Source organism: Gobius niger (genome assembly GCF_951799975.1).
Source record: "Gobius niger genome assembly, chromosome: 18".
Taxonomy (NCBI): Eukaryota; Metazoa; Chordata; class Actinopteri; order Gobiiformes; family Gobiidae; genus Gobius; species Gobius niger.
The window spans coordinates 19,578,114-19,687,369 of NC_136869.1; the positions used below are offsets into that span (position 1 = coordinate 19,578,114).

The 109,256-nt window shown below is 43.4% G+C and overlaps 4 protein-coding genes and 1 long non-coding RNA gene across 9 annotated transcripts; 4 read left to right on the plus strand and 1 right to left on the minus strand.

Annotated features, from left to right (window-relative positions):
- The first annotated feature begins 268 nt into the window (after positions 1 to 268).
- On the plus strand, positions 269 to 1,375 carry otulina (OTU deubiquitinase with linear linkage specificity a). The gene is made up of 3 exons (XM_079576016.1): positions 269 to 467; positions 580 to 701; positions 950 to 1,375. Exons 1-3 carry the CDS (start codon positions 354 to 356, stop codon positions 1,371 to 1,373), a joined length of 660 nt encoding a protein of 219 aa, XP_079432142.1. The 5' UTR covers positions 269 to 353; the 3' UTR covers positions 1,374 to 1,375.
- A 413-nt stretch (positions 1,376 to 1,788) lies between these two features.
- Positions 1,789 to 7,787, plus strand: LOC306977405 (uncharacterized protein). The gene is made up of 11 exons (XM_079575707.1): positions 1,789 to 2,125; positions 2,498 to 2,789; positions 2,911 to 3,471; positions 3,696 to 3,890; positions 4,303 to 4,620; positions 4,975 to 5,057; positions 5,145 to 5,251; positions 5,326 to 5,469; positions 5,549 to 5,680; positions 6,843 to 7,112; positions 7,564 to 7,787. Exons 2-11 carry the CDS (start codon positions 2,629 to 2,631, stop codon positions 7,777 to 7,779), a joined length of 2,187 nt encoding a protein of 728 aa, XP_079431833.1. The 5' UTR covers positions 1,789 to 2,125; positions 2,498 to 2,628; the 3' UTR covers positions 7,780 to 7,787.
- A 1,462-nt stretch (positions 7,788 to 9,249) lies between these two features.
- On the minus strand, positions 9,250 to 15,201 carry ankha (ANKH inorganic pyrophosphate transport regulator a). Its single transcript, XM_079575708.1, has 12 exons — positions 14,436 to 15,201; positions 13,437 to 13,653; positions 13,192 to 13,310; positions 12,984 to 13,067; positions 12,685 to 12,855; positions 12,462 to 12,596; positions 11,904 to 11,996; positions 11,739 to 11,831; positions 10,041 to 10,170; positions 9,801 to 9,924; positions 9,563 to 9,662; positions 9,250 to 9,387 (listed from the first exon to the last, which is right to left on the minus strand). Exons 1-12 carry the CDS (start codon positions 14,529 to 14,531, stop codon positions 9,268 to 9,270), a joined length of 1,482 nt encoding a protein of 493 aa, XP_079431834.1. The 5' UTR covers positions 14,532 to 15,201; the 3' UTR covers positions 9,250 to 9,267.
- Positions 15,202 to 22,328: 7,127 nt separating this feature from the next.
- Positions 22,329 to 24,495, plus strand: myca (MYC proto-oncogene, bHLH transcription factor a). The gene is made up of 3 exons (XM_079576505.1): positions 22,329 to 22,360; positions 22,658 to 23,353; positions 23,632 to 24,495. The coding sequence occupies exons 2-3, from the start codon at positions 22,699 to 22,701 to the stop codon at positions 24,270 to 24,272; spliced, it is 1,296 nt and encodes a 431-aa protein (XP_079432631.1). The 5' UTR covers positions 22,329 to 22,360; positions 22,658 to 22,698; the 3' UTR covers positions 24,273 to 24,495.
- Positions 24,496 to 25,377: 882 nt separating this feature from the next.
- LOC306977954 lies at positions 25,378 to 63,610 on the plus strand. Of its 5 annotated transcripts, XR_013793867.1 has the most exons (9): positions 25,378 to 25,528; positions 26,810 to 26,897; positions 33,018 to 33,166; positions 49,264 to 49,332; positions 54,454 to 54,653; positions 55,367 to 55,459; positions 56,205 to 56,417; positions 62,003 to 62,070; positions 63,380 to 63,610. It is a non-coding gene; the product is annotated as an uncharacterized lncRNA (long non-coding RNA). The 5 variants fall into 5 exon arrangements; XR_013793868.1 differs by lacking the exon at positions 26,810 to 26,897; XR_013793871.1 differs by lacking the exons at positions 25,378 to 25,528; positions 26,810 to 26,897 and adding an exon at positions 31,661 to 31,767.
- Positions 63,611 to 109,256: the final 45,646 nt, after the last annotated feature.

Below are 109,256 nucleotides of genomic sequence, written 5' to 3' on the forward strand. Positions count from 1 at the left end.
GCAGGTTCTCGCCACCATTACGCTGGCGACCACGACGTTCTTAAGCAAAGCTTTGGCTCCATCTGCTGGTTAACAAAGAAAACACATAAACACGCAACAGTGCATCAAGTACATAATTCTCGGCAGTAAAAGGACCCTTATGTTTATTTTACAGTAGCATATCCGCAAAGAGCTTTTTAATCTATTTTGTATTTATTTATTTTTACCTTTTTTTTCTCCCGTCAATTTGTCGCATGGTTGTGACGTCATCACATAGCCAGTCGACGTTCTCCTTTCCGCACCACCATACAACTACAGGCGCCTCTAAACATCCATGTAGTCATTCACTGCAGGTTCATTTTAATGCAAGGACGATGTCTTGGTTTAAGTCTGTTTCTTATAGCGGGGAAGATGTGTTTGACGAGCACGCGGACGAGCTCCATCTACAAAGTAGAGAGTGGTCATCCAACATGAAGAGAAGAGTTAGGGTAAGGCTACTTCTGCTGCCTGCTGTTTGCTAACATTGCTCAAATAGTTTGCAGTTGTGCTTTATCAACTTTGTCAACTTTTGTCAACTGTCTGTTGATGCCATTTGTGCAGGATGGCTATGTGGATGGAGTTGATGCTGGAGAAGAGGCCTCACTTCAGCCCGGCTTCAACCTTGGCTTCAGGGAAGGAGCAGCAAAAACTCTAGATGTGGGACGCCTTAAAGGAATAGTAACGTAAGACTTCGATATTCCTTAAAGTGTTTGTTCTTTACCACTTGTATTATTTTCATATTAAGGCAAGTAATGATTATATGAAGAAAAACTATGAAGTAACAGTGCTAAAACCCTGTATACAATGGATGTCACAAGGCTTGATGAGTCCCTTTTTTTCTGTCCAGCAGTTGCTTGTCCCAGTGGTTTCCCTCTGCCTTTGTATTGTTCACATTGTTGTGATTGTTATCTCTTTGTTTCTCATGCCATAGTGCAATGCGTTGTTGGTGCCAGAGCAAACATCCAGAACACACCTCTGTGAAAACGATGTCCGACATCCTTCATCAGGTGAATCAACTTGAAGACTCAATCATGGAGGACATCAGAAGGACTTTAGAGCACCCTCCGGCCAGTGTGAGTGACGTCTCTGAGAGCATGGAGGACCTGGGGGTGATGCAAGAAGGGGAGAGCTGCTGTGGTGGAGAACGCTGCAAGGAGAAGGACTGCAACAAAGGAGGAGACAAAATGGACACAGACATCCCTCAGCAGCCACATCGGTGTGGCCCAGGCGCCTCTGACTCCTCAAACTATGAGGATAAACTTGTGGCTCTGCTTCAGCGATGCACACAAACAGTGACAGAGCTGGGGCTGCCTCCAGAACTGACAGCTTATATTGAAACAATAAGGAAAATCTAGATAATAATAATGGTAAAGTGGTAAATGAACTCAACTTGTATAGCGCTTTTCTACCTATATCAGGCTCAAAGCGCTTTACAGTAATAAAGAATCAACGGTATGCACCCAGGGCAAATAAGAGGACTGAACATGTCATACAATCCACAATATTGGAGTGTAACCAACAAACTGTTCTTTCTACAGAAGAAGAAAAAACACAGTGTGTTGCTATGTTTTATTGCATTACTGTTGACTTTTTTACTAATTGTAAATAAAATATTTTTTTCTGCTAATACCATGATCATATGCAGCTCACTGTCCATGCTCTACAGTAACTAATGATCTGGAGTGGGAAAGGGCTGCATTGTTTTAATAACCATTATTATTATTCTTGTATCATGCTTTATTTTGAAACCGGGATAACTCCGCGGCGCACATGTGTATGACGTCATGCGCTGGACCGAGCCGTGACCTGCTGCTCTGGCGATGCTAGGGGTTTCGTGCCAACAGATGTTTCGCACTAAAACATGTCCAGGTCCGCTTTTTTTAATAACTTGCCACTTGCAGCAACATAAGACTGATAATTGCAAATAAAACAGCTGTTGCAACCGTGTTGCCAACAAGCCACGATATCCTCGACAGCGGATCTTTGTTTATTAAGTTTATCGGAGCTAGCTGGAATGCTAACCTGAGCCTATTCTGCAGCTATCCAAAAGTGAAAGGGACTGGATCTACATGAGTCAAGCTGAGTCTCGCCAGTCGCTTACAGCCAGGTAACGATAAATATTGGTTGTTACAGTTCCCATGTATCGTTTTGACTGTACTGTTGTATTAGCGTTACTTCCTTGTCTTGACAGCTTCAGATCATATGCAGTGTGATAACGCTTTGTATGTGGTGACAGATGACGCTTTCGGGCAGTTCTATAGGTTCATTTATCAATTGAATACCAGTGCCTCTCAGTTAATATATTACAGCTAAATGTTTAAATAGAAGTGCTTCAGCAGAGCTGCCCAGTTCCCACTTCCACTATATGAGTGCCACAGCTTCAAAGTCCACCATAATGTATCAGATAACCAGCGCCCGTCAAATAATGACTTGCTATAAACCAAGACAGGTCTGACATGTTTGTCTCCTGCACTCACAGGTATGAATCTGACGATGTTTTGGGGGGAGCTATAGCTGCTGCTTGACCTTTTGTACAATGGAGTCCTGAAAGCAGAGGTTAGGTCACCCTTCACCTGCTTATCGGACCTCCCAAACAGAGGAAGCAGGCACATGGGGAACTGCTTTTGCTGCCAAAGCAATGGGCCCTGCGACAGCGCAGAGGAAACCAGTCTGCTGCAGAATGACTCGAAGGCGGCAGTGCCCTCAGCTGAGACCCCTGGGGCACTGTCGGTGGGGGGCACCTGTGGGCCTGGAATTGAAGAGGACATAAGGTAAACATTAAGCAGGCAGTCTAGACTGCTGCTGTCATTACAATGTCTCTAGACATAATCAGGCTATTGTAATGTCATTACGGTGTCTGTTTTTGATTTGCTTTAACTGTATATTACACAGCAAAGGACAACTTAACAAGGATGCTGAGACGGAGACCTACACTTCTCAGGAGAACGGGACTTTGCAAAAAAGTAGCCATCAAACAGCCAACAAATCTCCCCAACACAAAGTGAACTCAGTCAATGCTCAGAGTGTGGATAAACGTGCTAGTACAGCTGATTCAGAAGAAGCTGGACACCAGCACAGCACCTTAACCACTCCACAGGTGGGCCATGCTCAACCTGGTTTGGAGGCTTCAAAAATAACCTCAGAAGAAGAAGACAAAGCTGCTGAGAAGGGGAAATGCCTAAATGGAACACCAGCCGTAGTCTGCACTGAACCCCCGACTCTTTCAGAGATAAATCCCAAACAAGAGCACAATATCATGGACACAATCAACAACAACGAAGAGTGTCAAGTTCCCCTTGACATTTGTGTAAATGAGCCCTCCACAGAGTCTGCGGATGTGAAAGAGGAAGTAGAGCTTCCCAACGCTGAACCTGCTGCACCACTTTCTCAGGTGTTGCCAATATCCAAGATTAATGAGGAAGTTAATATTGTTAATGCAGAACCTTGCAACAGGTAAGTTGCTTCACTATATGACTTTTGTCTTTAAGAGGTCATGGCAAATTTAGTTTATATTTTGTAAGCATTAATATATATATATATATTTTTTTTTAGAAATACTAATCTTGTAAAGCTGCATGTTAAACCACACCCAAACACTAATGCAAGTTCTTTTTGTAGCTGTAGTGAGTTAATTATTGAATCAAATGTCCCAGTTTCATCCGTGATTGTTTATTCAGTGTTGACAAAGATGACCCAGAGAGTAGGAGCTCTCCTGTCTGTGTGGAGGCCAATGTGGAGGAGGCACAAAGCCATGTTCCAGAGTCTTCTGTTGGATCCATGTGCTCTGGGTTTGACCACAGCCACAGCGGTGCTGAAGGAGAGACTGTCAGCTCTGATCCACACACCACAGCTGCAGCTGAGGAGAGCCAGAGGTCAGTGAGTTCACATTAAAGGACAAAATCTTTCATATCAATCATGACAAGTATGTTTAATTTTTTTCTATTTAACATCCTATAATTGAACCAATTCCCTCCTCAAAGCTTCCCCGCCCTGAGCCCAGTGTTTGTATTGGAAATAATCAACAGCAATTTAGTTAACAGTTTGACAGCACAAAGGTAATGCCTTTATCAGAAGTGTATTATTTCCTCTTCTACAGCAGAACCTGGCATTAAAACGTTTCCTTTCTTCCTTATTACCAGTAGATGGCACTGTTGTGTTGTATTTACTTAAATTCTAGAATGCGTTCACTTTGTTTTGGTTTAACTTTACTGAAAATCACTTCAGACAACTTGACTGAATAGGCGATGATAACTTTCGTAAAGAAGATCTGCATTTATTTTGCAGCTCGCAACAAGATGAAAAGTGTGACGCAGAAGGCCCAGTCAAAGACGCCTCTGAAGAGACGGCAGCAGAAAGTCCTGAGGAGGATGTAAAGCTCATAGAAGAGGTTCCTGGTGTCGTTTGTGAGGAAAATCCAGAAGAAACAGTGGAGACAACAGAAGGAACCTCCCCAGAAGTTGTGATCATGGCTGAAGAAGTCATGGTGGTCAGCAGCAAACCAGAGCTGCTGGCTGAGAGCTCCACTACTGCAGCAGGAGGCGACACGGAGTCAGACGAGACTCCGAATGCAAAGGAAGAGGCAGCTGAAGACCTGGCGAACAGGTTCTGACTGCTGATTGATTACTTTGTTTGGCTTGAACTGTAATGTAGTGCACATATTTGTTCGAACAGGATATGTACTACTCAAAAGAATAGCACGCCCTTTGTTCTAATTATCAAGTGGGTATGATCTCAATGAAGCAGATCATGAAGATGGTGTAGTTGAGAAATGGCCAGGTGTGTGTGTGTACGTACAGTACAGAGTATTTAAAAAGGGAGGTTGAAATGGAGGTTGGTCTGAACAACCATCTGAAAGCTGTAGATTTATTTTGGAATAAGTCAAATCTAAGCGGGTGGTCGTGCAAATACCTCACATAGCTGCTCTATAATAAACCTTTCTTTTTGTTATTTTTCCAGTGACGAGGACTTGTACAGAGGTGCAGAGGAGCTGTCTGCTGAACTAGCTACTACTGCGGGGGCTTCATCTCTGTCAGAAACCTGTGAGTACATTGCATTAAAAACGCACACGACCCATTCACGTGGCATTTTGGAGTAAGGCATGGTCTGTCTCACCCGCTGCGTTTCAGCTTTAAGATTGGAGGATCGGTGCAGTCTGGCTCCAGCGGTGGATATTTTGTCCTATAGTGAGAGGGAGTGGAAAGGAAACACCGCCAAAAGTGCACTCATCAGAAAGGCAAGGAAATGAATCCACCGAAGAAGGTAACGTTTTAACTTTGAAGCTAACAGACTCGTGCCGGGCCTTCGCAGGGTTACAAAGACATGTCCCTCGAGTTCAGCGGCGTCCGAAGAGTGAGGGGCGACAACTACTGTGCCCTTCGAGCCACTTTGTACCAGGTCCTGTGCCACGCCACCCAAATGCCTGAGTGGCTGCGCGAAGAGAGCGTCACAATGGTGATTTATATAATAGAAAGCCAAAGATATTTTCAATAACGGCCTTGCAGCTTAAGTGTGCTTTTACTTGTGTTTGCAGCTGCCAAAGGAGCTAGAGGCCCAGGAGGGGCTGATCAGTCAGTGGATATTTCCGGAGGAGTGTCTGCGTGGGGACGGCACGGTAGATGCTACCCAACAACTGCAAGGTTACATGGAGCTGCTGCGCGAGAAGGTAGGGGCCACTCCTTACTGTCAGGAAGTGTTGGAAAAACAAAAAATCACAATGACTACACCACAGGGCTTTTTTTTTTATGCCATCTGCGGACACTGGGTGTATTGATATTCTCCCACAGACTTTCCACGTGATTGCTTCCATATGTGAAAGGGAGGCAGCGCCCCAAATGCAGTGTTGCCGAGCCCCTTATGCTGTGTTTTTGCCCCTCTCTCTTGACATGGAAACAGCCCCGTAATGGGCCAGGGATTAGGACCTTCAGCCTCAAAGCAACAGTTACAACCACAGAGCCCCTTAATTTGGGCGGTGTGGGCCCTAAAGGCAGTTTATGGTCAGACAGGAGTTCTGTTTACTATGCACACTTAAAAAGGTTCATATCCGTGGCAGTGTGTTGGGGTTGTGCCTGACAAAATAATGGAATCTGAAAGTCTGTTTAGAAAAGAGCTCTGTTTTGGGCTATTCTGGGCCCAGCCAGCGTCACACTAATTGCTTTGGACATATACAGTATGTGCATAATGCTACGAGGGGAAGTCCAAAACCAGTGCATAAATGAAGGTTTGGGAGAGCTGCGCAGCCACATTCAGATTGTGCGACTTATCTTTTATCTCAATTCTTTTGGCCTGAGGTAGTTTGGCTTTTTTTCTGAGACGTGACATTCCTGACACTCGCCTGCAGACAATAATACTGTACACCGTGTTGAAATGTGTGTGACATGCAGTTGGGAAAGTGCGCTGTGGTCGCTGGTATTAACATTGTAACACAAGCACTACTATTGAGTTCTACTCTTTAGTTTGGCTCTGTACTTTATCAACAAACTGACTGCACTAATTTGGGGGAGAAGAGTATATGTTGTGTCTCTAATTCCTTTAATTCTACCTGAATAGCTACATCTCATCAATGATGTTTCTGTAAATCTAAGAGACCTGACCTGACCTGGTACGTGGCTCCCAGTGTTTTCTTTACTATGCATTTAGGCTATTGAATGTTTATGTATGTGTAATTTCACGATTGAGTTTTTGGCCCCGTTTCATAGTTTTAATTGCAGTAAACATCTGTGAAATCCTCTCACTCGTATTCACCTAGTGCCACTTGGAACTTATGATTTGCTGCATCATTGATACTTGATGATTTTCATGTTGGCTGACCTGCCGGTTGTTCTCAGTGGCAGGCTGCAGTGTCGTGTGCGTCCCCAGCCGAGCGGCAGCACCTGTGTGAGCAGTGGTTCCAGGGCGGGGAGCAGGAGCTGGGGCTGATGGAGGCTCTGAAGCTGCTGATGTTGGCCCGAGCTGTGGAGCTGAACGCTTCCATACAAAAGGGGGACGACCCGCCCCTCTTCTGCTGGCTACTGTTCGCACGGGACTCATCCGACTGCCCACGCTCCTTCCTCAACAACCACCTCAGCCACGTGGGGCTCAGTGCAGGGCTGGAGCAGGTGGGGTTTACAGGATTTTATATATTCATGACCTGTGTCCTCACATGTGCAGTAAATATGTCTGAATCACAAGCGTAATGCATGTTTATACATTGTTGTGCGTAGATGTTCAGTATTTAGCTATTCCTAAAAACGTCTAAAGAAAAAGGCATTTTCCTAATGTTTTCTCATCTTAGTTTCCTAAAAATGCAAAAACAACCAGCAGCTAATGGTTTTGGGTCAGGTGGATCCAGACATGATGGCACTTGTGCTGTGTTCTTGTTTTTGGGATTGCCTCATCAGCCCCGGGGGTAAAGATGGTAACGGGCTGTTATTATGTTCATCTATAATTTTAGTCTGTTATTAGGGCGCCCTACCCTTTAAATATGATGTGCCTCTGCAGTTAATTGAGCACAGTCGAAAATGTGCTGTTACGGACACTTATGTAAACCTGTAATTATATTTCCTCTAGGTGGAGATGTTCCTGCTGGGCTACGCCTTACAGTGCACCATTCAAGTTTACAGACTGTACAAAGCGGACACGGAGGAGTTTGTCACCTTCTACCCGGATGACCACAAAGACGAGTGGCCGTGCGTGTGCCTGGTTACCGAGGACGACCGCCACTACAACGTGCCCGTGCTACTAGACGCCGCCGACGATTCGCCCAAGGAGCTCAAGAGCAGCTGATGCCACTCCTGCCATAGACACTCTCCTCCTCAGGTCCATCAAGATCAATACGTTCTCTGGCCCTGTGGTTTACATGCACTGTACTGTACTGTACTGTCAGGAGCTGAAATCGGGTTGAAAGCATTTCCAGTTGTTTGACATGGGTCATTAGAGTTTCCTTTGGAGGCAAGTCTAAGCAGAAATTAACAGTGGCTTCAGAAAGTTTTCAGACTACTTTACTTTTCATTATTTTATTATGTAGGAGTCCACACTAATTACCCTACAAGCAAAAATGGAAAGTTTGTGCTGTTTTTGAGCATTCAGAAAGTCTGCGTCTGGTCATACATTGCCCATTAAACAATAAGTGGATACATTTTGAGAGAAAACGTCAGACTTCAACATAACAGAAGAGAGGGGTATGAATGCTTCCTGAACCTACTGGATGTTTTTGTAAATGGCTTTGTGAACAAAAATATGAAATCATTGGGGGGAGGTTATACACTGGAATTGGGTATCTTGATTAAGAGCTGTGTGTAATTTATTTGTGAAGGAAATGCATTTAAATGAAGTATGTTCCAAAAGTATTAATTTATCAGGTCAGTCACACGCCACATGGCTGAGGTGTGATGGACTGTGTGAGTTTTGCGAGTGTGCAAGTGTGTGTCAGACTCTATGTGTAACGTGTTGCCTTTAACCAAGCCGTTCAGAAAGAACGTATGTGCCAATGGTGCTATGAGAACTGGCAACAGTCCCACACCAGCCCCTGGACTCTGCAGAAGGCCCGCTTGGTTCCTCCATGTTGCCTTAGAAATAATGCACAATAAGAAGAATGAATGTTGGTCTGAAGTGAGAGGAGACCATTTCCTGAGGTGACGGTGAGACCCAGTGAAATGCCTGTTGCAGATTGTTCTGCGATGCTTTGGATTAGGCATTTAAATAAATCAAAGAAACATGTGTGGAAGTGTTTTTTATGGGTAAGATCCTACATGAGTCAATATTAAAGCTATTTGTTTGCCAGATAAGAATGAGCTTTACTATATACAGAAAATATGAAGACTACCAGGAAAATATTGTTCGGCAAAACAAGGAAAGATTGACCCCAGACTGTATTAGACAATCAGACCTTATTCTGTAGCACACATTGTACAAGGAGAGATTCCTGATCCCTCAATGCAGTTAAATATATATTGCAGTACCTATATAAAAAAAACAATCTGTACACCATTTTATGTAAATTACAATTGCACAACCCAACAACATAAGTTCAAGCGAGGCGAGGCCTCTCAGTCCTGATATAAAAAACTATTTTGGCATTTGCACCTCCATTCAGACGCATCTTGTGAACAGGTTCCCTTGTTTCGCAGTAAACATGTAGTGGATGAGCACACTGCAGGAGACTGAGGAGGAGCGCTCAGTATTTACACAGATGAGGTGAGACAGCATGGCTTTACAGTGTGCGTTCACATGTTGGACATGTCAAAGGCCTGTCTCTCTCTCTCTTTAGTTCACTCAGTCGTCCTCTTCCTCCTGTACCTCCTCAATGGCGTCCATCTGGCTCCTGGTGCACACCTCACTCATCGGAGCAGCGTCCTCCCCTTCCACCACCAGCTCATTGGGGGTCTCACTTTTCTGATGAGTCATAAAAGGTAGGAATGAATACACAGTTTTCTCTGCTAATACATTACATTCTACAACATGACGTCAGAATAGTTACGGTTGCCTTGACTTCTATTAGTCTATTGTTTTTTTTACCACCACAAGTTATAGTAGAGATCTTTTTTTTTTTTTTCAAGTATTTTCTTACCTGCTTTCTATAAACATAGATGGCTGCTATGGCAACCATGGTTGACTCTCCAATGAAACCAGCAAGAAGTGACCCAACTCCGAGAGTAGCTCCGTGAACCCTAAAAGATATAGTTCATCAGTTCTGTTTCGGTGTTGAGATAGAGGCTAACTATAGTTAAAGGAAACTCTGCACTCTGGTTAATAATGCACGTCTAGTGTCATGCTGCGGCTTTGTGACCTCTGCAAAGTGACCTTACCCCATATAAGGCAGCACCACTAGGCTGGTGATGAGAACAATGATGCGCAGAACCGAGCTGGGCGCCAGCACAAAGGTCTTTTTCAGGGTCATGAGCCAGCCGGTCAAATGCGCTCGCACAGTCACTAACACAAACACAGGGAATATTAGGCTTCTGCTCGGAGTTACACTCTGTTTATGCCATAGGGACAAAGGAAGCCCAGCTGGACAGGAAACAGAGCTGTAGTACTGTGCTTCATACCTGGCAGAGGAAAAAAGGAGAAGATTCGGAGCGGGACCACACAAAGCTCCGCGAAAGTATACTCCACTCCAATGACATCAACCAGGATCTTCTCTGAGACATGAGGGCTCCAAAACACCACAAAACAGAGCTGCACAGAAACAACACCGCTAATTAATTTCACATTGACTGTGCTGCAGACAGGTTCATCAGAGCACTGGCTCATTAGTACAAGGGCTTTGGGCCTTTGAAGTCCGCATGAAACACATGATGGACAATGCTATTGTTCAGTCGCACTAGCTCCATGAAATAAATCAAACCTGTTTTTCTGCAGAGACAGAGAAGCTCTGCTAAAATGTACAGCCCTGTTTGGTTTGTTAATGATGGTATGACATGGTCAACCAACCGAGGATAAAACATGAAAGCATGTGCAAAAACAACTGCTTTGAGTTGGAATAAATAAACATAATCACCTTTTATCTAAAAATGGATCTCAAACCAGGTGGTTTCATTTGTGTTGTGGCTTTATTCACGTTAATGAAATGCAACTTAATAATTATAAATATTAAAGGCACAATGTGTAAAATGTTTTACTGTTAGGAATACAAAAAACGCTTCTAATGATAGAAAATGCTACTTGTGCAGTGGGTATTCAAAGACTGGATCTAGATGAGGACATGACCTATTCAAATCTCATTGACTGCCTTTAATCAACATCTCCATGGAGACGAGCTGGAGACGTCCCTGCTCCCAGTAAAAAAAAATGTGTTTGTTTTTTTTAGGTATTTTTCAATGATAAACATTTCTAATGAAATAAATGCTTGTATTTTATTCTATAAAGTGAAATGTTGTGCAGTGTGGCTAACTAGATAAAATAATAAAGGCCCCACCTTTGCTCTCCGAAATACAAAAACTGGGATGGTTAACCTCCTGCATCTGTGTCCTAAGAGAAAACTTTTCCCAAACATGCCAAATGTGAGCTTCTGCACTTTCTTTTGTTGTTTTCGCTTGGTGAGTAATGAGAACAGGTCCTGGCATGACGACTGTCAGTGTGTTTTTGAGCACAGGGACAGGCCATACCTCAGAGGGTGCACACGCCCCCCTCACAGACATGTTTACAACAGCTACCACTCATCCCGCCTCCAACCACAGCCTCTTCCTGTTTTTCTTATTGCAATATTGGCTTTTACTAAACATGCAGTAATCTGTGCACATTTATGTTGTCAAAGCGCATTAGAAGAGTGTGCAGTGGCACAAACATGAGCAGCACTGTGTACACTGTAGCTCCCTACATGACTTCGCTGTAAAGTATCTGTAAAACAACCTGCACAGGGCTTTAGGAATGTGTTAGCCGATATGTTTGACGTGAATGCCTATTTTATTAAGCTCTAACACGTAAGTGGGTGTGTTAGGGGGTGGGACACAGTCCCCTTAGTCTCTTCACAAATTCTCTCCCTCTGCAACCTGAAACCTCCATCGGATGGTAAAGGAAGTACACAAAGTACACAGCCTGAACAATGTGCTTCAGGAGTATGGTACGATATGCACATAGGGAGTGTTGCCCAGTTACATCAGTGTCTATCTTCAGTTTGTGACAAGTGGGGCAGCCTGACAAAAACCTGACCGTTCAAAATAAGTTTTGCGTTACAGTGAACCGGTCCAGCCAGTCTTTAGAGTGAATGCTGACCAACAAGACAAACTGTTATCTCATGTTCTTACCGTTAAGGACAGGGCCAGGCAGCAGAACGTAAACCTCTTAATGTGGCTTTTAGTTACGGGAGTCCCTGCATTCAGCTTGTTGCTGGGATTGTTCTGCAAGCAAAAAATAAACTTGAGCACAATGCAGAAAGCGCCTTGACCAAACACGTGCAGCGAGGTGTTTACCTTGTCAAACGCCGGATACACTGCTCTGAGTTCAGTCAACCACCCGTAAGGCATGTGACCCACTGGGTATGTGGCGGTCAGCACAGCCACAGCCTGCAATGACACAGAGGGCAGATGGACAAGTCACTGTGTGCTGCAACATTAATGATAGAAATACTTCCCCACGCCGAGCCCTCTCTACTTTACAGGACGACAGTGCATTTTACAACTTTGCACCTTGTTTCAGCGACCCCACCCCGACAACAAGACAAACCACTTCTGGAACAAGACGAGAAACAGCAGAGCCATGTTTTCCCTGGTCATGAGCGTGTGAATCACCCAAACCACCAGCAGCCTGTGTTGTCACGGATTTCCAGGTGCTTCTGGTAAACAGCTTTGTGTTTCGTATTGTCTTTAGTCGTTACACAGCCTATGTAAACCTGAAAGCTCTAGAAGGGAGAGGGAGAGCATCTGACCTTTTCAGTTAACTTCAAAGAAGTTAACTGAACTATACATTCTCCCGTGATGAATGAATTAAAGAGTGTTTCCAAAAGGCAGCACTTGCGCCGGTCCACCCACCTCCGTAGCGTCCATGGTCCCCTTGAGGTCGCGGGACACGAACAGGTTGACAATGGGGCGGCTGATGCGCTGCGTGGCCAGGATGAGAGCCAGCGGCCACCAGAAACTGAGCATCTTTTTAAAGGTAGCATCACCCTGGGAGAAATATATAAATAATAAAATGAAAACCCTCTTTTGACATTTGGAGTCATTTTTTAAAAACTGCTTAACAAGCGAGGCTCACCCCGACGTCAAGCCCACTGGAGTCCGGGACGTTGTCATGGATGTTGCAGTAATAGCCCAGACAGACGATAGTGAAGCGAACCAAGGCACCCATATATAAGGAAAGGATGGGGATGAGTAAGGGCTCCACACACTCCAGGTTACTGTGGAGGAGAATGGACACAAACACAATCTGCACAGGACAAGAGAAAGACGAGCATTAACACAACACTCATGTGTGAAACGAGTAACAGTGCACAGCTCACGATCTGACTTTTATTGCTGTTTACGCTTGTATAGTCATTAGGAAGAGCCCATTACCTGAGCCACAACATCTGAAATTGAGGCGGAGCCGACAATCACGCTGTATTTGTGCTTGAGGAGGATCCCTGCGTGAATCCAAGCCTGGGAAGATCGCAATAAACATGTTATGCAAGGCCACAAAGACTCACCGGACAAACCATTACACCACTCATCACTGATCGTCCAAAACATAACGCACACATGTAAACTCCACTGCAGCACTCACCATTGCATCCAGCAGGGGGAATGCAGCCAGGTATAGGAAGGCTTTTCTTGTCTTGTGCCCCACTGATTCATCCACATGATGCAGCTTATTAATGATGTAGTAACCTAGATCTGTATAGGCTACAGAGGAGGAAGAGGCACTTGTGAGTCACGGACAACACTTCGACTGATTCCACACAGTAAGGATTTTTATTTCCAGTGGTGACTTTGGTTAAACCTCGTCATCATCATGTGGACAAACTTCACCTATTAAGATATGGAGAATGAAGGCGATGACTCCAGCCACCACCATGCACAGGACGGCCTTCCTCCGGTCCCTCTTACTGTTGACAAACACCAAGCCCACATTCTTGAAGTCGCTCATGGGGCCAGTGAAGAACTTCATCAAAGAGTAGGCCAGACCATAGCTGGCCAGCATTTCCACTGTGTCCTCTTTGACTGTGGCGATGCCCCTGTTGAGAGCCTGCGAAACAAAGTGACAGTGAGCGGACTTTGTAGTAACCACCTCACATGACAGTGATTTGATGGAGCTTTATCACTGACCACATGCAAGTCGTAAAGGAAGGCAGTGGCTAAATGTAATCACCTGGTCTTGAATTCCCCCGTGCCAGGGCTGCACACTGGTGACAGCGCTCAGTTTTACCTTTACTACTATTGCCCTTTTCCCTCGACATGACAGCGTGCTATAAATACCGGAGATCAGTCATTACATAAGCTTAATCCGAACATCTCTGTGCCTCACTGTTGCTGGTCTCACACCACACGGTCCCCAGAGTGAGGCAGACGCAGGATCAGTCATCTGGTCAGAGCGGACCGGAAATGTACAAGACAAACATGAGCAAAAGCGTCCCGTCACCGCTTTGATCTTCCTTGGTAAACGAGCACACACTGTATCATGACTGAAAACAACGCACACGCACACGCACTCCGTCTGGGTGAATTTGGCGACAGAGGTGATCGAGTTTACGCACACAATAAACTGGCCTTGCGCCGGGTGAGTCTATTGGCTTATCTTCTTTTTCCCAAATGATAGATGATTCTAAAGCCTCAAAGCATTTCTCCGGTGTTTCTCCCCCAGCCTCGCGCTACAACACGGCGATCTGTCGCGAAATAACATCACACGCCACAGTGTGTTGTGCGTTATCCGTCACACTGCAGGACGATCACAAAGATGCTTGACACGAACGGCTGGCGCTGTCATCACACCACGCTCCTGTGTTTGTGCTGCACGGTGAAAGGACGTACCTGTTCCCCGAGGTCGATGGCCACATTGGTGATAGCCAAAGGCACCAGGAAGCGGAGGAGAGGCCAGTACGGGCTGAGGGATGGAAACTCCACCATAGTAATGCCGGTTTGAAGGAGCGACGGGCATCTGCCTCGGTCTTGATGGATAGAGAGCTCAAAGATTACCGATTGAAAGGCAATCAGAGCACCTGCGTTGGCGGCGGGGAGCGGGGGTCAGCGGAGGAGGCAGCCCGGGCAGCGGCGGCCAGCCTTCAGTGTAGCGGTGGTGCTGCTGAGCGGCGCTGAAGAAGGTCAATGGAAGCCTCACACCGCCGCATCTCCAGTGGGTGTGGACGGACACTCGGTGGCATCAACCCGAAATAAGACACGAGCCGCCCCGTGGAAATGGCGAGAGACGGTTCAGAAAATAAGCAAAACAGGGAAGTGGAGGGATTAGGTTCCCTGCCCGAGTGAGACTGCGCTGCGCTCGGCGGTGCTCGGCTGATGTCGACAATCCCCGAGGCTGGAGCATCCACACACGTGCCGTGACGTCGACACCAGCCCAAATCTGGCTGCCCATTCCTGAAGTAGGAAGCGAAGCAGTCACACAGTAGACTTGGCAAAGACACACAATCATACAGGTTTACAGGCCAGGGAGATCTAAGTTTGGTCAGGATGCTCCCAGTTTCCCCCATATAGTTCAAGCACTGAATAGATAAACACAAAGCTTTTATGTCAATCACAAAATAGTGGATTTAGATGTAGGCCTATTCCAGTTCCATAAACTGTGCGCAGTTAGTTAACATAGTCAAACACCGCCCTCTTGTGGTCATGGACCTCTATAAGGATTTGTCTGATTCAAATGTGCCAGTAAAATACTCTTTTTGTGTTGTCTGGTCATATCCTTTGTTTAGTGTCATGAACCAGTCAGTCACACTGAGTGGGCTGCACTGCATCCATCACAAAGCTTAAAGGGCCTTTAACAGATTCCTTTTATATTGATGAAAGAGGAAACCACTCAGATAAAATGTTAGCTGTGGTCTCCACTCATTCCTGACTTTCCTTACATGTTACAGAAATAGCCTGAATCTTCATGAAACTGATACAAATGCTTTATAATTATGATTAGGCGATTATAATTAGTTTACAATATCTGAGGGGTGGACAAAAAAATAATTCCACTACTAAAATAAAATCAGGTGCAGTGCCTTTAAGGCCCAACAAATTACAATATGGGAAGACTGTATAATCGAATCACACTTTTGCCGTTCCTGTGGCAACAAAATAGTTATGATAAATCTAAAAGAGCAGATTTTGTCCTGATGATTTAATCATTCTATCATTGGATTGGGGGATTGGCATAAGAAAATTGCATCTGCTATCGAAGATATTTAGCCTTATTGTGTGTGTGTGTTGTTTTACACCTTCATGAAGCCTTCGTGAAAGGTCTAAGAAATTTTGGACACAAATTTTCTTTTTTTTTTTCATTTGTGACAAAGTCTAAATAAGTAATTTTTTATAAAATCACTAAGAATTGATATTTCACTTGTAATCGCACATTATTCAAGTGTATCTGGTTGGGAATATCTGTCTGATACACTGTGGTAATAGTGTTCTTTCATGTGTCTTCCACATAAGGAGGTTCACGTACAGTGCCTCTCGTAAGTATTCATACACCTTGAACTTTTGCACATTTTGTCATGTTTACAACCCTAAACATAAAGATTTTATTTTTTATTTTTTTTACTGAACGTTCACGCACAAGTAACAGACAACTGAGAAGTGAAAGCGAAATGATACATGATTCTGTTATTTTTCAAAAAATAGAAAAGTGAAAAGTGGGGCTTGCATAAGTATTCATACAGCATGAATGAATACTTTGTGGAACCCCCTTTTGCTGTAATAACAGCAGCAAGTCTTTTGGGGTTTGACTATACAAGATTTGCACATGTAGAGACTGACATTTTAGCCCATTCATCTTTACAAAACAACTCAAGCTCTGTCACATTAGAAGGAGAACGTTTGTGAACAGCAGTTTTCAGACCTTTCCACAGATTTTCAATAGGATTTAGGTCAGGACTTTGACTGGGCCATTCTAACACATTAATATGATTTTATTAAACCATTCCATTGTAGATTTATCTTTGTGTTTAGGGTCATTGTCCTGCTGGAAGGTGAATCTCCGCCCCAGCCTCAGTTCTCTTGCTGACTCCTGCAGGTTTTCCTCCAAAATTTCCCCATATTTGGCTCCATCCATGTTCACAACTATTCTTACAATCTCCCCAGTCCCCGCTGAGGAAAAGCAGCCCCACAGCATGATGCTCCCCCCGTATATTTGAGATTGGGGATGGTGCACTCAGGACCAAGAGCAGTGTTAGGTTTGCTCCATACATAACGCTTTGCATTTGGGCCAAAAAGTTCAATTTTTGTCTCATCTGACCAAAGCTCCTTCTTCCACATGGAGCTGTGTCCTCCATATGACTTCTAGCAAACTTCAAACGGGATTTCTTATGGCCTCCTTTCAATAATGGCTTTCTTCTTCCACTCGTCCATGAAGGTTTAGGTGAACGACCATGTCTTGGTAAGTTTGCAGTGGTGCTTTACTCTTTCCATTTCCAAATGATGGATTGAACAGTGCCCCGGGAGATGTTCAAATCTTGGGAAATCTTTGTATAACTTAACGCTGCTTTAAACTTCTCCACAGCTTTATCCCTGACCTCTCTGGTGCTCCTTGACCTTAATGATGTTGTTTAGTGACCAATACACTCCGACCACAGCTCTGAGGGCCTAAAAGAACAGCTGAAATTATACTGAGAGTAGATTACACACAGGTGGCCTCTATTTAACCATTAGGCCAAGGAGTGAACATTCTGGAGTCATTAGGAATGTTTTAAAGACAATTTAATGCACTCAGAAAATGCTGTATGAATACTTATGCACGCTCCACTTTTCACTCTTCTGTTTTTTGAAAAATAACAGAATCATGTATCATTTTGCTTTCACTTCACAGTTGTCTGTTACTTGTGTGTGAACGTTCAGTAAAAAAATCAAAATAAAATCTTTATGTTTAGGGTTGTAAACATGTCAAAATGTGCAAAAGCTCGAGGTGTATGAATACTTACAAGAGGCACTGTAGGAGAGGTGTCAGAGTGATAACCAAGAATACCAGCAAGACATACTGATAAGTCCATATTTAACATCCGGCTTCTCTGTGACTGTGAGACAATGTTATGTGCCAAGGAAAACCGATAAATGTATCCAGAGTTACTCAACTCTAAACTGATGAGTTGTCCACATAGACATGTCAGCAAGGTCAGAACAGCAAATGTCCTTGGAACAGTGTAGCCACAGCCGTTGGCTGCGTTATTACTATTACTGCTTCTCCAACCATCACCAAAGTAGTACAGGCGAGGTGATTACATGACTTGCCCACGGACACAATGGTGCACTGATGGAGGTGGGATCGAAGTGTCAAACTGTAAGTTTGTGGGTGCATGTGAGACACTGCTGCTCTCCTGTGGTAGTGATAACACAGTATCACTGCCACCAAACCTAAATAGCCATAATCATTGAGCATAACTCTTGAAAGAATGAAAACAATGAGAAAGAGTAGAAAAGGTTGATGTTCTTGACCTATGTACTATGGATGACCTGTGGTCACTGTGCTCTCCAAAGCTGAAGGTATTGTTCGATCATGTTGTGACCTGCCACAAGAGGGCAGCAGTGCCACGAAAGACTAAACCTGCTGTGTACATGATCAGACTATTCTGTTCCATCTGTGAAAAGTCTATAATTCAGATCCTTAATCCAATGTTGACAATGGACTGATGCTGATTTATTTACATTGTGTGATCTTTCCTCAATGAGCTTCATGAGGTTTTCAACAGTCTGTAAAGTGAAAACCACTTATGTGATGGCATCATGAAGCTCATTGATGTGTCAAAAGTGCAAAGCAGTAATCAAAGCAAAAGGCGGATTTTTAAGAATCTATTTCAACTCGAGAATCATAATCCAATATGTGTTCATTCATAAATGAATGTCTTCAATGAGAATCGACAATGTAAATAGTCCTGAAACAAAAAATTGTTTCCAAACTTTCTCCGGTGCTTTATACAGCCCATAAGACAGCGAGGCAACACTGAAAATGCATGAGGATGAAGAAAAGTCATTCCTCTAGTCAGCATTGATCAGCTTTAAGATTGTTGAGGGGCAGGTCACATTGCCAGCAGGTGTAGAATGTGCTCTGAGTCTCAGTGTGATGAGGTGAGGCTGAGGGTCACAGTGATGCCAAAAACGCTGCGTATATTTTGTTCAGAAAAACGTCTCCCAAAAGTGAAAAGGGCATTGAGTTGCAAAACCCACATCATAAGACTCACTGGACCCTCATGCTAAAGTTTTGGTGGTTAGGAATGTTTCCGACTCCAGTCTGTGTCAATAGAAGTCTTTTGTCATCATCAATAATGAATGACCTATTAGCTGGGTAACATCCTGCTCTGCTCACGGCACGTCTGAGCTTTTCGATTTCCAGCTCGATTCTCTACATCGCACTGAACTGTTTTGATTTGACGACCCTGCATATCTGACATTCACAATGATTTGATCTCTTTATTACTTATAACATTTCACATGAGAATTAGTCATTTTACTTTCGCAAAGCGTGTAGCCAACCCTTTTTTGTCCCGGAGTTTGCATTATTAGGCTTTTAAATGGGACAAAAGGCAAGTTTATTTGAAGAGCATGATTCATACATGAGGCATTTCAAAGTGCTTCACAGTTACATAAAATGGATGGAAGATGAAATAAACCCATAAAACATCAACATAATCATTAATATTTTACAAAGCATACAGACTTTTTTACTTTGGAATATTCTTACAGAAAAAGGTCTCAACAAAAATATTTCTCAAGTGTGCACACAGATCCTCAAATAAACGACTTCAATATGAATATATTTAATAAATTTGAGTAAATTTGCTCCATTGCTGACCACCTCTGGAGGCGGCTATCTAATTCTTTTGTTGCGGGTTTCTTTTCTAATGTAAGATTGACTGGTGTTTAACTTCACTCGATAAAACACTCTCCCTTCACTGTCTCACTTACTGATCAGAGGAAGTGTTGCCAGCCCGTCTCTCCGTGGCTCCAGACAGTAGGAACCGAAGCCACTCAGGAACATCCGGGGCCAATACCCACAGCACACTAATCCTGTGGTTACGATTACTATCATCCAACACAGCATCCTACAGGAGGAAATAAGACATGGGGGAGAGGGGAGAGAGCTTTTCATTCCAGGTGGGAATGTTTCACATACTTCGAAGATAAGCTCTGGACTTCCTTGTTTCCAATTTCAGTATCTGTAAAGAAGGCCTATTGGTTCTTTTTTTGATCATTACACGATGCATTGATATTAGTGAGCCACAAATCTGTTCTAAGAATGACAAGTGTGATCCTGTGTAGCCTAAGACATTTAAATATAGCAATAAATAAATAAAACAAATGATTACACATATAAAAAATGGCTGAAGTGTATGTTTATTGCATTTGTTGTACTGTTAATTGTTTTGTTTTGTTTTGTTTCATTCTGTCTTGTCTTGATAATGCTGACAGTCGAAGTATTGTCACTGTTGTTAATGTCACCTCTTTGTGGTGTCTCTGTCTTCATTAAAGTTTAAATAAAAAAAATAAAAATAAAAAAAATGGCATCATTAACCCCTTAACTCCCACCTGATCGGTCCCATTTTCTCCAGTTTGGCTTTACCCTAATCAAAAAGCTTCATGGGGAAAGAAGCACCAAAACAGCCACAAAAAATGAGAAGAAAACAAGGATGTAAACGCAACAAAAATGTGACAAAAATTCAACAAAAATGTGACAAAAACTCAACAAAGATGTGACAAAAACTCAACAAAAAAATGACAAAAACTCAGCAAAAACGTGACAAAAAAAAAACAACATAAAAAAGGTGACACAACACAGCAACAATGAAAAAGATCAGTTTTGTGGGTCTTAGCTTTCAAATGAGGTGTTACACAGGCCTATAGCCAAAGAGGACAGAAGGCATTCGGTTTAGGTGGGTGGTAAGAGGTTAATAAGCATGAGCATACTTTATGTGATAGAAAGTATGTTCTGCTAGCATGCTACTCTAAACCATAGAGTTCACCGTAAAAAAAAATGGTACATGCTCAAACACTGGCTTTTTCAATAATATAGATGCATATTTAATTAAAGCTGCATTATGCAACTTACATGAGAAAAAGTTGGCTGTATGAGTGGTCAGCATGGCACCTTTACCTTCCATCACAGTGGTCTTTAGGACGCTCCAGGATCGATTGTTTGGAAGGTTTTCTCTGCTGACGGACCCTCTCAATAGAAAACCTACAAAACAATTCATCCTGGAGCTTTGTAGAGACCACCGTGAGGGGAGGTAAACGCGGCATGCTGACCACTCACACATACGCCGGGTCACTACAAGGTCAAATCTACACAAACATCAACTTTTTTTTTTTCAAATAAAAAGTTGCATGATGCACCTTTAAGTCTTATTCCTCAAGCTCAGTGGTGAACAGTTGCAAAATGTTCACTGAAGAACATTTAGTGCCGTTCAGAACACACATACAAAAACCATTTGAAATGAGGTGACCCAGTAACCTAATAAAGATCGACACGTGACACTCACACAAACATTAGATAGATGTATTTTTGATAATAAAATTTTAAAAAAAATCAATTACCCACTTTGGTACATGAGTTCAGATTTTGGTGCTGACCTCCGTACTCTATGACCCTGCACCGACCTGGCAACTCTCCAGTCCTTTCGCTTTAGTCCAGCAGAGGGCGCTCCGAGTCCACTCTATCCGCCTGCACCGCCTGCACATGCACAGCTCCACAGCGGCAGCAGCAGCACATATGATGCCTGTAATTGCTTCCTTCCCCTGCTTAATTGGTGCCAATCTGTCTAACTTCTAAAGCCAGCGCTCAGATGAAATAGTTTGACAGTTCTCTCTCGGCTTGAACGCAATAAGACACTCCTAAGTAACCAGTTTGCAAGTGCTTGAATAACCAAAGTAAATTCAGGGGAGGAGACTGCAGACGTGGAGGAAAGCTGCTGCACCTGTGAGCTGCATCACTTTCTGCAGCTTGATGGCCACAGAGACTTTTTTTTTTTTTTTTTTTTTTTGAAGCTTCACGTTTGTCCCAGTTGTTGCACAGTCTCCTTAACAACAGTCAAGAGTGCACGCTGTTCTCACCAAATCAACGAGCCATTTTTGCAACGTATTTTCTACCTCCGTTTTGATACAGGCCACATTATAAATGGACTCAGTGTTGTGGATTTGCACCAGAATGTTTTGTTCTGTCTCAATCAAATAATTCACCCTCATTACCTATCTGTCACTTCCACCTACATTAATATTTTTCGCATGTCTCCAGTCAATGGCGCTCTACAACTGTGACCCCTCCCACATTCTAGAAAATAGATCCGCGTGTCTTGAGAAAATACGGCAACGAACGCGGCAAAACTCCGCAAAATTGTTCATTTCAGACTCAAATCAACGTCGCGTGATTTCCCCCCCGTCGTCAACATTAATACGAGTGAGTTTTGTGGAAGAGCCGCCGTTTCGCGGGAAAAGGGCGGAGGGATACAGGCGCCGCGCGGAGAGTGAAGTGGCGCGCTTTTATTGCTCCGGTGAAGGTCTCAGCTGTGATTCTCACGCTGCTGATGACAGACAGAGTCAGAGACGGAGCCTCGGACACACCGGCACACACCGGCTCGCCTCCGCAGCCTGCTCTCAACTTTCCGCGCGTGCACTTTTCTCACGGCTTCTCCCCCGAAACACCGCGCGACGGATTTAACGCCACTTTTGCATTGGATTAACTCACTTTTGCCCGTTTTTTTGCCCCTCTTCCCTGGCACCCCCTGCACTGTTTCACCGGAGATATTTAAAAACACAAGGTAAGATCATGATGAGAGGGGGCATTTTTGAATCCCGTTTTCCCACGCTTTAAAAAAACGCATAGTGGTCCGGTTTGCAGCGAAGTTCAGCTGAAGGGCACTTGTTCTAGTGTTTTATTTGCACCTGCTGCAGACACAGGCGCTGCATGCACACACGGCGTGCAGACACGATCGATGTTTTGAACCGGCCATGTGACGTTGCTTACGCTGACATATTGCAGGGCACGATCGCTCGCTGTCAAGCATCGCACAAACGACTAATCACCCGCCTCTTTTTTTTGTTGTTGTACAAAACAGATTCCCAACGAGGACAGCGAGCCACGGACCCCCCCTGCACCATGCCGCTGAATTCAAGTTTGGCGAGTAATAAGAACTATGATTACGACTACGACTCTATGCAGCCCTATTTCTACTACGACAACGAGGAGGAGGACTTCTACCCCCAGCAGCTCCAGCCGCCGGCGCCCAGCGAGGACATCTGGAAGAAATTCGAACTGTTGCCCACCCCTCCTCTGTCCCCGAGCCGGCGGCCGTCCCTGTCCAGCCTGTTCCCCTCCACGGCCGACCAGCTGGAGATGGTCACGGAGTTCCTGGGCGACGACGCGGTCAACCAGAGCATCATCTGCGACGCGGACTATTCCCAGACCTTCCTCAAGTCCATCATCATCCAGGACTGTATGTGGAGCGGGTTTTCCGCGGCGGCTAAACTGGAGAAGGTCGTGTCTGAGAGGCTCGCTTCTCTCCACGCCGCCAGGAAGGAGTCTGCGCCGGGGGATAACGTGGAGAGCCCCGGTGGCGCACAGTGGAGACTTAACAGCAGCTACCTCCAGGACTTGAGCACGGCGGCGTCAGAGTGCATTGACCCGTCTGTGGTGTTTCCCTATCCCGTCGCCGAAATCCCCAAGCAGAGCCCCGTGGTGTCGCCCAGTAAGAATTTAGGGCTGGACACGCCGCCCAACAGTGGCAGCAGCAGCAGCAGTTGTAGTGACTCCGGTAAGCTTCATCACAGACACACCCCTTTGCTTTGATACTGCCGGTGCCAGGATAGCAGAGCCCCACAGTGTCTCATGGAGTCATTTTTAGTGTTAATGGCTTTAGTGTGATTGGTTGGTAGTTGCTAGGCGTCATGTAGGAACACTGTGCTGACTGTCTCACCCCTGCCATGTTATTAGCCACAGGGCAATGCTGAGTAGTTCAACAGTGCGCTACAGTCACATGCATTCTTTCATTTCTGTGCAAAAAGTCATGTCTGTGTGTAACGCTTGTTGCAGATGACGACGATGATGCAGATGCAGATGAGGATGAAGACGAGGATGAGGATGAGCAGGAGGACCAGGAGGAAGAGGAGGAGATAGATGTGGTGACAGTGGAGAAGAGGCAAGCGGTAAAGCGCTACGAGCCCAGCCCGACAGAGAGCAGACACCCCAGCCCGCTGGTGCTGAAGAGGTGCCACGTCTCCACCCACCAGCATAACTACGCCGCTCACCCATCCATGAGGCACGAGCAGCCTGCTGTCAAGAGGCTTAAGCTGGAGAGCGCGGGGAGTGGCGGGGGCGGCGGTGGGAGCAGTGGTGGCCACAGCAGAGTACTCAAACAGATCAGCAGCAACCGCAAGTGTTCGAGTCCGCGGACGTCAGACACTGAGGACTATGACAAAAGAAGGACTCACAACGTGCTGGAACGCCAGAGGAGGAACGAGCTCAAGCTCAGCTTTTTTGCGCTTCGAGACGAGATCCCAGACGTGGCCAACAACGAGAAGGCAGCCAAAGTGGTGATCTTGAAAAAGGCAACGGAGTGCATCTACAGCATGCAGACGGATGAGGAGAGGCTCCTGTCAATCAAAGAGCAGCTGAGGAGGAAAAGTGAACTGTTAAAACAGAGACTGGCACAGCTGCAGGCCTGTCGAGCCTGAACTCAACTACAGACTTTTGTGTTTTGTTTTTTATGCAAGTTCAAGGGTGTACAGTTATTGTTGCATGCAAATGCAAGACAGATTAAGTTTTGGAATCTTGTTTGATTTCAATGTTAAAACTGCCTCAATTGAAGTTATGGGTGGAATAAATATTTAAAAATTTATTTTTATTAATAAAATATGAAAATGGGTTACCATGTTGAGGACCCACACTAAAATATACATTTTTATGTTTTGTATATAATTAAATATTTCCTAAGAAAATGTATTTTTGGATCTCAATTGTCTGGATGTTCAGACCCAGTGTTTGGTTTTCCATTTTGTTCCTAGATTCTTTGCAAATATAAAATGTTTTTCTTGACATTGTGTCTGTGTCCTTTGAAATAAAGCATGCAAATTCACCACACATTCATACAGTAGAATACGCCCATATACAACTGGCAATTATCAGCAGAGGCTCATATTTGCATATGAGTCTTTCCACACACTCAGACCAGTACATTAAAACAGACAGTAAGCATTACCTGAACCTGATTCAAATCCAAAGTGCAGCTGAAGCTGACTAGACTGACAGTAAACCAATAAGAATCTGCATAGAGCCGTTAAATGTGATTAATACAGTATAGTGACATCTATATGAGTCACTGTCAGTAAGAGTTGTTTGAATACCAAGGAAAGTCCGCTCCATGGAAGTAGCAGCCTGTGAAGTGTATCAACTTTGGCACACACTTGACTTTTTCCATGATCAGGTGCTCTCACTCACTCACTCACGATTAGGGCTCAAGTATCAGTTCATAGCAGTCACACCAGTACCGTGTTCCCTTCAGTTTCTTTTGATAACACGCTGGCGTGCCTCACCTCAGGGATGATGTTACAAGTCAATCATAAATTAATGACCATGTGCGTAATTGCGCACCCGCGTCATTGATCTGAATAGCTTCTTACTGTGAATACTATTATTTTTAAAGACGGTGCTTAATACGAGGCAGCCATTCACAGTCATCTGACTATTATCTTACTATTATTTATATTACAATCTTCGTCATTTATGGAGCGACTGTCCAATCCCACCGTGACGTCACGCGCCAAATCCCGTGCGCTCTCCTGAGCGCGTGGTCGCGAGCACATGGAAGTGCGGTGGAGATTTGTGTCTGAGAGACGCGACTGATCAGGAATATAAAGGAATATGATGGAATATGAAAGAATATGACGGAATATGAAGCATACAGAAGCAGGAGACGACATTCTAATGGCAGGTAAGCAGACTTTCTGTGCGTAACGTGTGCCTCGTGCTTTATTTTGATCCATAGTTTTGATGAAAGAGCTCATGTAGCATAATGAATCCAGCCTGTAAATGACCCAAGTCTTCTGGCTGCAATAAAAGCTGAAGTTAATAGACTAATAGTTGGATTGAAGCATATAAAACCGCACACGTGTAGAATGGAGGGGAGAATAGGAGCCATGCTTTGCCATAACCTATTCCAAACTATTGTTCTCAATGTTTTAGTATGGCTTCTCATTTCTTTGTTCTTGCAGATTAACATATCACTTTATAAGCATTATAAAGTTTAAATATAATTATGAATATAATATTATAATATCTGTCCAATCAACAATAAAACAAAGCAAAGCAATAACCTTGCCTTTAGCACGATGTTGAATACTTTGCTTTGTTTATGTGCCTAGTGGCAGTGTGAGTTATAAAAAAAACAACTGTAAACAAGTCCTACTGCTTGTTCGTCTGTTATACTAAGCACTTAAAAGGCACATGGCTGTCTGGTTATTGAAAGTGCAGTGAAAGTGCCTGAGAGAAGAGAAGCAGCTTCTAAGGATGGGATTAGTGTGGCTCCATTGTGTGACTTTGTGGGTGGGCAGGGCACCTCTGTTCGTCTCCTGAGAAAGTGTCTAGTAAGAGGCAGACCTGTTCATTCCTCCATGACAACCTGCACCCTCCTGCTATGCTGGCCATCCAAACTTCTGCTCAAACTATTAACTTATGTCCATACAGCTTGTAAAATGAGTTGAGGTCAAGAGTTGTCTAGGCATTTATTCAGCATTAGCCTTTTGATATTTTGAGCCAGCTTTGTGCTCAGGTATAAGTTAAGGGATGATATGCCAAAAAGTGAATTCAAACACATTTTCAGGAGTTCCTAGTGGGTGCTTTAAATAATATACATGTTTTAGGTTGCTAGGGGAAACCAGAGCACCCAGATGACACCCCACCATACTCCGGGAGAACCTGCGCAGTCAGTGAATGGAACACTTTATGCATCTCCCTTTTTATTTTTGCATTACTTGGTGATGCCATAGGTTCCTGGATGAAGCACAGCATTGCGCCCCTCTCTTAACACTTCACCCTTTTACAAGTACGGGCTAAACTTAAAAATGTACTGCTCTCTCTTTGCAAAGAAACACATTTAAAACTCGGTGCCTCTCGACTTTACTCTTATCCCAGCATTCCTAGCTGTGGCTGTTTTTGCCCAGAGCTCCCTGCATAATACTCCATCTGAGTTTTTTTTTTTCTTCTTCTTTTTCAGGGCAAAACCTAAAGCCAAACCTTCCAGCTATACCACAAGGACTCCACACATACTTAGGCAAACTTCAGAGGCCCAGGAATACATGGAGGTCTGTAGTTATATAACATGTTTTCTGCCGCTGAGGCTGGAATAGATTAAGTCCTTTCCAACTCCCTGTGTCTGTATAATTTGATATGGCGTAGTTTTTTATATCAAATGACCTCACTTTCTATATCGGGAGTGTGCAGTCTTATTTGTGCGAGATTTTTGTTTTGTTTTTTTGGTGTTGTTACTGGCATGCGGCGCCGGTGCTGAGCTGCCAAAGTTCAGTGTGTTACTGTGCAGCGAGTTACGGAGGTTACGGTGCCAAGAGAAGCCATTCATTCAGATTAGGTGATAAGCATTTTACCAATCGATGCAACAGCAAAAATCACCACAGATTTATTGCCTGCTCTTAATGTGGCTGGCAGGGCAACTCCTCCTTCGTTGCTATGACAACGGTTCTCATTTTACATCAATGCGAAACCTATCAATCAATATATATATTTTCTATGGCAATGCATCATCCTTGCAAATGAGTTACTCTGACGTGCCTACTGTACTGATCGGAGATTTATTCAGCCATTATTTGCAGCCATAGTGTTGAATAATTTCTCAGCTGACTTTAATATTCAGGAAGTATAGTGTTATGTATGGAGCAGAGAGAGAGAGATGGAGAAAGAGGGCTGTGGGGCACTCGGCTGCGTCTGGCTCTTATGTAACTGTATTGGTCCCTCTGGTGAATGATGTCAGCCGCTCACCTCATAGGCTCTTACTGTAAGACGCAGGCACACTTCCAGTATCGAGCATTACTACGGGATATCGAGGGAGCCTGTGGAACAACCGCCGGATCGCTCGTGTGTGTGTGTGTGAATTGAAGAGAGTAAGCAAAAAGGAGTGAAGATTTCCCCCAGCTCCTCATTGTGGAGGGAAATGATTGTTTGGCCCGTCTGTAGAAGCAATATGCAAGAACGGGGTTGGATTGATCGATCATCATGTTCCATATTGTAATTCCAATCATTTCCATTTCCTGCATAGTCATTTAGGTCAGGTTTCCTTAACGACATTTCTATTTTACCCATTAACTGTGTGTCGACTTATGTTATATTATAATATCCATGGAAAGTAACTAATGTAAGCCTGGCCAGCCTTGAATGTAAGCCTGACCAGACTTGAATGTAAGCCTGGCCAGCCTTGAATGTAAGCCTGACCAGACTTGAATGTAAGCCTGGCCAGACTTGAATGTAAGCCTGACCAGACTTGAATGTAAGCCTGACCAGACTTGAATGTAAGCCTGACCAGACTTGAATGTAAGCCTGACCAGACTTGAATGTAAGCCTGGCCAGACTTGAATGTAAGCCTGGCCAGACTTGAATGTAAGCCTGGCCAGACTTGAATGTAAGCCTGGCCAGACTTGAATGTAAGCCTGACCAGACTTGAATGTAAGCCTGACCAGACTTGAATGTAAGCCTGACCAGACTTGAATGTAAGCCTGACCAGACTTGAATGTAAGCCTGACCAGACTTGAATGTAAGCCTGACCAGACTTGAATGTAAGCCTGACCAGACTTGAATGTAAGCCTGACCAGACTTGAATGTAAGCCTGGCCAGACTTGAATGGCCACATTACCACAATGTGTCGAGTGCTCATGTCTTAACATCTGGGTACCTTTCAAGAGTATTTGTTGCAATGTAGTACTTTTACAGTGCCAGTGCCTGAATGATACTTTTTTTGGTACCTTTGTTACATTTTTTGGTAACACTTTAGATTGCAGCCCGCGAGTTCTTTGTGTAGGTACATGGAACAAGAAAGTAATTACACATGAAAGTGCAGGGAAATACACATGAAAGTGCAAAGTTTAATAAAGGTGTACAAAGTTTACCAAAGGCGTAGGTAAACTTTGTTGCAGGTGTTTTGGTCGTCATAGATGTGTGATATAGATATGCCAGCAAAACTTTGAGCTTAATTAATGTATAACTAATGCGCAAATACACCGTACCTAATGTGTAACTACAATATTACTACTAATAATAATGGCTTACTAGTATCACTTTTTAGGTTCGTTTTGCCAGACACTAAGGTTAGAGATGTTAAAGATCGTTTACCTTTACATGTTTCAGCCGCCATCAATCTGTAAAGGTAAAAGATCTTTAACATCTCTAACCTTAGTGTCTGGCAAAACGAACCTAAAAAGTGATACTAGAATACAAGTAGACACAATGAACGTTACGAAGTTAATAATGGCTTACATTTGTATTGCGCTTTACGAGCCTGTATTACCAAGTTTCTCAAAGAGCTTTCGTCATTATTCATTCACTCGGTCGTGGTAAGCTACTGTTATAGCCACAGCTGCCCTGGGGTAGACTGACGGAAGCGAGGCTTCCAGTCTGCGCCATCGGCCCCTCCGACTCCCACCAACCCCTCACTCACTACATTCACCCAGGCTGCCTGGTGTCCCCAAACCGTCTCTCATCCAAGTACCAGTCAGGCCCTTCCCTGCCTCGCTTCAGAGATCTGACAGGATCAGAATATGGCCACACACAAATGAGCTGTAGTCTAAAGTGAGCTATATACACCTTTATTACACCTTGTATGCCTTTGCTACACATACACCTATGTGTTGTACACCTTTATTACTCTTTGTGCACCGTTATTAAACCTTGCGCTTTAATGTGTAATTGCCTGTTCTTACATGTGTAATTTCTTTCTTGTTACCTGTACCGACACATGGCGCTTGAGGGCTGTAATCTAAAGTGTTAACTATTACTCATTATTCATTATCAAGATCATTGAAGTGAAAGAACACTGTTCATGAAGAGTATTTCATTGAGCAAAACCAGTTTTTATAACTTCTTTAAGCTGGAACAACTAAGTAACTTTCTTTAGTGCTGTCCCCTGATCCACTAGGCATCAAAACTTTGACTCTTTAGAAAACAAACAAACTAGAAAACTTGTCTTTCTGCTAAAATCTGTATTTTCCAGCCTACTCGGAGTTCTCAAACGCGCATCTTATTTGATGCCTGAACTGCGTTTCCTTGCGCATTGCACCTAAGTTAAAGCATCTGCTCCTTAAAGTCCTTGATCCAGCTGTAGAGGCAGCGCAGGCTCTGAATGCAGATGTAGTCCATGGAAACTATCCTCAGAATCAGGTCAATCTGTTTTATTTGTATGCAGGGAGTCCCTCTACTACACCGCAGTGTTGTCGTGCACTTTGAGAAGGGAGCACGAGCCTCATCAAAGCGGGACGTCCAGGCAGGATTAAGGCCCTCTCTGTACTGTTGGGCCTGATGCACCTCTGCACACGAGGCCAAGGAGAGGGCACTTTTTAATCCCGGAGCAGTGCGGGCTGCGTACGCACTATACAAACACAAGTATGGATTACTTTACGCAAGTCTTGTGCGCGCTCGGAAAGTCCTGCTGATCGGAACATCGTGCAAATATCACTTTGCGAGTCATTACAGCGACTGACAATTCCCAAATTTTCACTGATGCCACATTTATGTCAGTATAGTCTTTACTGCAAAACAGGCTGGAACCCTCAATACAAAAATCCTATAGGACAAAGGACTATTTTCATCTCTGACTCCAAATTACATAGAGCCTTTTCAATCAGTCACACCGACGGGCCGTGAATGGAACACATGTCATCTGACCTCCTCAAAGCTCCGCAAAAGTACCCAATGTTCCCGCCACTTTTAGAAAATGGCGTTATGCCAAATCACCGCAGCAATTGTGACTTTCCTAGATGCTCCTGCCGTTCACATGAGGGGAAATGAGCGGCAAATGCAGGCAATGAGGAGACTACCCGAAAGCAGCTCATTCTGTATACTTGCAATTTTGATGACTTGTTCTAGATGTAGCAACAAGGCATAGCACACAATCCAAACTGTTTGTTCAACGTGGTTGGGTTGACAAATATTTCTTCTTGTTCCATCTGCTGATTTGGAGCGCATGTCTGAATTCCAACCTGGGGAAGACGTTGTACCTTTCTCAAGGACAGATAGCCTAGGCTTAAATCAGTAACTTTCTTAAACCATCAATAAAGTCTTAGTTCTCTCATAGCCGCTAGAATGAAACACTTTCTGGGTGCATATGAAACTTTTTTTTCTTCTTCTGTCGAACATCTCAACATCTTCCAGTCTCGCTGTGAGTTTTCTGCTTGTTGGGGAATCAAATGGAAAAACTCCGTGCCCCAGTGCCCGAGTCTTGGACCGACAGTTTGTATTTCTCTGTATGAGTTTTCGCTCTCACTCGCAGAAGTGTGTCAGAGTTTGTGCCACTGAATCACACTGTTGTAAACAGAGCCAAAGGGTTGGACTTCCCCACTCCCAGCAGACACACACACACACACACACACACACACACACACACAGAGGCGGAGAGAGCGAGAGCCCATGTGGTCTTCAGCTGCTCTAAACACCACCTCTGTCATAGTTTGTCCATTACTAGAAGACGTGCACAAAAAACCTTGGCAGCAATGTTTCAGAGTAAACCTACTAAGAAACACGCTGGACTGAGTCACTTGATGATTGACCAAACCTAACTAAGGTTCCACAAATAAATGTAAATGAGTTTTAGAAATATGGTAATGATTTTGTGACCACATTTACCTCTTCCGGCACTGTATTGTGGAAGTATTGTAGCTCTCCCAGCCTCCCCCTCCTCAGGCTCTCCCTGCGTTCGATGAGTCAGACTCCTGAGCCCCCCCCCCCCTTCCCCCGGTGGCTCACCTCAGGCTCGGAGATGAGGGGAAACCAACTGCCCGACTGACCTACATAACCGCATTGATATGCCATTCCGGCGCCGAACGTGTGGGGCTCTGAACGACGGCAGTGCCCACGCGTTTTTTTCCTAATAAGTGGCTTTCAGGCTCTCCATTGTTGACCTGACACCGGCGAGGAGGAGCCCACAGATGGATAGACACTTGTGTTTTGTGACAGGTAAAAGCGCGTACGTAGGCCGCGTTAAGCTCAGCGCCAAACGTTTGTGTGTGGCAACTCCTACCTAAACCTCTTTGCAGCCGGTAAATCTATTTTGCCATTCAAATTTAAGATGGTATGAAAATCTGGTGTTATTGTGCCAGAGCCGCCGCCGTCGCCGGAGCTATTGTGTGGTCACGTTGGCACAGGTTGGCGACTGAATCGTTGTGTGGGTGGATATTTGGCCAATAAATGTGCCAGTTTGGCTCGGTTATTGAAGCGAAGAGGGTAAATATTGAAATCTTTTTGTGTTTGAAAATCCACCTGGAAACTTTATTGACCAGATTATGTCCTAGTATTGTCTTGTTGCAGCGTAGGCACAGTTGGCACTCTTTGACTTGTAAATAAGGTGACACTTCAGAACTACAGGGTTAGCAGGGTTTTATGTGCAAGACATTTTATTATGTAAAAAAGAAACTCCAGCCTTTCCATTTGCCTGGTGCCTTTGTTTTCCATCACAGCGGCATAGAGGCCACGGTGATGGAAAGCAAAGGCGACATGCTAACCACTCATACAGCCATTGGGTCACGAAAAGGTCAATTACTCACAAATATAAGGAAAAAGATTAGAATGAAATGTTCCATAATGCACCTTTTTAATAATGACCCTGCAGTATTCACATAGTTTTTTTTTTTTAACATTGTCTACCCTTGTAGTCTTTTAATCTCCTGCACATCCATGATCTCCTGTTCCCGCCGAGTGCGCCGCCGCTTCCCGCTCATTAAAGCCGTGTTAATGAAATATTAATAGAGTGGTGTCATTGGCTGCGCTCATCGGGGGCAGAGGTCGCCTGCTCGTCTGTCTGCTGAATTCATTGGTCTGATTTAGAGGCTCAGCTAAAGGTTAATGTGCTGTAGCCCCGGGACATCTCCATTTGAGAGGAGAGCTCGTTAGTCACAGAATACAACAATGAGCATGTAAACCGTTCTCCTTTGACTCAGTAGGTTTATCTATTGGGGAAACGATTGTCAATGAAGGTAGATCTATAGATGCTGTACTAATAAGTCTGTTTTTTCCATGTATGTGTGCAAACGGGACTGTTCAATGTCTTAATGTTCTGGCTAACCTCTAAACCTCTACAGAGTCTGCAGTCATGGCAGCAGCAGAAGCCTCGTCAGTCATGGACAAATGTATCCTATGACGCGCTGAGAGTCGGCCCAAATCACTCTCTCACCTCTCCACTGTCTCCTCTCATTGTGCTGTTATTTTAGGCCTGGTGTGAGTGCCCCTCTGTGGATGTGGGACGGTGAAGCGGGGGAGTCCCGGGATGTCCTACAGCTCTGTCCTTGTCCTGACACCGCCACGCTGTCACTCGGGCCTCCAAACGACCCTGCGATGAATGGAGCGAGTCACTAATGAGGTAATCACATGTAAAAGTGCAAGTAACCCTCAGGACAACGGGACGGGAGAGGTGAACTTTGTCTCTCCTCTTTATTTGTATATTCTAAAAAAGTTCTGTAAGCCTACTCCTTTTGGAGATGTCCCTGGGGTAGATTGGAGTGTCTCCCACCCCCTCCCATGTAAGTCAATAGGACCCGGCCTGCCATCTGTGGACATTGATACCTCTGCTGAATCATACTACCAAAGTGCTCTTCCATCTCTCCTTCCCCGTCTTTGGCTGCACCCTGTCACCCCTGGCACCCTCCGCTCCTCTGTGGGGAGGGGTCAGAGCTGCTTGGAGATGTGCGCACCCTGCCAACTGGGGCTAAGGCTGCGTTCAGACTAAAAATAGCCTGGCCTTACAAAATCAATGTAGATGCTCTGTAAAAAAGAGTTGTGGGGGTAAATCCTGTTGCCAGTGCAAACACAGATATTTCCAACATCTGATGATTTTTGTGATCACTGTCTGCCCCACTGTGTAATGGAAAACATATGTTTGAGCTGAACTACGTGAGATTAAGTGTTTTGAAATATGTAAATGCCAGTATGAGCCAGTATGGCAAATGTTTATTCATTAGTGGTACTAATGTCAGCCCTTGAATGAGGTGCCATGAGTCATGACTGATTTGGTTTTGTTGTTGTTGGACAGTTGTGCAAACAGAGGTGACACCTCTCCTCAGTGTGACCGGGCTCTCCAGCCTGTCCTGCTCTGATTAATGGAGCTGTCTGCTGAGCATCAGCCTCAGAGCAGCCTGTGGTCCCCCTCTGAGCACACTGTATTCACTCACAACAGATGGGCCCCCCGGGGCCCCTGGCTCAGTCACACCTCTGTGTGTGCACTCAGCATCTCTCATTGTAATCAGCACAGCTCCTGGACAGGTATATTTGAGTTCTTCCTCAGACTGAACCTGTCTGCAGTGGGTCTTTAGTCGCTTTATTTACAAATGATGTGTTCCACTTTACAGTGATTTATGGTGGCGCCGCATCATCACTCGTGCTTTATTACAGTGTTGTCGTCTTACATTGGGACATCTTGATTCATCTAAAAGTGAAAGCCATTATAGAGTCCTTCGTTAGACTTTGTGTTTGCCTGGAATGCTCTCCTTTCTTGTTAAAATTCAGCGCTGGTACATGAGGATCTGATCATCCCGTTTTGCCAAAAGAGGCAAGTGTGGCACCAGAATCGAGTGTGCGGTGCCATGCTTCACCAGGCTTTCATTCACACAACAGATGCCAGGCTTTAGCTGAGATTCTTGATAAATTGTACATGAGGACGACTTTGCCTCAACAATTTAATTGCTACAAATGAGTTTCTTTGTTGGGACTTTAGATTTCTGGAGAATGGGTTACCTCTGTTGTGAGATTTGGACAGTGTTTTTGTTCTGCTGATGACTGTTTTGTTTCTCACTATCAGGGAGCAACAGCGGCTGTTCAGTTGCTGCTGATGCACCAAAGATTAGGCTTTTCTCTGCAATAACATAACAGTGGTTAAATGGTCTGGGCTCGTCTTTCAAACTTGACTTGAGTTATTGCTTTTGTGCAGCTGAAGTGGTAGATGGCTGCCTGTCAGCCCGAAGTGTGATAACCTGAAATTACATTGCCCATAACATTTACACTGAACATCAGTCTAGGATTGCTCCGGCTTAAATCTTTAGGAGAGAGGACAAACTTTTAGCGCTACATTTTCTACTGATTGGATCAAGTGCGCATCGTTTTAAGGTTAAGGGAACTTTATTGTGCCTGTAGGGAAATGGATTTTAGCCAATCACAGCCAAGCCTCAAAACGACAAACTACAAATCTATTAAATAATATGTATTAAAAAATGTTTATTGTATGTAGCAGCTACCTCAGTTTTTTGAAACTACGAAACTATTCTACAGTACACTAAATAGATCTAAAATGAAGGCTTGGGGATTTTTAAAGGGTTTGACAGTATTTCAGTATTTGTGCTCCACTTAAACAGTTTGTTGAGGACATGATTTGGTACCGGGCCTGACATTGCCTACCCCTGGTATACGGCATCCTTGGCTGAGAAGTAGTGCACCACAGAATAAGGTTTTAGGAATGCACCATGCATCATATCCGGCTGGACAAAGTGCAGAGTCAGAGTGAAAGAATGAAGAAGCCCTGGGTTACTTCTGATAATCCCCTGGCTCAGGTCCACACGGTGATCTCATTGATAGTATTGAAATGATGGTTGTTGTTGGCTAATGTTACAACCACATTCTCACGACAATACTGCCACGTGATTGGCCCAAACGTCCCAAACCACTGCTGGTTCGGTATTCAAACAGATCGTGAGGGTTCAGCTGTAGGACGAGATCAAAGTTTGGCTATTCTGTCCTTGTCATCGGTACCGCAGAGTATGTCGTCTTTAGGACCAACATTACTGTAGTATCGACTTCTTACATGGACTTTCACTCTACTTGTGTGATATCCAAAATGTGTATGACTAAGTTTAACCAATTCTTAGTGACTAAACATTACTGATCTCTCATCTTTACTGTGATCTGAAGAATTTCTTAGTAAGAGCCTTGGAAACACTCGCATTATTCTTGGCTGTGAAGTGTTTTCTGACCCGGTGGCTGCTCAGCGTATGATGCCGGGCCATGTCCAAAGCATTTCCCACACAGGCAGCTGATGACACTTCCCAGGATCACATTTTGCTAACAACTTCCTTTCCCTGATTGGTTTCCATGCGCGGGCTGTCTATGAATGAACCACGCTCCGCTCAAACAGATGCTAAGTTTAAGGGAATTAGGCCCGCAATGTAAACAGATGGAGGATTACGCACAAGACGGCCTAAGCCTTTACAGCGTTGTACATTCACAGAGATTTTGTTGTTGTTTTGGCTGGCGCCTTTTGATCATATTTCAGTCTTTCCTAAAACACAAAAGCAGAAATGAAAAGTATTATAACAAAACAATAGCGAGTTGAAGTCTAAGGTTACCATATATTGGTTTGGATTGAGGGAACTGCTGTCTCACCTATTTCTAAGTAGCTCCTCAAAGGTATTACACATACGTCTGAAGTCAATTTGGCGAAACAACTCATACAGTTACACTTATTGTTTATCTCATTATGTTTGTGCATTTTTTATGAACCCAGAGTACTTTATGAATACAATAAGCATGCTGACGAAGGCGACCTCTGGGCTCGGAGGCCTAGAGGAAGAGCAAAGATGAGCAGGATAATGATTTATGATGTAAATAGCATGTAGACAAAATTATGGTTTAAAACATTCAGCTGCAGTTTTGGCTGAAATTGACCACATTTTGCTGCAAGTTTCCTTTTTGTCCAATTCTCTTTCCTCTGTTTGAGGAAATGTTTGCAAATCTTTATTTCTGTGTTTGTAGCATTAAAATATAGTATTAAAAATATCATGGATAAGCATAAAATTTGACTAATATTTGACTATAAATCCTGCTTGAGGGCATGATTTGGTCCCTGGGCCTGACATTGCCTATCCCTGGGATAGGGCGTCCTAGGCCGAGGAGTTGTACCACAGAATAAGGTTCTGGGTATGCTAAACTATGCATAAAATCCAGCTGGACAAAGTGCCGACTGAGAGTTAAAGAGTTACCTGGGAAAGTAGAAATCTACCAGCATTTGGCTTGTTGGATCGTCTTAATGTCAAGCCCTGGGCCTAACCAATCGAAAGTTAGCTACTCTGGATAATCCCCTGGCTCAGGTCCACAGTTATCTCATTGAAAGTAATGAATCAGGAAACTTTTTTTTCTTAAACTTTACTTCACGATGTGATACTGCTGTTTTGCATCAGCCTTTGCTTGGTTCGCCTAACGATAGCCGGATTCCAAGCCCTTTGATCGACTCGGCTTGTCCCTCTAAAGAAATCTCTCCTAACACGCTCGACATTGTGCATTACATTTGCCTCGGTGCTGGCTTTCACACGTCACTCTTCCGCTGCGCTAATGCCCCTCTCTCAGCTGATACGCTTGTACTGCTTTGTCCGTAATGCCCTCACAGCCTGGTCCAGCCCACCTCCGCCTAATCCCCCAAAACCCTACACGCACAGATCCCCTCTTTTGAGCGGAGACAGCCGAGTCAGCACCATCCACCGCAGAGCCTCACGTGCACGCGCCCCCTGCCCCCTCGTGCACGCTCGCGCAGACAGACCACCGCGCTCCATGTCCCGAAAAGGAGGTTACGCGGGGGCTTCACGTGAACGTGCCTGGGACTCATCAGCTGCTCGACTTGTTTTGTCTAGGACTTTCTCCCGTTTTCTTTTTTTTTTTCATTCATTTACTCCGCAGTGGGACGCCGGCTTTTACATTAAACAAACAAGGGGCCGACGTGTAAATATTTAGCCAACGGCGTTTCATGCGGGTTCAAAGGCGCGCGCAGGAATGACTCTGGGAATTTGTAATCTCAACTGTTAACATGGAAAACAGCCTCGGAGAAAACAGCACTTATAAAAGAAGCGTAATTAAACACGATTATCCACGCTGCAAATAGAATGATTTAGTTTCCTATCTCTCCAGAACTGGCCTTAAAATGGTCAGGAGGTGACTCGTAGAAGAACAGGAATGCAGGCCGGCTTTAAAAATCCCTTTGACACGCTTTTAGGCACACACCTTTGCAGTCCAATGGCACTGGGCGATGACCCTAAGGGCGCAGGTCAAATGGTTCTATCTTTAAAGCATTTTCTTTTAGTTCATTTCCATGAGGAAAGGTCTGATCCACATCTACAGTAATTTGTTAATTCATTCCGGGCTTTAACAGCTTCACAGCGGTTTAATCTGACATTTGATATGGAGAGTATTGCCCCTAATAGACACGCACAGGTTGCATTGTGGATTACATCATACATACATGAAACAGCCTCAGAGGTCAAAGATCAAGAGCCGGGGTCACGGGTCCAGTCCAATCATAGTTTGTGGCCAGACATTCTGCTTAAGGAGGTGCTGAACTTTGACCCGTGAGTTCCTTTTTTCGTCTCCTTTTATTGTTCTCAGTTCATTCTGACGAGCGATTGTAGTCTCGAGAAAGTCGTGTCTGAAAATACAGGAATATCCTTTTTCTTTTTTTTTTGCGTGGCTCTGACTATGACGAAATCTCCACTGCAACTCGTCAACCACCACCAGCACCACGTGAAGCCGCACATCCACGTCGAATGTTTTACAGTTATTCCTGGCTGCGGATGAAAGCGCGCAGATATCCGCCGTTCGTGGAAGTTCATCTGCGACCTGTCAGCGCGGTATGCTTCATTGTCCGCACAGGAAAACGAGCCGCGAGCGCTTTCATGCGAGCGGTTATCTCTTGACAGCCTGCTCATCAGCTGCTGCCCCACGGAGCTCCCAAAATATAAATCCTCTGACATTTCCATAAATCATTATTTTTTTCTTTAACCGTTATTGCACCCTTCAGCTGGTTCACACCTGAGTCTAACTGTGTATCTGGACTAAAAATAGCTCGTTAAAATACTTGGGATTTTTCGGCGACCGGTAATTGAATCTTCGATGATTGCATTCCTGTTTTAAAAGCCGGAAACCGACGCAGTCGATGTGAGGAGCTTGTTGTTCTCTTATTAGATTTGCGTTATTTGCTGGAAGGGGAGATGAAAGCGCGGGTGGCCAGTGGTGATGTCTCTTATGGAAGGACAGTGCGTCTTCTTGCATCGCCCCGGGACAGGCATTTCATACGCGGAGATCATACGCCACTGTGTCATACAAGCATTTCACACAATGTACTTTTTTAGCACAGGAAGTCGGCGAGATGATCTGCCAGGGGCTTTGCGGGCTGTGACCTGGCATGACTCTGGTTTGAAAGTTTTGCCCAAAATGTTCTTGGCACAGACGGAGCGTGGGTTAATGCTCTCGCCCCATAGTTAGAAGGTCCCACGGTTGATTCTAGGCTGTGTGGAGCCTTTCTGTGCAAATGGATGATTACGGGTTTATGGACTACAGTCCGTGTACTATTCAGCATTCGCATTGGTATGGAGTTGGTTTTATGTTCTAAAAGCAGATTTGGTTTTCTGTGTGGAGTTTGCATGTATCCCCCACCCCCAGTGCCCGGGTTCCCTCCTGGTTCAACCTAAACATGTACAATAGAGGCGTATCAACGCATCCAGATTGGTGACAGTGGCTCAGGCGACAGAGCGGAGTGTCCAATAGGCTCTGTGCACGGGATGCTTTTGGCTAACTTCCTGTTGGCCAGTAGGACTACCTTACTTCCTGTCCACATTTTAACATTAATAAAAATAAGACAAGGTTTAAAAACGGAAGAAAACTTGAATAGACGTCAAGCCAAGGGGGGGTCATAAAAATTACTTCAGACATTATTCAAACATTAGCCTTTAGCTTCGAGGCTAAAGGCTAAGAGATCATTTATTAAGACAGGTGCTAAATAGCGAGTACAAGCTGGAAAATAGCACCAAATTTCTTACTTGAAATGGACTGTCCGGCACAATTCTAGAAGGTTTACATGTTCTCCCCATGTCTGCGTATTACCGCCGGGTACTCCAGTTTACCACTAAAAACATGTACAATAGGCCAGGATGAATGAGAGTGTGACTTGTTCATTAACATGCACTGTCCCTACCAAATAAACCAATAAACAACAAACTGTATTATAGTATTAGGGCCCCAAATCAGATATGTAAATGACAGAATGCTGCGTGACTAAAAATGCACAAAGTACTCTGCTGCTTATCCACTTCTGCTGCTCATTTTTGCACATGGGTCAAGGCTTGGTAAATGACTCCCTTACAGTTATAAACAACTTAATAATAAATGTTTGAAACCTTACTCAAACAGCTGCTTGTATTGTTTAAATATTTGTTCCAGAAGGACGCAGCTAACTCTCCAGGAATAAACCACTGACAGGAAGCAGTCGGTACCCTAAGTTAGCGTCTTGTCATGAGCCTATAACTGAGAGGCTGGCCTGCGTGAATGCAGTGAGCGGTTGATGGAGGTTGGAGACGCCGATGGCACAGATTGGCGGACTCGCTCCAGTGCGTCTACCCCAGGGCAGCTTTGGCTACAGGCCAGAGAATGAGTGACTGCAGCGTAGTGCTTTGAGAAGCTTGTCAGCGCAGTCTGCATGTTTTTGTATTATTGAAACATTGATCATCTTAAATTGTATATTAATATGTATATCTAGTACTATGGCATTTTTGGAGTGTTCTCGTGAAACGGGGAAAGTGTGTATTTTGCTTTATATTTGGACAAACAATGCCGAAACTTGTGTTTAACTATGAATTGTTAAACCTGAATAGATCTCAGACAGCTGTATCGTGATCATTGTAAATGTATCAACATATTTTCCAAAATTGCCCAGACATTACATTGCGGGTTACATGATTTGTGACCAAACTGGCTATTTCGACTGCTAATGCACTATAAGCTAAACTCCCAAGCTGCCCCTGGGCCAACCTAGTTCAAGCTCTGGAGATGAGTGTTCTGACGCTGCATTACGGCTGCCCACTGCTCCTGACGGGGCAAAATGCTGAGCACAGATAGCCCTACGGGACACTTAAGCATTAACCTTGACCTCAGTCACATTCTGGCCTTTCAATCTTTCAGTCTGTGCATAGAAGCTGTAATTGGGTGTTAAAAGGCCAGCATTAATTATTATGACAATATGTTGTCTATGGTTGAGAGAGGTTTAAAGGTTTTGAAAGTATCATTACTACATTTGTCAGAAAGTAACATTTCTGTTTTCAAAGAATGTATGAAGAAGGTCACGTGAATTGCAAATCGAGCTTGTCAGAAAATCCCCTCATTATTCAGCCATACATTACCATGTATTAAAAAAGAAACATTTTAGAAGAGTTGGAATTGGTGTTTAAAATATTACATAAAGGATCTCATCGTACGGTTATGAAAAATAAGTCTCTGGGGAGTCTGAATACTTAACTAGGGGATGATCACCGCAGCTGTCTGGTGTCTGTAAATTAAATCTGGATCAACGGAATTAAGTTATGAAAACAAATGAATCCCTATGTATTGTTCATGGACAGCAGTTCGTTGAGGAATGTGGCTACTGTTTCACTTTTATGACGGAGGCTCAACTGGTCAGTCCACAAATGGCGCACAGGGGTGTCTCTGTAGGAGGGAAATTTCACTCAAAACTCCGGCTGAGGCAGTTGACTTAGATGGAACAAATGACAAGTAACTTTTCAAGATAGGATCAAGCATCTGCAGATGGAAATAATCTGGTGCAGAACATGTCTGTCTTTGAGGTTAATGTCTCTGTGCACTGTCCCTTCAATAAAGACTAAACTAACGAAACTAAGATCGGTCTAGATGAGGCTGGAAATATGAAAATGGCATTTTCACCGTATAAAAAAAAAAACATTTTCACTTTAACTTTTGCATGATTTTATCTTGCATTTCCCTTATCCTACCCTGCAATGTCTGCTTTTACTCAAACCACTTTGTCCAAATAGTACAATCTGACAAAATGCACGTGCCTCAGAGAGAGCCGCTTTGAGTTTTGAATTTTAACGGCTGCTCGCACCAAGATCGACCTAAAGCCACACAAGAAAACGCTGCCCATTCATTCTGGCCCCTGCACCTGTTGAGTGGAGCGCACGACTTTGTCCTCCCTCCTTTTTATGCGCTGAATTTACAGCTCTCAGCTGGGAGCCTTCCTTTGGGCCCCTGTGGCAGAGCAGCTGTGATGACGACTTCACTGACTCCCCCCATACCAAGTGCCACACCAACACTGCCACCCCCAAAAAAATGGCTTACACACACCTTGAACCTGATAGCGTCTCGATCCGCCACACCGCCTCCATCAGCTGTTGGCTTCGATCCGAGGCGCTACGAAGAACCGCCCGATTCTGGATACAATTGCGATTGTTCTGACAATTACGATTACGTTTGCGATTTACGATTAAAAGTCAAGGTTCAGTTCACGCTGCACATTTAAATTTGAGAGAAGTCGTCACATACCCTTCAGAACATGTTTGTAGTGGCCTTAGCGAGTTGTATTTGCAGTAAGACTCCATGGAGACGGGATTGTGTGTCATTTGTAAAGGCCACATTACCTAAATAATTTGGGATTGGCTAATTGCGCGGAATCTTGCTCCGCTCAACTCAATCGAAGCATTCATCTCTCTGCTGCCGTCGTTTGTAACTTTTGACTGGAGCCAGGAAGAGCGCGCTGAAATCCCCCTTCATAAAACATGTGTGGTCTTTAGTTGACGTTTTATTAGCCGTGTGAATGGATAGTAAAAGCAGATTGAGTGGAGTGCCTTGTGAATGAGTGAAAGAGGAAGTGGTGGTGGAGAGCGGCTCGTCTTGCCCGCTGGCGTCTCCCTGGAGCAGCTGTGGGTCAGTGTGTCAGTGTGTAATCTCTCCACGCACGGCACTAATGAGGCGGCCGTGTTGGAGGAGCAAGGTCTGGCCCTGAACCGGTCCGGCTCCGTGGTGCGAAGTGATAAGGCTTCCTCGCTGCATCCAGTCTCCCCTGTGGCCCTGTTGTTAGGTTGTTAACTCTTTGAGATTCAGTTGCATTTCAAGCTTGTTTGTTTCCACTTTGTGGAGTGTCTGCTTATGCTCCCTTCAGATGCTTCAGTTTCCCCTGGGGAGGCACCGATACCACTTTTTCTCAAACTGATACGAGTACTTTCATTTCAGAACTCACTGATACCGAATACCGATACAAGTACAAGGTGCAAGGTACAAACATAGTAAGGTTATGGACTTACTTGTTCAGTTGGGTTAATAGTTACTTTACTCAGTTACATTTACTTGAGCTAGCTTTCCAATTGGTATACTTTTAGATTTGTTTCTTGGGCCTCACTTTATTGATTTATTAAAGGTGCATTATGCAACTTTTTCTGTGGAAAACAAAGTTGATGCTTATTTGACCTTGTAGTGACCTAGCGGCTGCATGAGGGTCAAATAGGTTAAATACGCAAAAATATCAACTATTATTTCCACAAAAAGAGTTGCATAATGCACCTTTAAGATGGATAGGATAATGGTAATGTCCACACTGTGTTTTTTCTGTGTCCGTCTAAACAGCCCGTGTCCTTTAGTTGCTCAGCACGTGTGTTGTACTGCTACACTGTGGCAGACACTATTTTCTTCTTCTTTTCTTTTTTAACGACACCTCCCCCCCCCCACACACTACAACAAATCTGTCACACTGGCCAGGTGGGTGTGGTGTCAAGCCCAAGGACACAATGCCACAGATAGTGACAGGACATCACCATTATCTGCACCGACTGAGCGTCTGCCGCCTGTAGATCGTCAAACATTGGAACATTTTGAACAGCTGGCTTTGTGCTAATCCTTTACGTTTTTATTTAAATGCTACGTGGTGTTAAGAATGATCCGACCTTGTCACATATATTGCTGCAAAATAAAGAATGGAAGCAGTGTCACGGGCCGCAAAGCGAACTCTGTGACTTCAGGAATCAGACAGTGCTGCGAGTGACTTTTGAAAATTAGCACTTGGCTTTGTAGAAAGATGAAAGCACCGATTCACAGTAATGCGCTCATGTAGCATCAACAGACGTGAGGTTTGAGATTTTGACCGTGGCAATAAAAGCAGTGATTAGTAAACAACAACACGATCTCTGTGAAACTCTTTCACCTCAGTACTTCCCTTTAGCGTTCATGCACCGTCACTGGTTTCTTTGGTTTGAAACGTTTGGACTAACTTTTCCCATAAAATACTTCTTAGCCAGACCTTTGCACGGCTCCAGCTTGTGTAATTTGACAACATTATGATCAACACCCCAGATTTCAGTCTTCATGAATGACTAAGCGGGGCCCGAGGTTTGCTTTACGCTGCTCCCGAAGTGACCATTCTGTGTGTGGTCTTCTCGGCTCGGACCCGGCTCTTTCGGGTCTCCTGCCCGGTTCTGTGCCGTCAGTGGCCCTTAAACGTGTCAGCGCGGTCAAGAGGTTTGGGGGGTAATGAGCTTGTTGTTGCTGATGGACGCCTCTCGGATGGTGCGCAGGAGCTGGGCGCTGTGGCACTCGCATTCTTGTAGGTTCACGTTACAGCGGCGCGGATGTGAAGCAGCTGGAGCGGTCCGGCTTTAGTAACGGCTGACTCAAAGGGGCTGACGCTGCTTTCAGTCGACTAGTCACAGGCGGCTCAGTGCGGATCGCGTACGCCGGCCCCATACCATGACTCCAAACTGGGATTTAAATAGCGGAAGAGGGAAGGGGACTTCGCGGAACGGCTCTTCGCAGAAAGCAGTTATGTCCGTGGCCTCGATCCAAGATGTTGAGTGTGTAGGGTAGATATGACAGGTGCTCGTGCTAGTTACTTTGACTTATGGGGTGAATAAAGCCGGTTTCTTCCTGCATGTTGCAATATTATACTTTCGGAACGTCAAACAGTGTCATGATTCACAAAACCTGTCCACTTTTTACATCAGTGGTAATGTTGTTATACTGTGTCTTCTTTAAAAGGTTTCATCCGGATGATGGAAAACAAATATCGAGCATCAGGCTGGCTTAATGCAGAGGTTCTCAAACTTTGCATGCCGTGACCCCCAAGATGCGATTGATGCGAAACAACTGGGGGTCTTGACAGTAAAATGTAATTGTGGCTGGCCTGGTACGCAATTGTTTTTTTGTTTTTTTTATTACAAAATACTTTAATATACTTTCTTTATGTTTCTAAATAGTTGAAAATCGTATCCTGAAATGATTCCACCAGATCAATGTCCCGTAACCCCCCAAGGAGCACCTCCCGCTTTGGAATCCCCTGGCTTAAAGTGATAGTCTGTAACTTTGCAAAGTGAGGAGAGATGAAAGTGAAATTTGAAAGTAAATAATCAAATTCCTCCCCTCTTTGATCAGAAAGCCCTTCTTAGTTTGGAAAATTAGACTTCATAAGTAAACGAACAAACTCCCTCCCCCTACCCTCCTGATTGGACCTGATAGGCTGGTTCACAGGAATAGCTCATCTCATTGGTCAACGCAGGAGGATACTAGACTCTGATTGGTTGCTGACATCCGGCAAGGAGGGACTTTACAAAAGTCATATAGCTATATATATTATTACTTGCTTACGTCAAATGGTCGATTTTGCAGCTTTTATAAAATGTGTAATATATGAATACTTCCAGACTATCGCTTTAATGGGCAGGCACAAATACATTTTCTAACATAAATCCGTATCGTCCTATGTGGATCAAATGGTGAACTATTTTCTTGCTATCTCAATTCTGCCGCTTAAAAGCAATCAAGTTGTCCCTGTAATTTTGTAGCTGCTTCTAATCTTTCATAGCCATGACACTCCCAATATCAGTGGATACACCTTTTCCCCCTGCAGCTCCCTCATAGCCTGTCCACTCCGATTAAGCCCTCCCCACTGCATGTCTTGGGTGACTTTTTGCGGAAGACGGGGCCAGCGGAATTAATCACCAGAGGAGCAGGTTGTTTCTGAAGGACATTTTGCCTCAAACTCCAGGAAATCAGGCCGATGTATGGCGTCTGAGGAGGCGGTGTGGAGCGCAGCCAAGCGCCGCTCTGTGTGACCTATTGTGGACGAGACCATCCCTCGGAGCGCATTTGTTATCGCCACGCTGACCTGCTTTTGCCCACTTCAGAGGGTAAGAGCTGTCTAAAACCGGCCAGAATGTCTTTGGGAAATGTCACGCGAGCTTGGGTGCATACCTGAGTGTTTTATAGCCAGGGGTGCCAGACACTAAAAGATAATATCAAAGTTGTCCCGAACACATGCGGGATTAAGATATCGCGTCTAAAGGTTTACACTTTACAAGGTGACAAGATTCTTTAAGCGCCGTTTAGGACATTATTCATTCACATCCCACGAATGGAGTTGGCAAGCTGCTTCTGTAAACTGAGAGAAACAGAACTGTGCGCAAATCGCATCTCCGATCAACCAATCAGGGTGAAGTGTCTTGCCTGAGACACAACAACACACTGACTATCTGGATTCACACTCGGGCTGAACAACAATGCTGTATCTTTGTGATAAGCAAGTTTGTTTTTTCATCAAACTGTGTCACAACAAGGCCAATAAAGATGTGTTGAATCAGGCTCAAAACAAGGAAAGAGAAAACAAAAGAATTACACCTTTGCTCTTATCGTCCAATTGTCATAATGCAAAACTAGATTGATATCGCCCAGCCGTAGCACTGGCCCGGCCGCTGTGGGCTCCTTCTCCTCTTATGGAGTATAAATAGCTGCCGTGCTTAAATGGAAGTGGGTTCGAAGCTCCGACGGCCCCACATAAAGATACATGTGACTATAGATCTAGCGAAGCGGCACCGTGGAACCGGCCCAAAACGCTAAAATAGTCCCCGCATCACGTGATCCGACCGGGCCCCGTGCCAATCGGGGTTATGTTCACCACCACCTCACCCACATTCTTCCTAATACAGTGTCAGTGCCCTGGAAATACAGCCCCCACGCGCACCGCCTGGCTGCCTTCAGAGAAACACCGCATCACAAGGAAGCGCACCTCTGGGCGACCTACATAAGGACTTAAAAATAGGACAATGACGGAAGGAGTCATTAGGCCAAGAACTTTTCACTGCTTGTGCGTGGACACGATGATGTTGATGTGAAAATGATTTGATTTGGTCAGGAATGTTGGGTGGATGACGCCACAAACAGCAGATAAGTGAATGACGCAAAAAGAGTCAATTATAGATTAAAGGCGCGTGGCATTTATTTCCTCCCAAATTCTTCCCAACTTTAAATGAATTGATTTATTTTTACACATTTTTGTGGGAGCTGTGCGCTAGTTTAACCACATTTTGGTTACACAAAATTTCTATTGAATTTTTACCATTGACTTTGATTTAAAACATATAAATGAATATTGACATAATGAATTGAAAAGAATGATGGAGGCTAATGAGTTATGTAGCAGGAATGGGACGATACACTTTTGTCACGATGCGATAAGTATCACGATACTCTGGGGCCGATCTGATACGTATTACGATTCAGTAAGTAATTATGATAAGCTGTATAAGTTTACCTTAAAATGTGAAAAAGAAAACAGCCACTTGACATTTTTTGAAGTGTTATGATTGAAAAGTCACGAAAAACTGAAAATGTATCAAAGTGCTGTGTAAGGAATGCAGGATAAAAATGCCTCCAAACACAAGTATAGAAAGTCTGGCAATACTTGATATTGTGTCCCAGCCCTGTTATGTAGTAACCCATGGCCATAGCATCACAATCTTAATTTGAGGATTTGTATCCAGGCTGGGCTACACCGAACAATTATAAAAGCATTTAACTGCATTGTTTCCTAAGTTTTGGGCATAGCTGGTCCATTGTGCCTTTAAAGATTATAACTTCAATATAAATTAATGGTGATCTTTAGTTCCAGGAACTATATTGTGTGCATTCTTTTACTGTTTATTTATTCCATAGCTGATTAAATTTAGCCTCTTTGCAGCCAGTTTAGCCTCTGCTGCTTTGCTGGTTATCAGGATCTATTTGCACATTTTCTGAAAGACAATGTGATTGTGAAGAGAAACCAAAAACAATAGATCCTCCTCATTTACCACAACAATGGCTCTGTGTGTTGAGATCTAAAAATACAGGGCTTGCATGTTTTATAGCAAGACGCTACCGTTTTTGCATATCTAAGTAATTGCTCTTTGCATCCACTGGTTTCCCATGTCCTCTATCAGCTGCCTTGTGTCTGCTTTTGATATTAGTGCTCCTCTCGTCTGTATTCTAACCACCTCCTACAGCTCTGACGTCTGGCTGTCCCACTATTCCACGCGTCAGTAAACAGGGTAAAGTCCCCTCCTTTCATGTCGGTGTTATTTAAATCTGAGAAGACCCAAAAGCTTCATCACAAGCGGCATTCCCAAAGTGAGGGGTGCAGAGGAAGTGGAGGTGGATTTCAGTAGTGTCAAAAACTCCGACAGTAAGCGAAACTGTGTGTGTGGGGTGTGGGGTGTGGGGGGGGGGGGGGTTCGCCTCTTTGAAATCTCTGGTTTACAACTATAAACAAGCTCGGGTCAATCAGTTTTCTGGGCTATTTGTTGACTTTTATGACTTAATTGTGTTCTTCCTTCACGTGTTGTGCACCCTCTGCCCTTTAACTGGACTTGCCTACATTTACTGTTACATACAAGTGGGCTGAGGGAATTTCTCACAGTTTTCTTAGAAGCAGACGCAAATCATGCAGAACTGATTACATTTCAATAATACATGAGGAAAGCTATGAATCAACAAACATGAAAAATTATGGATTTATCTGATTTACAGTGCAAACCGAGTAGCTTCTTCAGGGCTGGATTGGTGACTGTATCTACCACAAGACGCCACTTGTGGGCGGCGGCACATGACCGTGCACAGGTGGAACAAACTTCACAACAGCCACGAGGCGAACTCTGCCAAAAAACAAAAAGGAATTTCCAAAGCATTCTTGTCCGCTCACTCACAAACAGCTGGATAAGTTGACTTCTTACAACTATTAACCCTGTCATTATGCTAGATGCTTATCAAAGACATACATGGAGTGTTGTTTTGTTTCGCTCGCATTCATGTGCACTCAAAACGCCAGCCCAAACTCCAATATACATCACATTTGTATGATGTTTCTCTGAACTTCATTGTCTACACACCATCACCAAACATTTTTGCGGGTTGCTAACCATTTGAAACGTTTCTGGGGTTTTTTTTTGCAATACTGCGGCGGCAACCAGCGCACAAGAGGAAGAAGTATGCCCTTGTAGAACTGCTTTTCTATAGCATTTGAAAACCTAGGGATATTTTCTCATCACATATAATATTTGAAGTGATAGTACAAAAATACTGAGGGTAGGTGTAAAAGCCTGAATGAAGCTTAATATAGGCAAGGTTTCGACTCAAACCATTTAGCTTCTTCAGGGTGGACATTGATCTGATTTTGAACATTTATAAAAGTTTGAATCTGTAGTAAAATATATTCATTAGAGGTACAGCCTCTATTTTATATCATAGATTTTTCATGGGTCATTCCTCCACTATCAAGTTTTGAATACGTGCTGACCCGACCGCACTACACTCACAATGAAAGAATCATTCTTTCATTTTGATAGTTTGTTTTTTTACATAGTCATATCAAAACTCTATCATAGTTTTTCTCATTTCTCTGTTTTGCAGGTGGATTTGGCAGACCTCCTCTCCACCCTCTCTCTCTGTGGCTGTATTGCAGAGCACAGTGGACCCATGGTAAGGCGTGTATCTTTTGCTGTGTCTGTGAGGACAGCTACCCCGACCGGGCCCCAGTGGTGCTTTGTGGCCGGGAAGTACCTTGAGTTACAACTGTCACGCTGCTTGCTCTTAAAGGGACAGAGCACTTTCCTTTGACCACCCGTGCACTCTCGTCTAAAAGCTAATCACTGTATGAATACTTTATGTTTGTGTACATGCCGTGTCATTTTGTATCAGCTGCACAACCAGAGAAGATAAACACACGTACCATTGCGTCAGGCGTAAATGCTTCATACGATCCCTCAGCTGTGGCTGCACAATTAATGACCATCGGATGAAAATTGCTATTGTAATGATTGCAATTAGCAAAGTAACAGGCTGCAGGTACAGTATTTAGGGTCTAAATAGTTTCTGCCTTTTGATTTCCTAATGAGGTTTATACAGTGGTAGCAGGAAAGTAAAACTAAGCTTACTCCTTTGGGATTTATGATGCATGAAACCTGCTGTTTAGTTTAGTTTTAGTTTGTTTCATTTGTTTATTTGAGCAGTAAACATTCTGCTTAAAGGAGAGGGCCGAAGCAAGAGGCTTATGAGCACCTACCTCCAAACTCAATGCATAATAACTCTAATTTTACGATAGTACAAAAGGAATAAAACAACAAAGAAACAACAGCAAAAAATGTATTATATACAATGGCAGTATCTGATTATGGTAGAAATGTCTATTATAAAGATGGCATTTACATTAAGGAAGATTACATGACTGTGTCATGTGCTGTACATTCCCCCAAAAAGGAGCAATACTAATTACGAATGATTAAGCTACATAAAAAACCGTCTCATGCACGACCCCCGCAGCATGCACACATACACACAATGTACCCGTTTATGAATTAACATCATGCTATTGTAATTACATTATCCATCATACAATTAGTCACATCGTATTGCGATTTGCCTCATTGACAAAAGAAGAACTTGTTACATTTCAAAGCGGCTATTTTAATACAGACCAAACTCACAAACCACTGTTTGAACTGTTCATATAATTAACAACGGTCTTGTTTTATGTGTGATGTCTACGAAAGCAAGTAACAAAGGTGACCATTATTCCTCCTTTCAGATGGTTACCAATGCCAAACATTACTGAAAGTCACTAGTTTTATATTATGAAGGCACATTAATATACATATTATACTCTTGATCTTGCTACTTCCCAGTTGTCATTCCCATCATCAGTACAATATTAATTTGTGTATTAATTATAATTTATTTTTCTTGTGTTATGTATGATGTATGCACTACATAGTGTAGTGTGTTAAAAAGCCAGGGTGTAGAGCAGTTGAAGAGGGCAGTAGCTCCCCATCAGCTAACCCCCACCCTGCTGTCATTTACACCTTTTAGTAACTAGATTTTTGTATTCGTTTAGCAGCCCATCTCCGATCATTTCCTCATTATTTATCTGTTTTGAACAGATTTAAGATGTTCACAATGATCAGAGTCTTCATTTTAAAACATGGATAACGAATTTAATTGAAATTGCAATGCCCATGAGAAAATAAAAAAAGTGAGATCCCTTTTTCAAAACGATCAACATGGCGTCTTCATGTGGGGCTTTGTTTAGTTTGCCTCCCTGCCGCCCCAACCTGACTGAACAGTGATGATGGACAGTAAAGCTGCTGGATACAGTCTGATCCTGGGTCACTTTATGAATGAAGCTCAGAAAGGAAAAACAGTTGACTTTTCACAGGCTGTCACATGCTCTCGGTGCGCGTTCATCTTAAAGTCGACAGGAATTTGTTTGTTTCCTCCATAAATCTTGTTTTGTGTATTTGTACAGTAAGTGGCACTGGGCTCCTCCACACTGCTCCGCTGAATAAATCTCTCCCCTTAGTTTGTTTACCAAATGTGTGCTCTTTTTGAGTGCACAAGTAGCGGCTTATTACCGAGATGTTGGCCCTGGGTGTTCTGCCTCTGTGAGCCGTGTTTACTACAGCGACGAGTGAAAATATTCAGTCATTACGGTCTCTCTCACACGGGTCACTTACACGGCGCTACGTTATTTACAAAACACAACAGTTTGGTTTATGAATGAGATGCCGTCTCGCTGGATTAAAGCGCCGTAATCCCTGGATCGTTTTTTTTTTCTCTCCGTCTTTGCGCGCTCCGCTGGAATCTGAAAAAATGAGCCAATTACTGGAGTCTGTAATGTTTGAGGAGGCGTGTGCGCTGTGAGGTATGGGACTGCGCTGATTATGTCATTCCCAGCGGATTGCGTAGAGCGGGAAGAACACAGTGGGTCTCACTACTGCGGGTTTGTGAAGGTGGCCTCGGCTTTCCCCCGCGGTGGGGGTAAAGAAGCGGTGTGCCATGGGTTTCATGAGGAGAAAAAGGCAGGAGTGAAGTTTATTCATGAGGTATGCAGTGGTTGACCTTGTTACTTTTCAGTGATGAAGAGCTCAAAGTTAATTGGATTCCTCTTGGTTTTGTCCCTCTGTCCAGAACATGTCGCTTCTTATCTTGAAGCCATGAATGAGAAAGTAAATGGGTTTTAATGGCAATACATTGGATTCCCATGGGCTGAAATATGGCTGCCAATCTGCTATGTGTATTGTAACTGGGATAGAACTGCCAACCGTCTCGCTACAAGACAAGCTTTCTACCACCTGAGCCACTCTTTATTTGTCAGGCTCCATGAGGTTTGAGTGATAGATTCATTTCCTGGTAGTTTACTAGATTGCTTTGGACTCTATAGGTATTTGTTTGTAGTCAGTTTATGGCTTGTTTTATAGCTGACAGACAGAGGCGGGGAGTACTCGGTGAAATCTCAACTTATATAGTGCTTTTCTACCTTTATCAGTGCCAAAGCGCTTTACAGTCAGGAACCAGTCACCCATTCACCCTCTCATTCACTCACCAGTGTACGCAGACACTGGAGCAACTCGGGTGTCTTCCCCAAGGACACAGCAACAATGTGCACCACCTTCACCACCGTCGCACTTGAGTAACTTTTTGAAGAAATTGTACTTCTTAGAGAAGTTTCATCATGCGGTTCTTTTTCCTTGAGTAAAATTATGATGAAGTATCTGTACTCTGGAGTAAAAATACTCAATATTTGAGTAAACATTTAAGCGGCAAATGCTTCATTTCGATTGATCAAATAGATGTAGATCGTCTCATGCACCTTGTTCATTAGATTTTTCCTTCCGCATTTTCTGCCATTTTCTGAGAACTCTCTTTGTAAATTTCAGGATTTCCACTTGATTTTGTGTTTTGTTTCACATCATTTTTGATGTCATTGAATAAATAAGACATTTTTGCTCAGTTACTCACAGTACTCAAGTAACAAGTACTTTTGTAGAGTACTTCTGTAAATATTTGTGCCACTACTTTTTACTTGTACTTGAGTAAAATTACTTCAGAGTAACGTGACTCTTACTTGAGTAAATACTTTGCTTACTCTACACACCTCTATTAAGGGAAGTGCGAGTAAGCTCTGCTAGTCTGAAATGAGCAGATCTCAAAAGAATGCATTTACACATTGGACTTAAAGAATAAACTAAAATCTTATCTGTTCTTACTTTTCCAAACTACCAGTTAATATAATAAATGGTGCAATAATACAACCTTCCCTGCACTTTTGTTGTACAAGTGGCGTATTGGATTTGTTAAACCACTTCCGCCCTTTTCGTCTGTTTTGTGAAACAATGCACCGTCTTTATCATCTTGCTGTCTTTGATGGTGTGAAAAGAACCTGAAATAGCCCAAACCCACTGCAGCCTCTCTCTTATCGAGCTGCAGATGGTATTATCGTCTGTTAAATGATGAACTTGTGGCATTATTTTCCAACACGAGTGCACCTGCTAAACCACAGCAGTGTGTTTATCCAATAGAGCCCGCACAACGCCTCATTGACTAACCTCTTTCTAGTTGGAGATGAGAGCCATTGAATTAACAGGCCATGTAATTAAACACAAACGCGGGCCTGATGGAGCTGTGAAAGTCCTCAAATGAACAGTTAATGGAAGCTGTTACACCACCTGCCACTGTCGTCTCCCCATAACAGGCTGACAATAACCGGCTTATGTACACTTTTATATGGCTGCGTTTGTGCAGTCGGCCACGCGCTCCGCTCTGTTAGTGAGGTGGCAGTGTGTGAAAGTACAGGTGTAGGGTTATTGTCGTGAACTGTGTGCCATGAAGTCTCCTGATCCTTCAGGGCTCCAAAGAAACCTGCAGTGTAACAAGTATTTAGGCACGTTAGAGTATTAAGGATTCATTGTGGAGTTTATGGCACAGTAAAAGATACAGCTGTTATTACTATTTGTACCTCTACCTCTTCTACGACTATAACCAGTACTAATATCACTAGGACTGCTACTACCGTACAGTTGGAGGAAAAAGTATGTGAACGCTTTGGAATTTCTCACATTTCTGCCTAAATTGATCATAAACTGTGGTGTGATATTCTTATGATTATAAGAATGAGAAAACAGTTTCTGCTTAAACTAATACCTCTCAAACGTTTCATCATATTTTTAACAGGACAGCATTGAATAAGTAAGTGAACCCAAATAGCCAGCTTTTCTTTTGCAGCAATAACTGCTTTTCTGTCGTTGCAGTTTAGACGTTCACAATGATCAGGATGAATCTTGGACTTTTCCTCTTTACAAAACTGCTGCAGTTCAGCCAGATTCCTGGGTTCGCTTACTTATTCCACATTGTCCTGTGAATGTTTACATGTTATGGCCAATAGAAATATGATAACATGTAATTGTTTGGGTGGTAGTAGTTTAAGCAGACACTGTTTTCTCAGTCTTGTGTTTTTAATAAAGATCTGACCATATTTTAAGACCAATTTAGGCAGAAATGTGATAAATTCCGAAACGCTCACATACGTTTTCCACCCACTGTAATGTTTCTCCTTTAAAATCATCCCACATTCATTCATTTATAAAAAGTGTGTAGTTTCTTTTCCCCGCTTCTGTACAAGCCTGTCATGTCAACACGAGCGTTGCACTTTAGTCTTCTCATTAGGTTTGAAGTCTGCGTTATAAAACAAACAGAAAGCAGCTGGGAGTTGCGCCGTAGCCGCTGAGTAATATTTTGACTGTGTGCCACTTTCTCTCCCCTCCGTAGGCCCGCGTGACGGCAGCTGCTGGCTCATGTCACTGTCTGCCGCCTCCAGCCCCTGACCCGAGCGCTCTGGATGTGGTCAGCTGAGCAGTTAGTCACGCTCGCCCGCGTGGATGTACCGAGACCCGCTGCCAAAGCTCACTTTCATCGCCCCTTATGAGTGTCCTTCCCCCTCAGAACACTCCAGAGCTGCAAGGCCGGAGGTGAGTAGAGTCGCTGAAATATTATCTCAAGTTAAAGTACTGTTCTACAGAGTTATGTACTCAAGAAGAAGTCAAATGGTTACCACGCAACAACAACAACAACAACACACATCTGCATTTCTCTGATTGTTTTTCTCCGCTTCCTGTTCGCTCGCCGTTGCTCCGCCTCGAGAAAATTAAAATCGGCAAAGTTGCTTAAACACACATTCACTCAAGTAGAAGTAACAAGTTGTTTTCATATTAATTTCTCAGGCAAAAGTAGAAAAGTACATGGTGAATGTACTCCTCGATTTTAAGAAAACTACTTTCGAGGAAAACGCACTCAAGTAGAAGTGAAAAAGTAGTTACGGAAATGATTACTTAAGTTATATGTCCACTGAGAAATTAGGTCATAGATGGTTTCATTAAGGGAGGTCAAGATGAAGCTTTTATCACGTGATGGGTAAAGTGTCATACTTAAGAAAAAAGTACAGTATGTGATTGAACTACTCTCGAAAGTACAATTTCTTCTTCTTGAGTAAACGCAAGTACTCCCCACCTCCCACTTCAACAACCTCCAAATCTTTCCACCAGTGTTGACATGTACAAGGTCGTTCCCCCCGTCGGCTCTTTCATGTGAAACTGGCAACATAATCCAACAAAACCGTTCAATAAACTCCTGTCAACTCCCACTGCTCTTATTTTTTTCTTTTTCTCCCCCCCCTCATGTGCAGGAATGCAGCGTCATGCTTCAGATCCCACGCACAATCGCTGTGAGGAGTTATGAATGAATGAGAAGGCGGAGGTTCCTCAAGGCGCATGACCGGGTAAGGACAGGGAAGAAGGTAAAGGGTGGTTGCGTTTCCCATAACTGTGCCACCCTCATCATCATGTTGGTTAAATATTCGAGTAAGAGTAATGGACACTATTCATTTAGAAGGCATTTATTATGACTGTGTACTTCCAGTTAACCAGGAAGACGGAGCTCGACTTACTCATGCTTTTACTGTGGAGGGTAATGGGGCACAACAAAGTGGAGTGGATTCCTGCGGCGCGATTTCATGAGCTTTTACAGACCAATAAACCACTACAATTTAGTCTGGGGGTTTGACTTGTGCCGTTTGTGAATGGAAGTAGCAACAGGAAGTGAAATTATGAAGTCGCTCGGTTTAGGACGTGAGAAAATAATGAGGATGTATCGCATTATTCAGTATTAGTAATGGCTTGTTTGTTTCGACAAATTGGATCAAGTCAAGATACACAAAAAAAACTCAATCAAAACAAGGTAATATGTGACAAAATTAGGAGAAATAATGACTAGATCTGACCTTTTTGAAAGTTACTCTGCGTTTGTTTTGTTTTTATGTTTTTGGCTTGCATACATTACACATCTACTGACCACAAACTGTCTCTCATCAGGAACAGGAACACTTGGTTTTACATGTGCCTGTTTTATGAATGGGCTTCAGCCATAGTACAGAAAAGTGAAATTTCCATCTGGTATCCTTTCAAATGCCACATGACTGAATCATGTGTTGACTCGCTGTTATCTCATCCCTTCTTCCCATCCAGGAAGCCCTGGGCGGTAGTGGACATGTCCCGCCTGTGTGACCTCATTGTGGCCGACGGGAGCAGGTTCGCGCCCCCCTCTCCCTCTTTTGATGTGGCCCTGTGTTTGTTCAGCAGCGCCAGCGGTCTGACGGTCCCATTCACACCCGGGACACTTGCTAAATCCCTGAGCGCAGCCCGGCCGGCAGCCCCTATTGTGAGCCTCTGACGCAGGAGGTGAGAAACATGCACCTATTGGGACGGCTTTACCTGCGCTCAAATGCAAAGTGAGATAATGGATTAAAAAAAAAAAAACTATAATGGACTGAACTTTCTAACCTTTTTTATCACTAAGTGTGAACACATTTTTCTCCATAAAATGTGCCAATCAGGGTGTGTTAAACAGCAGAAGAATGTACACATGGGCGTGTGCTGCTACACTGCATTGCTCTGTGACATGCAGCAAAACAAACAGAGCACATATAGTTCACTATATGTGCTCTGTTTGTTTTGTACATAATAATTCTCACAGAAGTTGGCTTCCCAATTGCATGAATTAGACAGGAAATGAAAATGTGCAACAAAAGGGGAAGTATTTTGCAAAGTCAACTTTTTTTTAGCTTTTTAGGTTAGTTTAGGTAAACTTTAGTGCCCCATATGGAAATTTGTCTTGGATTTGCCAAGCTGTATTTCCTACATTAAAGACACTTGTAGCTGCTAGTGCAATACATGAGATAAAATACAAAAAGACAACAGTCAACTGCTCCTGCATATGTTCAACAATGGAATATGGCTGTGCCATAACAATCACATACAGCAAGATATACTACACATTAATGTTGCACATAAGTTTCCATCAAGGCAATAAAGAGAACATACAAGACCCATTATTAAGAAGAGCAAACGCTACAGGACTAAAAGAGTATCGGTTACTAGTGGCTCTTACAGCCCGATATCGTTTCCCCGATGTTAGCTCATATTCATATAAGGTTGTTTGTAAAGAACGATCTCTTTCCTACTAATTATTTTAATGGCATTTCTGGCCAATTCCTCAGTTTTTGTTTTACACAGGACAGTACGAGAGCCAAACCAGGTAACCATACCATATCTGATTAGGCTTTCCAAAACAGCATTATAAAAACAAGACTTTTGTGCTCTCAAACAATCTGTCTTCTTAGTAAATCAACATGCACCTTCCACTTTTGTAGGTTATCTACATAAACACCAAGATATTTGAAGAATTCTACTTAATTTTACCGACGTTAAGAGTCAGGTGGCGCTCCATGTTGCAATGTTGTTCTCCCATCAAAAACATATCTGGAGCTGTGTTTCCACCCACTCACGCATCTTTGAGTAATGTTTACATCTTCTCCAGTGGCTGTAGAGCGCGACAGCTCCAGAACAGCTCCTCCCGAGGTCCTACGTATCCGGAAACTGCTTTCCGTACTTCTCGATCTCTTGCTGAGCTTAATCCTTTCATCGGGAATTAAAAACTCATAGTTTCACTACAGCCACATGAGCCACACAGACATTTTTTTTTTCTCTTTATTGAAACCGCTGCACAAAGGGCGGGGGTGTTAGGGGCATACGGTGAGATTGCGTGAAAACCACATATCCCACTGATTCATATCGCACTAAACGCACCCTGTCTAGCTGGTAAATGATGTATATAATAAATAATTGCAATGGGGGGGCTGTAGTGCTGTCTCTAAGTTACTCTAATACGACTCAATGAAACTATTGGGTGTAACACGTAGGGCATCTGGGGTAATCGCTCACATAAAATAGATTAGATGGATAAAACATAAACCTTTGACTCTTTTCTCTACTTATGCGACGTCGAGACTGTGTTCTGACTACGATTACGCACACCTTGATGTCTTTTTTTCCACTTTGACTCGAGTTTCTTTTGCAGAAATGAAAGCACAAAACGGTTCTTAATCACAGTGCGAGGGCGGCGCCGATAACACTCTTTTGACCAGCCTGCAGCAGCAGATTAGCCGCGCTGTTAACAGAAGCATTGCTCTGTACTCTCGTGGAGAAAGTGTGATTCATTCAAGCACCGGATCTTAGATTGAGAAAAGAGAAAGTGGCCGCTCATTGATGCGTTCCTTTGCACAGCAACACTGTTTAAATATTTGAACATCTCTAATCACATCCAGCTGAGTCACACACACTGTACTTGACACTTGATTCTGTGCGTTTAAGGAGCGCGCGGCGGGCAAGATAGCTGAACTAGAACAGAGGAAGCCACCATACTCGTGCGTGTGAGAGCGCGAGAGAGCGAGTTCCTCCTGCCCTGACACCACTCCACCAGCACCATAAATGGAAGGAGATTCATTCACAAATTTGCACCCCGTGAACCCGCCACTTTGATACATGAGTCGCGCGGCAGATGCTGCAGCGCTAACACATGACTTATCAGAATCCTGGCGCGCAAACTTCTGATGCTTGATATACTCACCGTCTTCATTACAATTCTTAGAAGTCACATTTTTGCCGACAGCTATTCCTAATTGACGCATAAGAGCTGTGTTTATATTTGGTAGCGACAGTGCCTCTCGAAAGTACTAATACACCTTGAACTTTTGCACATTTTGTCATGTTTACAGCCATAAAGGTTTTATTTAGAATGTTTTACTGAACAAAAAAAAAATGGACAATTGCGAAGTGAAAGCAAAATGATAATGATTTTGTTACTTTTCAAAAAATAGTAAAAGTGAAAAGTGGGGCGTGCATAAGTATTCATACAGCAGTTTTCTGAGCACATTAAATTGCCTTTATAACATTCCTAATAACTGCAGAATGTTCACACTTTGCCCTAACGGTTTAATAGAGGCCATTTGTGTGTAATCTACTCTCAGTATAATTTCAGCTGTTCTATTAGGCCCTCAGAGCTATGGTCGGAGTGTATTGGTCACTAAACAGCATCATGAAGGTCAAGGAGCACCAGAGAGGTCAGGGATAAAGCTGTGGAGAAGTTTAAAGCAGCGTTAAGTTATACAAAGATTTTCCCAAGATTTAAACATCTCCCGGAGCAACTGTTCAATCCATCATTCAGAAATGGAAAGAGTACAGCACCACTGTGAACTTACCAAGACACGGCCATCCACCTAAACTAACAGACCCAACAAGGAGAGCACTGGTAAGAAATGCAACCAAGTGCCCCAAGATTTTTGTTATGTATGGCGCAAACCTAACACTGCTCATCGTCCTGAGTGCCTCATCCCCAGTGTCAAATATACGGGGGGGAGCATCATGCTGTGGGGCTGCTTTTCCTCAGCGGGGACTGAGAAGATTGCAAGAATAGTTGTGAAGACGGATGGAGCCAAATACAGGGACATTTTGGAGGAAAATCTGCTGGAGTCAGCAAGAGAACTGAGGCTGGGGACAATGACCCTAAACACAAAGATAAATCTACAATGGAATGGTTTCTAATTTGACAGAGCTTGAGTTGTTTTGTAAAGAGGAATGGGCTAAAATGTCACTCTCTACATGTGCAAATCTTGTGTCATCTTGAGTCAGACCCCAAAAGACTTGCTGTTGTTATTCCAGCAAAAGGGGGTTCCACAAAGTATTAATTTATGCTGTACTTGTGCACGCCTGACTTTTCACTTTTCTATTTTTTGAAAAATAACAGAATCATGTATCATTTTGCTTTCACTTCACAGTTGTCTGTTACTTGCGTGTGAACGTTCAGTAAAAAAATCAAAATAAAATCTTTGTTTATGGTTGTAAACATGACAAAATGTGCAAAAGTTAAAGGTGTATTTGTACTTTCGAGAGACACTGTATATTTATTAAGGCTATGCATTTGCCTGGGCATTGCATTTTCTTGGACATTGGTTGGTAATGTGATAGAAAATGAGACAAAAAGCGATGAAAAGGTGGCAAAAAAAATGTGACACAACTAAACAGGAATGGAAAAAAAAAATTAAAAAAAAGTGACAACGAGAGGAAAAAGATCTGTTTAGAGGAGTTTTGTAGGTCTTAGCTTTCAAATGAGGCGTTACTGTAAGCTTTTAGTTTTGGGTGAAGCTGAAGCACACTTGGTTACGGTCGGGTTTAAGAGGTTAAAGCTGCATTTTGCAACTTTTATGTGAAAAAAAAAAGTTGATACTTGTGTGTATTTGACCTTGTAGTGACCCAGCTGTATGAGTGGTCAATGTGGCGCCTTTACTTTCCATCACAGTGGTTTCTATGAGGCTCAAGGACCAATTGTTTTGTAGGTTTTCTGGTGTGAGGGTCCGTCCGCAGTGAAAACCTTTTAAACAATTGATACCAGAGACCACTGTGATGGAAAGTAAAGGCGCCAAGCTGACCACTCATACAGCCACTGGGACACAACACGCACAAATATCAACTTTTTTTTTTGCAGTAAAAAGTTGCATAATGCACCTTTAATGTTTGGTGCAGCTCTGTGAAGAAACTCCTTTTATAATATTGGGCTTTTGCAATTTCCCACCCCAGACCACCCTATTTAATATTTTTTTTTCTCTGTGTGTAAAACAACATGCGTACATTCTTTTTGAAGGTTTCCACATCCTTAATAGCAGTGGTTCGGGATCAGGACGAGCACTGAGCGGGCGGTCCCAAGACGATTTAAAGATGTCACAAAGGGAAATATTCATATTGTATTTGATAGGATTTATAATTGAAACCAGCATATATTTATGAATTAGGTCAAATAACAGATGAAACCGTGTAAATATATATATACAGTATTATATTTTAGACATTATTCAATTTAATTAAAGATCATTTAATTTATGATCAACTTGTGCTTTCTTCTGTAGACATGATTTACACATAGTTTCGACACAAGTCCATTATGGGTCTATTTTCAGTCCAAATTTGAACCAGATCTAGATCCGGTGGTTCTTAAAATCAGATATTTTGTACTTGATGTGAGAGGTTTGTGGAATCACCGGTGTGGAGGGTTCTTGGAATCATCTATCAGAATGCGTGTGGAAATGTAAATGTAAAATGATTTTTCACTTCTTCTGTGTGACAAGGGTCTGCCCCAGTAACTATAATGGGCTCAGCAGGAAACAGAAACTAGTTCCTTAAATAAAAGTTTTTACATTCTTAAATACTGTAATGATTAAAAACAAGAAGAAGGAAATGAAAGATTAAAGCTTCACATCAGGTCCCACATCATTTCTATATGGTGACGTTGTGCTATAATCAGTGATTCCCTCATTGCCCTGTTGTAAAGTCACTGTTGGCCCCGCTGGAACACTGTAACCCTGCACTTTTACTACTAAAGGTCAGCGAGTGTGTAGTGGCGTATAAATAGCAGTGGGGGGGACTATTAAGCGTCAGTATGTCTTCATCAGCAAATCTTCAATTAGAATATAACTGCTCAGACCTCCAGCCTTTTAATCTCTTTATCTGGAAGAACAGCATGTATGTATATGCGAGCGCGCGCCTGTGTGTGTGTGTGTTCTTGTACTTACTACTTTGTGAGGACCCATTTGTGTTTTTAACCAACAGAGTGAGGACATTTTTGTAAAGTGAGGACATTTTAGGTGGTCCTCACTTATTTGAAGGGCTGTCTGAGGGTCAAGGTGTGGTTTTAGGGTTAGGGTTAGAATTGGGTTTAGATTAGGTTTAGGGTTAGGATTAAGGTTAGGGTTCGGGACTCTAACCTTAGGGCTAGGGTCTGGGCAATACATTATGCCTATGAGTGTCCTCACTAAGATAGAAGTACAAGATTGTGTGTGTGTGCGTGTGTGTGCGTGTGTGTTCTTATCCCAGAAACCTAATCCAGCCCCTCGTTCCTCGCTCACTCCACTGTCTCATCTTATCGTTTTCCACAGATCTTGTACGCCGGGAGACTTTCCCAACAGCCGAGGAGTCGTTTGTGGAGTGTCCGGACTTGCTGCAGGTGAGCGGCGCGTTCCCATGCTCCCGGAGAGAAAATAGTACCCCCCCTCCCACTCCCCTTGTGTGTGTGTATACACAGTTGTGGGAGGTCTGTGACTTGGCAGGGGCGAGGTGTAAGAGGTATGCCCACTCCGGTGAGGAACAGCAGGTCGCTACATGCCGCTGCACACTCATTGGAATAAAAAAAAAAGGTATTTTCAGGAACTGTCAAACACTTTTAAGATTTATGCACATTAATGAACATAAAACGGAGCCTCTGGTAGATCAAGAAGATGTAACAACAGTGACAACAGAAATGACAAAGATCAAGATCAGGTTATTGATTCCTCTTTAGCCAACATTTTTTGTTTTAAATGCTTTTTTTAACGTCTCCTTTCAAAGCTAAGATCTACAAAATGGATGTGAACGTTTTTGTCGCATTTTTGACACATTTTTGCTGCTTATATATTGATTTTTTTGTCGTTTTTTTAATGCGTTTTTGGAGCTTTTTTGTTACATTTTTGTTTGCAGTCTTTAAGTCGGTGCAATGCCGCATTTGAAAGCTAAGACCTTTCAGCAACACAACTTAACTGGTTAATCACTGAAAATACTGTGGATGGAACATGACAAAGCCCAAATTTCTGTACGTACAATAAGCAGTAGTAGCAGTAAGTCATAAACAATAGCGAAAGGATTTGTCGTGCAATCGGAGGAGCACACATCCCGACAGGCTGAACATGCAGGCTCACCCAAATAAAAAATCCTAAATAAAGCAAAAACTCCTATATAATCCTTCAAAACTCCCAAACTCAGTTCAGCTTAATGTGTGCAGTGGGTTTTTTTAAGCGCTGTAACGGTGCACCACTTTGGTTTCCTCGAGCTGTTGCTTCCTGTAAGGCGATGTGTGGAGGTCTGGCAGAAGAGTCATTCATAACTTTTGAAGCTGTGAAACCTCCCAGTCGACCAATGGAACGGCTCACCAGCAGAGGGTAGAGCATTGTTGGAGTGATTGGCTGTGCAGGGACTTCACACTGAGTCAGCAAAGTTGAAGCTCTTTGCTCTCTGATTGGACGGATGACTTCCCTGTGCGAGTTTCAAAATCTGGCCATATTTGGGGTTTGCCCTGGTAAATTAATCTCAACATTATGCAGACCGCAACTGAAACGAATGTATGAATTGTTTGAAATGATTTACCAGCTGCATTGTTTCCTTTTACCACATGACAGAATAAGATACTGCAGATACTACTTCATTTACTAAAGCACATGTCACACACCCTAAAGCACATGAATTACTTTTTTTAGCCTAACTGTGGTTTTCTTCCACTGCAGTGAATCATCTGAACACAGAGGAACGGAGGAGAAGCTGCAGCTGGAGAAGCCATAAAGACGGATGACTGGACCGCATTTGAAAGCTCAGAACCTCCGGAATTCAGCCACTGACGTTTAACTACTGGGACTCTGATCTATATGATCTGGCACCCAAAGGACAGAGCTCTTTCCTGCTTTCATAAACGATGTTACTTACAATATTGTCATACCATGTAAAAGTAACATTGGCTTTGAACATGTTTACTTAAAGGTATTTCCGAAAAGCTCCTACATACGTCGGCTTTAAGTGTTACGTTGTCGACATGAGTCAGAACGCCAGTGTTGGTCCGCTTCATTTAGCGACTGTGTTATGAATCAGGCCCGCACTCAAAGTAATAATAGTGAGAAGTTTCAGTAAAGACAGTTGAATGTTACGTCTGATTTAATAAATGCCAAATGAATCAAGTATATTATTGAGTGCATTTTTATCTGAGTGCATTATTGGGGAGGAGCTTTCCAGATTACATATCGCTACAAATTAGTCAAACCGTAATATCTAAAAACCCCACCTGGACCAAGCACATTTTCTTGAATTTGGCTTCACCCAAATCTAAAAGCTTCTTGAAAAAAAAAAAAAAAAAAAAAGTCAAAATAGCAAGAAGGATGAAAATGTGACGGAAACCGAACAAAAAAGCAATGGAAAAAACGTGACGAGAAGATGGAGAAAATACTCTCGATTAACGCGAGATAAAAGCATAAAAAGAAACTTGCTTGCGATACAATTTGGCGCATTCATTCTGTCTGTTCTGTTTCCTCAAATTAAAGCAGAGTCTCCTTCAAAACCAGGGTGATGTTCCGCTCCCGGCAAAAGAACATTCTCTGCCGTTTGTTGTCGAGTTTCAGAATTTTAATCTAATTTCTGTTTTCAAGAAAATAAACAAAAGTTGAGAGAAATTCCCACAAGCCAAATTGTTTATGGAAAATGCACAAACAAAGCAGTATTGAAAAATCCTTATTACTTTAATTTCATTCAGCATCTTCATTCTGAGTCATTGTTAGGGGAAGTCTGTGTTGCTTTTAACCAAACAATTGGGGACTTCCCTGTTCACTTTGAGGCTCTCACTTCTGCTTGTTGTCTTTTTGGTCAAAATGTCACCTATTATGATTATACAGAGGCATTAATGTCGACGGCGTGTGTTGTCTGAGCCATTTGAAGGTCTTTCGGGGGAACAGTGGGGAGGCGGAGTGTGACTGACCTTAGCGTTTACACAGATGTTGGCGTTTTGACAAGGCCATGAGAAAGGTGAGGCCTAAACGCTTAGACCACTTAAATCATTGTGCAGGACGGCACTGGACGGACATGTGTGTCTGTAGATCTTATATATAGAATAACGTACACTCATTTGGGAGGAATGGTGTTGTCATTTCTTAAAACCTATGAAACAAAAATTAGACTCATTTAAGGTTTTGAAATGAAAATGTCAGCTTAGTATCTTCACTACTTCATCATTTTGTTCACAAATTAATGCTGTTACAATCTACTCCATGGCAAAAAAAAGAAACTGACAAGAAAAATAAGCTTTGCTGCAGTGTTGTTGTCCTCAAGTTCTGAGAAATTATAAGACATGATTTCAGTAACTTTTGTTCTATTCCACAATTTAATTTGAATATTTTTGCTTTGTACACTACTGTTCCAAAGTTTGGGGTCAACCTGGCCAGTTCTACAGCTTCTCAGTTTTCAGCATTGCTAGCATGATTGCATTTGGGTTTTCTAATAATCCATTACCCGCTAACACGGCTAGCTAACACATTAGACACTGGAGCGATGCACCTGCGCACTCCTATGTACAGTAGGTATTCCATCAAAAATCGCCGGTTTCCAGCTAGAACAGGCATTCACAACATTAACAATGTCTAGACTGTATTTCTGATTAATTTTATGTTATCCTCGTTGAAAAAAGCAGTGTTTTTCTTTCAAAAATAAAAAACATTTGAATTGACCCCAAACTTTTTAGCAGTAGTAAAAAAATAATTGGGAACAAAATCTACAAAAAAACATCTGCGTAATATTTGTGAAACGTAGACTTTTATTAGATAGCTGAATATGGAATGGCGATGAGGAATAGAGTCAGCAACATGCATCAAAACTCCTTGGACAACGCACTGCATGACAAGCTCTGTTTAACTAATGTCGTAATATTGTTTACATAGAGTACATTTAACTTTGTAGGGCCTATAATTCATTATTTTTTCCTGGACATGGACAAAAAACTGCCAAGAAAGAGTCTTTTGTTCTTTTATTATAAAAGCAGGTAATGTCTTAAAGGAACAGGCCAACATTTTTACATACTGAGATATGTTCTTTCCTGAGCTTAGACGAGTTGATGTGTACCTGTCTGGTCTTTGAGCGTGTCCTCAGTCACGCACAACGACCTAAGATGTTGTTAGCATTTGGCCTCTCCCAGCATATTCCTATAGCTCCAAACAGGGGTGAAGTTGGAAGCTGCCACGCTTTTCCACGGGCAGCATCAACTTGTCTAAGCTCAGTCTGCAAAAATGGTGGCCTGTTCCTTTAAAGGGGCATTATGAAACTTTTTGGCTTTTTTTTATGCAGTGACCCAGCAGCTGTATGTGTGGTTATGGTGTCTTTTCTTTCTATCACAGTGGCCTCTATGATGCTCCAGGATCAATTGTTTGTACAGTTTCCGGTAGGTTTTTACTGCTCTCACCAGAAAACCTGTAAACCTTTGGTCCTGCAGAGTCCCATAGGCCACATTGATCAAAAGTGAAGACGCCATGTTAATCACACATACAGCCACCGGGTCACAAAAAGGTCAATTATGCTCAAATATCAAGGTGTTGCTTTTTTGTTTTCACATAAAAAGTTGCAGCTTTAAGATAGACTGGGGGCCACCTGCGGGATTTCAGCATTTGAGAGTATTGCAAGCAAACTACATATAAAATATAGTCCGAACAGGCATGCGGGAAACTAATGACATTTGAGCTACGACAAAATGTCCAACTAATCTGCATGTAAACACAGGCCTTCAGTGTCCTGGGAATTTCACCAGTGGTTCAGGGTGTGTGAATGTTTGACAAGTCAAACGACTACTTGCTGCTGCCTCCACATTTGACATTTCAATCAAAAGAACTCCGCGCGCCGGTGACACAAGAGGGGCCATGGAAACTACTTTCTCTGGCATGTAAATAGTACAAGTGACTGCATTAGGGAGCCTGAAAACCATTTTAATGTGGTGAACCGCGCTAACTCTGCAGCTTTATCTCGCTCATCAATAATGCCTTGTATGTTGCGTGAGTTGTGACACACTTCTAGGAACAAAGTCTTCAGCGAAAAGCCAGCATGTTCTTTGAAAACTTAAAATAAACTCGGCAGTTTAAGCGCACTGCTCGACCTCCTCACGTGCGCGCTGCTATAATGAGCCCAGAGAGGTTACACACAGAGATCCAGTCAGGTGTGGGGGGCGAGTTTGCATTCAGGCAGGGGTATTATACACTTTACAGGTATTTGCCAGTCATATCATGCGCTTGATCTTGATCTCTTACATTTTGTTGGTTGGAAAATGGCTTAGTCAAAGTCTTCCTCTTCTTCTTCCTCCCTAGGGCACTTTGTTGACTTCTTTGGGAGAGGTAGCTGTCCAACCATAAATTAAGTGTCTGGAGAGGTCAGCATTTTGGGGGAAGTTGAAGATGCGTCTAAACCTGGGCTAATTGCATGGACCGGCCGGTGGATAATTCATCCATGCAGCGCGCAGGCCCCTGTGCCGGAGTTTGGTGGAGCCGGCGGAGGTGGAGCAGTGGAGATTAGACTTGCAAATAGAAGCAGCAGACGGGCTTTTAAATGGGAATTATTAATGAGGCCGGTGTTTGAAGCCACGCGTTCCACTCTGCAATTGAGCATCAAAGTCTTTAACATCGGGAATTGGTCAGGTCAGAGCAATGTGTAATATGATTAAAGTGGTTTGTAAAAATAAGCATAAACATTGCCTTCAATAGGGTTCGGAGTGGACTTTGATAGCAGTTTGTCAAGTCTTCAGTGCTGTATGCATTAAAAAGAGGTTCCTTAAGGCGAGACCTGGCAGGTGAAAGCAGATTTTACACTGGTCAATATTGAGATTTAGCTAAGTTTCTCCTTTAGTTTTTACTGTCAAAGTAAAAAGAAAGAAGACCAAACTTGCCCTTTGTGATGTTTATATAATGTCTATATTGTAACTACAATAACGCAGCGCTCCCTCGTCTTTCCCACGCTTTTCCATTCACAAATATTGACACATTTGGTATCCACGTGTAGCACAAAAAGCAACCAAAATGACGCTGATGATCCACATACGGTCAATTTTTTTTTTTCAGCCTGATTTATTGAGCTTTACACCATAGTCCGGGTGAATACTCGATTCTGATTGGCCAGGCGTGCGATAAAACTGTATAACGCACAGTTTGTCCGGCAGTAGTTATATCATTTTCTGTATCACCCCGCTGCAGCTGTTTCAATAGTGACGACAAACATTTGAGCTGGAACTAGTTTCGGGTAAAACAGCCTCAAACATGAAATAACTCCTGCCTCCACATCGTGCATTAAAAGTGTATAATGCGCGGCTCCTCGTTGTTTTAATCCTTACTTGAACTGCACAGAGGTGTTTGTACTCTCAGACCTTGGGTTCTGAGAGTTTGCAGGCTCCTCTCCCTGTTTGGATGAGTTCCCTCCAGTTTCTCCCATCAAACTAAAACATGCACAATAAGCTAATTACAGAAAAATCACCACATATAGCTGTCATTTTTAATTCTGCCAAGGTGTGTACAAGAGTCGCTGAAAGAAAGGGATTGGGAAACGTTTAAGTTGGTGGAATAATGTAAACATGTTGACTGAACTTCTAAGTCATTACCATCTTTTCCATCTCTGTAACACTGGCCTCCCTGTTGCGCCACTCTGTCCATTAATGCACTTTCTTTGGGCAGGGGCCATTCGAGGTTTCCAGTCCAGACTCCAGCCCCTTCCAGCAGCTCTATCAGACTTATCTCTGTTCTCCTTCAGCCCGACACTGAAATCCACCGTCAGACATGGCAGATAAGCGCCCCCCCCCCCCCCCCCCCCCCCCCTGAGGCGCAGTCACCCAACACGACATCACCAAACTTCCTGATTCAATCAAATGTACAGAGAGATTCATTTGTACGTTTCACCCAATAAGCCGCGCTCCCTTGACCTGCGCAGACTTTTCGGAGACAAAGGCGCGTCTGCTGTCCCGGGCCTCCTCTTTCGCACTTCACCACAATTGGATCAAGGCTTGTAATTTTCGGCGCGCTGGCGTTTGGAGTCTCCCGGATCCCGTCTCGCATAGCGCCTGCTGTCGGGGGGAGTAAAGTGTTCGTATCCACAAAATGACACGATGAGGAAGGTCAGAGAGTTCAACATCATATTTCTTAGCCCTTTTTTTCGAGCTATTAAGTGACACAGTGCAGCAGGAGTATCTTCATGTGGCATATATGAAACTAAATAACTACAATACTATTATTCAACACAAATTAACCCTATTATTGAATTGTAAACATTTATCAAAAAGTGAACTAAAGTAACTCATGGCAGTCAGTTTGTGCTGGAGGTTGGAGTCTGGCCTGTGAGACTGTCCTGTGGGTTTCTAAAAAAGAGACGAAAGCATGATAAAAGCGCTTGAAAAATGTGACAAAAACGTTGATCAGTTTTGTAGGTGTTAGCTTTCTAATAAGGCTGTCCAGTTGAGAAGCTTTTTGATTTAGGGAAAGCAAAATTGGGGGAAAAGCGCTCGTTTAAGAAGAAAATGAAACAGAAAACACAAAGCTGTTGTTGTGTATTCCGTCATTACTTAGTGCGTGTTAAAGTGAGATTTGAACTCAATACCTTTGTAATAACGGCGACAATGCTACTGTTTCTTCCAACCAATAGTGCAAGGGATTTACTTCAGCAAAAAATAAATTTGCACTTCCCAAAAGTTGTCATTCTTAGCAGTGTTTTTTTTTTCTTGTGTGGTCCACTGGTTAAGGTCCTGAGTGATGACGAGTCTTCTTTCTCTTGTCAGGAGACTGTGGGTTCAGCTCTCACCAAAGATTCCCACCTGGATGGAGTCCTCTGTGTGGAGTTTGTATGTTCTCCCTGTGTCTGAGGCGGTTTTCCTCCGGGTGCTCCAGTTTCCCCCACAACTAAAATCAATGCAATAGGTGAATCCTCCAGCCAGGCCATACTGACCCTCAGCCTGGCTTCACATCTGGAGATGGGTCCCCACTGCTCCTTACGGGTTGCCCCAGCGGCATCGAAGGAGGGGCCTGATTCACCCTATGTGTGTTGCAGGTCTGTTTATGTTCGAGCCCTTCCTGTGTCATTGGGCTGTGGGTAGCTGTATTTGTAGGGTAATACCTGCACAATGATGAAAATAAAACAAACAAACAGCAAAATATATTATAATTTTGCCAAGCACCCGAGGGTGAGGGCCTTTTATGCTGCGTGCCTGGTCCGGAACAATCAGACGGTGTGTGGGAGTGGGGGGGGTTGAACTCACAACCTCTGGCTTCCTGATCAAGCTTCCTACACACTGAGCTATGACGCCGCAACCAACCTGGAGCCTTGATACGGCATAAATCACACTAAAATAACTCTAAGTACCTGCAACTAGCACGGATGAAGCCTATTGGGATAGTGGAGCGTGCTGTGGTGTGGGCCTGTGGGGAAGTTGAGGCACATACCACACCGAAAGCCACTCTCACACCGGGACTTGGGGGAAATTGGGAACTGGGAACAGTTCCTGGGATTTTGGAGATGAGAGTCCTTTTTGTGCTGATTGCAAACTGGTTTTAACCATCTGTGAACTTGAGTGTGGGGCTCATGCTGCTTTCTGATTGGATAATTGGCTCAAGAACTGCAACAAAAACAAAAGTGTAAACTGTAACATGCTTCTGTAATTGTGAATGAATCGACATTACAATTATTGTCAGTAAAAGTTCATGGCTGATTTAAACTGATTTAGATCATAACTGGGACCACAGATTGGGCATCATTTCTACATACCCGCTCAAAAGATCTGATCCTTTCGTGAATGTCACACCGGCACGCAGCGGTGACGAAAGACAGAAAGGTCAACCGTATGATACGAACAGTCGATGAGCGAATGTGGCGAAGTGCGTGTCCGGTGTAGAACAACGCCTCTGACCTCACGCACGGTGCCGTATTATTGAGACTGAATAAATCCATTATCATCTGGGTTACAGCCACGAGGCCGAATGTCTTTTTCATATGCCAGCGCATTCATAAACACTTCCCGGAGAGAGGGTCATGCGCCGCAGTGTGACAGAGGCAGACTGTGCCGGGATGACCGTCCATGAAGGGAGCACTGTGTCTAAGCCGTGTACGCAACCATGCATCTTATTACCGACTTCAGACCCGCGGAGCTACGAGGGAGCGGAGCAATCAAGTCAGCTGTTTTCAAGACAGGACATTTATATATGAAGCCAGTTTGGGAGTCGGTGTGGGAGGGCGCTGAATGTGCACGGCTGGAGTCGAGAGATTGTCACTGGGACAGGTTTCCATCTCCATCCAATAATGAGCCATGCCATGTCCTTTTGACTTCTGACACAGGCCAATTCCCAAAATGCGTCCACCAAAAATGACATAATTAGAGCTACGTGTGTTGTGCCATTTGGAAATGTATTAGTTTGATGAAAGTAGTCTTTTTCTTCAGTTTGATTACCCAAATCTGAAAGCTTCTCGATTAAAAGCATCAAAATAGCGACAAAAACAAGAAGAAAACAAGGGTAAAAACATGACAAAGAGGCCACAAAAGATCAACAAAAAAGCAGCCAAAATGTGACAAAAACTCAAAAAAGGAAGTGAAAAAAGTGACGACAACATGGCAAGGAAAGAGACACCTTAAGATCAGTTTTATGGGTCTCTCAAATGAGGCGTCACACTGGCCTATAGGCTGTAAACTGCAGTCCGGAAGCTTTTAGATTTGTTTAAAGCTGAACTGGAGATAATGCACTTGGTTTTAGCATTCACACATCATTTTCATCATTTATTTGTATCTTTCGCCCACATATTACAGGTGGTTAAAAGTGAATCTAACCATTGCTGTGTATTTTGAGGATCGCGGCGAACGTGGAGACGGCTCATCCAATCAGCAGCAGGAACCCTCTGATAACCAACACCTCACAGCAGGTGGGTTCACAGTAAGCCACCACAGTAACCACGCTCCAATTCATATTAACTGCTAACTGATATATAGGCCTGCAGGGAAATTGACTTTCTATGGACGAGACCTACTTAAGGGCTCTAAATGTGGACGTGTTGACTTTATTGAAAGAGAAAAAAACAGACTGTGGTCGATCAGCATGGTGATAATATTGTCCCGAGAAGCAGTTTGCTGATAACCCTGACAGTACGCATATGAAGAGGGGGTCGGTAAATTAACGATCCCGCCCTTGACGCTTCATAAAGAGCCCGTAAGAGCAGTGGCGAGGGCGACCTCCGTAATTACGAGGCGCCGCTCCTTTGCATTTCTCCGCGCGTCGACGGGCTTTGATGGCTCGTCAAATTATTCATGTGAGAGCGTGATTAGTGTCCCCCCCCGGGCCTCCGTAGGCGTTTTCGGCGTAAGCGTTTGATGACCGGTAGGATGTACAGAGGAGAGTGGCGGCACACTGGGGGACTTTGTGTAAAACATGGATCGGGCGTAGAGGTGGCTGCCATTACTGTCACTCAGCATGAAAGCGCTTTTTTTATCGTTTGCATGGGATTTGCAAATGTGTACTCTTACAGCTATACACGTAGAGTCAACAGAGTGTACGCTATGCTGACAGTTAGCATGCTAGAAAACTTTCCAGCGTTCGCTAGCCTGCTCAGCCGCTAGCATTTAACCACCGCACATCGCAAATTATGAACGATACAGATGTTTTCAGCTGTTGTCAACCATCGACCACTTTTAAGTGAGGTCAAAGCCTAGTTAGAAATCATTAATGAATGTGCAGACCGCTTCAGATTTTACTGAAGAATAGAACTAGCGTATAATGGCTAAATGCGAAATCCCATTCAGTTAAGTTTCGGCTTTCTGTGGGGTCACATGCACATCAAATGGCCACTGAAGAGCTTCTTTTATTATGTTAATGATGGACAAACCACAGAAATTATGCATATGCCATGTCATACCTCGCCATACTTTAACATAAGGACTGGCTTCACCATTCATTTCTATGGAGAACGCTCAATTCAAACAGGAACAGAAGTACGCATTTTTAGAGGCGCAGCTAGCGGCATTTCTGCGATTTCACCCGCCAGCCCGTCTCCATGGTAACGGTTTTATCTTTATAAAAATGGGCCTTATCAGTAAAAATGACAGGATACATGTCTGTCATTGATTTTATTGAACTGTTGTATAAAAGTGTAATTATGTTAAAAGGTTGCCAGGCCCCCGCGTCCGCCATCACTTAAAGTCACCCGTCAGCGTTTTGATTTACGCACTGACAACTATGTAATGCCTCCGAATGGCTGCGGCGTGGCGTTTAGGGGACGTGGATATTACAGAGCAGGCACAAATCGCACTTAAGCTGCAATAAAAAGCTCACTTGCCGAGCTCGCCCGTGCCTGAGATTCCCATCCTTATAGCTTTGACATGTCATTTGCTGGCTCATAAATCGAACACTGCCCCCCCCCCCAACAGCAGGAAGCGCTTTTTGGTCGGGCCGCTCCGTGTGGCGTCACCCCTGAACTCTGTTACCCCTTTGTCCTGCCCGCTGACGGAGCCCCACAGCTGCAGAGGGCCCCTCCCATCGCTCACTGTCAAAACGTGGCACGGGGGGCTACTACCTGGGAGCACTGCCAGGGCCCTCGGTAAAGACGCTCTAATGCACAAAAGCTGGAGGATGACAGTCCACTTATCTGTGTGCGCTGCATGGGACTTAACCTGTCCTCGAGGGCTTTCATCCGACAAAGTGAAAGCTATCCCGTTAAATACTGTCTTTGTGTGTGACTGTATGTACTCTACATTGAATGACAGTACATCGAACCCACTTTCTTCAAATCCTATAGTGTTGTTTATCCTGTCCTTATATGGGAGCTAGGGGTGTCCTCCAGGATATTTGGATGGATCGGCAATATTTTCAGCATTTTAAGGGGAGACACTACAGGCAAAACTCATTTTTTTCAGTTTTCAGGTTTTGGGCCAAATTGGTCTCTGAACATATAAGCTTTCTCCCGGAAACCAAACCATATACCTTATCTTCACAATAACATGTTTAAATATTGCGCTGATTCAATGCCCATAGACTTAAACGGGAGAATGCAATTTCAAGGGCCTTTTTCTCAAAACACACATTTCTGTCATTGTGGTGACACTATGTCCACTTCAGTCAGACCTAAAGACTTCAAATTTTCCAGCCTTGGACTGAACTATATTTGGAAGATTTTTTCAGAGGGATTTTTTATTATCTAATCCCTAAAAGCCCCATTTATTGAGTTTTGAATGTCAACAAATAAGGCGAAAATTACATTTTTACAAAATTTTCCACTAAAAAACAGTTTATTTTTAAACTAAACAAGAAATCCAAAATCCCCTCTGAAAAAGTCAATAAAATGAAACCATAAATTTGAATGTAGCTCTATCCATTATTCAGATTTCGTCGCCAAAAAGATGGGAAATTTGGGGCATTTTAGGCATAAAACACCTTGTTCTTATATGAAAAGATAAAATGACAGAAAACTTGCAATGTATTTTTTTCTCACATTTATGCCAGTGATCTACAGCAAACGTTTCAATTGATATCTGTAAATATACATTTTTTCCCCATTCACCTGCAGTGTCTCGCCTTAAGGGCATTTCTACACCCGTGATTTGTGTAATAATATTTCTCAAAATCCAGAGGCTCTACACTGGAGGTCCGGACATTGCCTAACTCTGCCATACACAAGTCACAAGGCAATTCGATATCCGTACACTTTGGGCCCAATCTTCCGCCTGGCACAACAACAGCTCAACACGAAGTTGGTATCTTGCGTACAAACAATGGTGCGCCAGTGCTTTTGCCAGTAGCCTGAGGGCATCGCTTTGGGAAAATGTCAGGGCTGAGGCATGGTGCGCTACAAGCCGAGCTCATGCTGCTTTCTCTTCGCTCTCCTCTCACATTAACATCACGCACAGCCTCGCGTATCTTATTGAGTTCACGCAGGACAAACTGAACTAATTCTACCACTGTGAGTGAAACACTGTCCATGTCCCGAGAGGAAGCGAATATATATCGATCCCACTAAGTAGCTTCACGAGGCAGAAACGTGATCAAAGCACCCCCCCACCGCTACCCATAGTAGTGGAGAATATTCCAGTCTGGTACGGTCTGTAGGTGGTACAGCTTGGGGCGAGACCACTGCTGTGCAAAACATCGCCCACTTACTGCGACAGGTATGAAGCTGAGAATTTCACAGAGCACAGCCATCATCACATGTCTAGTCTATAGAAACACAAGATCGGGCCCAAAGTGTTTCAAAGTGTTTTACAGAACAGGAATGTCTTAAAAGTAGGCTACATAGATTTAATTTACCCTTAGAAAAATGATATTGATTCATATAAATCTCAGAAATGTAACTCATCTTCTTGTCATAACAATGTGCCATTTGCACCATCCTAAACCGCCACATTCCTTGAGGAAAAAACAACCCTCTATATGTATGAGTAATGAACATGACACAACCAGCGCACTTACTCACAGCGCTGCATTCACACTTATCGGGAGAGTTTTGCAATAACCTGAGCAGTATTTTGTAAGATCTGCCAGGAGCTTAACCCGAGGTGACAGCCGCTGTGCACACGCTCGCTCCGTACACCTGCAGCGGCGGAGGCCCATAGGGTTCGCCATGGTCGGACACTTTGAGTCGTCCTGTCGCGGTCGGTCCTTGTAGGCGCACTGGGCCCCTCCATAGATAAGTCATGCAGATTAGGGGGCAGTAAATACGTGCTCTTTGGACCGGGGGGCCTGTACTCCGCTCCACCTGCAAAACAGAAAGGTAATTAACAAATGAGCAAATGGCCAACTGGCTTAAATTCTCTCCTAGAGCAAGGCTATAGGGTGAATAGATAAGGGTAATATTGCTAATCAATAACTTGCTCAGTTGAGGAATGAATATGTGGAAATAGGTTGCACTAACACAACAGGTCGAGTTCATACATTTTTTTTCCCCCTTCATGTTGCAATGTTGTTTTCTCCACAAAAACATACCTGGAGGTGTGTTTTGTTCGAGTAATCCTGCACACTCAGTTTGTCTAAATGTCAAGAGCTCAAAACACTCTGTCCCACCTGCTGATGTCATGAAGATTTGTGCTCCTTCTCTAGAAAGTGCTCCTCTGGGGTGTTAAAAGTCATACAGCTTCACTTTATAATTTCTGTTTGTAAATTGGTCCCAGTATGTTCTCCCTGAGGGGCAGGATGAATGAGAGAGCAAGTGCGGGGCAACAGGGAGAAATCAGCCCACGGCTACAAACCAGAGTGGCATTTTTACATGCATGAGTCTATTACAAAGCTGTTACGACCTGTCTCAGCGAGGTGTTAATATGTTGAAATAGTAAAATAAAGTTGTGATTTAATAATAAGACTGTAAATGTTACGGAATGGGTACAAAATCAATCTAACTAATGCTAACAACACTTAATTGATTGATTAATTGCTTGAAGTTTATTTAAATAGGATGTGGGTTTTTTTGGAAAAGGTTAAAGGAAATCAAAATCTAAACAACAGTGGAAAATGTTGTATAAAGCCAAGGCGTAACTGCAAAATAGGGAAAACAAAAGATCAACAAAAACAAATTTAAACAAACAGAAATGTCACATAGGCCTAGTGACACCTAGTGACACAGAGAGGCACGAAAGCTAAATGTAGGATGAAATAAAGGTATTGAGTATTTATTTTACAAGTGTGGCAGGGACAGGTGTCTAATGTGATTGGCCAGGTGTTAACAGGCTGCACCAATCAGGAGCAGCGGAGAAGCTAATGCTTGTGAACAATCCTCCAATCACTGGCCAGGGCTCACACAGCCAGCGTTCTATGGGCAGAAAAACACACAAAAACTGCCTCATTTAGTTTCACTTTCGTTCGTTTGTGCTCTGCTTTCCCATATGGATGATTTTTTTAGGCTAAAAAATATTAAAGCTCCAATAGTTCAAATCTGTATGATGTCGTGTATAACTTTATATGTAGACCAGACTTATTTGCACCATATTTCCATTGAAGATCACTGTCCCAACATCATGGCCCGTGTGCATGTGTGCGGCTGCAGAGGGCTGAGAGGGCTGAGAGGGCGACAGGGGCCGGAGAGAGGGGGCTAACCTGCCGCTGGCCCCCGGGTGCTCCATGTGAGATACCTGTTGTTGACATGGAGCGTTGACGGGCTGCTGCGGGACCCTTGAACTTGAGAGGGCGGTCCCTGGGAGCCTCTCCGCGGGCTGTGGAGTTCAGCACAGTTAATGTTCCACTCTTTTGATGTGTGCCGAGAAGTGGCATTCCCAGAATTCCTCACCAGCCGCACACACGCTCGATGGCTCCGCGCAAGACAGTTAACACTCTCTGCCTGATTGCTTTTCTCTCTCTCTGTGTGTGGAAGCGGCGCAGGCAGCGTACAGAGGAGCAGGGCTTATTAACGCTGCGGGTGACTGTCAGGGGAGCGATCCCATAATTTGTTCTTTTTCATGAATGGGACTGAACGAACTGTCATTTAGCTCTGCTCCAATCTGCCTTTTGTGCTGCTTTGCTGAGCTACAACTACTATCCATTTTTATCATGACTTTTGCGCTTGTAAGTTATGGGTGCAAGCTTTAAGCCCCCTGTTAGGAGCCCCACATTTCTACATAAGCCTGATGAGTAATTGACTTTATTGCCCATTTCTTTTTTTGTCATTTTTAGCAAATCCTTTTGAGTTCCGATAGCTGGTACTGGACTGTATCTCTGATCATCTCTCGCCTTTTTCATGGGAGCTGGCTCTAGTGCCTCAGGTGGACTTTAAAGGAACCAATTAGAGCGCCGCCCCAGGACAGTTGTTTGTCAAACGCATTGTCAATCTCCCTGACATCTATTAGCCCAGTGCCTTTGACCCAGAAGTGCTGTGGTGATTAATTATCACATTTGCACGACCTAAATGAGTTTTTCCTAATTCTACTTTCTCTCTCATTTACAGGGTCTCGACCGCCAAACAGTTAAATGAAGATTACGCCAGCGAACTTATACAGGCTTTCGAAATTCCCTTTTGTCATGCCCAGTTAACAGGCACATGGTGTGGTAGGGGAAAGCCGAGCTCTGGTGCATTTGAGGAAACAGAGTAACTGGACGCCTGTCAATGATTGTCCAGTCCTATGAGCTCATGTGTTGTGAGCTCTCGGGATTACGGTCTTGTTCTGTGGTCTGTGCCCGGCAGAGTGTGGGCAGAGTGACCGCGCTGTGCTCTGATCTCAAACTAAACGAGAGGTCAGCGGAGAGGTGAGTACACGTGTTATCACAAAAGAACAGGACAGGCCGGTTTCCGACCTGTCAACGGCCTGATGAGTCAAGTTACAGTATTTTGATGCACGGCCCAAACTGAAACCTTCTTGACATGTTTACGGCTGAAGTGTTTGTGTACCTGGTTTTGTCAGAAAGCAATGGTGCTCTGATGTGTTTGACGGGCTGCTTGCATGGATTTGTCAGACAGTGGGGAAAGGTTGCGTCCCCTTTACTGTCTAACGCCTTCTTGTATATACATCCCAGGTGTGACATATACACGATCCGTCGCCCTGGTTCCTTGTTCTTGGCATCACCTCATCCTTTTCCACAGACAATTTGTGCTTGTATCCATCCATTTTCTTCAGCTCTTTCAGGACTGGGTTACTAGCAAAAGAACCAAGACTTCCCTTTCCCCAGACACATCCGCCACCACTAAGATCAGGGGGGTCTCATCTTTATTCATTGAGGGCCGTATATTGAAGTGTATACAATGTGGAGGGCGACAGATCGATCGTAAGTACAGTGGAAATTTCAAGTGAGTCTGTTTTCCACAGTTTTATCTAGGTCTGGAAACTTAAAACCAGCTCTTTACCACAATGAGGTTATAGCTGTGTAGAATTATGAAACTTGTTGTGAAAAGTACTATCTCTGGTGATGTGTATCAATTCGACAAGAAGCTTGAAGGCTACTCAAAAATAGCGTGAGGGCCGCTCTTTGAGTATTCAAGATGATATGCATTCCTTTGTCCCAAGTCCAGTCCTCCCAGTGTGTGCTCTCTGTGGGAAATGTCTTAGGAAAGACATATTAGTCACCTCCACTGTCACTGTGGAGGAGCAGCATCTCTACTCTGAGCTCTTCCCCGGTGACACTGATCTGAGTTGATACTTGCGTGGCCATGAAACTCACAACTTACTGACAATGACAGACCACAACCCACTATAACATCCCAAAACGGTGCTCTCGCTCTTGACAATTTCTCCCATGTCCTGACTTTGTATAGACTATCCTCCTCTCTGTATTTAGTTCAATTAAATCAGTTACAAATACCCACATGAATCCGGACTACATTCTTTGAGAGCACAGCCACTCTTTCCCCTGGGCAAGTACAACAAAGTAAGAAATCAAATTATGAGCATATACCCCCACTTAGCTCTGCATGCAAAGCCTTTTAAACCGACTGTTGTAGCCGCAGACATCAAAGCTGCATAGGCTTTTAATGACAATAAAGCGATCAGGCCGGCGGGGGGAGAAAGAAAAAAAAAAAACGTATGTAGCAATTTGCTTAAAACGTCTGCAGCGTGGTTGCCAGACAGTGAGATAAAACTCAGCAGAGAGCGCCTATTTATCACCATCTGAATGTAGCGTTGCGGCGCAGTGATCTGTGCGAGTGGGCCGTAAAATGCTGATTGATAGAGAGCGTGCTTTGTCCCCGCGCAGGGCTTAGAGCTTTAGTGAGTGTGATTAACTAATGGATAGAGAGTAATCCAGGTACAGTAGGAGTCAGAGCCATGGCAACAATGCTCTGATTTCTCTGCACAGCCTCGTAAGTGTATAGGGCTGAAGAGACGCATGCATCCAAGACATTAAAACTGGCCCAATTGTATTGTCAAATTATATATTTTCCTCCCCCTACATGTTCCAGCCATGTCCTAAGGTGTAGAATGAGCCCAGACCTGTTCACCACAACTGCCTCTAAAATCCTGCATTGTCACTCAAAAAGTTGTTGCTTCGGGTCGGAAGTGCCGTCATGCACGAGCTTAATATAGAAGGTGCAGTTACACGTATGACCTGAGGTGGCAGCAGTGGGTATAAAATGGCAAACTTGCATCTAGTCTCTTTAACATTGAATGTTATATAGCGACGGGATGCTAACTTCCTAGGATGCTAACTTCCTTTCCTGTGTTTTATTCCAATGGAGAGTTAGCTGTGGCTCACTCAAATATATATGAATATGGGGAAAAAAGCTGCCATTGCATAATTACTTACATCAAGTTAAACATTTTACTCTGGATGCAAATAATTCACCGGAGGAGACATCAGTGCATATAACTGTAGCTGTGTTTGCCTTGAAGCTAAAGGTTCACTTTCATTTGACGCTAACAAAATGAAAACAGCACCACTGTTTTTATTAAACACACTCGCCTTGACAGTTATTTACATTTTCTTCAGCTTTTTAAATATTGTTCTATTTCTAATTAGGCTAATATGTTAAATGTGGACAGGAAGTAGTCTTTACCCCAACACTGGCTTTATTTTTAGATTTGTAAAACTACTTCAGACACCTTAGCGTTGGTATTTCCCTTTTGAGAACCAAAATATGAATATTTATAGAATGCGGATAAGCCCAACAGGAGGCTGAATCAGAGAGGTTTTCTTTCTGCCACTTTAACGCCTCATTTAGGCTTTAGAAATAAGAGAAGTGCAGTTTTGGTGCATTGGATAATAAAAGCTTGCACATCCAAATTTTGTCAAGCTGACTTATAATTAAAAAATGACATACAAACATTCCACTAATCCCGATAATGACGCAGATGTTTTTTTTATTAGGGGCCTGGTCAATTAATTTAATGCAGTAAATCTTGCAAATAAAACAAAAAAAATAAACCGCAGTGTCAGCAGATTTTTCCCCCCCTTAAACTTATTAGCTGAGTGGTGGCTCATTTACCAATTTACCAAACAGTTCTGCCCTTGAAATGGCTGAAATGGTTCAATATGGCACTTTTACACTCCACCATATGTCCCGTTGTGTTGTTGGGCCAGTTTGACAGTTGTTGCCAATCAATCAGCTGTAAAGTGAAGGTATCTACTGAGCATGTGCAGAAGGAGATCCAGCTCGTGTATTGGCCTTGTGCTGCCAGCTGCTGACGTCACCCCCAGAGAGTATTCACCCAAAGGGGGGGGGTCCTCCGGGAGCTAAGGCGCGGGTGGTGTTGCAGTGACATCAGGGGATTGCTCATCTAATCTTCTTATGTAGAGGCTATAGAAGGATCCTGGAATTTGGGAAGAGGAGCCGGGTGCTTGCAAAATAGTGCAAAAATAATAGGCCTTTATTTCATAACACTGTCTGTCAATGTTTTTTTTTGCTAATTAAAAACAAAATAAGACATTTTTAGGGAATCTCAAAGCTATATAATCTCTTAACTAATGAAACTAGATAGAAAAGGCTCTAGTTTCCCACAAACACTAATATTTTCACTTCTTGTTCATATTTTCTTTCTTTCAATCAAAAAGCCAATTTGAAATCAATGGCCAAGGAACAAATGTGCCTGAAGTCATGATTGATGGGACATTGCTCAGCAGCATGATGCCAGTTCAAGCTAACTTCTCGCGCTCACATCTGGTATAGGAATAAATGTATTTTTTGGGGCAGAAAATATGCATGTGGTGGACATAGTCACTTACAACATGTCCAACAAGTGTTAAACATTTGTCAACTTACTGCATAATAAATGTTAAAACAGTGTCACAATCTGAAGTCATTTCCATAAAAGAAAATCAGGTTGACATATTGCTACTATATTTAATTGACGTGTCGTTGATCAAACTGGAAAATACTATTGACAAAAGTAAAGTAAACTAAATACGTCTTGTCAAATGCTTGTCTCTGATCCTGGAGGACAAGCACTATGACAGGCAGCCCCGCTCCTCACATGACAGGGATGAACCACTTTGTCCCGGCTTTAGTTGAAGGAGTAAAGGCAACAGCTGGAGAGTTTACGGCCCTTCCCACAGGTGCTCTGGTCGAGGACATGCTGGAGATAAGGCCGTGATACATAAGCTTTCAGAGCCACAGTGTGGAGGAGGTTTGACCATTACAAATAAAGACCCAATAAAGTGAAACACATTCAATACAGGACATGGATCCTTTTTGTCTTGTGGATCCAAATTTCACACATTACTTTGCTTTCTCATGTAGTACAGCGTGTTCCCTGCTCAGGTCAATCGGGGATGCACAGCACAAGTCGGCACATACACTAAAATCTGCGCAGACCTACGAATGAACTTCATGCAGCGCTCCCCAAAGCAGCGGGGCCTGTGTCCTTAGTGTTTGTGTTTTGTATTGCTTGTATAATTGATGTGGTGTACTGGCTGTTTTCATGTTTGTGGCTCTCTATTACAAGTCGCACACACTCTCCAGACCGAGGGCGCACAGCGGGGGCTCAGGGGCCGCTCCCGCACTTAAGGGGTAGTGCTAGTAGTGGCGGGGAAGTGAGTGAGGGGTTACAGCTCGGTTACTTTACAAATAATGCTGTAAAAGCTTCAGTCTTTGTCACGCACACTCTAAACTTTTACTTATTTAGTCATTTTTTTTGGGCTTCAAACTGCAGAAGCATCGTGTTTATAGAAGGGCATGAAGATTCAAAGACAGAAAATTACAGTTCTATGCTAGGAAGAACAAAACACTTTTCATTTCACTTCAAGCTAACCACGAACGCATGACCTTAATTCTTAGTTATTTCTGTTGATGATACAAGTACTATTGCTAAATAACTGCCGTATCTTTTCAAAGCGCCTTTCGTTTCTTGGATGTCTGTTTCAAAGTGTCGGTCTTGCCTTTATCTCACTGGGTTGTTGCATCCCCACCAAACCGTATAATAACCATTTTTCACCAAAACCGTGAGTATTTTTAGCCGTATCAGCTCTCCCCAACAGCCAAGGCACCAGACTCTCTCTCCCATTGGCTGGTGGAGCGTCCTGCCTCAGAGCACCCGGGGAGTGTGGGCGGTGTGGGTGTTGTGGGCCTGGATCAGTCCTTTCCTTTGGAGTCTTGCTGCAGCTGCTGAATTTCACATAGTAGCAATTTCAAGGACAAACCAGAATGCATTCCACAGTCAACTTTGGTAAAGGAAAAAAAAAGAAGAAGAAAAAAAAAATCTTTCCTTCTAATCCGCGCAATCCAGTCTTCCTCAGCTAATTCCATATCAATTCCGAGAGTGATTTACGGCGCACACATGCTGCATTTGCTTATCCCGGGCTAACACGCGCGCCGCTTTTTTTTCCCCGCCCGCTAAATATTTGGTGCGCGCCGGTCGGTGATTTGCATGTGCGGTAATTAGTCTCCGCGGGGATTAAAGGGAGAGTAGAGTAAAGCGCGTGAGTGAGAGGTGTGACTGCGTAGACGCATTATGCAGCAGAGAAGTGCAAGAGCTCCCTGATGGTGACACTGAGGGGGCAGTGCCGGCTGGCGGAGGCGCAAGACGAAGAGGAAGAGCGCGTCTGGCTGTCAGCGGGTTGTAAGTACAGTCTGGTAATCCCTGGAGGAGTGTAGGAGTACAAGATCGTACTGCATTCCAACTGCGCCGTTTGACTAAGATGAGTACGTTGTATGTTTGCACGCATGTATCGCTGACTACATAGCCTTTTTCATGTGCATTCTTGTGAAACCTGAACAATGATGCTGATGGACTCATTGCTCGTGCGCAAAATACACTGCCTGACCAAAAAAAAGTCACATATTCGCTGTGTTGTCAGCTTGGAATGTGCCCGTGCCATCAGGGAAGAAGAAGTCCATCGATGGAACAACCTGGTTATTCAGGATGTTCAGGTCGTCTGTTGATCTCAGCCTTTGGTCATACAGTGTTGCTGAACCCAGACCTGACCAACTGCAGCGACCCCAGATCCGAACAGTTCGTGAAAGCCAGCTGGACAGTTATGGGGGGTCAGGCAGTGCAATCCTCTTACATTAAAACATAGGTGTATTTACGCAAAGTGATCTCCTTTGTGTGTTGGCAGCAAGAGAAAAAGACATCAATCCGTGTAGGATAAAGTTAAAAGTCCTTAATTGTGACATGGACAGCCAAGGCACATCATGTCTTCATCAGGGTTCATTTTTTCATCCTTGAAGAGCACGTGTAGTTTTATCAAGTACAGAAGACCTAATGAAGATAGATGAGGGGTTTTCTACACACACTGGATGCTTTTGCGCGTCTTTGCTGTGTTTTGTGGGGTTCGGCTGATTTTTTGTTTTTTTTTACTGCAGAGCATCATACCTGTCAAGTTTTGGCGAGCCGTCTCACCAGGCCAATCAAGCTCCAAGACGGGTGAAATACGGTGGACTTGACAGCTATACAACCACATGACAACTGCCACTCAGCCTTCTGCAGGCGGCATTTCTCGTGAGGCTAGTAACAGAGTTCAGTTTGGGGGGCAAAGGACTGCTCTTTTGTATATTTTGTAATAATACGGAAAATTTACGGGATTAAGCTGATACGGGAAGATGGCGGGAAACGGGAAACTTCGGGTCACGTTCTGGCTAATGGACGTTCACTGGAGAATAAAACAGATGAGCTGCAAAGCTCTTCCCAGGAGATGGTGAAAGACTGTTGTGGAGCGGAGGGAGCTGCTCAGGAGGAAGAGGAAGGTGGAGCTGACCAGTGCAGAACACCACGCTCTGAAACAGGGACAAACCCAGGAGGCGCTGCACCGTTGCAGAGGATCAGATTAGACTGAAGGCAGCCAGATTTCCTCTGGAAAAAACATGTAGGTCAGGTTGGTCCACAGTGGCGATGCGGCTCAGTGGCAGCGGCTCAGGACTAACACCTGAACACTATTTTGTTGTACGGTTGTACAATGACAAATAAAGCACGTATTTACTTACACTATGCAAACTTTGGGGAAAAAAATACTGTTAATCTTTCAATGCAATTTTCCAGTAAAACAGTTCTACAACTTTGGACCTCATTACTACTGCCACTGCTGTACAGTACTGTGTTGTACTGTGTTGGTGGTACACAAACTGTTGAGTGGATCCAGATGCAGAGCTGCAGTGCTGCAGCTTTTGAATATTCATAAAGAAGTTCAAAATTAAAAAGCCCTTGAAAGAAGTGATGTATAAGAACATGCAGCTGTATAAAGAATTAAAGATCAGACGTGATATTGATTTGTGACACTCCATCGATTTGTCCTTGACCTTGTGTGTCCCCCACAGTCGTCCAGGTTTTCCACTCCTCCATCGGCCTCCTTCTGTCTCATGTCTGTGCGTCTCTTGTCTGTGTGTGCGCCTACAGCTGGACCCGGCGTCTTATCGTCCTCGTCAGGGACACACACGTGCCGGCGCTTTGACACTGACCCTGGGGTCATTGAAATGCAAACACAGAACGCACTAAACCAAATGGGCTTGAAGTGCAGCAAATATTTGGCCAGGAGCCTGTTCAGAGACGAGCCGGCCTGTTCATGGTCCAGCAGACAAGGTTAGAGCAGATGGCACTCAGGTCCAGCATTGGTCTGAACATTATCAAACAGAGACGCCGCTCGGACGCAGCAACCGGCCAATCTCCTCTCATGAAATATGGAAGAGGAGAAGTCAAATAATGTTTCCGAAAAGGTCTTTATCTCAGCTCAAACTCCAAATGACCTCTTTGAGAACATGACTCTGGTTGGATTTCCCATAATTTAGGCTTCACTCCTGCCGAACATCTGTATTCTTCAAAAAGAATCTATAATCAGCCCGTTTCTTTCTGTGCAATAACCATAAAAGACTTACCTTAATCCTAACAGTCCCCAACACATTGATCACTCAAACGGTTTCCTCACAGGTCCAACTTATTTGGGCCCCAGACTGACACTGCATCAGCATCTATCAAACGTGGTTGTGTTGTGAGATAGAGTTCCAGGAGTGTCCCGGGACATTACGTCACATGTAGGAGTTCAAACAGTGTGCATGGCTGACCCTGTGAGTGGCGGGACGCTTTGTAAAGTGTCACTCCGCCACAGCATTCAGAGTGAGAGGGGTTCGGATTCTTCAAAGGCTGTGGGACGTCGGGGTTTTTTGTGATCGTCTCAAAAAGAAAATGCCGACAGATGTGAGGAAACAGCTGTAAATGCCTTTTTAAAAATAGAAGAGTTGAATGTTTTGTTGTAAAACCGTAACAAAGGCCAAGCCAGGGGAAAGTTTGTCACCGCCACCTCCCACTGCTCTGACTCATGTTCCTCACGCCTCAATAAGATCATCTCACCCAGACTGAAACTTCACTGTGGGGCTGCCAGAGGTGGAAACTACTGTGCAGAAGCTTTCTATACACTTTAATAGTGTTTTTGGGGACACCCAGTGCCACAAATCCAGACTGCAATGATACAACTTGGATGTTTGAAGGGTAATGTTATTGAGAAGTCTTCAGGATCAAAAGTATAGTGTTTGTTGTCAATATAAGGAGTGAGAGACTGGTTTGGTCAAAATTTAGAATTGCCCTGGTATACACTCTACAAGCAGCAGTAGGAATCGCATGTTATAGAACTATGAAGCGAGCTTTCGCTTTCAGCAAGCGGCATGCTGGCAAACCAATGGCACAGTGATGGACACACATCGAGTGAAAGGGTCCAGCGAGGAATGGCTTTAAATTGTGGAGGACAGTTTCATGTTCCCTCTAAGCTTCCTGAGCCTGTTCCCTCAAATGTGTACTTCCGTCAGAAAACTGCTTCCTGGACCTGTTTGAATTCCCCATATAAATGAATGGTGAAGCCAGGCCCTGTGTTGAAGTATGGTGAGGTATGACATGTCCATTTCATGGCATTTACAGAATTTCAGTGGTTTCTCCATCATCATCATCATCATCATCATCATCATCATTGTCATATTAGTATTATTATTACTATTATTATTATTATTATAAGATGATGTTTAGTGGCCACTGTATATGACCCCGCAAAAAGCAAAACTTCAACTGAATAGTCAAATCTAAAAAGATCTGTACATTTCATCATCCATTAATGATTTAGTTAAGATTTAGTTTAGTTAATGATTAAGTAATTTGGCATCCGCACAGTAAAGTGAAGATTACTGCGCAGTAAAGTGAAGATTACTGCGCGGATTTCGAACTACTCCTGGTATTATTACGCCTTACAATATAGTTCCCCCTTTTATCAGCTTAGAAAATCCACATTGTTTAATTTTGTGTAATTATACTTACTTGTAGTGTAACACTTCACGTAACCATATTTAAATAGGGAGAAACTGGAAGAGCTTGGCAGCTTCTATCTTGACCTGTTTTGGAGCTATAGAGGAGAGAGGGAGAGGCTAAATGCTAACGCCGTCTGCGCTGTGTTTACGTGACTGAAGGCACGGGTGAAGATCAGACAGGTCCTAAAGAACTCGTAAGGTAAGAACATATCTCAGTATGTAAAAACGGTGGCCTATTCCTTTAAAACATCTAGATCGTTCATAATTGCCGATGTTTGATGGCTAAATGCGGAAATAAGAAATAAACAAGAGGCTCACATATGACATCATCAAACACTATACATTTCTTTTCTACTTCCATGGGAGCTCCGTAGAAGAAGAAAAGCCAAAAGTTATTATACAAAACACATCTGAGTTCTAGATGATGTCCAATTGCGAGATGGTAATACCTGTTGCGATGAAGGTACTTATTTTCTGGGGTGAGTGTAGTGAAGTTGGGAGGGTCATTGGCAATGCTAATGTGTCCACAGGTAAGACACACATCCATATTGTCTACTCTGTTAACCTGTGAGGAAAGATGACTAAGCTAAACCGAGAGACAAAACCACAGCTATAGACGTACTTGTACTGCTTGCCCTAATAACAGCCCGGCCTCCTGGAGATCCGTGTTGTGATCCAGAGGGGGAAATGATGCTTTTGACATTTATAGCGGCGGCACATCCGTCACTGACGCACTGGCTGTTTGCTCTTTGTTTTATTGAGCGTGATGAGTCAGTCTTTCCCTTTTTCTACTGTCCAGCCCGGACCCGCCTCTGTTACCACGGCGATACATCCCCGGCAGACAGCCACCGGGCCACCATCGATCAGACCGTGTTTACCGAAGGAGCCTGCTGGTTATGAAAGGCTTACAAATCACTTCTTATTACCGACACATAAAAGTTTTATCTGCGGAGAATGACTTGTTTGAGTCGAGGCGCATGATTTCCGCCGCGTTTTGCGAAGTCATGGCCCTAAAAGTCTGCAACGGTAGGAGAAAACACGCCCTTCCCAGAATATGTTTGCATTCGGAGTCATAAGGACATCATGGAGTGCTGGTGATGGTGAGAAAGAATGACCGAGCACAAAAGCAGAGAAGTGACATGATGCTGCATTTAGGTCATCACTTAAGTTAAGGCAGTGGTGGGGTAAGTTTCCTTTGGATTTAAATGTGGAAAGTCATCCCAACCTCAAACTTCACTTTCGCCCAACGGAACAGGGCACAACCTTTTGGATGTTACAGAGGTAATGTATTTCTGATGAGAAGAGAGGACCGAAGGCACATTCACTGTGTCACGGTTTGTCTTCTTACCAGGATCAAATACATTCTCGACTCAGCCAAAGTTCTGCTGCTGAGGTGGTGATGGGATGTCGAGGATTCTAATGATTCTCAAACATTTAGCAAAACCAAGTCAGAAAGGACGTTCATTGCTGTGAGTCTTGAGGAGAAACCTGTTTATTTAAAGAACTACTTTCTCCTTATGTTCATTACTGCATAAGGTCCGACCCACTGTAAAGATCGCACATCCATCAGCCCCGCCTCCCACTTTGTTGCCGTCTTATTGTCACCGCCCACCACTTACACAGCACTTTCTTTCGCCCTGGAATCAGAAAACAATCCTCACAGCGAGCCGATGGAAGTTTTGTCGATGCTTTAACCTCTTCACCCCCGCCTTAACCGAGCACATTTTCTCCAGTTCGGCATTACCCAAACGACTGCCGTTTACAGCCTATTGGTCAGAGTAACGCCTCATTTGAAAGCTAAGACTTAGAAAACTGATCTAAGACTTTTCCACACGTTGTCGTCACTTTTCCATCGTTTTTTTGTCACGTTTTTGCTGTGTTCTTTGTTGCTTGTTTTGCTAAGTGATTGTCTCTTAATACATTTGCTGCTGGTCTGTACTAATGGATCGTTCATTGCGTTTCTTTCATTTACAACTTGCTTTTTTGTGCCCATTTGACATTCTTTATGGCATCATTCCATTACTGTGACCCAGTGATTTACCTCACGGATCAATAAAGTTTCTTTGAGTGCAAACATTCCCCCGTCTGTCTTGGCCTGTAAGTGATGGGGACACTCACCGTCACCCCAGCGGACAGGGCCTGCCATTAGCGCGGCTCGGCGTTGGGCATAAACCACAGGGTGTCACATGTCCGTGCTTCCTCCTACACTTTAATCCGGGGCCAGAGAGCACTGATCACTGGCACATCAGACGGGCCTCTTCTCTTCTCCTCTCTGGGCTGGGGGGGGGGTCATCTCACAGTCCAGGAGCTGTGACGCAGGAGAGACCGAGCACACACAAACACACAATGAAACGTAACGCAGTGGCACCGATGCAACAAGCAACAGGTGGATTTGTCAAGTGTGGCATGAGTCAGCGTCTATACCCAGAGATCGGAGATAAGGGAAGCAGGAAATCTGAGGTAAAGCCATAATAGTTTAGAAAGGTTTGGTGTTAGATAAGGTAACAAATAAAAAAAAAACAGCTTGAACTCCTTTGTCCAATATGTAAACAAACCTACAGTCTCCTCAACAGGAAATATGAATGAATGGAGGGGTTATGAATGACGCCAGGCCGCGGATCATGTGACACGGTCCATTTCATGTGCTCAGGCCAGAACTAATCAGACAAGACAGTCATTGAACACATTCCCTATAGAAAACACTTAAGTCCTGCATGTCAGATCAATAACCCGTATTTGTCTCCAAGAATTCACTGGTTACCCCCGGGGGGAAAAGCCAATATTTACTCAACACCCATCAATCAGTCAAATAAATACATTCAAATCAGTTTCGTAAGGTCCGTGTAATCACCGGTGAGTGAAGCAGAGGACAGGATGATGACCACCTTGGGACAGGCATGTGATGGGACTGTTATTGTCCCAGTTAAATGTCCCGGTTTGGGGCTGATGGATGTAGAATTAGCGGGGACGGCCCGTGAAGGGAGCACATTGTCCCGCTCTGTAATTTAATTCATGTCTTCAAGCAGATAGCACATTGTCCTAAGATGTGGAGGGCGTCCCAGTGTTTGGGTTCAGTCGGTTTAGGAGCATATATTAGTGTTATTATATTATTGAGAGGAAGGTTTTGAGTCCCTCGCCCTCTGTGGGCAGGGAAAGGTTCTGTTTATCAGCTGAGAGGTCCGATAAACAACGAGATATGTTTTTTTAATGGACCACATTTGAAACATAACAAAAAGCTGAAATTATGATGAAAACAACCCAATAATAGACCATTTAACAAACTCAAGTAGTGATTATTCACTTTTCTGTACATACATATCAAAATAAATGTTTTCTGGCAAAGGTTCACTGAGAAGGGTTTCGTGACCCTCGTCTGGGTCCCGGCCCACCGGTTGAGAACCACTGGTTTAGAGCAGCGTGGCCCAACCATAGATTACGGGGACGCCCGGGGGTATACAAGAACTCAGCAGGTGGTTCTTACAATTATTCCAAATCTAAGGTGAAACTCAATACCATTTGAATATTCATTTAGAAGAAAGGCATAATCATTGATTTTTGGGGGGGAAATTATCAAGTCAAACACACCTAGTTAGGTAAAAGTGCAGAAAAAGCACTACTATTTTCAGTACATAGGCTCTCATTTTCACAACTCTTCATTTTTATTTTTTCATATCGCATACATAATAATTACATTACCCACAAACCTTTGGGGCAAAAAGTGATGTCATGTTTACCCAATTTGACTTTACATCCTTAACACACACAGTAAATGGATTTAAACAGGGTAGAAGCTAAACTGTCTGCAAGTGACAGGAAGTGTAGAGACAAGGTAAAAAACAAAAAATCCACTTTTCCTGGTTGAACTTAGACTAATCAGTGATTAGTGGGGCTTTCATGCGTCTGAACCAGTTGCTTTTCCATATTGTTCTCTCCACTTTCCCCTCTTTCTCCTGTAATCCAGCTCCTGCTGCATTTATCCATGCGGCGAACTCGGCGCACCAATTATCCTTAGGCTGCCTCTTGGTGCCTCTCAATTATTGAACCAATTTACCTCCCTTTATGAATTTTACTGCTTCAAATTAGCCGTGTTAGAATGAGAATAACCTTAAATCACTTCACTGCCAATACCACTCGCGTCCCATCGGCGTAACGTAATCCCACTTTAACGACTATTAAGAGGCAATAAGCAGTTCCGACCATAATGAGGGGGCTTTATGTGAGGGCCGCTAATGGTTTTGGCAGGGTTTGGGACTGGGGCGACAGGTGGGACGGTTGGTATTGAGTTGTCCAGATGAGTGAGTGCGGGTGAACGCACTGGTCAATAGTAAAAGGCTTATGGGGCCAGACTGAGGCAGCAGGTGGGAGTCAGCTGTCCCGGGACGTCACGGTAAACAGGGGCCGGGGGACGGAGAGAGGGATGGAGGAGATGAAAAAACTGAAATTGAGTGGAAAGTCTTTGTATTTTTCACCATTTCTTTACTATTCCTATTACTTCTAATTTAGCCTCTGTTACATAGGTTGTGTTCATGCAACAGGATTAAAATCCACATCTGTCCCTAAATTTGGGTCATGATATTTGGCGCCATTTTGAGGACTTTTGAACATGCTTTTTATTATTAATTGCCATGGTAATGTGTCATACAGTCTTTCCAAAGAACAAATACAGCAATAACAAGTGCTTGAGTGAGGTAGGTGTGAACTGGTGACCTTTCAGTTGATGTTAGCCGACCAACTGCACGTAGCCGAGTGTGCCAGTGCTTTAAGTGGAACTTTATGCGGGATTCAGGCTTGGGGTTAACCTCTTAACCCTTTATAGGGCACTCATTGAAGTACTTTGAAATAAATAATTTCAACTAAGAGTGTTATTGGGGAACATAGCACTAGTTTATTTTTTCAAAATGTTTCATTATCATGCAGAAAATCAATGTGAGCAAAGTTATCATATTTTGTTCCTTGCCCTAAACAGGTAAAAAAAATAAGTTGCCATATTAAGTTCACTGCCCTTAAAGGGATAAAAAAAATTACAAAGGTTTATATATAAATTATACAAAAAGTACTTTCAGGTCTCGGGGGTGCTGGTATTGATGTGTGAATGATCACACCTGTCAGAGGCAATAGTTTTTGTAATGTGATTGTGCTTTACGTGCAGTGGGCGGGGTCAGTCACCTCCAATATTGTCTGACTAAAAATGTTACTAAAAATAACCTCTGGCAACATAAAAACATAGTCCGAGGATTTATTGGTTCTTTTGTCACGAAAATACTGAAGCAACGTGCATGTCCAAATATGGACAAAACTAATTAACTTAAGGTTTAAGTGAACAAATATGGTGCCTGCATTTTTCATGCTGTAATTTCGCTTATGTCACTATGTCCTCCAAAACCAAAACATATATCATCACTGAGTACAACTTTTCACCAATAAAATGTGTGAGTTTCATTAACTTGCCATGATTAGTTTTCAAGTTATGTAAAGAAATGTACCATAAACCTTTTCAGACTTAAGAGAAAACAGGAAGTTTAGAGCACGACCGGTCTCTGCTGATTGGTCAAAGGCCACAGTAGTGGGATCTGTGATGTAGGTGATCTCTTCTGATTGGCTGAGTGAGGACTACATGCTTCTTTACCTTACTGTGGTGCAGCAGGGAGGCCATATGTAAAGCATGCGGAAATTACACAAAAAAGTCACTTGCCCAATAAAGGGTTAACTCTGAGCATGTTTTCTCCAGTTTGGCATTATCCAAATGTAAAGGCAAAAAAGTGGCAAAAGAGAGACAAAAACATGGCAAAAGCAACAATAACACAATAAAAAAGTGACCAAAACGCATTTATAAAAGACAGAAAAAAAGCAACAGAAATAAGATGAAAACATAACGAAAAACAACGAAAAACAAACAAAAAATGACCCAAAAAAAGGCAAAAGAGTGGCAAAAACGTGCTGGAAAAGTAACAATAACAAAACCAAAAAGCAAGAAAAACATGACTTAAGAGTGAAAAAAACAACAAGAAAGCCACAAAAGAACAACATTATTTTTAAGAAAAAGTAGCCAAAACACCTACGAACACGACAACAAACAAAAAAGTGTCCACAGCACAACGTAAAAGCTACCATCAGTTTTGTCGGTCTTAGCTTTCAAATGAGGCGTCACATTGGTCTATAGGCTGGAAGCTCAAGTCTAGAAGCTTTTAGATTTGGATCAAGCCGAACTGGAGAAAAAGTGCTCAGTTAAGGCGGGGGTAAAGAGATTAAATCTGAGGTTCAGTTTAACTAAGTACAATGATTCAACACAATTCCTCTTCACTTTTCTCCACACTACACGCGTCGCTGTTGGAACTGCACAAAAATAGTACGGTAAGAAACAATGGGGTCAGCTGCCGCAGTTATGGCCCAAACAGCTGGTGCCAAAAACAGACTGTGGACAAAGTGGTCCTGTTAGGACTGGAGCGGGACCAACGTCGGGCCGGCTCAGGGGGGGCGGGGGTTTATGTATAGGTGGGCGGGGCTGGGATATTATATAACCGACAGGGAAACTTCAATGATGCCAAAGATATGCTGGGTTTAGGGACAGATGCTAAGAAAAAGATGGCTGAAAAGTCTTCAAGGGGCAGACAGAGGAGCATTGTTCTCCTATTAACTCCACTGCATACATGTCTGCAGTGCATCACGGCTAAACAGAGACCAATATTCAATTATGTGCACGGCCAGAAGACAACCACTCCCCCACAGAAAGGGCTTACTGAAAGAAGCTGATTCAATTGTGATATTTTCACTGGCACACTTTAGTATGTGGTTTGGGAACGGCGTGTGTGTGATTTAAATACAGTATATTGGAGAAACTGCATATAAATTATAAAGAAAACAAGACAAGAACTTTTCATACATAGATTTTGGACTTTCAAAAGTAGTTGTTTGTTTCTTCGGTGACCCCTAGTGGTGGGAGTCTGCATCTTTGCGTCATTTGGGAATTCCCTCAACAAAAAAAACAGACATACAAGATACCTATGGCCAAACTCGACAAATAAGTGCTTTTGAACTTTCTTACAAATGAAGCGAGGAGTGAGTGGGATTCTAAATGGAGACTCTCAGGTATGTGGAATGCGCTCCAACCAGGTGAGCCGCCATGACACCTTTGACACTTCACCTTTTGGGGCATTTTGTAGCAGTTTAAGGCGAGTCTGACCCCAGCCGCACCGGAGCCCTCTCCACATTCTGTCAGTCGGAGTCGCACTTTTGTCGTGCCAGAACAATGAACTTCACCTGCTGCCTGATGTCCCATGTCTCCTCTGTGTTTTCAAAGCCCTGACAGTGTTACACCACTCATATTGCCTCCTCTATATAGTTTTTTCTGCTGTAAGATGCCCTGACATGTTATTTACAGTCATGTTGATTAAGCATGGCGTATCAGACGACACCGCTGCTATTAGCTGACTAAATATCGGTGTGTAGGTTGTGTATGTGCTGGATGTGTTGGACGGGCTAGCGCTAAAAGAACAGGTGGGGCACATAGGGGGCTAGAGGGGGGAAGTGACCAAAGATCCCTGTCAACCCCAGGCTATATACAAGACCTCAAGAAGCAATGTATGCACCATCTGTATGGCGACTCAATGGTGCGAATGAAACGTGTGAAAGTAATGTACAGCACACACTTAGCTAAAGCTGTGAGGTCAAGCGAGGGTGCGCGTATCTTCAGCCATAAGGATAAGATGTGCTGAAACATCTCACCTTCTTCACAGCTACCAGTGTGTAGACGTTCATGATAAATCATCTGACAGACAGGACTGTGTGTGTTGTAACTGGAAGCATGATGGTTACACACATCAGTAAAAATGACTATAAGGTGAGTTCTTTAGAGGCTACAGATGTGCTGCAACATTTGCTGTGGTTACAAGTTATTGATCGAATGGGTCAATGGGGAAACTCGCTGAACACAAACCGTGGAATTCGACATTCGCCCAAGCGTTTAGACGAGACAGTGTCTTTGAAAGGCGCTGGCATGTCCGTGAGTTAAAGTGATAGTCGGTAAGATTGTAAAATGAGGAGGGATCAAGTCCCAGCCCCCTCCCCTTACTCATCGGACCTGAAAGCCGTTCCTTGTTTGCAAAATGAGCAAAGAAAGAGAAAGAGAGATTAAGCTCCCTCCCCCTTCCCTCCTGATTGGACCTGACAGGCCAGTTCACAGGTAAGCTCGTCTCATTGGTCAAAGTTATGGCACTGGGAAGTCTGTTTCTTAGGCAGGGACTTCAGAATTGTTTTTATTACTGACGTTAGGTGTTCAGTTATACGCAATCTAGCAAATAAAATAACATTTAAACCTACAGACGATCATTTTAAAGGCACACTGCATAACATTTTGGATTAGACAGAAAATGCTATTTTTGCAGTAATAAAATGATGGATTGCTTTTTAGGTATTTTTCAGCAATGAGAATATCTGTGATGGACTAAATGCTTTAATTTGATTCTACTTATCGGATGCAATGTTACACGATGTAGCTTTAAACAAAGGACTTTAATGATTGTAAACATACAGCATGCCAGATTTCTCCTTGCTTGACTAACTCAATGTTCACTGTGTCACTGGGCAAGGCACTTCCTCGTCCTTGCTTTTGGTGGTCAAAGAGGTGGTACATGACTGTTATATCATTGATTTCTCTGCTGGGGATGTAGGCGTCAATACTTGTCAATACTCATCATACTCATTCATTTCTGTGCTGAAATCTCTGTAGATTGAACTCAGAGGACAGTTTCACATTCAGGTGCATGACAAAAAAATGGAAATTTCGACGCCACCATTTCACGTTTTAACAATTCCCTGGGGGCCCACTTGTTTCTCTCACGTCCCGTCAGGAACATCTAGCTGGATAGCAGGCACGGCTTGGACTTTTACACCGTGACCTCACCCGTGGGCCAGTGCCCGCTCGCCTTTTCTTGACCACATTTTTGACTTGGCGCCAGCCCTGCTCATACACAGCACTGTGTGGAAATAGCAATTATACACGAGCACCTCGGCGACCCCGGCTAATAATCTGCACACGCCATTTTGTGCCGAAGCGCTTGCCCGCTTTAGCATAAGTCAATGGGCCGCAATTTGGGCATCGCTTATGTGAGGCCTACTTGTGTGTGAGCTCTTTCATTAGGATCCCGGGCACGCGGCCAATTTACGAGCTACAGGCTTACATAAGCTGCATAAACACTGGGGCTTTTTAGCATATGTTTCCATGTTGTAAAAGTTTTATTTTACTTTTGTGATTGATAGAAAAATGAGTGTGGACAGGGGTGTACACATCGAGGATAAGCTCCTTCATTGTTCATTCAGTTTAATAATAGGCCAATGAAAACCAAAATGAAGAAAACGGAGTACTTTAACTGAGCAAATGTGCTGGAGTTTAAGTATCTCTAAAAAGTAGTAGCCCAAAGCCATTATGGTGAAAGACTTGGGTGAAAGGGGAAGGAGCACAAACATACAGTAGCATCTGTCGAAGTAGTGACAGACATGGGAATTTTTTTTATAAGTTTATAAGATAAAGATAGGACTTTATTGATCTCACAATGGAGAATTTCTCTTGCATGAGCTCTCAGGGACACTCAGGGGGTGCAAATAGTCAGGGAAATGTGCAAACACATAGTAGCAAATAAATACAGGTATCATATGTACAAACAAAAAGGTTTAAAAAGTAGTAGTTGTGGTAGGATAGTTTCCTTATGGCTTCCTATAAGCCTAAAATGAGTGTATCACATTGGGCAGGAGGAGAAATTATAGCTATAACAGAAATAGTTGCACTCAAGGGCAGCAGGGGATGGCCAAGGGTAGCCCGGGACATCCAGGTCAATCCTTGGAATCTGATGGGTCATTTAAGGAACTACTATACTCAGAGAAGCCAGGGCAGTGTTTTGGGGGTCACAAAAACAAGTTTAGACAATAGAAATGATAACAAATAATGACAAAGGTGTGCAACCAAATTTGAAAACGTAGTGTTCAGTTCTCAGCACAAGTTTTTTATTAAAGACTTGGGTGTAACTTAAGTGAAAAAAATGTAAATTACACCTGCCCATTACGCTGAAAGACATAAGGGTAGTCCAGTTCTATGTGCTTGTTTCAACAAGTAAAGAAGAGCATCTTGTATATATATAAAAACATGGTGAATGATGAAATCACTGCACGAGAAAAGTACTGACGTGGGAGTCGCTGAATGAAAAAGGGAGCAAGAAAAGAAAGAAGATCAATCACTATCGTTAAACACTGGTTTAACTTATATTCTCCAAATGATTCCAATACGGCGCTTTGTGTTGGCCAGTACCAGCCAGAGCTAAAGCTGCGGTTTCCACCTGCTGTGATGGAGTGTGTTGTGCTGTTTGTTGCCTCCACAGTGAGCGGGGGACAGCTGTGCGGGGCAGCTGCAGCCTGGTCCAGTCCAACAGTCAGTGGATTCACCATGTCTCCCTCCCAGTGAAGGAAGATGCAGCGGCATGCCCGGCTTGTCCCTCTGTGTCCATGAGGCGGGATAAACTTTTCAAAAGGCAAAACAAAACGGAAAGAAAGAGAATGTCCCTTGAAGTTTGAAAGGAGTAAGAGTGCATGGCTGAATGTGTTTGTGGCTGCAGACAGTCCACTGTTTACAGCCTTGTGTAAATTATAGCCGGTTTGTTGCAGCAGATGTACAGGGCTGTTGTTAATTCATTGGGTCACACTCTATTAAACATCCCGCACGTGAGCATGCTCTCAGCAATTACAACTAAACCAAATGGTGCCCTGCTCAATCCCCTATATATCAGGTATGGTTTGTCCTTGTTCGCAGACTACATGAGATTTTATCTGCTTGTTATCCTAGTCTACTTTGGAAAACAAAAGAGAAACAAAGAAGAACTGTATAAAAGAACTCTCATTGCAACTGAATGAATGAATAAATGAATGAATGAATAAATTAATTAATTAATGAATACATGTATTAAATAGATTAATTAAATTTGTAGACAAATGCAGATGAGACAAATACTGGCACAAAGTCCAACATTTCTGTCTGCATTAATAACAAAATAATCACTAAAAGGCCTTAGAGCCATTACATTAAGGCAGATTTCTGACATTGTTGTTGTTTTGACACCACCAAATTGATCAAAATGAAATATTTGTTAAATATAGTACTTCACACTTTAACAACCCCACATTAAGCCGGTGTTGAGTGGAAGCAAATTATCTCACAAACATGTCACGCTGACTCCGTGTTAACCCATGCAATGTCAAGAGTATTTTGGTTGCTGAAATTGCTGCCTGCAGAGAGGTGCGCGCGACCTTCTTGGCACCTCTGACAACATTTAACAAGCCTTATTTCCTCGCCATTCTGCTCAAATAAGCTACCACTGCTAAATTCAGATTTAAACCGTGTAGCTAATCAGCGCCTTCATTGTTGGTTATGCTCTTTTATCTGTCGGAGGCGCTGGAGCGTGCGGCTAACGTGATGAGCTCGGCAGAAACGGCGGCGGCGCTTGTTAGTGAGGAGAGATATTCCTGAGTCAGGCTGGAGAGGGAATAGTGCGCGTTTCCAAGTCAAACTCAATCAGTGTTTTCATCTGTCCGGCCTGTGCGCTCACGTGCGTGCGGCTGCTTTATCAATCACACCGGAGAATCCATGAACGATGTTGTTATTATTGTAAGAGTGGTTTGCCCCCGTCTAGTGAGCTATAGATGATGTGTCCAGATGTATCTGTGAGCCGCCAAGAGCACACTCAATCTAAACAAAAAAAAACAAGTCTCACACCCCTCGAGCTCCAACTCACTGAGCTCTGCTATGTTTCTTGTACACGAAAGGCCTACATTCATTTGTTGGCTACTACTGTAACGGCACATGTTAAAATGTTCTCTCATCCAAAACATACTTGGAGCAACACACTTGAGCATCTTTGGGCAATCTTTGAATCTTCTCCAGAGGCTATTCTTAGGAAAGCAAACAAAAAGCTCCTTCTTTTCCCCAAAAGCTCCTTATGAAGTCCTACATATCCTCTCCTATCACTTGCTAAGATGAATCCTTTCATCCTGAATTAAAAGCACTGGACATGGCTCCTCTACAGCACCATGAGCTGCACTATACATTTTTTCTTTGTTTCTCTTTGTTGAAACAACTGCGTGGCGAAGGGGAGCGAGAGAAGGGGGGGAGGGTTGGGTTGGCACTTACGGTGAGATCTCTTGAGAACTAGGAAGTGAAACTACTGGATATTTTGTTTCCGCTGTTTTAGATCAATATTGCATTTTTTGACAAAGTATAAGGCAGTGAAAAAGATGTGCTTGAGATGAACAAATATCTGCAAAAAGTATAATACCCCCTTTTTAAAATCATTCAATCATAATCACAGAAGCTGTAAGTTAATGTCGAATCCTGTCAAATGTTTCCTCTATTACAACCCTAGTCCTAAAAATCACCATGGAAGCTCAGGAAGAAATTAGCTCAACACCGATATGACCATTGGTTCTCTATCTGATGGAAGAGGTGTTACAAAAAAAAAAAAAAAAATCCCAGAGTAAACCAAAAACAACATATACAGCAGTAACCATATGTTTACATTTGCATTTTTCTCTCACTGCCTGACATGAAACCAGAATTAACTTTATTTATTAATAAAATGTATATATTAATTTATTTTAGGTTAATTAGATTTATTTTTTTCTATTTGTGAAATACCAGAAGAATGAGACACAAAATTTTCTACACCATTTTTTCATTACTTTTTACCAGACCGAAAGTTTACCTAAGATATAAACAATTTGGGAAAGCCCAGATGACGATGTAATGTCCTTGGAAGCACAAGTCTGGTTCATCCTTTTCGAGACACTTGAAGGTTCAGGTTCATTGGTTCAAACCATGATGTAAATGACCAGTCATCATACAGATCAGAAAGAAGGTTCTGTGTCCCAGAGATGAACGTGCTGTGGTCTGAAATGTGAATATCAACCCAAGAAGAGTGAAACAAGTACTGTTTTTTTTACCATTGTGAGACAAACCTAGCGCCTTGGCGGAGGTCTCATTTCAGTCCACAGTCGGGCGTGGTAAAAACTACTGGAAAAAAGCCCCGACGCTACAGTGTAATTAGATAAATGAAATAGCTCTTAGCACACAACAGCTTGCGTTCCTGTCATGATGATTACAAAGTGGAATCCTTTAAAAAAAGATTTGTGAGCTGTCAGTAAACAATTCATTTAGAGGAGCCATCTGATGCCTTACGAGAAGTTGTCAAGAGATCTCAAATCTCTGCCTGCGATGTTGAGGACAGCCATTTCAAATCTATACAATTTATCCTCACATCAGCAGCAACTTGAGTTTTATGGCCGCTCGGATCAGTAAAAGTTAGCGCGGAGTCTCGGCAGCACTTTAGGGTAATACTTTTTAGTGGCAGTGCTATAAAAGTGTGTAAAAATGAGACAGCGCCGCACATAAAACTCTCTAATGGACACGGGCTCCTCCTGCTAACGCTGGCCGTGAATGTAAATCACCCGGTGCCACAGTGACAAATGTGCGGGGCTGGAAACAAACAAGACGCACTGAAATACTAATGAAAACGATCTCATTTCAGTGTTGCTGCAGTTCGAGGCCATCAGACGGATCCCCTTTTCGCATTATTTTAATCAAGAAAGCGGTCGCACAGTGAGTTGGCAGGTTTTTTGATCCAGAGTCGGTCATGTCTTAGTCCCTTATTTGATAATGATCTAGACTAGGTGGTGTAGAGTTTGTGAACCGCTACTATGATCTTTTGGCCCGATGAACAGGGGCAAAATGAAATGATCTGCAAAAAAGGCGTGAAGTTACAGGTGAGACATTTCCAGAGTATATCAAAATAAAAGGTAACACTTTACATTACGGGCGGTAAGTCCTTGGTACTTACAGTGGTATTTATGGTGGCATTTACACTGGTAATTCTAGGTACTTATTGTGGTTCTTACACTGGTAATTCTAGGTACTTATTGTGGTTCTTACACTGGTAATTCTAGGTACTTATTGTGGTACTTAAAGGATACTATAGTGAGAATTACAAGTTATGTAATTCTGGATACTGTGGTAACTCTTAGGAATGAAGGTTGTACTTCTTGTTTTCCCTAATGCTGTTTTATGTTGTTTTATAGTCACACAATCCTAGAAATTACGTCTGTATGTAGAAGTACCACATTTACTACTTATGAATTGCTGCTGTAGTATTCTTGAATTACCAATAAGTACCATAGATGTATCACTGAAACTACTAGAAACTATCATTTAAAGTACCAAAGTACATAGAAGTATGACCTTCATTACTAAGAGTTACCACTGTATCTCTTAGTAATGAGAGATACAGTGGTAACCCTGTGTCTCCCTAACCCCTTACCCTAATTATGTACTTTTATGTACTACTTTTAGTACCACAATAATAACCTAGTAATTACCACTGTAAGTACCACTGTCATTACTAGTAATTACCACTATAAGTACCACGAAACTTACCGGCCCGTAATGTAAAGTGTTACCAAATAAAATAAAGAAATTGGGATTTATTTTCATCTTCTACATTCTCAAAATAACACAAAGGGGGGGGGGAGGCCACATCAAAAGTCTGGCCACCCTGCAGAGTTAATACCTCGGAGCCCAGAAATATGGCCAGTGTCACAGATTAAAAGGCTTTTCTCGGCAGCCAACAGTCTTTCAATTACAGTTTGGGGGATTTTTGCCCTTTCTTCCTATCGAAAGTCTTCCAGAACTCTTGTACACACTGTTTTTTTGGAGGTCCATCCACAGATCTTCAATGCTGTTTAGATCTGTGAAACTTCCAGACCGCACTTCTGTAATCCACCGTGCATTCTGACGCATGTTCATCATTACCCATTTGTCGAAGCTATATTTGCTTTTTAGATTCAGCTCTTTCACTGATGTCATTTGTTTTCCTTCAGAATTTGTTGGAATTAAATTGAATCCTCTCTTTGTTTCGACACGTGATATGTTCCCTGTCCCATTGGCTGCAATACGGCTCCAAAGGATTAGTTGGAGCTGTGATACTTGCTTTTACTATACTTTTGCACATCAGGTATAATCTTATAACGGAGTGATGTTACTTCTACCCACAAACCCGCCGGTAAAATCTGACAAAATGGCGATCCCAGATACTGTAAACACGCATTTAATTGCTGCGGTGCACATCGTGTTTGAAAACATCATTATCGGAGGCGCTTTACTCCTGACTCATATTTGCTCAGGTGAGGGGGAACCTGCTATCAGCGCACGCACATTTCACCTGATCCCTGTGCGTTTCCATGACGACGCGGCCCCGCAGACCCTCCCTCCGGTCTGCCGCGAGTGACTCTGCCGAATGTATCTTTTCACTGATGATAATTGAAAATGAGACAGGATGTTCTTAGCTTTTGTCCCCACTGATGTCGGGCTAAAAAAGAGCCCGCTTCTATAATGAAGTTTGCACAATGAGCAAATTATGGAGAGAGCGGTTCAAGGGCCCCGGATCATTTGGTTATAATTTGGACTTGGATGTTTTTCAGGGACATTTCATGACATCAGTGAGAGAAGCTAATGATGCAAATAGGTCCCTTATTGACAGAAAAAATTAACATTCTGCATCCGATTTTTCAAAAATTTAAAACTGTTTCAGAAGAAGCTAGTTGGGTTGAAATTGTTGGCCACACTACGCACTTTCCTAATACACTCCTAGCATTTCAGTTCATCCCTGGAATAATTTTAAGAAGCACATTTTACAGCTTGAAGGAGGAAAAATTAAATTCACTGTAAGATTCTTTTTGGTACAACCCCTTTAAGTCGATTAACAGGAGACATATTGGCCTTTTACAGATTTTGGAACAGTTGGAAGAAAGACTCAAACCCTCGATGCTGAGAACAGTCTTCCACCATAACACTTAACCAACAGGCTGTAGACATTTTGTGAGAATACACTATTATCAGCAGCATCCCACCATACGCTGCTCGGCAAGGACCAGATTGGACCAGATGTCCTTCCTGTACAAATAAGCAATAACAAAATAGGCAATGTGCCTGACCCGAGATCGCAGCAGAGGAACAGAACCACCAACTCTAAGGTTAGAGGTCAGTCTACCCCACTCCCGTGTGCTGGTGTCTCCCCAATCACAAAAACGTGACTTTAAAGCCATTATTGCATATAATAATTGCATATTATTGTATGCCCATGTGATCGATGCTGTAATGATTTTACACCTTATGCGAATATATTCATTTATGCAGGCTTTAGACCAACACAAACACTATAGTTCATGCTGTGAATGGGGTCTGGGGCCCCTTTTGTGTTTTGGATCAGCATTGAGCATGTAGTTATTGCTACTTGTAGGGTTTATTTCTAAATATCCGAGTAAAAACATCACATAATGTTTTGAATGGAGGGACTTTGTTATGTTGGGGGGGGTCCCGTGGTTCGGTTCTGTAAAGGGGCCACAACACCTGGACTGTGGGAATGTCTGGTCAAACATATTTGCTATATACGGTGAAATGCGCTCTTACGTTTAAACTTGTGATTTCGCTGTATTAGTCAGTTTGCTAGTGATCTCACCACCAAAATGTCATGAGGTTTATAAGTGATTTCTACGATGCTTCTAAGAAACGTCTACATTTCTTTTCTCACTTGTCCCAACCACAATGACGCCTTTGTCTCCCTTGGCCTAATGGCTCCTTTATCGCCCCCTCCTCTGTTCAAAGGCCGCGCACTTCTTGACTGGCTGTAAATCTGCTGCCGCACTAATCTGCCACTACCCACCAGCTGCTCTCTTGGCACGGTCCGGACCAACACTCCCGTTACCATGGCGATTCCCGGTGCTGCCAGGCCCGCAGAAGGACTGGCCCGGCTCCAGCGGGCCGCGTGCAGTGGCAGCGCTCGTGTCTGTGAATACTGAACGAGTACTCCAATAGGAGAACGGCCTCTTCAAAATGTTACGGCCGAGTCGGGAACAGTCAACAGGATGAAGTTGTTACAGGGACAGCAACTGCTACAAATGTGGCCTCTTTTACCATTACTGCAAAAAGAATTACAAACACTTCATGCACACAGTTACTGGCAACTAACACAACTGATGAAAGTACTCACTAAATCTATTGCTACTACTACAACACATCTATTACTTTCTCAACTATGAGTGCTACAATTATTACCACTATGAAGTCTAAATCTAAATACTCAGCCTCTTAAGTTCTACCATCAGAGAGAAGAGACGACTGCGGAGTCTCCATTCGTGCCAGATTCAACTGACTGAATCTCTTCCCCTCCCTCTGTTATCTCCTATTGTGTACAGTACATGATAAATAGTTTAATATATCCTTTATGTACTGTTTCTCTCTCTTTACATTTGGTACAATTGCCAATGAGCTACATACTGAAACTGAAAGTAAAAGTCCCAACATTACATTAGCGAATGTCCTACTCAGAAAGTACTGCAGTCGCTCACAAACAAGCTTTCCAAACAGTTACTTACAAACACTAATACTCTTGCCAGTGAAGCCCGTTAACAGTGTGTAGTAATAACTGCCTGCACCAGCTGCGTGTCAGTCAGCCCAGATAAGTGCTCTGCCGAACTGTATCTCTGGAGCTTTTTGTTCTGACACAATGAGCACAGGCCAAAAGCTGAAGTCAGTTGAGCGTAGCCTTTGTCAAATTGTCCACTTGTAGAACACAAAGTACATAAGGGGCTTTATCGGGCCTCTGCTGGGGCGCCCCGAACCAACACACACACTATCAATCTACTGGACCTGGAGCTTTTTGTCCCACCATTTGTCCCTTAACTGAAAACAACAGCAGGTTTACACGGTGAGGCAGATCCACTGAGCCCAACAGAAGCTACAGTGAGTCGTTTTTGAAACTCTCGCCTCACAGCGAGAAGGCAAAGAGGTTCGATCCGTGAGGCTTTTGTGCATGACGTTCCCCACATGTCTCTGTGCTCTGGTTTGACCCACCCTCGTCAGCCTCCCAGCGCAAACACTGTAACTGCCCTTTTTTGGTCAAAGTGAGATTTTAGCTTCATTCATTGGCATCTTGTATCATTGCTTTATGTCCTCCTCAACCAAGGGAAGTACTCCAGATGCCAAATATTTCCTTAGATGGTTCTTGGTGTGAGAAAAAACTTCGCAAAGAAGGATGGGTCAGACGCGGAGAACACATTTCCTTTAAGTGTTGTTTAGTGAAGTGTCTGGTATTGCCTCACAGTCAGACCTCAGGCGGCCCGCTCTGGCTCTTGGCTGGTGCTGACAGGTGGGGCAGCGGTCCAAGTCCTGGGTGTGCTCTTTTCACAGACAAACAATGGAACATCACCGTGGAGCGTGCCCTGTGTAGACTCACTTTCAGACACAGAAGAGGAGCTTGGGCCCAGCTACGGGATCTCAGCATCTCAATCAAGACGCTCTTATTTGAGAGTGTAGAGCAGTGCTTGAAGACAGGCACGCAAGAGCAGAAGAAGAATGGGTATACGCTTGAAGAAGAACACTTTGGAAGATGTTTGTCGGGAGATCAACAGATGAATGGATTGAAAAGTCTGCGAGTAAAACCTTATTTCTGCTTAATCTAAAACTACTAATGCTTTGGTTCTGCTCTGCTGCCACTCCACATAGTTATTTTTGCTGCCACAGACACTGCAACCACTGGCACTGCAGGCACTCCTATGGCTTTGATGCTTTGTTTCTATCCGACATCTCTAGTGAAAGTGTCAAGTGCATTCAAATCCTCTCACACACGATAAAAGACCTTCAAACACCCAGAGAAAGGAAAGGGTGAGCGGAGCTATAGCGTTGTCCGTCGGAGGTGAACTGGAGCACTTGAGCGTCTCTTTGATTTGCCTGCGTTTTCTCGGTACACCGGGCCCCTTCGCTGAACACGCGCGCCGCTGAGGAAGCTGCTGTGGTTTTGGTTGCCCCGGAAACCAGGTGAGCGTGTGTGCTGACAGTGATATCACTCATTCCATGACGTCGACCTCGCAGCAGTGGGAGGCGGAGAGAAGAAACAGCTGACTTTTGAGTCTGATGTTGTTGTGAAAGAAAGAAAAAAAAAGAAACAGAGAAAAGTCATTCAGCGTTAATTTCTGCGCACCATTATGCAATTTGACACTCTTTGGCTTTTGTTGCTATGCTGTTACCATGCAATGATATCATTTACATACAATCTAAGGGCCACTTGATGAATAAAAGAGTCTAAACTAGATCTAAATTGTCTAAAATATGTATAAACTGACTTAACTAAAAAATACATCCATGAAACTGACAAAACGTCTAAACTGCCAAAAGCGTTTGGCTAACTTCCTGTTGGCCAGTGTAGGGTTAGCACTACTTCCTGTAAACATTGTAACATACATTAAAAATAAAACAAGATTTAAAAAAAAACATAAGATTCTTAAATAAACGTAAAGCTGAGTGTGTTTCATAAAAATTGGTTCAGATGGTTGTGCTACTTTACCATTTGTTAGCGCTAAATTAACGCTAGCCTTTAGCTTCAAGGATGAAACACTATAAACAGACGTCTTCTCCAATGAAGTATTTACATAGTGAGAAAGGTTTATTAACATGTTAGTTAAGTTAAGAGCCATCCAACAGCTGCTTTTATCTGCCACATACTGTTTAAATATTTATTTATTTCACAGCTAACTCTCCATAGGAATAAAACAGACAGGAAATAGTCGTTACCCTACAGGAAGTTAGCGTCCTTTTACTATGCATCATTCTGTGCACGGAGCCTATTAGGAGGACATGCTTTATAGTGAAGGCAATTTGAGCTCTGAAATGAGGTAAAGGCCGATGGACTTTTAAAGGACAGAAGACGGAGGCGTCCACCTCATGGCAGGTCTTTTCAAGTCCCAAATGACATAAATAAAAGAAAAAATCTGCCTCCGGTATGTTTTTTTTAATGAAAGAACAACATGATAACATAGTTTAAAGCACTTAAAAGTCACTTGAGCTTTATATAGCCATTCTAATTGATTCTCTGTAAGCTGGCAGACTTTGAATTATGGCTTTGTTGTTCCCACTCTTCATTATAATCACTACAGCGTCATTAGGCCTTTTTTCTCTCCAACTATTCTAATTAGGCCTAATCCCATTTAGATAATGTTTCTTTCTTGTGCAATGAGGAGCTCTTATGGAGTAATAGATTTAACTGCCTATGCGGGTAAATGGTCTGTTGCATGCCAGGAATTGTTAACATACTAATACAACACCAGTTTAAAAATGGACTCTGTTGCAGTGTCACCTGCAACAAAGGTCACAGATAAAGTGACTGAAAGACAAGAGAGAGGCCAGACATACATGATATGATGCACAGAGCTAACCACTCTGCCATCATCTCGCTCTCCATATGGCCCTGGAATGTCGTCACTTATGTTTATGTATGTTGACAGGGTTTGTGTAAAAAAAAAAAAAAAATCCACTTTCTTCCTCACTGTTGTAGCAGATTTGCAGCGAGGCCATCTGCATCAATCCAATTTGTGAACTACTATAACATATGCAGAGAAGGTGGCAAGTTTCTCACTGGTATCAATCAATGATTTAAGTTATCACCAAAGCCCACCTGTCGTCAAACTGCTAAGGAAAAGGCACAAAGATATAGGTATTTAGCAAATCCTTTTCCAACATGATTACTCTCAGATTGAAGAATATCTCCTGTACGGATGGGGGCATGTTTTCTGCCTTTATGTGTTGATCTATTTGACAGGGAGATCGCACACCATATGTCTTTCACAAACCAGAAATAACGACAAGCTAGTTTTGAAAATGTTGTAAGTCTATTTATGCGTTTAAGGACTTACAGTATGAGTATTGAAAACAGGGGTTCTCAAACTTTTGCCAACCAGGAATCTTTTACCAAATAGCAAAAACATCGCTAAGAACCCAGAACCCAGAACCACCTCTTCTGCGGAGTATTAAGACGCTCCAATAAAATCAGGATTCCAAAACTAGTTGTTAAACCAAATGTGAGGAGTGGTTTCCATCAACGGGCCCCCCAGAGACGGCTCATGAGCTGCTCCATACAATCATTTTTTGGCGATGAATTGTCTAAATAAGCCTGTAACAAACGCTTGCCAAAAACAGTAACTCATCCAGCCCATTCCTTTTCTCTTCTGTATCCATCCTACAACATGTGATTTGCTGGATTATGGCTCTGAAGACACTGCTTACGCCCAGACACTGAAAGTCTATTACGACTGGCCATTCAGGTTTAGCTCTAAATCTCCGCAAGAACCACCGAAGACGACACTCTTAAGCCGCCTCCATCAACCCCCGACAAAACAGCGATGTGCAGAGATGATCCCATGGGACGCCGGTCAATAGATCTCCCACACTAATCTTTACTCTTGAGAATAAATGGGGGGGGGAGAAAGCCGGTCAGGTGAATGGAGGAGTCACTCATTGGCTTTGACGCCACACTCTCGAACAAGTCTGGTCAATTAGCGAACACGCAATCACCTTATTTCATATGGATGTGCGAATGTGGAGCGCCTGCCAAGTGTCCAAGCCGCTAATTAAATGACTGATTAAACTAAGCCAGTGCAGGTTTGGTCACACTGCCTCAAATGAATCCCTTGGCTGATTTGCATACAGTGAAATACACATTGTCTTGTCAGCATGAGGAGAGGGTGACCGGTGTCATCTCTCATCTCTGTTTACCCCCCCCCCTCTCTCTCTCTCTCTGCAGTGTGCTAATCTTAACCCCGGTCACAAGCCCGTACTGACCCCATCCCGGAGCTCCTGGCCCTGCCTGTGAGGTCCAGCCAGTCTCCCTCTTCTCTGGTTGTCTCCTCTGGTTCTCTCCTGCCCCCTAAAGCTCAAAACTAAGAGTGTCAGGCAGTGCTGGTCACTATTGATCCATCACACGCTGTACTCAGACACTGTATGGGAAAGAACTAGTGTCGGTGTTTTGAATATTACGTTTATGCAAGTGCGGTCACTGAATTGAAAATGACCAATGACGGATAGAAAGTTGTCACAATACCACATAATGGATTTTTTTTTGTCCATAAAGCAGCATATGACAATTACAAAGTGTATGTGGCCAACAACTCTTTATATTGGTTGAAAAATGAATGGCATTACGCACAGTAGCCAAGTACGTTGCCTGACCAAAAAAAAAAGTCACCACAGAAATAAATGTCACACACTCAAATATTTGGTTCGATTGCCTTTAGCTTTGATTGCAGCACACTTTCACTATGGCATTGTTTCAATCAGCTTCTGCAATGTCAAACGATGCAGTGTTGCGTTAATCTTTCACCATGATGATGAGAGAGTGTGACCACTGCGCAAAGCCTTCTCCAGCACATCCCAAAGATTCTCAATAAAGTTATGGTCTGGACTCTGTGGTGGCCAATCCAGGTGTGAAAATGATGTCTCGAGCTCTTTTACAAAGCGAGACAATGAAAACTGGCGCTGTCGTCTTGAAACAATCCCGTGCAATCAGGGAAGAAGAAATCCATTGATGGAATAACCTGGTCATTCAGGATGTTCAGGTCGTCAGTTGATCTCATTCTTCTCAACATGACCAACAG

Excerpts from the sequence above, each read along its gene's own strand:
- ankha (XM_079575708.1), bottom strand. The coding sequence starts at position 14,531 with ATGGTGGAGTTTCCATCCCTCAGCCCGTACTGGCCTCTCCTCCGCTTC. Across the intron at positions 11,997-12,461 it reads GGACCATGGACGCTACGGAG|GCTGTGGCTGTGCTGACCGC; the intron begins GTGGGTGGACCG and ends GTGTCATTGCAG. Across the intron at positions 11,832-11,903 it reads TGTATCCGGCGTTTGACAAG|AACAATCCCAGCAACAAGCT; the intron begins GTAAACACCTCG and ends TTTTGCTTGCAG.
- LOC306977405 (XM_079575707.1), top strand. The coding sequence starts at position 2,629 with ATGGGGAACTGCTTTTGCTGCCAAAGCAATGGGCCCTGCGACAGCGCA. Across the intron at positions 5,470-5,548 it reads GCGAAGAGAGCGTCACAATG|CTGCCAAAGGAGCTAGAGGC; the intron begins GTGATTTATATA and ends TTGTGTTTGCAG. Across the intron at positions 7,113-7,563 it reads TCAGTGCAGGGCTGGAGCAG|GTGGAGATGTTCCTGCTGGG; the intron begins GTGGGGTTTACA and ends TATTTCCTCTAG.
- myca (XM_079576505.1), top strand. The coding sequence starts at position 22,699 with ATGCCGCTGAATTCAAGTTTGGCGAGTAATAAGAACTATGATTACGAC. Across the intron at positions 23,354-23,631 it reads CAGCAGTTGTAGTGACTCCG|ATGACGACGATGATGCAGAT; the intron begins GTAAGCTTCATC and ends CGCTTGTTGCAG.
- otulina (XM_079576016.1), top strand. The coding sequence starts at position 354 with ATGTCTTGGTTTAAGTCTGTTTCTTATAGCGGGGAAGATGTGTTTGAC. Across the intron at positions 468-579 it reads ACATGAAGAGAAGAGTTAGG|GATGGCTATGTGGATGGAGT; the intron begins GTAAGGCTACTT and ends CCATTTGTGCAG. Across the intron at positions 702-949 it reads CGCCTTAAAGGAATAGTAAC|TGCAATGCGTTGTTGGTGCC; the intron begins GTAAGACTTCGA and ends CTCATGCCATAG.